General features: G+C 42.1%; 5 protein-coding genes and 3 pseudogenes across 9 annotated transcripts; 4 read left to right on the plus strand and 4 right to left on the minus strand.

Annotated features, from left to right (window-relative positions):
• Nucleotides 1–18,735: 18,735 nt before the first annotated feature.
• On the plus strand, nucleotides 18,736–19,165 carry LOC134731929 (10 kDa heat shock protein, mitochondrial-like; annotated as a pseudogene).
• Nucleotides 19,166–46,391: 27,226 nt separating this feature from the next.
• On the plus strand, nucleotides 46,392–50,446 carry LOC129458818 (keratin, type II cytoskeletal 8-like; annotated as a pseudogene).
• A 146-nt stretch (nucleotides 50,447–50,592) lies between these two features.
• Nucleotides 50,593–59,688, minus strand: SNRPE (small nuclear ribonucleoprotein polypeptide E). Of its 4 annotated transcripts, none has more exons than XM_055234900.2 (5): nucleotides 59,553–59,688; nucleotides 59,046–59,072; nucleotides 56,932–56,994; nucleotides 55,544–55,622; nucleotides 50,593–50,802 (listed from the first exon to the last, which is right to left on the minus strand). In XM_055234900.2, the coding sequence occupies exons 1-5, from the start codon at nucleotides 59,604–59,606 to the stop codon at nucleotides 50,747–50,749; spliced, it is 279 nt and encodes a 92-aa protein (XP_055090875.1). In that variant the 5' UTR covers nucleotides 59,607–59,688; the 3' UTR covers nucleotides 50,593–50,746. The 4 variants fall into 4 exon arrangements, with proteins under 4 accessions (XP_055090875.1, XP_055090876.1, XP_055090877.1 ...); XM_055234901.2 differs by having other exon boundaries at nucleotides 59,046–59,086; nucleotides 59,523–59,667; XM_055234902.2 differs by lacking the exon at nucleotides 59,553–59,688 and adding an exon at nucleotides 59,314–59,510 and having other exon boundaries at nucleotides 59,046–59,092.
• Nucleotides 59,689–68,643: 8,955 nt separating this feature from the next.
• ZC3H11A (zinc finger CCCH-type containing 11A) lies at nucleotides 68,644–104,962 on the minus strand. Of its 2 annotated transcripts, none has more exons than XM_055234879.2 (16): nucleotides 104,818–104,962; nucleotides 103,272–103,391; nucleotides 93,239–93,362; nucleotides 92,000–92,203; nucleotides 91,758–91,874; nucleotides 91,451–91,531; nucleotides 89,589–89,699; nucleotides 87,500–87,562; nucleotides 84,214–84,312; nucleotides 81,174–81,242; nucleotides 75,074–75,577; nucleotides 74,360–74,436; nucleotides 72,740–73,049; nucleotides 72,079–72,245; nucleotides 71,636–71,703; nucleotides 68,644–70,631 (listed from the first exon to the last, which is right to left on the minus strand). In XM_055234879.2, exons 1-16 carry the CDS (start codon nucleotides 104,869–104,871, stop codon nucleotides 70,373–70,375), a joined length of 2,427 nt encoding a protein of 808 aa, XP_055090854.1. In that variant the 5' UTR covers nucleotides 104,872–104,962; the 3' UTR covers nucleotides 68,644–70,372. The 2 variants fall into 2 exon arrangements, with proteins under 2 accessions (XP_055090854.1, XP_055090853.1); XM_055234878.2 differs by having other exon boundaries at nucleotides 72,734–73,049.
• Nucleotides 86,360–86,676, plus strand: LOC129458726 (large ribosomal subunit protein eL33-like). Its single transcript, XM_055234899.2, has one exon. It carries the CDS (start codon nucleotides 86,371–86,373, stop codon nucleotides 86,674–86,676), a length of 306 nt encoding a protein of 101 aa, XP_055090874.1. The 5' UTR covers nucleotides 86,360–86,370.
• A 10,184-nt stretch (nucleotides 104,963–115,146) lies between the features above and the next one.
• On the plus strand, nucleotides 115,147–118,008 carry LOC129458820 (charged multivesicular body protein 5-like; annotated as a pseudogene).
• A 2,154-nt stretch (nucleotides 118,009–120,162) lies between these two features.
• LOC129458728 (uncharacterized) lies at nucleotides 120,163–120,261 on the minus strand. The gene has a single exon (XM_055234904.1). The coding sequence runs from the start codon at nucleotides 120,259–120,261 to the stop codon at nucleotides 120,163–120,165; it is 99 nt and encodes a 32-aa protein (XP_055090879.1).
• A 980-nt stretch (nucleotides 120,262–121,241) lies between these two features.
• On the minus strand, nucleotides 121,242–125,754 carry ZBED6 (zinc finger BED-type containing 6). Its single transcript, XM_055234877.1, has one exon. It carries the CDS (start codon nucleotides 124,834–124,836, stop codon nucleotides 121,900–121,902), a length of 2,937 nt encoding a protein of 978 aa, XP_055090852.1. The 5' UTR covers nucleotides 124,837–125,754; the 3' UTR covers nucleotides 121,242–121,899.
• Nucleotides 125,755–144,179: the final 18,425 nt, after the last annotated feature.

Raw genomic sequence — 144,179 nt, forward strand, 5'->3', positions numbered from 1 at the left:
TGACTCACCCAGAGCAACTTCCAATCCTGCAAGCTCTGTTCTTGGTAAGTGCCCTATGCGATTTTTAATCTTTGATACCATGTTTTTACTGTACTTTCCTATGTTTAGATACATTTAAATACACAAATACATACCATCCTGTTACAATTGCCTACAGTATTCAGTAGGTTTGTATCTTAGGAGCAATAGACTATACCACACAGCCTAGATGTGTAGTAGGCCATGCCATCTAGTTTTATGCAAGTACATTCTATGATGTTCACACAACAAAATCATCTAACAATGCACTTCTCAGAAAGTATCCCCATCATTAAGCAACACATGGCTACACTTCATTCTTTAGCTTCTATAGTTGGCTTTTATTGTATCTCTTCTTAGAAATGAGTCACCTTGCTCAAAGTTCCATCATTCTCAGATAATTCTTTTTGTTGTTTGTTTGTTTTTGAGACGGAGTCTCGCACTGTCACCTAAGCTGGAGTGCAGTGGTGCAATCTTGACTCACTGCAACCTCTGCCTCACGGAGTCAAACAATTCTCCTGTCTCAGCCTCCCGAGTAGCTGGGATTACAGGTGCCCACCACCACCCTGACTAATTTTTTTATATTTAGCAGAGACGGAGTTTCATCTTGTTAGTCAGGCTGGTCTTGAACTCCTGACCTCAGGTGTTCCGATCCCCCTTGGCTTCCCAAAGTGCTGGGATTACAGGCATGGGCCACTGTGCCCGGCCTCTCAGATAACTCATATACATTGTCAATGCCATATGTCATTAATGTTGCCTGTATCATCACCATAATTATCATTAATAAAAGTAACAAGCTAAAAGATAGTACATAGGATTTAGGCTAAATAAATGCTAGAGAAGTTCAGAAGAAGGGAGAGTTCATCACGAACTGGGCTGAAAACTGAAAAGGACTTGAGCTAGGTTTAAATGAAAGATAGAATTAAGATGAGCAGAGAGGAAATGTGGTATACACTTTACACACGTAAAAACAGAACACTACATCTATATGGTGGGGAGGTGAAATAACCAGAAATAACAAAAGTTCAGTTTAGTAGGGATAATAACAAATTATCCACTAGTGCTTCTCTTGCTTCCTAGGAAAAGATATAGATCCCATAGCTTGAAGCTTTGTCTCAGGCCTTTCTCCAAATCGTACCCATGTCTATATGCTCAACTCATCTCATTTCCTCCATCTTCTTGTACCTGAAGACCTTATAAACATTTTTCTTTTCTTTTTTTTTTTTTTTTTTGAGACAGAGTCTCACTCTGTCACCCAGGCTGGAGTGCAGTGGCACGATCTCAGCTGACTGCAAGCTCCGCCTCCCGGGTTCATGCCATTCTCCTGCCTCAGCCTCCCGAGTAGCTGGGACTACAGGCGCCCACCACCACACCCGGCTAATTTTCTGTATTTTTAGTAGAGACAGGGTTTCACCGTGTTAGTCAGGATGGTCTCGATCCCCTGACCTCATGATCTGCCCGCCTCGGCCTCCCAAAGTGCTGGGATTACAGGCGTGAGCCACCGTGCCTGGCTTTTTTTTTTTTTTTTTTTTTGAAACAGGGTTTCGCTATGTCTCCTAGGCTGGAGTACAGTGGTATGATCACAGCTCACTACAGCCTCTACCTCCTGGGCTCAATCAATCTCCCACCTCAGCCTTTCAAGTAGCTGGGACTACAGGCACATGCCACCACACCTGGCTAATTTTTTGTACTTTTTTTTTTGAGACAGAGTCTTGCTCTGTTTCCCAGGCTGGAGTGCAATGGCACAATCTCAGCTCACTGCAACCTCTGTCTCCCAGGTTCAAGTGATTCTCCTATCTCAGCCTCCAAAGTAGCTGGGATTACAAGCACCCGCCACCACACCCAGCTAATTTTTGAATTTTTATAGACATGAGGTTTCACCATGTTGGTCAGGCTGGTCTCAAACTCCTGACCTCAAGCAATCCACCTGCCTCTACCTCTCAAAGTGCTGGCATTACAGGCGTGAGCCACTGCACCCGGCCTGTACTTTTTGTAGAGATGGGGCCTTGCCATGTTACCCTGGCTCATCTCAAACTCCTAGGCTCAAACTATCCTCCCACCTCAGCCTCCCAAAGTGCTGGAATTACAGACATGAGACATCATGCCTGACCATAAATATTTTTTTAAAGTTTCTAAAAATTAGCCAGGCACAGTGGCGTGCACCTGTCCAGCTACTCAGGAGGCTCAGATGGGAGGACTGATTGAGTCCAAGATGTGGAGGCTGCAGTGAGCCATGATTGCACCACTACACTCCAGCCTGGGTGACACAGCGAGACCATGCCTCAAAAAAAAAAAAAAAAAAAAAAAAAAAAAAAAAAAAAAGTTTATTTGTATCACTCGTTGGCTCCTATAAAACTCCAGGCCTTTTTTCTCATGAACTGCTACCAAACCAAGTCTTTCCCTTCCTATGCTTATTATATATTTAATATATATGTTGGGCTTTCCAATCGCCCCTGTACTTTTTTTTTTCAGCCAAACATATAGCCTATTTAATTAGGATTTGGAATGCTAACTCTGTAGGTCAATGTAATAGGTTATAATTACTACAGGTTATGTCACCTGAAAATGTTATAAGTAAGCCGGGTGTGGTGGCTCATGCCTGTAATCCCAGCACTTTGGGAGGCCGAGGTGGGTGGATCACCTGAGGTCAGGAGTTCAAGACCAGCCTGGACAGCATGGTGAAACCCCATCTCTACTAAAAATACAAAAAAATTAGTTGGGCGTGGTAGTGGGTGCCTGTAATCCCAGCTTCTCAGGAGGCTGAGGCAGAAGAATTGCTTGAACCCAGGAGGTGGAGGTTGCCGTGAATCGAGATCACACCATTGCATTCCAGCCTGGGCGACAGAGTGAGACCCCATCTCAAAAAAAAAATAAAAAAGAAAAAGAAAATGTTATAAGTATTTCTCCCTGTGACACAAGTTTACTCATGTAACAAACCTTCACATGTACCCCTGAAACCTAAAATAAAAATTTCAAAAAAGAAAATGTTGTATTTTTCACAGGTCTTTATCCAAGATGTTAAAGAAAATGTTGAATGAGGCAAGGCCTGGCCTTTAGAGATCTCTCACCAAATTAAGATGGATTTTGTCAGTACTATATTTTGCCCAACTGTTTTGCAAGGAAGAGAGTATAATTTAGTGAATGGAGCAATGGGGTGAATATATTCCTATAAACATGATTCTGACACAAACTTTGCCAGTGACTTTGGGCAAGTCAATTAACTTCTCTAGAATTCATTTTGAAAATGGGAGGCCTACACTAAACTTACTTCCTCTTCCAAAAGCCAGGGATTCTATTACCCAGTCCATATTTTCCCATAAAAAGAGACAATATTGTACTATCCCTTTATCTATTATCTCTCTCAAACACAGGGCAATAGTATTTCTCTTTGGCCTAATTAATAGTATTTTAGCAAAGGTGAGTCTTGTAATATCTTCGAGATAGATAGTCTAATTTCAATTCATTTTACAAACATCTGTTAAGTGCACACTGTGCCAGACATTATAGTAAGGGGCTTCTAAAATAAATCAGCAATAAAAAGTAAAGCTAATTACCAAATAAGCCCTACGTTCCTAATTTTGCCTCCTGCTCATTGATTTTGCTTGTGTGCAATAGTATGGAGTATGTCTCAGATTCCTCTCTGTTGATATTAAAGTTTGTAGTTTCCACAGCATCAGTCTCGTGCATTTTATTGCAAGAATTATGTCTTATCCCTGAATTCTCAGAGATATTCTCTCATTCCCTCAGAGCCTATATGCAATTAATCATATTCTCATTCTACTTTTCAGATGTTCCCTCTGGAACCTTTAGGGAAATAGCAGTTACATCAGTTAGGATCTGATCAGGAAAGCAGACCACTATGAGTAACACAGAATAAAGGATTTATTATAGGGATTAGATCTCATGCAATCATGGGAGCTGGTTAAGCAGTCTATGCACATTTATTGCTTCTGCAACTGCTGCTGGGCCTGAAGTGAACAAGGTCATTGATTGAAAAGGGAAGATGTGGGAGAGACAAGGGACAAAGTAGAATCCATGAGGACAAACTGGAACTGTATGTGTCTTTCTCTCGCTCCTTCTACTCTAGGTAATGGGATTGATCTCCAGGATAAGCTGGTATTCCTCAACATAGAGCTGTACATGCACTTGGTATAGGATCTGAAGATGAAAGAGGAGATCCAGTGGGAAATGGATCCCGCCCCAAAACCAGCAAAATGAGCCAGTAGATAACTGACAACATGTGAGCTACATAACTGCGCCTGCCCTATGCTGACTTTCAGAGCATAAAACTGGCTACTACTTCATTTCTACCTTCAAAATCCTACGCAATTTTCTCTTGTGGATAATTCCAAGAAATACATAGGAAAGAAGATTATGGGAAATATAGTTACAGCTTAGCTATATTGACACAATACAAAGCCAGCATAAGAATCGATACACGCAGGCTGGGCTAGGTCGCTCACTCCTGTAATTCGCAGACCGGGCGCGGTGGCTCATGCCTATAATCCCAGCACTTTGGGAGGCCGAGGGGGGCAGATCACCTGAGGTCAGGAGTTTGAAACCAGCCTGACCAACATGGAGAAACCCCATCTCTACTAAAAATACAAAATTAGCTGGGCGTGGTGGCAGGTGTCAGGTGTCTGTGATCCCAGCTACTCAGGATGCTGAGGCAGGAGAATCACTTGAACCCAGTAGGCAGAGGTTGCAGTGAGCTGAGATCATACCATCGCACTCCAGCCTGAGCAATAAGAGTGAAACTCTCTCTCAAAAAAAAAAAAAAAAAAAAAGAATCAATACTCAACTGGACAACCTTAGGTCAAATTTCTCTTCCCTCATTCTTCAGAATCTTCTTTCTTTTGGGTATTCATCCCTGAGCTCCCTGCTACTATACTTGTTGCTATTGTCAGGCTAGGAAAAAGCTACTGAAAAAACATCTTCAAAAATCCTTATAGAGAATATTCTAAAATTTTAAGACATACAGAAGATAAAACTAAGTAAAATTTTTAAAATATACTATGTTCATGTATGAAAACTCTTAATATTAAAAGTTAATTTGAAAAAGTAAGTCAGGTCCGGGCACAGTGGCTCACACGTGTAATCTCAGTACTTTGGGAGGCCGAGGCAGGCGGATCACTTGAGGCTAGGAGCTTGAGACCAGCCTGACCAACATGGCAGAACTCTATCTCTAAAAGACTACAAAAATTAGCTGGGTGTGGTGTTATGCAACTGTAATCCCAGCTACTCAGGAGGCTGAGGCACGAGAATCGTTTGAACTTGGGAGCCAGAGGTTGCAATGAGCTGAGATCGTGTCACTGCACTCCAGCCTGGGTGATAGAGTGAGACTCTGCCTCAAAAAATAAAGTAAGATAAAAAAGTAAGTCAGGCCCAAGTCAATCTAAGAATCCAGTGCAATTACAAACAAAATTCCAGTAAGTTTGTTTTGTCGAACCTAAAAGATTCACCTGAAAGATCAAAGTACCAAGATTAGCCAGGACAATTTTAAAGAGGAACCACAAGGTAGAGGGACTTATTCTACCAGATATCAAGATGTCTTATAAAGACAAGTGTTTTTTGTTGCTGTTTTTTTTTTTTTTTTTTTGAGACAGGGTCTCACTCTGTCTCCCAGGTTGACGTGATCACGGCTTACTGCAGCCTCGACCTCCTGGGCTCAAGTGATCCTCCCACCTCAGCCTCCCGAGCAGCTGGCACTATAGGCACACACCATCATGCTCGGCTATTTTTTTTGTGTGTGTGTGTTTTTTGTAGAAATGGGGTTTTGTCGTGTTGCCCAGGCTGGTCTCAAACCCTGAGCTCAAGTGATCCACCCACCTTGGCCTTCCAAAGTGCTGGGATTACAGGCGTGAGCCACCGCACACGGCCAAGACATAATATTTAACATCCTGGTAATGGTTTCAGAATTGTCAAACCTGCCAGTGAGTCAAATAGAGAGCTAGGCATAGACCCATAAAAACATAATGAAGGTGGCATTACAAATTTTGTAGCCAAAAAAATAGATTATTGAAAAAATTATATTAGAAAAATAAATAATCCGTAATTGGGTAGATCACGAGGTCAGGAGATCGAGACCATCCTGGCTAACATGGTGGAGCCCCGTTATCGGCTAAAAATACAAAAAATTAGCTGGGTGTAGTGGCAGGTGCCTGTAGTCCCAGCTACTCAGGAGGCTGAGGCAGGAGAATGGCGTGAACCCGGGAGGTGGAGCTTGCAGTGAGCCGAGATCGCGCCACTGATCTCCAGCCTGGGCGACTGAGTGAGACTCGGTCTCAAAAAAAAAAAAAAAAAATCAGTAATTGAAAAATTATAATAAATTCCTATTTTATATCATGTATAAAAAGAAAAATGTAGATAAAGATTTAAATATCAAAATCAAAATATTAACATTTTTAGAAGAGAATATTAGAGAATATTTTTATGATCTTGGGAACAAACCTGAAGGAAAAAGACCAAAAATTTTAAGTGTTACAGATTTAAACTTCTGTAAAACAAGACACCATAAATAAGGTGCTAAACAAGCCACAGGCTAAGATAATATAATTGCAATAAATATAACTGACAAATAATTAATATTTCAGATATAAAAAGAACCTGTACAAATCAATAAGAAAATGAAAAGTAACTTAAGAGAAAAAACAGGCAAAAGAGATGAACAAGCAATTTGCAAAACAGAAAACTCAAATAGCCAATAAACACAAGAAAAGATGCTCCACCTCTCTACTAGTAAGAGAGATACAAATTAAAACAACAGTTAGGTTTCATTCATATACTTCAGACCAAAAATCATGGTTTTTTTTTTTGTTTGAGACAGAGTCTTGCTCTGTTGCCCAGGCTGGAGTGCAGTGGTGTGGTCCCCACTCACTGCAACCTCCACCTCCCGGGTTTAAGTGATTCTCCTGCCTCAGCCTCCTGAGTAGCTAGGATTACAGGTGTGCACCACCACACCCAGCCAATTTTTGAATTTTTAGTAGAGGCAGGGTTTCACCATGTTGGCCAGGCTGGTGTCAAACTCCTGAGCTCAGGTGACCTGCCCACCTTGGCCTCCCAAAGTGCTGAGATTACAGATTTGAGCCACCAGGCCAGGCCTAAAAATCGTGTTTTTGTTGTTGCTGTTGTTGTTAGGCACAAGGTCTCACTCTGTCACCAAGGCAGGAATGCAGTGGCACAATCATAGCTCACTGCAGCCTCGAACCTATGGACTCAAGCAATCCTCCTGCCTCAACCTCCCCAGTAACTGGGACTTCAGGTGCCTGTCATCACACTTGGTTAATTCTTAAACTTGTTGTAGCAACTGGGTCTCACTATGTTGTCCAGACTGTCTTAAACTCCTGGCCTCAAGCAATCCTCCCACCTCAGCCTCCCAAAGTGCTGGAACCACAGGCATGAGCCACTGTGCCTGGCCTGAAAATCAACTTAAAGTCTTACAAAACTAAATATTGGTGAGCATATGAAGAATTGGAAACTTATACACTGCTAGTAGAAGGTAAACTGGTAAAACCACTTTGGGGAGTGATTTGGCAATAACTAATAAAGTTGAAGATGCATATAACATATGAACCAACAACTCTACTCCTAAGTAGAAATATTCTGGAGAACTATTGTATGTATGTACAATGAGAAATGTACAAGAATATTCTTTGCAGCATTGTGGTAACAGAGAAAATTAGAAATAATCTAAATGTTCATCAATGGATAACTAGATGAATATAAATTCAAGCATATTCAATAAAAAAAGTTAATAGTTAAGATGAATATGCTAGAGTTACATATACCAATATGGATAAATATTCAAAAATAATCTTGAATAGAACAAGCAATTTTCAGAATATTTACGACACCATTTAAATAAACTTTAGAAACAGGCAGAACACAATCATATATTATAGCATATAACAAATGTATTAAACTATGCAAGAATATAATATATACTAAGATAATGGGCTGGGTGCAGTGGCTCACGCCTGTAATGCCAGCATTTTGGGAGGCCGAGGTGGGTGGATCACAAGGTCAGGAGTTTGAGATAATCCTGGCCAACATGGTGAAACCCCATCTCTACTAAAAATACAAAATTAGCTGGGTAAGGTGGCAGACACCTGCAGTCCCAGCTACTCGGGAGGCTGAGGCAGGAGAATCGCTTGTACCTAGGAGGCGGAGGTTGCAGTGAGCCGAGATTGTGCCACTGCACTCCAGCCTGTGTGATGGAGCAAGACTCTGTCTCAAAAAAAAAAAAAAAAAAAAAAAGATAATAGACATGGTTGCAGAGAAAGAAAAAGATTTTATCAGAAGGGTACAAATTGGATTCAACTATATATGCAAATGTTTAACTTCTTAAAAATAAACAAACAAAACATCTGAAGTAAATATGACCAAATGTTAAGTAAGATTTGATGAGCTGAGTGGTGGATACATTGTTTTTAAATTAGTCACTGTAATATTCTGTGGTGGATACATTGTTTTTAAAGTAGTCGCTGTAGTTTTCTGTTTGCCTGAAACAGTTTATAATTGAAGTGTAAGAAAAGATGGAAGGGAGGCAGGAGAGAAATAAGGAAGGGAGAAAGTAAGGCAGGTAGGCAGGTGGGCAAGAAGGAGAGAAAGCAATTTCAATCTCTGTAGCCCATTTCCTATCCAATGCCATGATTTTGCTGCTGTTTCTTCTCTACAATGGAGGCACATGGTAGAGTGGAAAAGAAAAGGTCCTATTTTCCAAAGATTTGAATTTTGATCCTAACTTGATCCTGTTTTAGTCATAGGACCTTAATCAAGTCACACAGTTTAAAAGGTATAGGCCAGGCATGGTGGCTCACATCTGTAATCTCAGCACTTTGGGAGGCCGAGGTGGGTGGATCACCTGAGGTCAGGAGTTCAAGACCAGCCTGGCCAACATGGTGAAACCTCGTCTCTACTAAAAATACAAAAATCAGCCAGGCGTGGTGGCACACACCTGTAGTCCCAGCTACACAGGAGGCTGAGTCAGGAGAATCGCTTGAACTCGGGAGACGGAGGTTGCAGTGAGCCAAGATCGCGCCATTGCACTCCAGCCCGGGCAACAGGGCAAGATTCCATCTCCAAAAAAAAAAAAAAAAAGAAAAGAAAAAAAAGAAATACATCATAATTGCTGACCTTTTTGCTTTTTCATCCCTCTATAATTGTTTCTGTATAGTATCAATCCTTCTTCCACCATCTGCTTTAGTTTCAGTGCCATATCATAAAAGAAGTCAAAAACAGTCTTGAGTACTCAGAACCCTTCTGCCCCATTGTATAATGTCTGTTTTCTGCCACTGCTTCTTCTACCTATTCTTCCTCAATAGCTGGCACTGGTTCAGAAGCACACCTCTCCATCAAGTCATCTTTTGTTAATTCCTATAATGTGGTGTCAATTTGCTCTTGAATTTTTCTAAGATTCAAATCTCGAAACTCTTCACCCCTTCCTTTTTTTTTTTTTTGCTATATCCACAATCTCTTTCTTTCATGATTTCCTCGGATGGCTCTGTCATAAATCCTGTGAAGTTATGCACAACATCCGGACAGTTTTCTCTAGCAGGAATTGATTGTTTCAGGCATGATGGCTTTCACAGCTTTTCCTATAACAACGATGGCATCTTCAGTGGTGTAATCCTTCCAGACTTGCATGATCTTCTCTCCATCAGGGTTTTCCTCCACAGCATTGGCAATCCTTTCCATAGAGTGCTGTGTTAGCGAGCCTTCAAGGTCCTTATGACCCCCTAATCTAAAGGCTGAATCTTGTGTTTGGGGGTAGGTAGACCACTTTGATACCTTCGGTGTTGAATTCGTGGGGTTCTGGGTGGCCAGGGGCGTTGTCCAATATCAAAATAAATTTAAAAGGCAGTTCCTCACTGGTAAGGTAAGAAAGGGTCAAAGTATTGATGGAATCACTCCAGAAAAAGGATTCTCATTTTCCAGGCCTTATTGTTGTGCAACCAAAAGACTAACAGCTTGTGTTTATCTTTTCTCTTCAAGGTTCGAGGGTCAGCAGCTTTATAAATAAGGGCAGTTCTGATCATAAACCTGACTGCATTTGCACAAAACAGTAGTTAGACTATTCCTTCCTGCCTTAAATCCTGGTGTTCACTTCTCTTCCTTACTAATAAATGTCTTTCTTGGCAATTTTTTTTTCCAGAATAGGACACATTTGTCTGCATTAAAAATCTGTTCAGGCAGATATCCTTTCTCCTTAATGATTTTCTCAGTGGCATCTGGGAACTCATCTGCTGCTTCTAGGTTGGCAGAAGCTGTTTCTGTTGTCATCTTGACATTTTTTAAGCCCAACCTCTTCCTAAAATTATCAACCCAAACACACAGACAATATTATTAAACCATCCTTTGCTGGCATTAAATTCTCCAGCTTTAGATCCTTCACCTTCCTTTTGCTTTAAGTTGCCATGTAATGACTTCACTTTTTCTCAAATCATATTAGAGTCTACAGGAATACCTTTCTTACAGCAGTTCTGTACCCACATAAAAGCTCCATTTTCGGCCGGGTGCAGTGAATCATGCCTGTAATCCCAGCACTTTGGGAGGCCTTGGCATGGGGATCAACAGATCGAGTTTGAGACCAGCCTGGCCAACATGATGAAACTCCCTCTCTACTAAAAATACAAAAAAAAAAAAAAAAAAGCCAGGCATTGTGGCACACACCTGTAGTACCAGCTATGTGGGAGGCTGAGGCAGGAGAATCATTTGAACCCAGGAAGCGGAGGTTGCAGTGAGCTGAGATCACACCACTGCACTCCAACCTGGGTGACAGAGCAAGACTCCATCTCAAAAAAAAAAAAAAAAAAAAGCTACATTTTCAATACCAGACAAAAAGATATTTCACAAAGTGTGCACAGTTTTTGTATCTGCGGGCATAGCAGAGCCATGGCTTTGTGAATTTTCTTTCCTTTTTTTTTTTTTTAACAATGGTCCTTGTGCTGGATTCATTTATCTTGTAATGGCAGGCAACTGCAGCTGCAGCCCTCAATCTATAGTAAGCATCAAGCAATTCGGCTTTTCCTTGTGATGTCAGGACTTTTTCCTGCTTCTTGGAAGCACTTCTAGTCACTAGTGGCACTTGGTACGGGACATACGGTGTTATTCAAGGTTTATGGTATTGCATTAAACATGATGAAAAATATGCTAGAACTTCAAGTGATCATTTTTTATTGTGATGTACAATTTACTAGAGAGATGAACTGTTCATGCAGAGATTATGAGAGCCACGCGGTGGTTTAAACAGATACTAACCACACTTGAGCTCACCACAACAGCAACAGGAGGTGGGTAAAGCATGATTAGAGCAGCACAGTATGTACAACAGTTAATTTATGCAGTTATGATTTAATGATGCATCTTCACCTTTGTTTACGTTGCTCACAACTGTGAAAGTTACCATATTCAGCGTATAAATGTTTGCCAGTTTTGATAAATTTTAACTCTTTGTAATAGATTTGTGTATATTTTATGATAGTAAATGATGAAACAGTCTATACATTGTATGCATTCACGACATATCTTTTTCTTAACTTTTTTCAGTATTTCTTGACTACGTGGTTTTTCTAGGCTGTAAGTTTATTCAAATTGTCCCAAATCGCCAAAAACTTTTCCAATATATTTACTGAAAAAAAATCTATGTATAAGGGGACCCACGCGTTTCATACTTATGTTGTTCAAGGGCCAACTGTATCTCCTACTGGTTCTTTTTCTCTGATAGCACCCTGATTAATGCAGTGATATTAACTACAGTTGTTAGTAAGGCTTCTTAATTAATATTAGAAAAAGATGTAGAAGAGAGATTGATTTTGGACACTATAAAACCTCTAAATAAATTAATAAAGAATGAGAAAGTATAAGAAAGTTATAAAATAAGCCAAAATAAACAAAATTGCTTATCTTATAATATGATGGCCAAAGTTACTTTTTATCAGGCAGCTATAAGTAGGCAAATATACAGTTAAGGATGTTTGTGAACTTAGAATATTCACCGGCAGAATAAAAATAGGGTGTTTGAGGTAGCCAGCCTTCAAGACAGCTCCCAGTGATTCCCACCTCCTGGCATTGACATCCTTGTGTCGTCTCTTCCCATATTGTACTGGGGTTGTTCTCTATGATTGACAGAATACAGCAAAACTGATAGTATGTCATTTGGGAAACTGGGTTATTAAAGATATTGTGGCTTCTGTCTTGCTCTCTCTCCCTCCCTGTTGGATCATTCGCCCTTGGGTAAGCCACCTGCTATGCCATAGCTGTCCTGTGGAGAGGCCTGTGTGGTAAGGAATGAGAGCTCCGGACAACAGACACCAAGGTCCTTTGACAACAGCCATGTGAGTGAGCTTGGAAGCATATTTTCCAGCTCCTGTCAAATCTTCAGAAGACTAAAGCAACAGGCAACATCTTGACTGCAACCTCAGGAAAGACATTATGCCAGAACCACCCAGTTAAACCACTTCTGGATTCCTGACTTTCAGAAATTGGGTGAGATAATAAATGTTTGTTGTTCATGCTACTGTTTCCCTTCCAAACTGATTTAAAAAATAACAGAAACAAAGTAAAACTCATAGGAAAGGCAGAACTGAAGAAATAATAAGAAGAAAGCATAAAATAGAAACTAAGATAAGCCAAATGTAACAATTAAAATTATTCTAAATAGTCTAAATCCTGCTACTAAGAAGCAAAGGGACTTTTTTTTTTTTTTTAAGATAGAGTCTCACCTTGTTGCCCAGGCTAAAGTGCAGTGGCTTGATCTTAGCTCACTGCAGCCTCGACTTCCCAGGCCCAGATGATTCTCCCATCTCAGCCTCCCAAGTAGCTGGGACTACAGGCATGCAGCACCACGCTTGGCTAATTTTTGTATTTTTTGTAGAGACAGGGTTTTACCATGTCACCCAAGCTGGTCTCCAACTCCTGGGCTCAAGCTGTTCTCCCGCCTCTGCCTTTCAAAGGGCTGGGATTACAGGTGTGAGCCAGCGCTCCTGGCTGGAGTATAAATTATTTAAAAATCAGGCTGGGCATGGTGACTCACGCCTGTAATCCCAGCACTTTGGGAGGCCAAGGCGGATAGATCACTTGAAGTCAGGAGTTTGAGACCAGCCTGGCCAACATGGTGAAACCCTGTCTCTACAAAAAACACAAGAAAAAAAAATTTTTGCCAGGTGTTGTGGCGGGTGCCTGTAATCCCAGCTACTCGGGAAGCTGAGGCCTGAGAATCACTTGAACCCGGGAGGTGGAGGTTGCAGTGAGCCAAGATCACACCACTGCACTCCAGCCTGGGGGAAACAGCGAGACTCTGTCTCAAAAAAAAAAAAAAAAAAAACATGATTTTTGGTCTGAAGTATATGAATGAAACCTAACTGTTGTTTTCATTTGTATCTCTCTTACTAGTAGAGAGGTGGAGCATCTTTTCTTGTGTTTATTGGCTATTTGAGTTTTCTGTTTTGCAAATTGCTTGTTCATCTCTTTTGCCTGTTTTTTCTCTTAAGTTACTTTTCATTTTCTTATTGATTTGTACAGGTTCTTTTTATATCTGAAATATTAATTATTTGTCAGTTATATTTATTGCAATTATATTATCTTAGCTTGTGGCTTGTTTAGCACCTTATTTATGGTGTCTTGTTTTACAGAAGTTTAAATCTGTAACACCATTAAAATTTTTGGTCTTTTTCCTTCAGGTTTGTTTCCAAGATCATAAAAATATTCTCTAATATTCTCTTCTAAAAATGTTAATATTTTGATTTTGATATTTAAATCTTTACCTACATTTTTCTTTTTGTACATGATATAAAACAGGGATTTATTATAATTTTTCAATTATGGATTTTTTTTTTTTTTTTTTGAGACCGAGTTGCCCAGGCTGGAGAGCAGTGGCGTGATCTCGGCTCACTGCAAGCTCCACCTCCCGGGTTCACGCCACTCTCCTGCCTCAGCCTCCCCAGTAGCTGGGACTACAGGAAATCTAATTAAGAACAGAGAAGAGATACACAAAATATTAGAAACATTAACACAAAAATAATACACAAACATGCTAAAAATGTTCCTATCCCAAAGAAAAAAACCTTTTTTTTCTTACTATAGTTCTTACTCTTTTCTCCTGAAAGACCACTTCTAAACTAAATAATTTTTTGGAAATATTATGTTTTCTGATTATAAAAGTACTACAAAAATATTTCTGTTTAGTATAGTAGACTAGGTACTACAGGACTGAACCATCTGGTAAAACCAACTAAAATTACTGGATTTTAAAAAGTCTTAAATGCATTCAAAAGCTGACAAGAAAGTAAACATTACAGCCAGGCGCGGTGGCTCACGCCTGTCATCACAGCACTTTGGGAGGCCGAGGCGGGCAGATCACGAGGTCAGGAGATCAAGACCATCCTGGCTAACACAGTGAAACCTCGTCTCTACTAAAAATACAAAAAATTAGCCAGGCATGGTGGCGGGCACCTGTAGTCCCAGCTACTCGGGAGGCTGAGGCAGGAGAATGGCATGAACCCAGGAGGCAGAGCTTGCAGTAAGCTGAGATCGCATCACTGCACTCCAGCCTGGGCGACAGAGCAAGACTCTGTCTCAAAAAAAAAAAAAGAAAAAAAAAAAGAAAGTAAAGATTACTTAATGTATTATACATCCATTCTAAGGCATCGTTGGTTGAAAGATATGCCATTACTTTACTACTAAGAAAGAAAACAAATGCTATCAAACTATGACATAATGCTTTCTTATAACTTTTTTCTTGTAACTTTTATACTTATGGACGATCTTGTAGGCTAATCATCTATTTTATCCTTCATATTTATTTATTTACTTAAAGACAAGATCTTGCTATGTTACCCAAGACTTGAAGTCCTGACCTCAAGCAATCCTCCTGCCTCTGCCTCCTGAGTAGCTGAGACTGTAGACACATGCTACTGCACCCAGCTTATTTTTGAAATTTTATTTTTTTGAGATAGGGTCTCACTCTGTCACCCAGGCTGGAGTGCAGTGGTGTGATCATGGCTCACTGCAGGCTGGACCTCCTGGGCTCAAGCAGTCCTCCAGCCTCAGCCGCCCGAGTAGCTGGGATTACAGGCATATGCCACCATATTCGGCTAATTTTGTATTTTTAGAAGAGATGGGGTTTCTCCATGTTGGCCAGGCTGGTCTCGAACTCCCGCCTGCCTTGGCCTCCCAAAGTGCTGGGTTTTCAGGCGTGAGCCACCGAGCCTGGCCAATTCTTTTACTTTAGTAGTGACAGGGTCTTTCTATGTTGCCCAATCTGGTCCTGAACTCCTGGGCTCAAGTGATCCTCCTGCCTCAGCCTCCCAAAGTGCTGGGATTACAGGCATGAGCCACCACACCAGGCTGATCCAGCTTATTTTTAATCATATATTACTCTTGAGCATATATTAAAAGTAAAAGGTAAGTGAAAAAATTGCTTAAGTTGTGCTTAAAACTACCTCACATTTAATCTGACTCTTCCACATAATTCTCTGTGCCATCAAGAATATTAGTAATGTATTATTTCAAAAAACAATCCTTAACATAATGAAAAAAAATTGATTCTGGGCTCTTAAGCCTGACTTTGCTATTATGTAGCACTAACCTACTTCTGACTCATGTTTTAGGAGTGTTGCTGAAAAGTCTGATTCACTGTGCTATCCCCTCTCCACTAACATTTGATGCCTCGGGGTTAAAAGAATGCTCCACTATTAGTCTCAAGATTTTCTTCCAAGCCACTGACATTCATTCTGCAATTTTTGATGCTGCAATTTTGATATTCATACATGCATAAACAATGACATTTATGTTATGGCTGACTGGCTGACAGTGATTGTAGACAGTTTAAGATACTGATTTCAAAGATGTTAAAATGTGAAAAATATATTTCAAACAGTGAAATATAATACATTAAAGTAAGAATGAAGTGAAATCTAGAGGATATCTACCAAAACTGGAAGAACTTAGGTTCAAGTTTAATAGCACTGTGCAGCATGTGGGTTGGAAATCAAAGCCCAAACCCACCTAAAATAGGGAATCTAAAAGGAGATTCCCTCTTCCCCCTATAAAACTGGGTCCCAAAGAGTTACTCTCTCAGTGTAAGGCACATTAGAAATCATCCATTTCTCCACCACAATTATCACCATCAGATGACTACAGCAATAATTGCTCATCTCAAAATTCGGCGCTGAGTCGGGAAAGGGAGAGTATCTCCTCCGAGAACCTGTAACCACAAGCCAGCCCTAATGCAGGTTTGCAGCAGAAACATGTATAACCTAATAAATATTAGAAAAAAAAAATCGTAAGCCAAGAATTAGGATTAAAATAGTCCTAGTACAATGAGGCCCTCAGATGCTCAAAAGCAGCATATCCCTTTGGAGGAACTCACCTATCCCAGGCCTCAAGGAATTTCCAAAGAAAATGTTTTTTAAAAAGTCAGCAGAGTAACAAAGCAAAACAAAAACAAATCGCAAAACCACCTGGAAACAAAGCACCATGAGCAAGAACCAGCAGGAGGCCAGGCATGGTGGCTCACACCAGTAATCCCAGCACTTTGGGAGGCTGAGGCAGGAGGATAGGCCAGGCACCAACAGTCTTTTATAAGAACAGAACCACGATTTTGTTTAGTGAGTAACATGCTAAGCTTAAAATGCTTACTGTTATGGACTGAGTTGTGTTTCCCAGCACACCACCTCTCCCTACTCCCCTCCCCAGCCACCACTGAAATTTATATATTGAAGCCCTAACCAATGTGACTATATTTGGAGATAGGGCTTTTAAGGTTAAATGCGATCATAAGAGTGGGGCCCAAATCCAACAGGACTGGTGTCCTTATAAGAGGAAAAGACGACAGGCGTGGTGGCTCAGCCGGGCACAGTGGCTCACGCCTGTAATCCCAGCACTTTGGGAGGCTGAGGCGGGTGGATCACTTGAGGTCAGGAGTTCAAGGCCAGCCTGGCCAATGTGGTGAAACCCCATCTCTACTAAAAATACAAAAATTAGCCAGGCATGGTGGCAGGCGCCTGTAATCCCAGCTACCTGGGAGGCTGAGGCAGGAGAATTGCTTGAACCTGGGAGGCAGAGGTTGCAGTGAGCCGAGATCGTGCCATTGCACTCCAGCCTGGGGGACAAGAGCGAGACTTTGTCTTAAAAAATAATAATAATGAATAAGAGGAAAAGAAACTAGAAATCTCTTTCTCTTCATGAACAGAGGAGAAGCCATGTGAGTACACAGCGGCAGCAGCTGTCTGCAAGCCAGGAAGAGCGCCTCACCAGAAACTGAATCTGCCAGAACCTTTATCTGGGAGGTGGAGGCTGTGGTGAGCCACAGTACTGCACTCCAGCCAGGGCAATGCAGTGAGACTGTCTTAAAAAAAAAAAAAAATCCAATAAATGAAGATGAATGAATCATATAAACATATTGGAAATAGATTTAAGTCTCTCGCTTAGTTAACTATAACAACATAGTACTCACTAAAATAAGACATCTATGACAAATTAGTGAATGTTATTAATGCAAAGTATATTTGAGATTAGTCATTGCACAAGAAAATTTGAACACCTTGAAATCTTTTTTTATTTTTATTTTTCTGAGACGGAGTCTCACTCTGTCACTCAGGCTAGAGTGTAGTGGTGTGATCTCGGCTTACTGCAACCTCTGCCACCCAGGTTCAAGTGATTCTCCTGCCTCAGCCTCCCGGTAGCTGGGATTACAGGCACCTGACACTGTGCCTGGCTAATTTTTGTAGTTTTAGTAGCGATGGGGTTTCACCATCTTGGCCAGGCTGGTCTTGAACTCCTGACCTCATGATCCACCCACCTCGGCCTCCCAAAGTGCTGGGATTACAGGCATGAGCCACTGTGCCCAGCGGAACACCCTGAAATCTTAAAGTTTATATATGAAAGAAACTTGGTAGAAGTTTTACCAAATTTGACAAAAATCTTAAGAAATTACATGGTATTACCAAAAGGAAGTTCTAAAGATGAAAGAAACTTTTCTAAACAATCAGTAATGAAAATAAATTTCAAACAAGAAGAGAGAAAAGATTGATTTTCTTTCTATTCATGTAAGAGAAAATACCACAAAATCTTGACCAGGTACGGTGACTCACATCTGTAATCCCAGCACTTTGGGAGGCCAACGTACATGGATTGCTTGAGCTCAGTAGTTCAAGACCAGTCTGGGCAACATGGCATGACCCCGCTTCTACAAAAAATACAAAAATAAGCTGAGCTTGGTGGTGTGCATCTGTAGTCCCAGCTACTTGGGAGGCTGAGGTGGGAGGATCACTTGAGCCTGGGAGGTCAAGGCTGCAGTGAGCTGTGATGGTGCCACTGCACTCTAGCCTGGGAGACAGAGTGAAACCTTGTCTCAAAAAAAAAAAAAGAAAGAAAGGAAAAAATACTACAAAATATTGTCATATGATGAAGCAATCAGAATTGCAGGAAGAAAAGTATCACAGAGATGATTCAGGTAATTAATAAAAATATTATGTTGTTTTTCTGGATTTTATAATTTGTGTTCTTGATTTAAAATTTTTTTAACTTGTTATGATTTTTTTCACCCTACATGAAAACTTACTTCTGTATATAATTTTGTACTTATAATTTTATAAATTTATAATTTCACTTTTTTCTTTCTTTTTTTTTTAACAAAAAGAGCCCCCAAATTACATGAGCTTCAGGTCCTACAAAGCCTGGCTCCACTCCTGATGACAGATGAATATAAAAACAAGAGAGCGGAGTACGAGTCTGAGGCGGAGGGAGTCATGGCAGGACAAGCGTTTAGAAAGTTTCTTCCACTCTTTGACCAAGTATTGGTTGAAAGGAGTACTGCTGAAACTGTAACCAAAGGAGGCATTATGCTTCAAGGAAAAGTATTGCAAGCAACAGTAGTCGCTGTTGGATCGTGTTCTAAAGGGTAGAGAGATTCAACCAGTTAGCGTGAAACTTGGAGATAAAGTTCTTCTCCCAGAATATGGAGGCACCAAAGTAGTTCTACAAAGTACAAACTATTAGAGACGGTGACATTCTTGGAAAGTACGTAGACTGAAATAAGTCACTATTGAAATGGCATCAACGTGAAACTGCCCATTCCACTGAAGTTCTGAAATCTTTCATCATGTAAATAATTTCCATATTTCTCTTTTATAATAAACTAATGATAACTAATAAAAAAAACTCACAACATCAGTTGAGGTAAACTTATTAATCATTTCTATAGAAGTTTGAAAATGCACGATAATAAAATTCAACAACCTTCACATTAAAACTAGATATATTTACTATATCTAGTAGTATGCTATAGTAGATATATTTTTGCACATCATGTTGGGGCGTTAAAATAAAAATACAAAGTACAGATAAATTCTACCTAGAGTTAACCAAACTACAAAGTTTCAGGGAACGGTTCCCACAAGACTATCCTCACTTCTGATACAAACCACAAATTTGGGGGGGTCCAAAAACTACCTTCTTTGATAATTCACAAGACTCACAGAGCTCACTGAAAGGTATTACGCTCATGGTTACGGTTTCTTACAGAGAAAAGATACAAATGAAAATCAGCCAAGGTGGCTGTGTAAAATGGTGCAGCCGCTATAAAAAAAATGGTGGTGGTTTCTCAAAAAAAAAAAAAAATTACCGTAGCAAATTCTACTTGGGGTATATTCAAAATAATTGAAAGCAGGTCTCAAAGAGACATTTGCACACCCATGTTCATAGCAGCATTATTCATACTATCTAAAACATAGAAGCAACCCCAAATGTCCACTGACAGAGGAATGGATAAAAACAATGTGGTATATACATACAGTGAAATATTACACAGCCTTAAAAAGAAAGGAAATTCTGACATGCTACAAAATGAATGAACCCTGAGGACATTATCCTAAGTGAAATAAGTCAGTCATATAAAGACAAATGCTGTATGATTCTACTTATTTGAGGCAGAGTAGTCAAAATCATTCAGACAGAAAGTAGAATGGTGTTTGCCAGAGGGTGGAGGAGAGAGAAGAATGGGAAGTTGTATAAAGGGTACAGAGTTTCAATTTTACAAGATGAAAAGAATTATGAAGATGCACAACATTATAAATGTATTTAATACTGCTGAACTGTATACATAAAAATGGTTAAGACAGTACATTTTATGTTATGCATATCTTATTACAATTAAAGAATTTGGCCAGGCGCGGTGGCTGTAATCCCAGAACTTTGAGAGGCAGAGGCAGGCGGATCACCTGAAGTTGGGAGTTCGAGACCAGCCTGACCAACATGGAGAAACCTTGTCTCTACTAAAAGTACAAAATTAGCCGGGCATGGTGGCAGGTGCCTATAATCCCAGTTACTCGGGAGGCTGAGGCAGGAGAATCGCTTGAACCCAGGAGGCAGAGGTTGCAGTGAGCCAAGATTGCACCATTGCAGTCCAGCCTGGGCAACAAGAGTGAAACTCCGTCTCAAAAAAAAAAAAAAAAAAATTGAAAAAATACAGGATCCCCAGTTAAATTTGAATTTCAGACATACTTATGTTAAAAAATAATTCATTGTTTACTGAAATCCAGATTTAATTGGTGTCCTGTATTTACGTGGCAACCGTAAACCCTCCCACTGGAAATAGTAGCTATACACCAAACACAAACATATACATATATAGCCACATATATACCCACACACATAATCTTCTTAAAGACATCAGAAGTGACAAGATAGAAAGGAATTATCAAGTGTGATAACTTCGTTCTGTGTCAACGAAGAGTGTAATTAACATACTCAGAGACAGGAAAATATGACAAATTCATACAATGAGAGGCAAAGAATTTTTTCATACACACTCATAGACCCAGAGTTTGCAGCTTCGGTTCTACGACTTCAGTCATTGGTCAAAGTAAACACAGCACACAAAAAATCTCACTAGTTCTGATCTCAAATAGATTTTCCTGTCCAGTGTACACAAAAATTTCTTTTTTGTTGACAGAGTCTCGCACTGTTGCCCAGGCTGGAATGCAGTGGCATGATCTCGGCTCACTGCAACCTCCACCTCCCGGGTTCAAGTGGTTCTCCTGCCTCAGCATCCTGAGTAGCTGGGACTACAGGTGTGCGCCACCACAGCCAGCTAATCTTTGTATTTTTAGTAGAGACACGGTTTCACAGTGTTGGCCAGGATGGTCTCGATCTCTTGATCTTGTGATCCCCGTCTCGTCTTCCCAAAGTGCTGGGATTACAGGCATGAGCCACTGGCCTCCTGCCACAAAATATTTTATTTGACTTGAACAAGTAGGCAAAGTTTCACAAAAAGAAGAGTCACAAAACATAGTCTATCATCTTTTACCCGACAGATTATATAAACTCCCATCATGTTGACGTCTGTAACCAAACAGGTAGACCACAATATCAGACCCCCAATTGTTGCTATTGTGTCCAGAATTGGTGGGTTCTTGGTCTCACTGACTTCAAGAATGAAGCCGCAGTGGTGAGTGCTACAGTTCTTAAACACTGCGTGGCTGGAGTTTGTTCCTTCTGATGTTCGGATGTGTTCAGAATTTTTCCCTTCTAGTGGATTCGTGGTCTCACTGGCTTCAGGAATGAAGCTGCAAACCTTCATGGTGAGTGTTACAGCTCATAAAGGCAGCATAGACCCAAAAAGTGACAGCCGCAAGATTTATTACAAAGACCAAAAGAACAAAAGCTCCACCACGTGGAAACAGACCCCAGCGGTTTGCCACTGCTGGCTGGGGCAGCCTGCTTTTATTCTCTTATCTGGCCCCACCCACATCCTGCTGATTGGTCCATTTTACAGAGAGCCGATTGGTCTGTTTTACAGAGAGCTCATTGGTCCGTTTTGACAGGGTGCTGATTGGTGTGTTTACAATCCCTGAGCTACATATAAAGATTCTCCAAGTCCCCACCAGATTAGCTAGATACAGCGTGCCGATTGGTGCATCCACAAACCGTGAGCCAGACACAGGGTGCTGATTGGTGTGTTTACAAACCTTGAGCTAGATACAGAGTGCTAATCGGTGTATTTACAATCCCTTAGGTAGACGTAAAAGTTCTCCAAGTCCCCACTAGACTCAGGAGCCCAGCTGGCTTCACCCAGTGGATCCTGCACTGGGGCCACAGGTGGAGCTGCCTGCCAGTCCCACCCCGTGTGCCCGCACTCCTCAGCCCTTGGGCAGTCGATGGGACCGGGCACTGTGGAGCAGGGGTGGCACTCCTCGGGGAGGCTCAGGCCGCGCAGGAGCCCACGGTGGGTGGGGGGGGTGGCGGGGGGTGGTGGGGGTTGGGAGTCAGAGGGGGTGGGGGTTGGGGGTGGGGGGGTGAGGGTTGGGGGTCGGGGGGGCTGGGGGTTGGGGGTCGGGGGAGTGGGGGTTGGGGGTCAGGGTGAGTGGGGAGGCTCAGGCATGGCGGGCTGCAAGTCCCGAGCCCTGCCGGGGAGGCAGCTAAGGCCCGGCGAGAAATCAAGCGCAGCGCCGGTGGGCCAGCACTGCTGGGGGACCCAGCGCACCCTTCGCAGCTGCTGGCCCGCGTGCTAAGCCCCTCACTGCCTGGGGCTGGCCGGATGGCCAGCCACTCCGAGTGCAGGGCCCGCCAAGCCCACACCCACCCGGAACTTTAGCTGGCCCGCAAGCGCGGCACGCAGCCCTGGTTCCCGCCAGTGCCTCGCCCTCCACACCTCCCCGCAAGCCGAGGGAACCGGCTCCAGCCTCGGCCAGCCCAGAGAAGGGCTCCCACCGTGCAGCGGGGGGCTGAAGGGCTCCTCAAGCGCGGCCAGAATGGGCGCAGAGGCCGAGAAGGCACCGAGAGCGAGGGAGGGCTGCCAGCACACTGTCACCTCTCACTATGATCAATTGAGAACAGCTTGTAAACTGTCTGCAAATCAGAAATAGAACCAAGTTTAGCCAAGAACCAAAAACAAAAATAACAACACAGGGTAGGAATAAAGAAAGAGATGGAGCCTAAAGTTATATTTCCACCTGGGATTCATTCCAGGGACCAATAAGATGGTATGCCTGAGCTTAAATATTCCATAAGGCGCACTTCAAGGGCAAAACTCCTTTAATTGTTTCAGGTAAGTGTCCATTTGGAACTTCCATAACAGTCAAGGTATAATATTTAAAAGGTTTAAAATATGCCTTTTACGGAAATAATAGAATGAACCCATGTCAAAAATACATTAACTTACTAATGATAGGACCACAAAACTAATGAAAGTAGTTCCAAGAGTATTGGAGGAAGTGTGTATTTATAGACATGTTATTTTTAAAAAGAATGCTGGATTAAGATTGCTAGGTTAGATACAAAACTGGTAAATGAGTTCCAGAGCAATAAAACTATAACCTTTGGGGTTATCTTTTCCACTGGACAGAAATCTAAAAGTTAACATTTAACTTCACAGATTTGGGCTGTAACAGATGGTAAATAGTAAAGTCAAACACACATTCTCGTAAAGAAGTCAACAATCTTCAGATGGGCGTGTTAAACAGTGCTCTACTAAGACGTTGAAAAGACAGGCTATACTTTCTTTTGCTTATTTCTAAATTTAAAATTTTTTTCTTTTTTTTTTTTTTTTTTTGAGATAGACTCTCACTCTATAACCCAGGCTGAAGTGCAATGGAGCAATCTCAGCTAACTGCAAACTCCGCCTCCTGGGTTCAAGCAAGTCTTCTGCCTCAGCCTCCCAAGTAGCTGGGACTACTTGCGCGTGCCACCACGCCCGGGTAATTTTTGTTTTAGTAGAGATGTTTCACCATGTTGGCCAGGCTGGTCTTTAACTCCTGACCTCAGGTGATCCACCCACATCGGCCTCCCAAAGTGCTGGGATTACAGGCGTAAGACACTGCACCTAGCCTTAATTTTTTTTTCTTTAGAAGAATGTGCTCAATTGATCTTGAGTCCTGCCTTTGTATGCATCTCTCCTATTTAACACTCTACCCTGAGAACTCTAGTTGCCATGGCCTCCCAGTAATCCAGTTCCATCTCTTCAATGCAGGGAGATGTTTAGGTTACACCTAGGTTCCCACTCCCTTCATTCTAGCAACTATTTTCAGGCAGTAAGCTGGGCCAATTGTAGAGCTCTGTTTCTTTCCCATTCATCAGGGTTCACTGTACTCAGTAGCCTAACGTCCAATATCTTAAAAACCATTGTTTCATATATTTAGTCTAGTTTTCCAGTTGCTTCAGTCAAAAGGGTAAATCCATTTCCTATTACTTACTTTATCTTGGCTTCTTTTTCTTGTTTCATTCATTGCACCAGTTAAATCACTCAGTATAACACTGAATAGGTGAGAGCAGACATCATTGCCTTCTTCCTGATTGTACAGGGAGGGCATTAAATCTTTCAACATTTAACACAATATCGATGTAGGTTTTTCATAAATAACTAACCTTAATTTGCTGAGAGTTTACTTATGTTTTCTAAGTGTTGAGATCATAGTTGTTGTTTTTTTTTTATATGCCGTTAATGTGGAAAATTGCATTGATTGGCCTAGAGTGAGTTGGGGAATGTTCTGTTCTCTTTAACTTTCAGCAAGACTTTGTGGGGAATTTGTATTTGCTTTTCTTCCTTAAATGTATGGTAGAATATAATAATAAAGCTATCTGGGACTGGTGTCTTTGTGGGGTTTCTAGCTACAAATCCAAATTATTTAAGTTATGTAGCTATTGAAGTTAACTTCCTCTTGAGTAAATTTTGGTAAGTTTGTCTTTTAAGGTATTTCTTCTAAATTATCTGATTTATTGGCATAAAATTGCTCATAATATTCCCTTAGTGCCTCTTAATATGAGTAATATCTGTAGTTATGTCACTTCTCTCATGTAATTTGTGTCACCTCTAGTTTTTCCTGATCAATCCTGCCAGAGGTTTATCAATTTCATTTATCTTCTAATCAGAAAAAGCCCTTTCATTTCTACTGAGTTTCTTTATTACTTTTGTTTTATACCTCATTGATTTCCACCCTCATCTTTTATTATTTCCTTTTTTCTGCTTATTTTGTTTTATTTGCACCCAGGCTGGAGTGTAAAGGCGCGATCTTGGCTCACTGCAAGCTCCGCCTCCCAGGTTCATACCATTCTCCTGCCTCAGCCTCCCTAGTAGCTGGGACTACAGGCGCCCGCCACCATGCCCAGCTAATTTTTTGTATTTTTAGTAGAGACGGGGTTTCACCGTGGTCTCGATCTCCTGACCTTGTGATCTGCCCACCTCTGCCTCCCAAAGTGCTAGGATTACAGGTGTGATTTATTTGCTCTTTATTTTCTAGTTTCTCAAGGTAGAAGCTGAGATCATTGATTTAAGATCTTCCTTCTTCCTCTTTTTTTTTTTTTTTTTCTGGAGACAGAGTCTCGCTCTGTCGCCCAGGCTGGAGTGCAGTGGCGCAATCTCGGCTCACTGCAAGCTCCGCCTCCCGGGTTCACGCCATTCACCTGCCTCAGCCTCCCAAGGAGCTGGGACTACAGGTGCCCACCACCACACCCGGCTAATTTTTTGTATTTTTAGTAGAGACGGGGTTTCACCATTTTAGCCAGGATAGTTTCGATCTCCTGACCTCCTGATCTGCCCACCTCGGCCTCCCAAAGTGCTGGGATTACAGGTGTGAGCCACTGCGCCCGGCCCCCTTCTTTTCAAATGTATGTATTTATGCTACAAATTTTGCTCTGAATCATGCTTTAACTGTATCCTACAAATTTTGATACGTGTGCTTTCATTTTTCATTCAGTTCAAAATGAGTCCCAACTTCCCTTTTGGTTTCTTTGTTGATACATGGACTGCATAGAAGGATGTTATTTAGTTTCCCAATATTTGTTAATTTCCCAGAGATTGGTTATTACTAACTTTATTGAGGTCACACTTTGAATGATTTTTTTTTTTTTTTTTGAGATGGAGTTTTGTTCTTGTTGCCCAGGCTGGAGTGCAATGGTGCAATCTTGGCTCACTGCAACCTCCACCTCCCGGGTTCAAGTGATTCTCCTGTCTCGGCCTCCCAAGTAGCTCAGATTACAGGCATGTGCCACCATGCCCCGCTAATTTTTTTGTATTTAGTTTCACCATGTTAGGCTGGTTGTGAACTCCTGACCTCAGGTGATCCATCCGCCCTGACCTCCCAAAGTGCTGGGATTACTAATAGGTGTGCACCACCACGCCAGCTATGAGGTCACATTTTGAATGATTTTAATCCTTTTAAATGCATTGATATTTGCTGCCCAGAACTTAGCCTATCTTGATAAAGTCCCTTGTGCACTTGAAAAAAAAGTTTTCTGTTGATGCTGAGTACTGTATAGTTTTTATTTTTAAAAATGTTTATCAAATCCTCTATTTTAAGAAGCATTTTTAATTAATTTATTTTTGCTGCTAGGTACTCTGTAAACATGTTACATCAAGTTGGTTGATAATGTGGTTCAAGTCTTTTACATTCTTATTAATTTTCTACTTAGCAATTATTGAGAGATGCTAAAATCTGACTGTAATTGTGAAAATTGTTTTTCCTCACAGTTCCATCAGGTTTTCCTTTATGTATTCTGAAGCTGTCATTTAGGCAAATGAACATGTAGAATTGTTATGAGTTCTGATTGAATTGACCCTATGATCTCATAAAATATCCCCTTTTCCCTGGCAATATGCTATGTTCTGATACCTACTTTGTCTGATACTAATATAGTTTCATTAGATTTCTTTTTATTACAGGCATATCATTTAATACCATTTGCATTTAACCAATTGTCATTATATTTAGAGTGGTTGTCTTGTAAGCAGCATGTGGTAGGGTCTGTGATGCTAATTGGAGTGTTGGGACAATTCTAACTATTGAAAAGGTCCGTTTTAAATGTACCATCTTGCTATTTGTCTTGTTTGTCCCAGCTTTTTTTCCTTTTTCCTTGTTCCTTTTTTTCAGTCTTTCAGATTGAAGAGAGAGAGAGAGAGAGTGTGTGTGTGTGCATGCGTGCGTGTGTGTGTGTGTTCTGGAGACAAAGTCTCACTCTGTCACCCAGGCTGGAGTGCAGTGGCATGATCTTGGCTCACCGCAACCTCCGTCTCCTGGGTTCAAGCAATTCTCCTGCCTCAGCCTCCCGAGTAGCTGGGATTATAGGCGTGTGCCACCATACCCAGCTATTTTTTGTATTTTTAGTAGAGATGGGGTTTCATCATGTTGGCCAGGCTGGTCTCAAACTCCTGACCTCAGATGATCCACCCACCTCGGCTTCCCGAAGTGCTGGAATTACAGGCATGAGCCACCACACATGGCCTAGACTAAGAATTTTTAATGACTCCGTTAAATCTCCTTGGTTGACTTGTTAGCTTTTCTATTTTTCTTGTGATTACTTCAGGATTTATCATGTACAAGGTGAAAATCTTACAGCATGCCAGGTGCAGTAACTCATGTCTGAAATTCCAGCACTTTGAGAGGCTGATGTGGGAGGCTTACTTGAGGCCAGGAGCTTGAAAGTAGCCTGGGCAACATGGTAAGACCCCATCTCTCCAAAAAAAAAAAAAATCTTACAGCAGTAAGATTTCACTTCCCCCACCTTGGCCTTATTCTATTGTGGTCATGTATTTTACTTCTATACATACATATATAAAATAAATCCCATGATTAATTGTAGTACTTTTTCCTTTAAGCAGTAACTGTTTCACCAAAAAAAAAAAAAATGCTTTTTGTTTTTCATTTTTTTTTGTAGATTCAGACTTCTATCTGGTACCTTTTTCCTTGTCCCTGAAGGACTTAATACTTCTTATAGTATAAGTCTGCTGGTGATGAATTTTTTCAGCTTTTGTATTTCTGGAATAGTCTTTATTTCACCTTTCTTTTCTTTTTTTTTTGGGATGGAGTCTCACTGTCACCCAGGCTAGCGTGCAGTGGTGCGATCTTGGCTCACTGCAACCTCTGCCTCCAGGTTCAAGCAATTCCCCTGCCTCAGCCTCCTGAGTAGCTGAGATTACAGTCATGTGCTACCATGCCTGGCTAATTTTTTGTATTTTTAGTAGAGACGGGGTTTCACCATGTTGATCAGGCTGGTCTCAAACTCCTGACCTTGTGATCCGCCCACCTCAGCCTCCCAAAGTGCTGGGATTACAGGTGTGAGCCACCATACCCGGCTCACCTTTGTTTTTAAGAGATAATTTGGCTGGGTATAGAATTCAAGATTTTTTTTTTCTTTCAATACTTTAAAGATGTAACTCCATTGTTTTCACACCTGCATTGTATCTGATGAGAAATATGCTGTCATCTTTTGGTTTCTCTATCTGTAACATGTCTAATTCCTACTGCCTTTAATATTTCCTCTCAATTTCTGGTTTGAACAATTTTTCAAGTGCTATGTGTCATGATCTTGTTTTCCTTGTCTTCCTTGTGCTTGAGGTCCATTAGACCTGTGGAGGGCTTATAGTTTTCATCAAATTTGAACATTTTTCAGCCATTATTTTTTCAAATCCTTTTTCTCTCCTCCCCTCTCCTTTGGAGACTCCAATTACACACAAATTAGACCGCTAGAGGTTCTCCCACAGTTTACTGGTAACACTATTCATTTTCTTCAGCCTTTTTTCTTTAATTTTGAATAACTTATGTGCCATGTGTTCAAGTTTACTAATCTTTTATTCCACACTCTCTAATGTGCTGTTGATTCTAACAAGTATGTTTTTCATATCAGACACTAAAGTTTGCATTTTCAGAAGTTTGATACTGGTTTTTTTTTTTTTTTTGAGATGGAGTCTCACTGTGTCATCCAGGCTGGAGTGCAGTGGTGCAATCTCAGCTCACTGCAATCTTCGTCTCCTGGGTTCAAGAAATTCTCATGCCTCAGCCTCCCGCATAGCTGGGATTACAGGTGCCCCCCTGCCCCAACCCCCACACCATGCCTAACTTTTGTATTTGTAGTAGAGATGGGGTTTCACCACGTTGGCCAGGCTGGTCTCAAACTCCTGACCTCAAGTGATCCACCTGCCTCAACCTCCCAAAGTGCTGGGATTACAGGCATGAGTCACTGTGTCCAGCCTGATGCCAGTCTTTTCAATCTTTCAATGTTTCAAGCATTCCTCTACTTTCTTGAACATACAGAATATACTTTTAACTAGTTTCAAAATCCTTGTCAATTAATTCTATCATTTGTGTCATTTCCAGGTGTTTGTATTTTTCTCATTGTGGTTGCATTTTTCTGCTTTATTGCATGATTGATAATTTTCAACTGGATACCAGACATTGAATTTCACCTTGTTGGGTGCCAGATATTTTTGCATAATAATATTCTTAATCTTCGTCCCAGTTTCTCTCAAAACTCACATTTAAGCTTTGTTAGGTAACACCAAAGCAAGCTTAGTCTAGGACTAATTTTCTTCCACTATTAATGCAACGTTCTTCTATTTATTTTTCAGACAGGGTCTCACTCTGTTGCCCAGGCTGGAGTACAGTGGCACAATCACAGATCACTGCAGCCTTGACTTCTCTGAGTTCAGGTGATCCTTCCACCTCAGCCTCCTGAGTAGCTGTGACTACAGGTGCATGCCACCACACCTGGCTAATTTTTGTATTTTTTCGTAGAGAAAGGATTTCACCATGTTGCCCAGGCTGGTCTCCAACTTCTAGGCTCAAGTGATCTGCATGCCTTGGCCTCCCAAAGTGCTACGATTACAGGTGTGAACCACTGTACTCGGCCCGCAATGTCCTTTTAAATATTCTATCTGACCCCTTTTGAGGTATGAGGTCTTTCCTCTGTAGCTGGCAGGAATAAAATCTTTTCCTAGTCCTTTGCAAAATGTATGAAAGAAGTGTTTATTTTGCTTCTTTTTGATGTTTACTTCCCTTGCCTGGGTTGTTACCTCACATGCATGTGCTGGTCAACCCTCTGAAGACTCGAGGAGGAAACTGCACATCTCCAGTTCTCTCCTCTCCAGAACTCTTCCCTGAAAACTTTATTTCCTTGGGTTGCTCTATATTCCCAATCCCATCTCAACTCAGGGAGACTCCCCTGTGTTCCACCCAGGTTCCTGCCCACTGCACTGAGGCTTGAGAAAATCTCCTTAGATGTTAAGTTTGATGGATTGTAAGGCTCACTTCATATGGTTCCCTGAGAGAACAACCACTGTCCTGGAATGCCTGGTGTCCTACTGTCTGAAATTTAATTGTTTCATATTTCTTGTTCAAATTTTTTTTTTTTTTTTTGAGACGGAGTTTCACTCTTGTTGCCTAGATTGGAGTGCAATGGTGCGATCTTGGCTCACCACAACCTCCGCCTCCCGGGTTCAAGTGATTCTCCTGCCTCAGCCTCCCGAGTAGCTGGGATTACAGGCATGTGCCACCACGCCCGGCTAATTTTGTATTTTTAGTAGAGATGGGGTTTTACCACGTTGGCCAGGCTGATGTGGAACTCCTGACGTCAGGTGATCCACCCGCCTCGGCCTCCCAAAGTGCTGGGTTACAGCCGTTAGTCACCGTGCCCAGCCAGATGTCTAGTTTAAAAAGTAGACTGTCGTACACAAGTTGTCCAAACATACTTAAAGGTTTTCTAAACCAAAAAGTACGTTCATTAGCCTCAGTAGCCACATTTTAAGTGCTCAATAGCTACATATGGTTAGTGACAACTATATTAAACAGCATAGGCATAGGTCCTTTATGAAGAGTTACAGAATATCTCATTTCCATGGTGATTGTGCTTTATTCGTACACAACACACAAGCACACACATATACATATATATTAAAACATTGCCTAAATCTTTGTAAGCAGATTTCACAACAGGAAGAAGTATGTCAAAATTTCAACTCAGGAATGGACTCAACATACTGATTTTAAAAAACGGTTAAGAGGTATTTAAACCTCAAATACTAATCTCTGAAAAAAGCATAGTTGAAATTCATAGCCAAATTTTTGACATTTCCCTTTCAATAACCTGTCTCCAACAAGTCTATAATCAATTCAATCTATTTGTTTTTCTCTAGGCAAAGTCATAAGACCTTTTCCCCCAGGGTATATACATTCCCAATGTCCTTCTTTTTCTAAATCTTATTTATAATACGTAATAACTATAAAAATGCTGTTATAAAATATAGATACCTGCTCATAGAAATACACTTCATGAGGTATAAAAGATGCACAAAGATGTTTACTGTGGCATAATTTGTAATAATGAAAAAGCTGAGCTTCACAAGGAAATGTATCAAATTATGATTTGTCAACTCAGTGGAATACCATGAACTAAGCTTAGAGGGCAACAGGAAATGACTATTGTAGAAAGCATGATTATGGGTGATATATTTTAAAAAACCCTGATGTCCTGTCTTAACAATGGAATGGGGGAAAAAAGGAACACCCTAGAGTTAAAACAAGGTAGAAAGATTGGAATAGAAAGTACTTTTTCTTTTCTTTAGGTGTCTTAAGGAAATTAACAATAAGAGAAGAAAATGAAATGCCCTCACTGACCTTCCCTCCGGCCTTTCCCGCTGCTAATTCCCTGAAACTGAACTCCAGCCAAGACTTTAGAAGGATCCTATACATAAATGGAATCAGGCTTCAGGTTTCCTCAAGAGGGGGTGGGAAAGTTATGTGTGGAAAGGTCTCAACTAGAAGCCAAGAAAAGATCCATTTGGCAAAAAACCATACACCTTTTCAAAAAGAATGACCCAAAAAATTATTTCTAGTCCAAAATTTTGTTAAAATTTTAAAAATTCATAAGACAGAAAATATGGGACTTCCCAGCCCAATATTCAGGCACACGATGTGAATCTCAGTAACTGCCTAAAGCAAAGATAGTAACAATGTGTTATGGGACTGAGAACTAAAAGTATGGCGAAAAGAGCACAAAGAGGGCCGGGCACAGTGGCTCATGCCTGTAATCTCAATACTTTGGGAGGCTGAGGCAGGAGGATCACTTGAGCCCAGGAGATTGAGACCAACCTGGGAAACACAGAGAGACCCCATCTCTACACACACACACACAAAACCCCAAAAAACAAAACAATTAGCTAGGCATGGTGGTGCATGCCTGTAGTCCTAGCTATAGGGGAGGCCAAGGCAGGAGGATCACTTGAGTCAGGAGTTCAAGGCTGCACTGAGCTATGATTGTGCCATTGCACTCCAGCCTAGGAGACAGAGCAAGATTCTGTCTCTTAAAACAAACAGCAACAACAAAAATGCACAATGAAGGGAGGAATTGGAGGTATAAGGTTCTCATAGCATACATGGAATGTTAAAATACTACTGAAAGCAGACTGGGCATGGTGGCTCATGCCTGTAATCCCAACACTTTGGAAGGCCAAGGCAGGTGTATCACCTGAGGTCAGCGGTTCAAGACGAGCCTAGCCAACATGGTGAAACCCCATCTCTACCAAAAATACAAAAATTAGCTGGGCGTGGTGGTGGACACCTGTAATCCCAGCTACTGAGGAGGCTGAGGCAGGAGAATCATTTGAACCCAGGGGGCAGAGGTTGCAGTGAGCTGAGATCGTGCCACTGCACTCCAGCCTGGGTGACAAGAGCAAAACTCCATCTCAAAAATAAAAACAAAAACAAAACAAAAGTTACTGAAAGTAAACTGTAGTAAGAAAGATGTATACTGTAATCCCTAGGTAATCAAGTAAAAGTCTTTTTAAAAAATGGAGTATTGCTAATAAGTTAACGGTAGATATAAAATGAAATCATAAAGATCATCCAAAGGAAAGCAAAAATTTTGAGGAGAAAAAGAGATGGGGATGGGACAAAGAACAAGTAAGGTGATGTAAAGAATCATTAAGTATCCTTAGTTTTGCCCTACTTGCAAGCTAAGCAAGCCCCCCTCCCCGCATGGTTTCATGGATGCTGGTAGAAGACACATGAAATGTGAGTCAGAGGACAGTTTATTACTCTTATCAAGGACAATATCCAATGTATCAGCATTTTCGTACCAGTTCCCCAGATCCTAATTCTCAAAGGCAATGCAAGGATGGCGAAATGATACTCATGTGCAATGGGCTGTGTTATGAGCAGAAAAACGTTGAATTTGAGGAACACATTTTTTATGCAATGTCTGCCCCATGCTCTGGTGGTACACGCCTGTAATCCCACCTACTTGGGAGGCTGAGGCAGGAGAACCACTTGAACCTGGGAAGTGGAGGTTGCAGTGAGCCGAGATCACACCACTGCCCTTCAGCCTAGGCAACAGAGGGAAATTCCATCTCAAAAAAAAAATAAAAATAATTTTTTTTTAAATAAGACATGTTTTCAATCAGTAACCAAAGCTTCTGCCTTAAGAAACTAGAAAAAGATCAAATTAAACCCAAATAAAGAGATACATAGAAATAATAACAGAATAGATGAAGAATGAAAGTAAAGATACCTCTACAGATCCTACAGGCATTAAAAGGATAAGGGAATATTGTGAACTACTTTGTGCCAATAAATTTAATAGCTTAGATGAAATGGACAAATCCCTTAAAAAACACAACTCCAGCTCCCCTGGGCTATTCTGGGCATACTGCCTATGGGGTACCTCTGCTCTGCAAGGAGCAACAGAATAAAAACACAACTCTCAAAGTTCACTCAAATGGAAGTAGATAACCTGGATAGTCCTAGATCTATTAAAGTAATTGAGTTCATATTTAAAGCCATGAAAACAAACCATGGAGATTGGTAAACTTAGGGGGAGGGAGTTGGAGTATCTGTTTGGAATACAGAGTATTCTTATAGGGTAGTCCTGCGAGATAAGGGTGAAGGGCAGGTTGAAGGCAGATTATTGAAAGTCATGCTAAGGATTTTAATTTCTATTGCACAGGCAAATGTCGTTTTCACTGTATGCTCCCAGCACTTTAGGAGGCCGAGGTGGGTGGATCACCTGAGGTCAGGAGTTCGAGATCAGCCTGGCCAACATGGTGAAACCCTGTCTGTACTAAAAATACAAAAAATTAGTCGGACGTGGTGGCAGGCGCCTGTAATCCCAGCTACTTGGGCGACTGAGGCAGAAGAATCGCTTGAACCCGGGAGGCAGAGGTTGCAGTGAGCCAAGATCTCACCATTGTACTCCAGCCTGGGCAACAAGAGCAAAACTCTTGTCTCAGGGAAAAAAAAAAAAGAGAGACAGAAATGTACTGCATAATCTCATTTATATGTAGACTCTCTAAAAAAGTCAAATATAGATGCTCCTTGACTTATGAAGGGATCACGTCCTAATAAAGCCATTCTAAATTGAAAATATCATAAATTGAAAATAAGAGCTGGGTGCAGTGGCTCACTGCTGTAATCCCAGCTACTTGGGAGGTTGAGGCAGGAGAATCGCTTGAGCCCTGGAGGTGGAGGTTGCAGTGAGCCAAGATTGCACCACTGCACTCTAGCCTACATGAAAGAGCAAGATCTGTCTCAAAAAAAAAAAAAAAGAAAGAAGAAAATAAGGCCAGGTGCAGTGGCTCATGCGTGTAATCCCAACACTTTGGGAGGCGAGACAGGTGGATCACTTGAAGTCAGGAGTTTGAGACCAGCGTGGCCAACATGGTGAAACCCTGTCTCTACTAAAACAAAAAATACAAAAATTAGCTGGGCATGGTGGCAGGTACCTATAATCCCAACTACTCAGGAGGATGAGGCATGAGAATCGCTTGAACCTAGTAGGCAGAGGTTGCAGTGAGCCACGATGGCACCACTGCACTCTAGCCTGGGTGACAGAGTGATACTCCATCTGGAAAAAAAAAGGAAAGAAATTTTTGTTTTTTACTTATTATATATTAAACTTACAATGGGTTTATCTGGGTATAGCCCCATAGTAAGTCGAGGAGTGTACTAAATGTATATTATTTTCTCACCATCTGAAAGTTGAAAAATTGTAAGTTGGAGATCATCTGTACATAGAAATAGAGAACAGTGGTTACCAGGGGCAGGGAGGGGGAGAAATGGGGAATTAAAGGGCAAAAACTGGCAGTTGTGTACAATGAGCGGGTCTAGAGACCTAATGGGCAGCATGAGGACAATAGTTAATAATACTGTATTATATATGAAAAATTTGCTAAGACTGTAGATTTTAAGTACTCTTACCAGACAAAAAAAACAGGTAACTATGGAAGATGACAGGTTAATTTGCCTGACTGTAATAATTATTTCAGTTTTGTATACCTTATAGACAACTTAAGAAAATCTCAAGCAATCTACAAAAAAACACCTACTACAACAAAGAACTGAGCTTAGTAAGGTCACAGGATACAAGGTCAATAAAAACAATTGGAAGTCAAAATTATAAAAACAGTACCATTTATAGTGGCATCAAAAATATAAAACAGCCAGGTACAGTGGCTCATGCCTGCAATCCCAACAGTTTGGGAGGCCAAGGCAGGGCAATCACTTGAACCCAGAAGTTTGAGACCAGCCTAGGCAACATGGTGAAACCCTTCCTCTACTAAAAATACAAAAAATTAGCTGGGCATGGTGGCACGCAGCTGTAGTCCCAGCTACTTGGGAGGCTGAGGTGGGAGAATCACCTGAGCCTGAGAAGTCAAGGCTGCAGTGCGCCATGACCCCACCGCTGCACTCCAGCCTTGTCAACAAGAGTGACACTGTCTCAAAAAAAGAAAAAAAAGAGAAATACTCACGAAGGGATAAACCTAACAAAATGTGGTAAAGCTGAAAACTACAAAATACTGATGAGAGAAACAGAAGAAAAATCCAAATAAATGGGGAGATATACCATATTCACCACTGGAAGACAATATTGTTTTCACTTGTTTGCTTTGAGATGGATTTTCGCTCTTGTTGCCCAGGCTGGAGTGCAGTAGCTCGATTTCAGCTCACTGCAACCTCCACCTCCCAGGTTCAAGCAATTCTCCTGTCTCAGCCTCCCGAGTAGGTGGGATTACAGGCACACACCACCACCACCACGATCGACTAATTTTTTTGTATTTTTAGTAGAGATGGGGTTTCACCATGTTGGCCAGGCTGGTCTTGAACTCCTGACCTCAGGTGATCCACCTGCCTCAGCTTCCCAAAGTGCTGGGATTACAGGCGTGAGCCACTGCACCCAGCCAACAATATTGTTAGGATGACAATTTTCCCCAAAATGCTTAATAGAGTTAATCAATCTCAACCAAAATCCCAGGTTGTTTTTGTTTTTTAAAGAAATCAATAAACTGATTCTAAAATCCAAATGGAAAGGCAAAGACCTTAGAATAGCCAAAATACTTTGAAAAGGAAGAACACAATTGGAGAATTCAAATTACCCGATGCCAAAGTTTACTATAAAGCTAAAGTAATCAAGACAATGTGGTATCATTAAAACGACAGACCTATAGGTCAACGAAACAGTAAGAGAATCCAGAAAAATACCCACATATATGGTCAATTGGTTTTGAAAAAAGGTACTAAGGCAATTCAATGAAAACCAATAGCCTTAAACAAATGGTTCTGGAATAACTGATCATCCATATGCAAAAAAATGAACCGTAATCCATAACTCACACCATTATTTTAAAAATTAACCCAAAATGTATCATAAATGTAAAAATATAAGAATTTTAAAAGAGGTCAGGTGTGGTGGCTCACGCCTGTAATCTTAGCATTTTGGGAGGCCAACGCGGGTGGACTGCCTGAGCTCACGAGTTTGAGACCAGCCTGGGCAACACGGTAAAACTCCGTCTCTACTAAAATATAAAAAATAAGCCAGGTGTGGCGGTGTGTGCCTGTAGTCCCAGCTACTCGGGAGACTGAGGCAGGAGAATTGCTTGAACCAGGGAGGTGGAAGTTGCAGTGAGCTGAGATTGCGCCACTGCACTCCAGCCTGGGCGACAGAGTGAGACTCTGTCTCCAAAAAAAAAAGAAATAATAAAAACATAAAACTTGTGTTCTCTTTTTTTTTTTTTTGAGACAAGTTCTCACTCTGTTTCTAAGGCTAGAGTGCAGTGACATGATCTCAGCTCACTGTAGCCTCGACTTTCCAGGTTCAAGTGATCCTCCCACCTCAGCCCCCCAGACTTCAGTCCCCCAGGTAGCTGGGACTACAGGTGTGCACCACCGTGCCCAGCCAGCTAAATTTTGTAGAGATGGGGTTTCACCATGTTGTCCAGGCTAAAACTTGTGTTCTTTAAAGATATTATAGAGAAATGAAGACAAGCCGCAGACCAGCAGAAAATATTTGCAAAACACCTGATAAGGAACTTTTCATCCAGAAGAACCCTCCCAACACAAAAAAAGGAAATCAAACAACCCAATTTTTAAAAATCAGCAAAAAGTGTTAAGAGATACTTCACCAAAGAAATATGTGATGTCAAATAAGCACATGAAAAGACACACAAAATCATTTGTCGCAGGAAAATGACAATTAAAACAATGAGATACTGCTATTCATCTATTAGCATGGAGAAAAAACAAAACCAAAAAATAAATCTGACAATACCAAGTGTTGGTGAGGATACAGAGCAACTAAAACTCTTTTTTTTTTTTTTGGAGACAGATCTCACTCTGTCTCCAGGTTAAGTGCAGTGGCGGCATGATCTTGGCTCACTGCAACCTCTGCCTCCTGGGTTCAAGTGATTCTCCTGCCTCAGCCTCCCAAGCCAAGTAGCTGGGACTACAGGCATGTGTCACCACACCCAGCTAATTTTTTTATTTTTAGTAGAGACAGAGTTTCACCGTGTTAGCCAGGATGGTCTCGATCTCCTGACCTTGTGATCCGCCCACCTCAGCCTCCCAAAGTGCTGGGATGACAGGCGTGAGCCACCGCACCTGGCTGTAATGTTTACTTTCTTGATCTGCCCACCTTGGCCTTGCAAAGTGCTGGGATTACAGGTGTGAGCCGCGGTGCCTGGCTGCAACCAGAACTCTTAACTAGTGGGCATGCAAAATGGTGCCACCACTTTCAAAAACAGTCTGAGAACCTCTCACAAAGTTAAACACAACTAATCATTTGACCTAACCATCACATTCCTAGATATTCATCCAAACAAGTTCAAAGGCTTATAAAAGGCCTACACATAAATTTTACTTTATGCAAAATTGCCCTAACTAAACTGTAAACATCCTTTATGTCAACTTTTTTTTTTTTTTTTTTTTGAGATAGAGTCTTGCTCCTTTGCCCCCAGTCTGGACTGCAGTGGCACAATCTTAGCTTACTGCAACCACCGCCTCCCCAGTTCAAGCGATTCTCCTGCCTCAGCCTCCCAAGTAGCTGGGATTACAGCCACCCACCACCACTCCCAGCTATTTTTTTTTTATTTATTTTTAGTTGAGACAGGGTTTCACCATGTTGGCTAGGCTTGTTTTGAACTCCTGACCTCAAGTGATCCACCTGCCTTGGCCTCCTAGAATGTGCTAGGATTACAGGTGTGAGCCACAGTGCCCAGCCTAATGTCAACAATTAATACTTAATCAACAAAAGTACATCCATATAAAGAAATATTAATCAGTAACTAAATGGAACAAACTATTGATACATGCAAGAAACTAATAAATCTCAAAAGCATTGTATGGGCCGAGCGTGGTGGCTCATGCCTGTAATCCCAGCACTTTGGAAGGCTGAGGCGGGCGGATCACTTGAGGTCAGGATTTCGAGACCAGCCTGGCCAAAATGGTGAAACCCCCATCTTTACTAAAAATACAAAAATCAGCCTGATGTGGTGGCATGTGCCTGCTATTCTAGCTACTCAGGAGGCTGAGGCAGGAGAATTGTTTGAACCTGGGAGGCGGAGGTTTCAGTAAGCCGAGACTGCATCACTGCACTCCAGCCTGGGAAACAGAGTGAGACTGTCAAAAAATAAAAAAAAATTGTATGAAGGAAGCTAGATACAAAAGGCTACATATTATAAGATTTCATTTATATAACATTCGGAAAAATATAATACTATAGAGTCGGAAATCAGGTCAGTGGTTACTAGGAGCTGTGGGTGAGTGAGACAGGTTGACTGTAAAGGGGCCTAGGGCAACATTTGAGATCATAGGAATATTGTATATTTTGACTGTGGTTAACGGTTACATGACTGTATACACTTGTCAGAAATCATCAAAGTATATACGTAAAAAGCATGAGTTTTGGTACCTATAAATTATACTTTAATAAGCTTGCCTAAATAAACAAAACTGATCCTCAAAATTGTAATTTCTTATCTTGCTCTTTGTGGAACAGAAGCTTGAGTTTACCTTTTCCCCACACATATTCCTAGATAAATCATTTAAACTATAAATCATTTTCATTTGTAACAAATACTTTCCAAGGATTTTTGGGGCCCGATAAGGTACTTTATATGTACTATCTCATTAAGTTATTCCAACAGCCCTATGAAACTGAGGTTGAGAGGTATGGGTAATTATAAAGTTGGGATTTAAACCCAGGTATGTTGGACTGGGTTTAAATGTCTCAATGTCATCTTTCCCTCTGTACTGCACTGTGCCACCAAATCTCCAAAGACAGACTGAATTTTATATTCTTCATGGTGCCTAGCATATAATAATATCCAATAAAAGCTAACAATGGTAAGAACTAAAATATATCCACAAAAACTGAGTCCTCTATCAAGTTCAGGATCTAAAGAAGTCGGCTTTTCTAAAGAAAATACTCCATCACCCATTCCATCCCTACTGTCTACCATATCTCTGATTCAGCAATCAGTTCATCAGGAAGAAGTATTCATTTGTTCTTTCTTCCCAGTTCCCCTCTACAATTTCCCTGCCCAGCAAAACACCTTTATCTCAGGATGGCCCTGGGGACACAGCTAATCTCTTAGCACTCCAGAGACAGCAGTTTCTATGGACATAAAATGAAGATCCAGATCATCTTTCCCAGGAATTCTTTTCTTTTTTTTTTTTTTTGAGACAGTCTTGCTCTGTCACCCAGGCTGGAGTGCAATGGTGGCGTGATCTCAGCTCACTGCAACCTCTGCCTCCTGGGTTCAAGCAATTCTCCTGCCTCAGCCTCCTGAGTAGCTGGGATTACAGGCGCCCACCACCACACCCAGCTAATTTTTGTATTTTTAGTAGAGACGGGGTTTCACCATGTTGGTCAGGCTGGTCTGGAACTCCTGACCTCGTGATCCGCTTGCCTCGGGCTCCCAAAGTGCTGGGATTATAGGCGTTGAGCCATTGTGTCCGGCTGAATTATTTTCTTAATTAGAGGAGGGAGTAATATTTACTGGTTTACTGAGTGAAATCAGTTGCATCACTTCTTCATTTGTATTCCCCCGTACAGTCCAAGATTATCACTTCAACTGCCAACTTTTTCAAGGATTTAGCATTTAACAATTCTTCATTGGACACATGATCCCCTTCTAAGATTAAAAGGTTCTGAAGAGAGGGACTCCTGGTCTGAAGCTGTAATAGTTATAATGCATTAGTCTGTAAGTAACACAACTCAACCCAAGCTGGTTTAAACAATAGGAAAATTTATTATCTCGCATAATAAGTTTGTTGTTAAGGCAGTTCCGGTATTGATTAATTCAGTGGTTTAATAGTCACTAAGGTATAGGGTTTTTTTTTCTACTCCAGCATCCTTAGGATGTTGGCAATTCTTTCATACTAGCATCACAATGAGCCTTTCAGGTTTTTTCTTTTTTTTTTTTTTTTGAGCCAGAGTCTCACTCTGTCGCCCAGGCTGGAGTACAGTAGAGCAATGTTAGCTCACTGCAACCTCTGCCTCCTGGGTTCAAGTGATTCTCCTGCCTCAGCCTCCCAAGTAACTGAGACTACAGGCGTGCACCACCATGCCTGGCTAATTTTTTGTAGTTTTAGTAGAGATGGGGTTTCACCATGTTAGGCTGGTCTCGAACTCCTGATCTCAGATGATCCACCCACCTCAGCCTCCCAAAGTGCTAGGATTACAGGCATGAGCCATGGCCCCTGATTGAGACTTTCATTTTTATTAAAACTGCTGCCTGATGGTTGGCTGGTATAAAGAAAACAATTTTCTCATGTGTTCTTTAGAAGGCAATTTAGAAGTATCTACAGAATTTTTTTAAATGTACATATCCTTTGATTTAGCAATTGCACTTGTAACAATTCATCTCACAGAAACTTGTAAGTAGACACAAACAGGTATAAAGATGTACATTACAAAAACTCTTTATAACAGCAAGAGATTGGAAAGACCCTAGAATATCCATAAATACGGGGCTGATTAAATTGGGAGAGCATACAATGGAGAATGTCACAGCTATTTAACAAGGAATTATGTCCAAGTTTTACTGGCAAGAGCCAAGCTGCGGAGTATGTGCGTATAAAGAGTAAAAATGTGGGGAGTGACATCCAGCAAGATGGCAGAATAGGAAGTCTCAGACTCCAGTCCCTGACACCTCCAGAAAGTTCAACTAGCAACTATCCACAGACTAGAATATCTTTTTGAAAACCCCAATATTTGGAAACAAGCCTAAAACACGTATGGTCCAAAGGACTGATTGAAAATTGAATTAGAGGGTTAGGGAGATACACTTTCACTTCGACCATGCCACCCCTTCCCCAAGCTAGCACACCACCCCGGGGAGAGAATTTCCTTGGGCCCATGGTTTCTACAGGAGAAAAGAGGGCTGAAGGCAGTCACACCACTTCCCCAGCATTCTGAAGTGCTTCTCAGGAAGCTCAACCTAGTCCTACCTCAAAAGGAACAGTGGGGATAATGACACAGCTAGACTGCCTGTTCAGGGCTGAGGCAGGAGAGAATCACTTGACCCCAGGAGGTTGAGGCTGCAGTGAGCCAAGGTGGTGCCACTGCACTCCAGCCTGAGTGACAAAGTGAGACCCTGTATCAAAAAAAAAGAAAAGAAAAAATGTATAATATTGCTAATCATTAGGGGAACACAAATTAAAACCACAATGAGATATCATCTCACACTTGCCAGAATGGCTATTATCAAAAAAAGGTTAAGTGTTGCAGAAGATGTGGAGAAAACAGAAAACGTATATATCATTGGTGGTAATGTAAATTAGAAGAACCATTATGAAAAACTGTATGGAGATCTGAAGTCAGTTTGTCAAAGTCATATCCACACTCCCATGTTTATTGCAACACTATTCACAATACCAAGTTATGGAATCAACCTAAGTGCTCATCAACAGAGGAATCAATGGCTGGTGCAGTGGCTCACACCTGTAATCCCAACATTTTGGGAGGCCAAGGCAGGAGGATGGATTGATCCCAGGAGTTTGCAGGACCAGCCTGGAGCAACACGGCAAAACCCTGTCTCTATAAAAAAATACAAAAAGAAAATTAGCCAGGTGTGGTGGTACACACCTGTAGTCCCAGCTACTCAGAAGGCTGAGGTGGAAGGAACACCTGAGTCCAGGAGTTTGAGGCTGCAGTTAGCTGTAGTCATGCCATTGTACTACAGCCTTGGCAACAGAGGAAGACCCTGTCTCAAACAAACAAACAAACAACAGATGAATGGATAAAGAAAATGTGTTATATATACGTGATGAAATAATACTCAGCCTTAAAAAAGGAAATTCTGCCATTTGAAACAATGTGAAGGAATTGGAGAACATTATGCAAGAAAAAATAAGCCAGGCACAGGAAGACAAATTCTCACAAGTGAAATTTAAAACCACTGAACTCATAGAGGCTGAGAACAGTGGTTACAAAGGCTGGAGAGTGAGCAGAATGGTGTGGTAACGGTAAATGGGTACAAAATCTCAGTTAAGCCAGGCACAGTGGGTAACATAGTGAGAACTGGTCTCTTTAAAAAGATGTCAGAAGGCTGTGTGCAGTGGCTCAGCCCTATACCCCGAGGCGGGGGGATTACTTGAGGTCAGGGCTTTGAGACCAGCCTGGCCAACACGGTGAAACCCTGTCTCTACTAAAAATACAAAAATTAGCTGGATGTGGTGGTGCACACCTGTAATCCCAGCTACTCGGGAGGCTGAGGCAGGACAATCACTTGAACATGGGAGGCAGAGGTCGCAGCGAGCTGAGATTGCGCCACTGCACTCCAGCCTGAGTGACAGAGTGAGACTGTCTCAAACAAACAAACAAAAAAAAGATATGAGACAGAGAAATAAGAAGTAAGTCTTTGATACCTATCATACATCATTACAAATGTAGTTCATAAAAGTGTATCGAACATTTCAAAACTGCTAACTTTCGAATGTTCTCACCATAAAAAAAAGGTGTTTGAAGCGATGAATATGTTAATTAGCTTGATTTAATTATTTTACATTGTATTCATAAATGTAACATCACTTTGTGCTCCATAAATAAGTACTATTTTAAGGCCGGGTGCGATGGCTCATGCCTGTAATCCCCGCACTTTGAGGGGCTGAGGCAGGCAGATCACTTGAGGTTAGGAGTTTGAAACCAGCCTGGCCAACATGGCGAAACCCCATCTCTAATAAAAATATAAAAATTAGCTGGGTGTGGTGGTGGGCACCTGTAATCCCAGCTATTAGGGAGGCTGAGACATGAGAACCGCTTGAACCCAAGGGGTGGATGTTGCAGTGAGCAGAGATCGTGCCACTGCACTCCAGTCTGGGCAAGAGTGAGACTTTGTCTCAAAAAAAAAAAAAAAAAAGTACTATTATAAACTGTCTATTTATAAGAAAAACTACAGTTTGAATATCCTTTACCCAAAATGTTTGGGACCAGAAGTGTTTCACACTCAGGTTTTTTCAGATTTTGAAATATTTGCATTATACTTACCCGTTAATCATCCCAAAACTGAAAATCCAAAATCCAAAATTCTCCAATGAGCATTTCCTTTGAGTGTCATGTCGGCTCTCAAAAAAACTTCAGATTTTGGAGCATGTCAGATTTTGGATTTGGGATACTCAACTGTAAAAACAAGAAAAAGAGAAAAACCCTCTCCAAAGTAAAAATACCTAAGACACCGAAAAGGCAATAGAGGTAAAAATAGATAAAATGAACATCAAAATTAAAAAACTTCTTTGCATCAAAGGACCCAATTAATGGAGGGAAAAAAGGCAATCTATGGAATGGGAGAAAACATCACATATTTGATAAGAGGTTAATATCCCAAATATACAAAGAACTACAATTCAACAACAAAAAGCTAAATAACCTGTTTTAAAATGGGCGAAGGATTTGAATAGACACTTCTCCATCTGAATAGCCAATAAACATGAAAAGATACTTAACATCAAGTAATTGTTAGGGAAATACAAATCAAAACCACAATGATACTATTTCATACCCATTAGAATGGTGGCTATCAAAACAACCAGGAAAGTGTCAGCAAAAATATGGAGAAACTGGAACCCTATCCACTGCTAGTGAAAATGTGAAATGGTGAAACTGCTATGAAAAATAGTAGGGCGGTTCCTCAAAAATTTAAAAACAAAATTAGCATATGATCTAGCAATTCTACTTCTAGGTATATATCTAAAAGAACTGAAAACATGTTCTCAAAGAGATGTTTGTATACCCATGGTCATAGCAATATTCTTCACTGTAGGCAAAGATGGAAGCAACCCAGATGGTGCATCAATGGACGAATAAACAAAATGTGAAATGTGGATACAATGGAATATTATTCAGCCTCAAAAAGAAAGAAAGAGGCTGGGCATGGTGGCTCACGCCTGTAATCCCAGCACTTGGAAGGCTGAGGCGGGTGGATCACTTGGGTCTGGTGGATCACTTGAGGCCAGGAGTTCCAAGACCAGTCTGGCTAACACAGTGAAACCTTGTCTCTACTAAATGTATGAAAAAATTAGCCAGGCATGGTGGCACCCATCTGTAGTCCAAGCTACATAGGAGGCTGAGGCACGAGAATCACTTGAACCTGGGAGGTGGAAGTTGCAGTGAACCGAGATCGCATCACTGCACTCCAGCCTGGGTGACGGAGCGAGACTCTGTCTTCATCCTGTGTCTCCCCAAAAAAACGGAAAAAAAAAAATTCTGACATTTTCTATAACATGAATGAAGCTTGGTGACATTATGCTAAATAAAATAAGCCAGTCACAGACAAATACTGCATGATCCTATTATATTAAGTACTTAGAACAGAAAAAATCATAGAGACAGAAAGGAAGAAGAATGGTGATTGCCAGGGGATTAGGGAAAATGTAGAGTTAATAGGTACAGAGTTTCAGTCCTGCAAGATGAAAAGTTCTGGAGATTAGTTGCACAATGTGAATATACTTAACACTACTGAACTGAACACTTAAAAATGGTTAAGATGGTAAACATATATTATGTGTACTTTACCACAATTCAAAACAATTTATTCTTTTGAGACAGGATCTCACTGTCACCCAGGCTGGAATGCAGTGGCATAAACATAGCTCACTGTAGCCTCCCTCAACCTCCTAGGCACAAGTAATCCTCTTGCCTCAACCTCTGAAGCAGCTGGGACCACAGCCATAACTGTCTTTTTTTAAATTTATTTTTTATAGAAATGGGGTTTCACAGGCCAGGCGCAGTGGCTCACACCTATAATCCCAGCACTTTTTAGGAGGCCGAGGCGGTGGACCACCTGAAGTCGGGGGTTCGAGACCAGCCTGACCAACATGGAGAAACCCCATCTCTACTAAAATTACAAAAAAACAGCCAGGCATGGTGGTGCATGCCTGTAATCCCAGCTACTTGGGAGGCTGAGGCAAGAGAATTGCTTGAACCCTGGAGGTGGAGGTTGTGGTGAGCCGAGATCATGCCATTGCACTCCAGCCTGGGCAACAAGAGCCAAACTCCGTCTCAAAAATAAAAAAAAAAAGAAAAAAAGAAATGGGGTCTCACCATGTTGCCTAGGCTGGTCTCAAACTTCTAAGCTCATGTGATCCTCCTGCCTCAGCCTCCCAAAGTGCTGGGATTACAGGTGTAAGCCACTGCACTCAACGTTAAACCAATTTTTTAAAAAAGGAATACCAAAATGATAAACAAAACAACCTATACCTATTAGTATGAAGTTTAGAAGGGTAAGTATCTAACTCTTAACAGTGGTCATCTAAGGAGAATACTAGTAGGAAAAGGAGCAATTTTTTTTTCTATTTCTATATACTGTTTGGATTTTGATCATAAAAATGTACTAAGCTAATACTTTTAAATTTTTAATAATTCCATCGGATATAACTTTTAAGTTAATCTCCAGGTACTAATAGACTTAAGTTCTCAAGCTACCTTAAAAATAAAGTTTTGCTGGGCGCAGTGGCTCACACCTGTAATCCCAGCACTTTGGGAGGCTGAACCAGGAGGATTGCTTGACCTCAGGAGTTTGAGACTAGCCTGGGCAACACGGTACAATCCCATCTTTACAAAAAAAAATTAAAAATTAGACCTAGATGTAGCTTCTCTACTCCCTCTCAAATCTCTGCCTGGTTTGGATCAGCTGCCTCCACTCTTGCCTCTACCATGTTCATCAGGGTGACCCAGAAGTCCTGCAAGGTATCCACCTCTGGTCCCTGGGTCTTCAGCAGTTGCTTCTACATGAGTAGGCCCAATGCTGCATTAGCTACTCAAGGCTCTCCCAAGTGGGCAGCAGCAGTGCTTCTGGGGTGGCCTGGGTCTGAGTGGAGGCTATAGCAGGGCCAGTGGTAATGGGGAACATCACAGCCATCATGGTGAACCAGAGCCTGCTGAGCCCCCTTAAGCTGGAGATGAAACCGAACATGTGTACCCAGGAGAAAGAGCAGATCAAGACTCTTAACAGTAAGTTTGCCTCCATCACTGACACAATACAGCTCCTGGAGCAGCAGAACAAGATGCTGGAGAGCAAGTGTAGCCTCCAGTAGCAGCAGAAGATGGCACGGAGCAACATGGACAACATGCTTGAGAGCTACATCAACAACCTTCAGCAGCAGCTGTACATTCTGGGCCAGGAGCAGCTGAAGCTGGAGGCAGGGCTTGGCAACATGGAGGGGCTGCTGGAGGACTTCAAGAGTAAGTGTGAGGATGAGATCAGTAAGTGTACAGAGATGGACAATGAATTTGTCTTCATCAAGAAGTTTATGGACAAAGCTTACATGAACAATGTAGAGCTGGAGTCTTGCATGGAAGGGCTGACTGACGAGATCAATTTCATCAGGCAGCTGTATGAAGAGGAGATCCAGGAGCTGCAGTCCCAGATCTTGGACACATCTGTGGTCCTGTCCATGAACAACAGCCACTCCACGGACACAGACAGCATCACCACTGAGGTCAAGGACCAGTACGAGATCGCCAACTGCAGCTGGGCCAGGCCGAGAACATATACCAGATCAAGTACGAGGAACTGCAGACACTGGCTGGGAAGCATGAGGATGATGTGTTGCATGAAGACGAAAATCTCTGAAATGAACCAGAACATCAGCCGGCTCCAGGCTGAAACTGAGAGCCTCAAAGGCCAGACGACTTCCCTGGAGGGTGCCATCACGAATGCCAACCAGCGTGAGGAGCCGCCATTAAGGACAGCAATGCAGCTGGGTGCAGTGGCTCGCCTCTGTTAATCCCAGTACTTTGGGAGGCCGAGGCAGATGGATTATTTGAGGCCAGGAGTTCGAGACCAGCCTGGGCAACATAGCAAAGTCCTCTAACAAAAATACAAAAATTAGCCAGTCTTGGCTGGGCGTGGTGGCTCACGCTTGTAATCCCAGCACTTTGGGAGGCCGAGGCGGGCGGATCATGAGGTCAGGAGATCGAGACCACGGTGAAACCCCGTCTCTACTAAAAATACAAAAAAATTAGCCGGGCGTGGTGGCGGGCGCCTGTAGTCCCAGCTACTCGGAGAGGCTGAGGCAGGAGAATGGCGTGAACCCGGGAGGCGGAGCTTGCAGTGAGCCGAGATTGCGCCACTGCACTCCAGCCTGGGCGACAGAGCGAGACTCCGTCTCAAAAAAAAAAAAAAAAAAAAAATTAGCCAGTCTTATAACCCAGTCTCAAAAAAATAAATAAAAATTTAAAAACAATTTTTTTTTTTTAAAGACACCACCCCCCAAACTGGTGTACTAGGAGCTGAGGAATGTCAAGCTGGCCCTGGACACAGAGGTTGCCACCTACATGAAGCTGCTGGAGGGCAACAAGAGCAGGCTGGAGTCTGGGATGCAGAACATAAGTATATATAGAAAGACCACCAGTGGCTGCTCAGGTGCACTGAGCTTGGCCTATGGGGCCTCACAAGCCCTGGCCTCAGCTATGGATAGGCTTGGCTTTGGGTCTGGCAGGTGCTCTAGCTCCTTCAGCTGCACCAGCTTCTCCAGGGTTCCTCCAATGCCGTGGTTGTGAAGAAAACAGAGACGTGAGATGGGAAGCTGGTGTCCAAGTCCTCTGATGTCCTGCCCAAGTAAATGGCCATGGCAGCCCCTCCCAGCCCATCCCTTCCTGTGGATGCCCCAGAGCCTGTGGAAGAGGCCACTGTGCAGGGGAGCATAGGGAACAGAATAGAACATAGCCTCACCTAAGTGAGGCTCAGTCCTAGCTCTCAGCCCACTCATGGAGGGAGTTTATTGCCTGGGGTACCCCCCTGGCCCATGACTCCAGCTATAAAACAATTTGTTTCTTGTTTTTTCCAAAATAAAGCCTCAACTACCTCTGCCATTAAAAAAAAAAAAATTGCCAGGCTTGGTGGTGTGTGCCTGTGGTCCCAGCTACTTGAGGGGCTTAAGTGGGAGAAATGCTTGAGCCTAGGAGGTCAAGGTTATAGTGAACTATGATTGTGCCACTGCACTCCAGCCTGGGCAACAGAGCAAGACTATCTCAACAATAAAGTTCTAACAAGCATTTCCTCACAAAAGCATGAATGAGTAGACAGTTTAGTTAAGGAAAATGCCTGTGTTATCCAGTTAACCTGAGATGCTATTAGGCTTACCCCACCATGACACTTCCCAGCCCATAATGCCTTAATCCAAATTAGAGGTACACTCTCTAATCCTGAAACTGTTGACAAGTGTGATATGACAAGAGTTGGCACCCCAAAGCACAATATCCTGTGATTTTCAAACTTTTCCTTCTGCCTACCTATTACTAATTGAACAGCAGGCCCGCATCAGCACTTTTCCTTCAGAGCCTGATTCTCTATTCCTCCCACCCCCCACTTCAAGAATGCTATGAGGGTTAGGGGTGTCTATCAAGACACCTTCAGCAACCAAAAGCCGTTCCAGAAAAGCTGACATAACCCAGGGCAGCCAACAAGAGCAGCTTCCCAGCAGGATGGTTTAGTAACCTTAATGAGGCAGAGAGCAACGCCTCCCGTAAATTCTGGTTGGAAGAAACGATCTAGAGATGGTGGAAAAGTACAACTTAAAAAGCAAACACCACAGGCTCCAGTAGAGCAGGAAAGCAAGCAGGGATTTCTAAATACAGAGCTCAATTGTAAGAGTTCACTGTACCTTAATTCTCACTATCATCGTTTGCTCTGTCAAAAATAGAACCTTCCATGTCTTGATCCATTCAGAATAAGCCACAGCAGGCACAGCTCTGCTTCCACAGGGCAGCCAGGTCAGAAAGGCCACACAGGGAAATGGAAAAGGCAGCCAGCAGGTTTTCTTAGAGATTATACTCCTCTGGGCTTTTATCCTTCTTCCCAGCTATTCTGGTGCCAAGAAAGCTGCAGGGAGGTCTTTGCTCTGCTCTGAAAAAGCTTCAATTCAATCTTTTCACCAGCAGGGCTGAAGCAGTCTCAGGGCTGTAACTCCCTCTGCTGCCCAATGTTTTCTTTGCATGTTGTGATCAGTTTAATTTCAAACTCAAATGTTAAAAGAACTAATGCAGCCCTTTATTTCAAAATATAATCAAAAGAGCATGAGTTCAGACAAGAGGAATATAGATGGAATGCACGGTTCAAAGCTGGATACACTTCTGCATTCACCTACAAATCTCCTCTATCTCAGAAAGGATTTCTTTTATTTAGTTTCATGAAAAGTCTCCTTCACAGGCATGTAGAAAAGCAGGAGCCAGACTTCTTGGTCCTTCCTCACCCATCCTTAGTAACAACATTGTCTTTAGCAGAACTTAAGGCAGGCCTTATTCATCTTTCAAGATCCAATTTAAATAGCACTTAGAAAGAGGCATTAAAATACCTATTTACCAGTCTGTTTCACTGTATTGATTCAACACGTGTCTAACTAACAGCAGATGCTCACTATCTAACAGAATTCTAACTAGAACCATGTGCGATACTGGGGGAAGGGAAACCTGTCCACATAAGAATTTAATCAGCAATCACTGGGGGAAGAACCAAAATTCTTAAGAGATAAGAATAAGAGACAGGTGTGTTTCTCCAACATACCATTATTCTGCCTAACAATTTGCCTACCAGCTGTGCTTGTGGTCCTTTTCAGATTACCAATCTCAGTCTCTTTCCTGTAAACTCTTAACTGATTTTTAATGTACTTGAAAAGCACTTCATTCTTTCCCTATACCTAAATACTTCTCACATTCTGATCTTAGTGATAAAATTCACAAAGACCTCACAGTGACTCAATGAGAGTGTTGAGCAATACTGACTCTATTAAATAATGTACCCAACCTATTTAGGTTAGAAACTCTGGTATTCCAGCATCCAGAACTAGAAGTGATGAAGACATTTGTTAGTGCAATAACCCTTATTTATTTTTCTGAACCCTCCCCTTCTCCACCTCCCAATACTGGAAGCTTACCTGTCAGGCAGAATTCCTAATCTGCCTCAAAATCTACAGGTCCAAGCTCTGCGAATACCAACTGCTCAAGGCAACTGCCACCCTTCAGAAAACTAAAGTAAATACCAACAATGAATGGTGTTACTGTGTAAAAAGTCTCTACTGCTGAACAGTAAGAAGCAATGTAAATTTTTTAATACAAACAATCCCACAGTATTTATTGCCATCTTGTAATAACATAAGGGTAATCAAAACAATATGAATAAATGTTCATATTGGACAAAGGACATCTAAAAACAAACTGTATCCTTCTCAACAATTTCTCACTTCATTGATCATTTCTAGTTGGAGACACTTTGTAGCAGAGTAATATTATCTCCTTTTAGCATGATCCGACCTGCAACACAAAAACAACAAAAAGCTATTAATAGCCACACACTCAGATGTTTTACTCTCAGAATCTTGTATCCAGTTTTTGAACAATATTTTGAAAATGCTTTCTTATAAAAATATGTGAACATTTTCAAGTGTCCATATAGTGAAAGGCTTTCTGGCTCCATTAGAATACATTTATCTTTTCAACAAACTAACATAGGTAGATGGTATTTCATGACAAGTATCATTTCTATGGACTAAGTCAACTCAACAGGCCTCATACAACATTTCCCAATGCTGAGTTTATAAAAGTTTGGAAATGAGTCGTATGTCAAGTTTGGGAAATACAGCATATTATAACTCCATTCTTAAAGCTGTTAGTATATTAAAGACTCCACCCTATCTCTACTAAAAATACAAAATTAGCGGAGCCTGGTGGCGCATGCCTGTAATCCCAGCTACTTGGGAGGCTGAGGCAGGAGAATTGCTTGAATCTGGGAGGCGGAGGTTGCAGTGAGCCAAGATGGCACCACTGCACTCCAGCCTGGGCAACAAGAGCAAAACTCGTCTCCAAAAAAAAAAAAAAAAAAAAAGACTCCACCCTACGATAAACAAACCTGTTTTACCCAAAATTTCCTAAAGTTATTTAAGACAATACTTTTCTGAGAAATTTATAAACATCTTCAGGAACACTGGTGTTCACTGGTAGAACAGTTTGAGACATGTTGATCAACTCCAACAGTAATTAAACTGTTCTACTTTCCCAGGCTTCTGCAGGTATTAATAATATTCTATTCTACAGGATAAATACGACCATGGGAATTCAACAGTTGGTAAATAATTTATAAATAATATGACCTCAGTAAGGCTAAGCTTGCCCGTCCTGGCAAGACATCTTTAAATCTAAAAAACCCAGCTGGGTATGGTAGCTCACACCTATAATCCCAACACTTTGGGAGGCCAAGGTGGGTGGAATGCCTGAGCTTAGGATTCGAGACCAGCCTGGACAACACGGTGAAACCCCATCTTCTACTAAAATACAAAAAATTAGCCAGGTGTGGTGGCATGCACCTGTAATCCCAGTTACTTGGGAGGCTGAGGCAGGAGAATCGCTTGAACCCAGAAGGTGGGGGTTGCAGTGAGCCGAGATTGTGCCATGGCACTCAAGCCTGGGAGACAGAGCGAGACTCCGTCTCCAAAAAAATAAATAAATAAATAAAAATAAATCTAAAAAACCCAGGCTTTCATAAAAATAGTCTAAGCAGGAAGCAGCCAGCTAAACACCATAATGCTTCTCAGAATCTACTTTCCACATATCTAGTACAGGTTCAAGAGAATCCTGAGGGTCTAAAAGAGAGACACCTGAAATCCACCACTGATAAAAGTATTAGTGAGCATTTAACAAATGAAGACAAAATGCCTAAATAAACCTCAAGTGAATGGGATGTTAACAGAAATGATTCAGTGTGTCTTGATGAAACCGTGAATCCTAAGAACATTCATTAACTGGGTTAAGAAATACCATTCATTGCCAGGCTTAGTGGCACACACATGTGATCCCAGCATTTGGGAGGCCGAGGCAGGCGGATTGCCTGAGCTCAGAAGTTAGAGACCTGCCTGGGCAACACAGTGAAACCCCGTCTCTACTAAAACACAAAAAATCAGCCAGGCGTGGTGGTGCACGCCTGTAGTCCCAGCTATTCGGGAGTCTGAGGCAGGAGAATTGCTTGAACCCAGGAGGCAGAGGTTGCAGTGAGCCAAAATCGCGTCATTACACTCCAGCCTGGGCAACAGAGTGAGACTCTGTCTCCAAAAACAGAAGAAAGAAAGAAATACCATTCATTGTTCAAATATTTTTTAGTTTCTATTATGTGCCAGGTATTGAGTTAGGTACTGAGCACACTAGGGATCAAAAAAGGCATGACTCATGCACTTATGGTGAAGCATCTGATAACAGGAGAGACATTAATAAAATAATCTCAATAATAAAGGTTTTACTACAAGCTCAGGGAGCACATAATCCCGCCTTCCCCCATCCCCAGCAAAACCAAATTAAACTCTGAACTTTTTAGAGCAGGGCTTCCTAACCCCTGGGCCACAGACCAGTACCAGTCCTGGTCCCTGTTAGAAACTGGGTCACACAGCAAGAGGTGAGCAGTGGGCGAGGTGGCGGAGCTTCATCTGTATTTACAGCCACTCCCCATCACTAGTATTCCCACCTGGGCTCTGCCTCCTGTCAGATCAGTGGAGGCCTTAGATTCTCATAGGAGCGCGAAACCTATTGTGAACTGGGCAGAGGGATCTAGGATGCGCACTCCTTATGAGAACCTAATGCCTGATGATCCGTCACTGTCTCCCATCACCCCCAGATGGGACTGTCTAGTTGTGGGAAAACAGGCTCAGGGCTCCCATTGATTCTACATGATGGTGAGTTGTATAATTATTTCATTATATATTACAACGTAATAATAATAAAGTGCACTATAAATGTAATGTGCTTGAATCATCTGAAAACCATCCCCCACACCCCAGTCCACAGAAAAATTGTCTTCCACAAAGCTGGTCCCTGGTGCCAAAATGGTTGGGGACTGCTGTCTTTTTTTTTGAGACGGAGTCTCGCTGTGTCGCCCAGGCTGGAGCGCAGTGGCGCGATCTCAGCTCACTGCAAGCTCCGCCTCCCAGGTTTGTGCCATTCTCCTGCCCCAGCCTCCCGAGTAGCTGGGACTACATGTGCCCGCCACCACGCCCAGCTAATTTTTATTTATTTATTTTTTTTAAGTAGAGACAGGGTTTCACCGTGTTAGCCAGGATGGTCTCGAATTCCTGACCTCGTAATCCACCCGCCTCGGCCTCCCAAAGTGCTGGGATTATAGGCGTGAGCTACTGCGCCCGGCCTAGGGGACCACTGTCTTAAAAGAAGTGATATTTGGTCTGAGCTCTACAGACACAAGGAATATCATATACAAAGATTAATGATTGGGCAAATCTGCAGATTCAAAGAACTGAAATAAGACAAGTGTTGCTAAAGCTCAGAAAGTGAAGCACAGTGATACGAGATGAGCAGACGGAGGTAAGACTAGATCATGAAGATCATTAGATTTGCAGAATCATTAGATTTTTTTTTAATCCTTAACAGCAACAGGAAGTCATTGCAGTATTTCAAGCAAAGGGATGACATGTTCAGACTGGTGTTTTTAAAAGATGACTGAGGCTTGGAAAGCAAACTGGAGGTAGCTGCAGAGAAATCAATTAGTAAGCTGAACTGGAAACTGGTGCCATTCAATAAGGCAGGAAATAATACAATAGCTCTAAACAGTGTGAGTTGGAATTGAGTTTGCTTTCTGATATGCTGACTTTAAGAAGCCTTTGAAACATTCAAGTAAAAATGGTGAACGGGCCCAGACAAACAAATTTGGGAGTCAGTATATATAGACGGTAATTGAAGCTGTACTCCAGTACCTAGGCAGACAATACTGAATGACAGGAGGGCCTAGAACCAAGCCTGGAGCAGCTCATTTAGTGACTGGGTCCCAAAGAATGAATATACAAGTTTGAAAACTAGCCAGAAGTGAAAAATAAAAACCCAAGTATAATATCGTAGAGCCAAGGTGTGATACTGCAAAATATTTATTTGGTCTTCAATCCCATACAACTCCTAAAATCCTTAGAATCTCTAAGGTGTTGCCTTTTTGTATGCTAATGATTGACTGACGGCCAGCAGCCCCTACGTTTCAGCATGGGAGCTGCTCACTGAAAGGACCAAGGCATTAGTGATGTTGGACTTTCAGCCCCACCCTCCAACCGGGGGAGGAGGAGAGGAGCTGAAGGTTAAGCTGATCACCAATGGCCAATTTAATCAGTCATGCCTACATAATGAAGCTTACATAAAAACTGAAAACAATGGGGTTCTGATAGCTCAACATGTGGAGGTTCCCAGAGAGTGGTGAGCTTGCAGAGGGCACAAAAGCTTTGCATCCCTTCCTATATGCCTTGCCCTATGCATCTCTTCATCTGTATTTTTTGTAATATTCTTTATAATAAACCAGTAAATTTAAGTGTTTCCCCGAGTTCTGTGAGCTGCTCTAGCAAATTAATCAAACCAACGAAGGGGTCATGGGACCCAGTTTATAGCCAGTCAGTAAGAAGCACAGGTAAAACAATCTCGAGCTGACAATTAGCATCTGGTGGAGGGTTGAGGGGCACGGAAGGCAATCTCGGGGATTGAGCCCTCATCCTCCGGGAACTGACGCTATCTCCAGGTAGATAGTGTTAGAACTGAACTGAACTTGATGACTCTGAGCTGATGTCCACTGCCGAACTGATTGCTTGCTTGGTGTGTGGGGAAATATGCCCACACATCTGGTCACGGATGTCCTGTGTTAATTATTGTCAACTGAGGAAACAGAAAAATCTACTTGGGTTTTTCCCCCCCATTCAGACAAGGGAACAAAGCGCTTTAAGGAGGGAGTGGCCAACAGTGCCAAATGCTGTTGAGAGTTTAATAAAATGAGGATTAGTACTAATCATTAGATTTAATATCACTAGTCTTTGGTTCCCTTGGTGAGAGCTCTCCGGGTAGAGAAGCCAAAATGGAGTGTGGTGAGGAGTGAGTAGTAGAGGATGATTTCAAAAGTGTACTACTACTCTGAATAATAACTTCTCAAATGCAAAATAAATTCAAACATGAACTGAGTTGCAGGTCACTGAATTCTGCAAGTGAATAAAACATTTCTAGAATTCCGTAAGACCACTTCTATCCTTACCCAGTTGTTTTCTTGACTTTGTTTTAGAATGAATCTCTTCTGCATCATCTAATACAAGGTTCATATACTCATCAAAACCCTAGAAAAATAAACAAACTGTTATCTTCAAAGAAAATCATATCCAAACCATTTTAAATGAGTATACCTATGCAGATAAAAACTCCAACTAACTTCAAAGATTCACTCATCTCAAGCCCCACCCCACCTTCCACCCAAAGTTTTTTTTTTTTTTTGATAAAGGATCTCACTTTGTCTTCCAGGCTAGAGTGCAGTGGTGTGACCTTGGCTCACTGCAGCTGGACCTCCTGGGTTCAAGCAATTCTTCTGCCTCAGCCCCCCCGCAAGTAGCTGGGACTACAGGGTGCACCACCATGCCTAGCTACTTTTTCTATTTTTGGTAGAAACAGGGTTTCATCATGTTGCCCAGGCTGGTCTCGAACTCTGGAGCTAAAGTGATTCATCATGCTCAGCCTAAGTGCTAGGATTACAGGCGTGAGCCACCTTGCCCAACAAAATATTTAAAAATTAGCTGGACATGGTGGTGTATGCCTATAGTCCCAGCTACTAGAGGTTGAGGTGGAAGAATCACTTGAGCCAAGGAGTTCAAGATTGCAGTGGGCTATGAGAGCACCTGGGTGACAGAGCCGGACCCCAACTTAAAAAAAAAAAAATAATAATACTTAGGGTAGCCTGCTATCCCAGAAGCCTTATTTAACTAACCCCACTGAGCTCTATTCAGGTATCACCTAACCCACAACAAATAACCCCACCGTCCCTAATTTCATTTATTTTGTCCCCTCTCTCCATACTAACATTGTTGCTCAATGTTTTTTTCGAATAATTTTTAAAATTAATTTTTAGCCAGGTGTTGTGGCTCATGCCTGTAATCCCAAGACTTTGAGAGGCTAAGGTGGGAGAATCACTTGAGCCTAGGAGTTTGAGACCAGCCTGGGCAACACAGTGAGACCTCATCTCTATAAAAAATAAAAATTTAGCAGGCGGTGATGGTGCACGCTTCTGATCCTAGCTACTTGGGCGGCTGAGGCAGGAGGACTACTTGAGCCCAGGAGGTTGAGGCTGCAACGAGCCATGATTGTGCCACTGCACTCCAGCCTAAGCAACAGAACAAGGCCCTTCCTCAAAAATAAAATACAAATTTTCTTCTCAACATAGACAGAGGAAAGAAAATGAATTAAAAGTTAATTTTCCCTATTAAAAACTACCCAATCCTTATCTATCAACAATGAAAAAAGGCTAAACAGTGGCCCCTGAAAAACTTTCCTTAAGTTGGATCTTTGGCTTTTTATACACTGTTCTGGCTAGCCACTTTCTGTGAAGTCTTTTTCTATGACCAAACTGCTATGAGATAAAATCGCCTGGATACTCACAATGATACAGCCTTCTATCCGCATATTCACCTGCTCATAGAGCCACACCTGAATCCGCGATCTCTGAAATAATCATAAAAGTTGAAACGTTAAAAAAAAAAAAAGAAAAATAGGGCGGGCGCGGTGGCTCACACCTGTAATCCCAGCACTTTGGGAGGCCGAGGCAGGTGGATCGCAAGGTCAAGAGATAGAGACCATCCTCGCTAACACGGTGAAACCCCATCTCTACTAAAAATACAAAAAAAATTAGCTGGGCGTGGTGGCGCACGCCTGTAGTCCCAGCTATTCGGGACGCTGAAGCAGGAGAATCGCTTGAACCCGGGAGGCAGAGGTTGCAGTGAGCTGAGATTGCGCCACTGCACTCCAGCCTGGGCAGTGAGACTCCGTCTCAAAAAAAAAAAAAAGAAAGGAAAAGAAAAGGTGCCTCGATTCACACCTGTAATTCCCGCACTTTGGGATGCCAAAGCAGAATAATTTGCTTTGTGGCCAGGTGTTCAATATAAGCCTGCGCAACATTAAGCAAGATCTCCCCGCCCACCCACCCCCCGCCACCTCCCCCCAAAATTGAGGTATAAAAAACCTAACCATTTTGGTCAAACGACAAGAGAAATATGGCTCCTAAAAAAACTGTGATGGGCCGGGCGCGGTGGCTCACGCTTGTAATCCCAGCACTTTGGGAGGCCGAGGCGGATGGATCACGAGGTCAGGAGATCGAGACCACAGTGAAACCCCGTCTCTACTAAAAATACAAAAAAAATTAGCCGGGCGTGGTGGCGGGCGCCTGTAGTCCCAGCTACTCGGAGAGGCTGAGGCAGGAGAATGGCGTGAACCCGGGAGGCGGAGCTTGCAGTGAGCCGAGATCGGGCCACTGCACTCCAGCCTGGGTGATAGAGCAAGACTCCGTCTCAAAAAAAAAAAAAAAAAACTGTGATGAATGTAAGTCAAAAGTTTTAACTAATTAGCCCATATCTAAGAATTATTCACAAATAATAATAACCTCAAAGAGAATTTTCATTTAATAAGTTCTATATTGGAACTGTATAAGCTAATAATTTTCTTGTGATTTTGGGACTCAATATTTCTTACTGCTTCTGGTCTCAATCTATTTAGAGTGAAAGTTTTTGACAGCATAGAACAAAGCAGTAATTTCTAATGACCAAGGGCTTATCTTCTGCAGCAAAATCCAGTTCCAAAACAAAGCTTTCTCATGTCACATACCTAACAACCAGGACAGGAGCCCTCAATTCAGGTGGTTAAAAATTATTATCACGGCCGGGCGCGGTGGCTCACGCTTGTAATCCCAGCACTTTGGGAGGCCGAGGCGGGCGGATCACGAGGTCAGGAGATCCAGACCACGGTGAAACCCCGTCTCTACTAAAAATACAAAAAAAATTAGCCAGGCGTGGTGGCGGGCGCCTGTAGTCCCAGCTACTCGGAGAGGCTGAGGCAGGAGAATGGCGTGAACCCAGGAGGCGGAGCTTGCAGTGAGCCGAGATCGCGCCACTGCACTCCAGCCTGGGCGACAGAGCGAGACTCCGTCTCAAAAAAAAAAAAAATTATTATCACCTGAAATTAATGTTTTTCAGTTGTGTTGTCACACTATAAAATTTAAGTTGCTAAAATTTCCCCCGAAGGAAAGCAGCTGCCACTAAATTCCTCTGAAGCTACCCCTTCTCTCTTCCTTTTTTCGTCTTTAAGTTTTCCCACAGGTATTAAACACACCACCTCTTGACATGGTTTAAGTTGGTTGGGTTTTTCTTCCAATGTTTCATCCTAAAGGGGAGAGGTTCCAATGTTCTAGCCATAATCACTACTAACAAAACTACTGATGCCCAAATACCATGGTCAAGTCTGCTAAATATACTTTTTGGAATTAAAAAGTATTTTTGATCTTGCAAAGTAATGATACAATTCTTTGCATGTTGGGAAGTGGCATGGATACACACCACTTCACATTAGTGCTTTCTCAGTACTCCTTCCCCTCAATTACCCTCCAATCTCCAGTTACATCTAATTCTAATTCTAGAACACAGCGATCGCTCAGGTTAACACAAAAAACTAAATCAGTTCACCCCTTATTTAAAAAGTAGTTACAAAACAAGAAACTTACGTACATTTTGTAAGTATCTGAAGATGAGGTTCTGCACCACAGTGGCTAAGGAAAAAATACAAAAGCAGCATACTCTGCTTCCTGAAACAACTGGACGACCCTGTTCCCGTCTCACCTTTGTTTACTAAACGCGAGGTCTGGTGCTTACGCAAACAAGTGCCCAGGCTGGGCATTCATTAGGGGTCTTCTAAAGACTAAAGAACATCCCTCCACTTTCATTCCCCTGGAGTTTCCCAAAACTGTTAACTCCCGTTTTCACTCCGTCCCTAAAGTTCTCTTCCCTCCTTTCGCCGCCTCCATTCCTGCATTCCCCACTGCAGGGGTCCACCCAAGACCACCTCCCTACCATCACGGTTCTTCAACTACCCGCGCTTTCTTCCAGTCTTGGTAGCCCCGGAGGCTCATGGGATGTGGATCCGTACTACGCTATCCCAGGCCTGCTCTCAGCCTGCGCCTTCGCACCCCGTATTCTGGCCCGAACCTCCTAGTCCTGACATCCTGCGTAGGATACGATGGGCTGCACCATAACCTTCTGCACTTTCTGGCCCTGGCCACGGTACGCCATGGTGGAATTTCACAAAGAGCACACTCGCACGCTGCCTCTGAGAGCAACTTCCGGAATAAAGAACCGGAAGCGGAAGTGTGTGAAGGTCACGCGGCGACATGGGCGGCTCCTGGGAAATGCCCCTCTAGCCACGAAGTCACGTTTCTCCGCTGCATGGCCTCCGAGGGAGGCCAAACTGAGGCGTCTGTGCTGTGGAAGGTGGGCCGGTCCTACAGCGCCACCTGGAGGGAGGCGGGAGGAGGTGCCTTCGGTTGTATGGTTGTATGGTGGCCGTGGCCGGAGGAGTGCCGTCCTGTCTCCAATTTCTTTTCTTTTTCTTTTCTTTTCTTTTCTTTTCTTTTCTTTTCTTTTCTTTTCTTTTCTTTTCTTTTCTTTTCTTTTTTCTTTTCTTCTCTTTTCTTCTTTTTTCTTTTCTTTTCTTTTTCTTTTTTTTTTTGAGGCAAAGTCTCGCTCTGTCGCCCAGGCTGGAGTGCAGTGGCGCGATTTCAGCTCACTGCAACCTCCGCCTCCCGGGTTCAAACGATTCTCCTGCCTCAGCCTCCCGAGTAGCTGGGACTACAGGCGCCTGCCACCACGTCCGACTAATTTTTTGTGTTTTTAGTACAGACGGGGTTTCACCATGTTGGCCAGGATGGTCTCGATCTCCTGACCTCATGATCCGCCCGCCTCGGCCTCCCAAAGTGCTGGGATTACAGGCGTGAGTCACAGCGCCCGGCCCGTATCTCCATTTTCTGAGTTAGCTTGAAAAGCCAAAATCGTCCCACTGTGTATCTCTATGTGTAAAATGAGTTAATTTCGTGCCTTTCCTAAAGCCTATTTTGCTGGAGTTTAGGCTTGATAGCAGCGTTGTGGTGGAAAGGGTAGGGCGGCAAGGAGCCCAAACTTCAGGCCTCTCACCTCTGGCAGTCAGCCAGGGGCGGTCTGCATTCCAAAGCCAGACGCCTGGTTCGCTCCAGTTATGGATTTAACTCTCATCTATTTCGTGGAGAGTTACTGTTCAGGTGGCACCTGAGGGTGGCGATTTACCATGAAGACGCTGAAATCCACATGCTGGGCGCAAATCCAGCTCTTTTAGAGTTGGGTGACCAAGGATAAATTACTCAGCCTCGCCATGTCTTGGCTTAGTTTCCAAAACGGAGATTAAAGATTAACTTTGCTCAGGGGCGTGAAGATTCAATGAAATAATTGTCTATGTGTGCACACAGTTAGGCGTCAGCCAGTGTCAGAAGATGTCCTTCCCTGGATAACACAGCTACTAAATGGAGGAGCTGGAATTTGTAAGTGTGCCTGACCCCAAAGTCCACCTACCTTTCCATTGTGTCATGGCTTGTGGCCTGGCAGAGATTTCATTTAATTGGCATACACGTTATAGAGGAGGAAACTGAAGTTTAGACTTTTGAAAGGACTTGCCTAAGGGAACACAGATTAGGGCAAATGGCAGAATCAAAATCAGCTTTTCTGAGGGCTTCTGTTTAATGGGGATAATAGTAATGACGACTTCAGAAAGGGGTTGAGTTGAAAGTGATTTTTAAACTACACAAAGCGGCCAGGCTCACGCCTGTAATCCCAGCATTTTGGGAGGCCAAGGCAGGTGGATCACCTGAGGTCAGGAGTTCGAGACCAGCCTGGGCAACATGGTGAAACCTTGTCTGTACTAAAAATACAAAAATTAGCCATGCATGGTAGCACACGCCTGTAATCCCAGGTACTTGGGAGACTGAGACAAGAGAATTGCTTGAACCCAGGAGGCAGAGGTTGCAGTGAGCCGAGATCATGCCACTGCACTCCAGCCTTGGTAACAGAGCGAGACTCCGTCTCAAAAAAATAAATAAGAATAAATAAATAAACTACACAAAGCTAGCAAATGCATGGGATAGCTATTTCCTTTAAAAAAATTTCAGCCAGGGCTGGGCATAGTGGCTCATGCCTGTAAATCCCAGCACTTTGGGAGGCTGAGGCGAGCAGATCACAAGGTCAGGAGTTCGAGACCAGCCTGGCCAATATGGTGAAACCCCATCTCTATTAAAAATACAAAAATTAGCCGGGCGTAGTGGCGGGTGCCTGTAGTCCCATCTACTCAGGAGGCTGAGGCAGGAGAATTGCTTGAATCTAGGAGGCGGAGGTTGCAATGAGCCGAGATCACGCCACTGCACTCCAGCCTGGGTGACAGAGCAAGACTCCATCTCAAAAAAAAAAAAAAAATTTCAACCAGGTGCGCTAGCTCATGCCTGTAATCCCAGCATTTTGAGAAGCAGAAGCAGGGGGCTTGCTTGAGCCCAGGAGTTCAAGACCAGCCTAAGCAACATAATGAGACCTTGGCTCTATAAAAAATTTAAAAATTAGCCGAGCCTGATGGTGCATGCCTGTAGTCCCAGCTACTCTGGAGGCTGAAGCAGGAGAATCTCTTGAACCTGAGAGGCAGAGGTTGCAGTAAGCAGAGATCATGCCACTGCACTCCAGCCTGAGCAACAGAGCAAGGCCCTGTCAAAAAAAAAAAAAAAAAAAAAAAAAAAAAAGATTCCCTAGCTGGGTTTTGTGGCATGGCCTGTATTCCCAAGAACTAAGGGAGGCTGAGGTAGTAGGAGTGCTTGAGCCTAGGAGTTCAAGAGTGCAGTGAGCTATAATGGCACCTATAAATAGACACTACACTCCAGCCTGGGCAACATAGTGAGACCCAGTCTTTAAAAAAATCATCCCCCCATCCAAACCCAATAGAGTGTCATGTTGTCTGACTTGAAGACAGCGTGTTTATTTATTTTTCCCCACTGCCCTCCCCCTCTTTTTTTTAGACAGGATCTGATATGGCACAGGCTGACGTGCAGTGGTGCATTCTCAGCTCACTGCAACCTCCCCACCAGGGCTCACGCGATACTCCCATCTCAGCCTCTGGAATAGCTAGGACCACAGGTGTGCACCACCACACCTGGCTAACTTTTTGTATTTTTAGTAGAGATGGGGTTTTGCTATATTGGCCAGGCTGGTCTTGAACTCCTGGCCTCAAGTGATTCTCCTGCCTTGGCCTCCCAAAGTGCTAGGATTACATGTGTTAGCTGAACCCGGTCAGGATTATTTTCAAATCCAAGTACATGATGTCTTTTTATTTGTTCAAACTTTCCTTTGAATCTTTCAAAAGTTTTTGGTTGTCTTCATATAGACCTTGTGATTTCTTAAGTTCAACCTTAGATATGTCATCTCTCTTGTTCTTAAAAATTCTATCTTTTCCTCAATTGTATGCTCTAGCTAGTTTTTAGGGGAAAAAAAGAATGATAAATGCAACTACATAAAAATAAAATTTTGCATGACTAAAAAGTGAAAATAAAGTCAAAACATCTGGGAAAAATATGTTTGCATTACATCTGAAAAATGACTAATTTTACTAATATGTAGAGTTCCTGAAAAAGAATGCTATTCTGGTCTTTATTGATGTGTAAGAAATATTCCAAAACTTAGCCGGGCGCGGTGGCTCACGCCTGTAATCCCAGCACTTTGGGAGGCTGAGGCGGGTGGATCACGAGGTCAGGAGATCGAGACCACGGTGAAACCCCGTCTCTACTAAAAATACAAAAAAATTAGCCGGGCGTGGTGGCAGGCGCCTGTAGTCCCAGCTACTCGGAGAGGCTGAGGCAGGAGAATGACGTGAACCCGGGAGGCGGAGCTTGCAGTGAGCCGAGATTGCGCCACTGCACTCCAGCCTGGGTGACAGGGCAAGACTCCGTCTCAAAAAAAAAAAAAAAAAAAAAAATCCAAAACTTAGAAGCTTAAAATAGCAACCATTTTGTTATAATTCATGACTTCATGGGTCAGGAATTTGGGCAGGTTCTCAGCTGGGTGATTCTTCTGCTCCACAAGACACATCTACGGCTTTGGTGTGTATCTTTGGAAGACTGGCTTCAGCTGGGTCCCTATCTCTATGTAGTCTCAGCCCTCACCACATGGTTTCTCTAGAAGGGTAGTATCCTTTCTTATATGGGGGATTAGGGGTCTAGGAAACCAAGGCTGAAGCTACCAGCACTTTTTTTTTTTTGAGACAGAGTCTCATTCTGTCGCCAGGCTAGAGTGCAGTGGCGCAATCTTGGCCCACTGCAACCTCTGATTCCTGGCTTCAAGTGATTCTCCTACCTCAGCCTCCCGAGTAGCTGGGATTACAGGCATGCACCACCACACCCGGCTAATTTTTGTATTTTTAGTAGAGACGGGGTTTCACCATGTTGGCCAGGATGGTCTTGATCTCCTGACCTCTTGATCCACCCGCCTTCACCTCCCAAAGTGCTGGGATTACAGGTGTGAACCACTGCGCCCAGCTGCTCTACCAGCACTTTTAAAAGCCAAGCCTGGGCCGGGCACGGTGGCTCACTCTTGTAATCCCAGCACCTTGGGAGGCTGAGGCCAGATTACCCGAGGTCAGGAGTTCAAGACCAGCCTGGCCAACATGGCGAAACCCCATCTCTACTAAAAATACAAAAATTAACTGGGTGTGGTGGTGGGCGCCTGTGATCCCAGCTACTCAGGAGGCTGATGCAGAATTGCTTGAACCCAGGAGGTGGAGGTTGCAGTGAGTGGAGATCACGCCATTGCACTCCAGCCTGGGCGACACAGCAAGACTCCGTCTCAAAAAAAAAAAAGACCCAAAATTAAAATTGGCAATGGATGTGAGCATCAGTTTGTAGCAAAGGAAATAGGAATAGTCTTTAAACATGAAAAGGTGCCCAGCTTCACTCATAACAGAAAGGCTACATTCAGAATGTCTGTCACAAAAGAAAAAAGAAAGGCAAACCAAACTACACTGAAGTACTATTTCCCTTATTAGATTGGAAATGATGAAAAAATAGTGGTACTGTAAATTATTAAGCTCTATTTCTAGGTACTTATCCTCCATACAAACTTACATGTGTGGTATAATGTAATCATCACAACATCGTTTAAAATACCAAGATGGGAAGCAACCTAAATGTCTGTCAATAAGGACTATTATAAATTACTGCATCTTCATAGGGTGTAATTCTATGCAACTGTTATTAAGATTAAAGGTCTTTGTGTCCCGATATGAAATGATATCCAGTATGCATGATGAGAAAAAAGCAAGGTATAATATGCTTGAGATTTACTTCAAAATAACTCAGTGGAGCCAGCAGGGCCAGATCTCAGATAAGGCAAGCCTAAGGATTTAGCATAATTGTAGGAATCACAATCACATGTGCAAATACAAGCCTTGAAAAGTGACTACCTCCTTAAATTGTGCCCAAGTACCTTGCTTGCCTCACCCTCAGCCCAGCCAAGTACGTCAGAATAGGGGGTGATGGATAGTTGGTATGGTAAAGAAGAAAGAGGGTTGGCCATGAATCTGCAATTGTTGAAACTGGGTGATTATGTGTTTATTATACTTTAATTCTAAATACATTTGAAATTTTCTTTAATAAAAAAGGCAGGGTTCAGAATGTCATGTGTTTTACGCATGATATTGTATGGAAGTGTATTCACTTACACATGGCTAAAGTATCTCTGGAAGAATACCCGAGACACAGATAATGCAAAGTACTATGAAACATTTGTTTCCTTTTGTTATTGCAACTACTCATGTTCTTGTAAAACTTCATGACACACCTGAGATATCTGCAAAGTGGGCTTGAGAATCACTGGCTCAAATGAACATACCTCTGAGAAAGGAGTCTGCCAAACCTCCCAAATATTTCAGAACATTCTTCCTCTCAGCTTGAAGTTTCTTTCATCCCAACCAGAAGCTTCACAACTTGCTGAATGGCTGTGATTAACTATTCTTTACCATGTCACAGATTCAGACTCTGCAACATTTTAGCAGTTAAATCCAACCAAATCTAAATACCTTAGTAACAGACTCTCTCAGTAAACATAAATCCAAAAAAATTTTTTTTGAGATGGAGTCTTGCCCTATTGCTCAGGCTGGAGTGCAGTGGTGATTGCTCTCGGCTCACTGTAACCTCCGCCTTCCAGGTTCACACAATTCTCCTGCCTCAGCCTCCCAAGCAGCTGGGATTACAAGTGCATGCCACCCCACCCGGCTAATTTTTTTTTTTTTTAATTTTTTTTGCATACAAAAACAATAAACATTTTCTAAAAATACATACAAACAAAAAGATGCGTATCAAACATATTAGGAAAGTTGCACATGGGAAGTCAGGGAATAGAAATGGGGGTGGGAGTTAAAATAAATGAGAGAGGGACTTTATATGGATCAGTGATAATAACTCAATCCTCTATTTGACAAAGAAGAGGGAGAAGGAAGAGGAAGAAAAAGAAAGTGGGATAAAGGATCAGAAAGGGAGGAAAATAGAAAAAATTAGAGTATGACTCCAGGGTAGACCTGTTTTGTTGTCATTGAGTTGGTTGGTTGGTTTGTCTGTTGTATTCTTCATGTTTCGCCAAGTTGGCCAGACTGGTCTCGAACTCCTAGCCTGAAGTGATCAACCCGCCTCGCCCCCCAGAGTGCCGGGACCACAGGCGTGAGCCACCACGTCCAGCCCCCACATTGCTTCTGGCCTCCGTGGTAGACCTCCCAGACGGAGCAGCCAGGCAGAGGAGCTCCTCACTTCTACCCAGACACGGGGCGGCCGGGCAGAGGGGCTCCTCACTTCCCAGACGGGGCGGCCAGGCAGAGACGCTCCTCACTTCTTCCCAGACGATAGGTGGCCGGGCAGAGGCGCTCCTCACTTCCCAGACGATGGGTGGTCGGGCAGAGGTGCTCCCCACTTCCCAGACGATGGGTGGCCGGGCAGAGGCGCTCCTCACTTCCCAGACGGTGGGTGGCCTGGCAGAGGCGCTCCTCACTTCCCAGACGATGCCACCCGGCTAATTTTTTTGTACTTTTAGTGAAGATGGGGTTTTGCCATGTTGGCCAGGTTGGTCTCAAACTTCTGACCTCAGGTGATCCACCCACCTCGGCCTCCCAAAGTGCTGGGATTACAGGCGTGAGCCACCGTACCCAGCCAAAATTACTTTTTTTAAATGTAAAACTAAATTCTGGATTGCTGTTCTTATTTAGGGTCATTACTTACTTTTTGCCCACCTTATTGAACAATGTTAAGAGAATGGTCAAGGATTTTTATTGTGCTCATGCCCCTTAACTAATATCATTTTGCAAATTCAAAATAAATTGCGGTTTGGAGTTAATTATTAATTATTAATGCAGTTAAATGTCTGGGTTGTAGGAACTTTCAAAGAGTTATTGAGCAGCTTCATAAAGTCAAGATTTTAAAAAACACTCTTGAAAAGATCTACTAATCAAACCCAATGGCACATAATATATAAACATACTGACCCTGAAACTTCAGTGGGGGAATAGTCATCTTTAATGTACTGTATAATTTAGTGTCAAAATGAGTATGTGAATTGAAGATACACAATAAATACTCAATAAATGTTAGCTAATTTAAGTGTTACCTATTAAGCAGTTACAACTGGAGACCATGTATTTCCTGTTGCTACAGCCAAATTCAAAGCAATCAAATACTTTACAGAACTGCAGAATCGTTGGCTGGGCGTGGTGGCTCACACCTGTAATCCCAGCACTTTGGGAGGCCGAGGAAGGCATATTACTTGAGGTCAGGGGTTCCAGACCAGCCTGGCCAACATGGTGAAATCCTGTCTCCGCTAAAAATACAAAAATTAGCCAGGTGTGGTGGTGCAACCCTGTAATCCCAGCTACTGAGGAGGCTGAGGCAGAAGAATCGCTTGAAACTGGGAGGCAAGAGTTGCAGTGAGCCAAGATCGTGCCACTCTGCATTCTAGCCTGGGCAACAGAGTGAGACTCTGTCTCAAAAAAAAAACACCCTGCAGAATTATTCTGGCAAAATAAAGCCACCATTTTAGAAAAGGATCATGGAACTCTGATCAATATATTAATAGATCAAGCTTTGTTACTGCAGTTGTAATTATTAAACATCAGTCTTATCTTTCAAATACTGATCAAGATGAAAACACACTATGTTCTAGCTTTAAAGAAGAACCACTGAGATTTAGGGTTAAGGCTAGAACTTTAGGAATTATTATCTTGAGATAAAATATATGAAACATAAAACTATCTTCATTATTTCTGGCTATAACCAAACTGGAACATTTGGGCCCTTTTCTTACTGTTATAATGAAAAACTATCACTCAAAACTATAGTCTTTTGCTTTTTGTGAAAAGTTGATTCAACTTGTTGGGACGACTTTTAGACTAATAGGAAAAATCTATGTTCTTTGGTAGCTAACAAACATATGCTTTCCCACAATTTTAAAAATTGGCCGGGCGCGGTGGCTCACGCTTGTAATCCCAGCACTTTGGGAGGCCGAGGCGGGCGGATCACGAGGTCAGGAGATCGAGACCACGGTGAAACCCCGTCCCTACTAAAAAAATACAAAAAATTAGCCGGGCGTGGTGGCGGGCGCCTGTAGTCCCAGCTACTCGGAGAGGCTGAGGCAGGAGAATGGCGTGAACCCGGGAGGCGGAGCTTGCAGTGAGCCGAGATCGCGCCACTGCACTCCAGCCTGGGCGAAAGAGCAAGACTCCGTCTCAAAAAAAAAAAAAAAAAAAAAAAAAAAAATTGGCACACATATTAAGAAACCTGGACTTCCGTAAATTAAATTTCTTATCTGCTGCACCTTATGCTTGAAAATTCCAAATCGTTGACTCTAAAGATCAAGTTTATTCATTTATTTATTTTTTATCAGCCTCTTGAGCCAGAGTAGGCCCAGAGAGACTCCCTAAGATCACTTTTAAACCCTCCCTCCTTTTAAAAACTTAATGGCATTGCTTGAGTTACAATACTAAGGAGTAAGTATCTGTGTCAGAAAAAAAATCCTCACATTATAATAATATAAATTCTTACCTAAAGCATATGCAGCTAAAACTGAGCAAACTTGTAAATTTGGCAATATATCCAGGTGAAAGGTTCCTAAGCCAAATAATAACTGAAATTCGGGCACTTACACGAAAGGCCAATAGCATTCTGATTGGGGTCTCTTGTCAAGGTGGATCCTAGGCTGATATGATGATGTAAGATTACTTAGCTCACAACATCAAGACTTTCCTACATCAGTTTTATTTAAAACACAAACAAGTATTTCTCTTTCTGTAAGGGCAAATGGTTCAAATAATGCAGAACATGAAACATTGACTAATACAAGTGCTTTAAATATGAAACAAAATTATTTTTTAAAAAAGCAAAAGAATAAAGAATATATACAAAAGGGACCTGGAATCTGTAAGCTGATTCCAAAAACGAAATAAGTAGAAAATCCGTGGTGAAACCTGAACATTCTACCCCTGCTTTGGAGAAGGGCTATCATACAACATTCAGTCAGCTGAAGATGGATTGGTAGAGGTGTGTCTATACATAAATTTCAAGTCATTTTTGCTTGTGCAGAATCATCTCAATCTTCCCAAGACTGAATGGGCAGTCCTGTGGCTTTCTTCCTTTTCCATATTCCCAACAAGGCTACGTGAAGTTCAACTCTTGATGAGCCGCTTACAACAGCAGTTCCTTAGGAGCCAACATGACAGGTGGGTCAGATTTCCCTATGAGAAACAAAACTGGCCACCTACAGCAAAATATCAAAATGGGTAAGTCCTTCCTTCCTCCTCCTCCTGATTATATACAACATATCTCCTTTCAAGACTCTTATTCCCATCATGCTTATTCCTTCACAAATCTAAACCTTGAGGTGATATGAAGGAAACCAACATCAAGAAAAGAAAACTCAATTCAGAAATGAAGAAAACTGGCAGGTATACAATACACCCCCAGAGCATCTCAATATCCCTGGCACAGTACAATTCAGTGTACTGCTATAGCCCATAGATAAATATTGGCAGCTTGAATAAGCTCATTTTTTCCCTCAGGTGGTTAAAGGCCACCAAATAAATACTGGGCAACAGGGGTTTGTTGGGAGAGTTAGAAATAAAAAATTAACCAAATTTTGTCCCTGTGTTAATTCAATGCCAGTAAGGAGGCAAGTACTGAAGAAGAAAAGGGACAATTTTCATACTAAAAAAGAATTCCTCTAATCATGTCACCATCTCATATAATGAAATCCAGGGAATCCCAGAAATAGAAAATTAGTTTCAGGGGACCCCTGAGGCACTTTAAAGCCTTTTAAAAAATTACAGTAATAATAAATTAGATATTGCTCTTCAGAGGCTAACAGAGCAGCAGAAGCATCAAGATCAGGTCCAAAGAGTTATGCCCACATTACAGGCTTCCTGAGCTGCTCAGCCCTCTTTAAAGCTTAGTTGAATCTCTAAATACCTTTAAAAAGACATACAATTTAACACAGACTGAGTGGGTATTTTTGTTTAGTGGTAGCATAAAATTTGGTCCTTAATGGTAGCAGCTGTCTTCATCCATTTCAAACTCAGGGAATATTAAGTACATCAAGACAATACATAAAGAATACAACAAAGGAGAAAAACGCCAAAACTGACAAACACCTCAAGGAGTCACTAAGTTCACTTGCACCCTTTCACTTGATCTCCCTCTCAGTCTCTTTTTTGTGGAGAGAAGGGTATGACAAAACTTTTTTCTCATCATTGGGTATGATAAACAATGGCATCGAATGGACAAAATGGTTATAAAGTAACTTTAAAAATCTGACCCCAAGGAATCCAGGACACATACAGATAATTCAGAGGTATACTGATTTGGGGCAAATTCTAGACTAAAGAAATGATCATCTCAGGTAAATGTTACAATAGATGAAACTAAGTCCAGTTTTTTGGCGATTTTTTTTTTAAAGTGTCCTCACTACCACCTTCAGCTATCAATCATTTCTGATAGCTCAAGCAGAAGGTCATCTTCATCCTTCCCAGGATCCAGGTCAATCTCAGCTTCCAATTTGCCTCCTGAAATCTCCCATATTAGTTTCTCAAAATCATCCTCCACAGAGAGTGGGGGCTTTCCTGTTGAGGCAGAGCTGAGTCGGCGAGTTTTCACGCTCATTTGGGATGAGGAAGGGCCAGACACCTCTGGGGGTGAGGAATCTGAAGAGGACTGGGTTGGAGGCAGCACAAGACTGTAAGAAAAAAAAGATTATTAGAAAACTGCCCTTTTTTCAATAGTTGGCTGAATCACCTAGTCTCATGGACACAAAGAGTGAGCAAAAATTTGTTTCTAAGAACATACATAAAGAAATAATTCTTTTACTGATTTGGGATCAAGCATTTTTTTTTTTTGAGGCAGTCTCCCTTTGTCACCCAGGCTGGAGTGTAGTGGTACAATCATGGCTCACTCCAGCCTCGACCTTCTGGGCTCAAGCGATCATTCTGCCTCCGCCTCCCAAGTAGACGGGTCTACAGGTGTGTGTCACCATGTGATTTTTTTTTTTTTTATTTCTTTGATTTTTATTAGAGACAAGACCTCACTATGTTGTCCAGGCTGGTCTTGAACTCCTGAGCTCAAGTGATTCTCCAGCCCCAGTCTCCCAAAGTGTTGGGATTACAGGCATAAGCCGCCTTGCCTGGCCAGCACCAAGCACTTTTATAACTCAAAGTAGGTGTTAAAGACATCTTTCAGGGGCTGGGCATGGTAGCTCACACCTGTAATCCCAGCACTTTGGGAGGACGAGGAAGGTGGATCACTTGAGCTCAGGACTTTGAGACCACCCTGGACAATGCGGCAAAACCCTGTCACTACTAAAAATACAAAAATTAGCTAGGCCTTGTGGCAGGCACCTGTAATCCCAGCTACTTGGGAGGCTGAGGCAGGAGAATTGCTTGAACCTGGGAAGTGGAGGTTGCAGTGAGCAGAGACTGTGCCACTGCACTCCAGTCTGGGTGACACAGTGAGATGCTGCCTCAAACAAAAAAACAAAAAACATCTGTTAGGTAATATAGCAAAATGTAAACAATGGCACCAAAGAAGAAAGCAACCCTAAATTTTCATACTTTCTTGCAATTAATTTGAAGTGCAACAGATTTATTTGAATGTTGCTAAAGTTATTTATCAGTGTTATTCTCTAGAGAGCCTAAACAATAACAGGGGCCTGGAGTCTGTTAAGAAAGAATTACAAAGCATTACCTGTCTCTAGGATTTTCTACTTCAGGCACAGTGACTGATTTGTCCTCAGAGACAAGCGGGACAACAGCCTACAAAAGGAAGAGTCAGGTAATTCAGTGAGAGTCAGGCTTTTTAATTTGAGCATATTCATTTTCTTTTGCTGCCTTCTTAGAATTGTGGCTATGATTCTTTAAGCCTGTGAATCTAAGAATCGATAATCTAAAGGTTGAGTATATAAATAAGCAAAATACCTTGCCACCTAAAAATTAGCTTTTAAAAAATCCTGTCCTGCTACTTCACAAATATCAAACTGTAAGTATAAAATACAGTAGTAACCCAAATTACTAAAATGCTAGGAAATGCCAGGAAGTGATATACACAAGATAGAATGCTAATGGAGAGTTAGTCTTTCCTGCTTTCCTACCACACAGAATGAAACACCACAAAGTGAATATACTTCTTACCACAGCTGCCTTTTTGGCTGGGGGTTCCTGTAGGACACTGCTGGAGCTGAGTGGCTTCACAGCGGCAATGACAGCAGGGTGCATCTCCACTGCCTTACGTTTTGGGGCCAATTTGGGGGATGACACAACTTTAACCACAGATGGCTTCACGTTCACTTTGGGTTTAGCTACAAAGGGCAGAAAATATCTGATAAGCAGTGAGAATAAACTCTTTTAAATGGAGAATAATTCAGAATAAAATATCAAAACTCCTTCAGTACTAGAAATACCACAAATAATTTATTTAAAAAGAGACTGAAAATGATTCAAAGGCAATTTGTGGTCACATGGTGGTCACTACAGGTGGTCACCATGTAGATATAATACCACTTAAATTTGTTACCATTCCTCTATTCCTTGTTTTTATTCAATACCAGAGGAAAGATGCACCATAGAAAGTTTTACACAAAGCTTTTTAAATAGCAATTTTAAATTCTGAGAAAAGAATTCATCTCGTTTTGCCTTTGTATAAAAATATCAGAAATATTACTATCTACCTGTGGATAGAAGGCAAATGAAATTCAACCCAGTTGTTGCCAGGAAGTTACTGGCAACAACTGGGTTGAATTTGGTAATTTTGATAACCTAAAGCAATACACACTATAGAAATACTTGCCTTTACCCCTTTTTTCCAAGGTCTGTGCTGCACATTTCACATTCAATACTGAGTCTCCAATCCCTGAGGTTTCTACCTCCACCTTCTGGGATGACTTTGTGGGAAGCCGCTTGGTCAGGTGCCGTGTGATTCCTGGCACAGCAGTGAGCACTGGTTTCTCTGCCACTTGGGTATTACAAGAGGCTACATCTCCCCGAAGAGGTGTCAAGACTGATTTTTCCCTCTCCTGCTGTTTCTGCATGTGCTTCTCTCTCATGGTCTCACATCTCTTGACTTGAATTTTAGTGATGTCAACTCTTGTGGTCTCACCTGAAGCCTGTGGATAAATTTGAATGACAGAATTAAAATCTGGTACCTATAATAACCTGTATGATATAAGTACCAGGCCAACATCGAAGTTAAGCAGAATCTCACATGATCCAGAATCTGAGAGAAAAGCTCTTTATTTGATGTTAAATAGAAAATACCCTGTTAAAGATGAAATATTAGAATTACAGATGTATGGAATAATAAAAAACCCAGATTCCACAGGCTAGACAACCATGACTCTAAGTCAAATACTAATGATTCCTAAATAATCAAAGACTTGCACAAAGATTTATGTACAAAGATATTATTTTATTTATAATTGTGTAAAACAAAATCTGAATGTCCAGAAAAAGACTGTATTTGTATAACGGAGAATCATGTGGTCAGTAAAAACAAACTTCTTGAAGAATTATTAACATGGTAAAGTTAAAGCAGGCTGTAAAATGATACACTGTAGAGTTCTCGATTATGTTCTAAACATGGGTTTAACATTAAACAAATTCACATGCATGCATATATAAACAAAAAGGTCGAAGAAGGCCAAGTGTGGTGGCTCACACGTGTAATCCCAACACTTTGGGAGGCCAAGGCAGGTGGATCACTTGAGGCCAGAAGTTTGAGACCACTCTGGTCAACATGGAGAAACCCTGTCTCTACTAAAAATACAAAAATTAGTCAGGCTTGGTGGTGCATGCCTTTGATCCCAGCTACATGGGAGGCTGAGGCACAAGAATAGCTTGAACCCAGGAGGCAAAGGTTGCAGTGAACCGAGATCATGCCACTGCACTCCAGCCTGGGCAACACAGCGAGACTGAAAAAGCTCGAAGAAATCCATGGAAAAGATAATGATGGTTACATCTGAGTTGTATATTTTTAGAGTTTGTTCATTTTTAAAAAAAATAAAATTCCCGACTTTTGTATGATGCATAGCATTAGAAAACACTCAGTTAAAAAAATATTAATGGCCAATTCAACAAAAAACTTTATTTTTTGTATCTTTAGTAAAGACGGGGTTTCACCATGTTAGCCAGGATGGTCTCGATCTCCTGACCTCAAGATCCACCCGCCTCGGCCTCCCAAAGTGCTGGGATTACAGGCGTGAGCCACTGCGCCCGGCAAACAAAAAAACTTTAAAAGGGCAGCAAATACTGATATACATAGAACTATAGGAAATTCTCATAAGAAATTGTAAGGAAAAAGAAAGACTGTTTACCTAATATATGAGTGAAGTACTTAGAAATTTACTGTAAGGTAAAACTACCAATTATCTAGCCTTTGTTTGCCATGAACAAAACCATACAATGATCTTAAATTTACCTCTTTAGCTTCTGTTCTAATACTGCTCTGAGAATCAACTTCATTTCCTTCCTGAAGGTTCTTCTCTTCTTTTATCCCTATATTCACATTAAAGACATCATTAGTTATTTTATTTAAGCTGCAACTTCATGATAGATATGTTAAACAAAACTTTATTTAACGAAAGTAGTAAGGACAAATAAAATTACAGATAAAGCCCATCTGTGCTCCTAAAGTCTCAAAATACACATTAAAATAGCAAAGGTTGGCTGGGCATAGTGGCTTACACCTGTAATCCCAGCACTTTGGGACACTGAAGCGAGCAGATCACACTTGAGGTGAGGAGTTTGAGACTAGCCTGGCCAAGGTGCTGAAATCCCATCTCTATTAAAAATACAAAAATTAGCGAGGTGTGGTGGCGCATGCCTGTAGCCCCAGCTACTCGGGAGGCTGAGGCAGGAGAATCGCTTGAACCTAGGAAGTGGAGGCTACAGTGAGCCAAGATCACGCCACTGCACTGCAGCCTGGGTGACAGAGTGAGACTCTGTCTCAAAAATAAAATAAAACAAAATAGCAAAGGTCTACATAGCACTATTGAAAAACTTCATTTAATTCAGTGTTTTCAATGTTATCTGAGTAAAGAAAGGTTGTCAAACAACTCCTAGGGAGATCCCATGGAACACTCCTCTGGAATATTATGTGGGGACGTGGTACTAGAGACCAAGTTCTCGTTACCTGTTCTTTTGGTGATTCGCAGCAGCCGCCTTGCCCCTGGAGTGGCCTCATGTTGAGATGGGGAGCTGGTGCTGCTCTCAGAGCTCTGCTGCACCCTCAGTGCCTTCTCCAGTTTAATTTCTTCCAGCGTCTTGATGTGCACCTCCTGCATAGACTTTGTTTTACCTGCAGGCTCCTCTGATTGTCCTTTGCTGGCAACAATGGGTGGCAAAACAACTGTTTTTTTAATTTCACTATCAGTCTTTAGCTTGATGCAAGTTGTATCCTTTTTGCTTTTTTGTCTCTCTGCTTCCTGCTGCCGATGTTTTTTTTCAGCCAGGACCTCAGAGAAGGTTTTGATACGGATAGTGGAGGAGCTTCTTGCTCCTGAAGTAGAGTCATCAGTTTTTGAAGGTCCTTCTGTCTTGAGTTTAGTTTGCAATTCTCCACGTTTCTGACTGGCTCTTTCAAGAAGAATTTCTTCTAATGTCTTCACATGGATCTCACCAACTTTATTAACTTTCTCTGTTTTCATAGGAGAAAAACATGTCATTATACTTGAAGTTCATCTCTTACTGACTTATGATCTCTCTATTCTTGGATCAAGACAGTCCAACAGAGAGCTATCATTTAAGCAGGCAATTAAAAGGATCAAAAGGGTAACATTATTTCTTTTCTTTCTTTTTTTTAAGATAGAGTCTCACTCTGTTACCCAGGCTGGAGTGCAGTGGTATAATCTCAGCTCACTGCAACCTCTGCCTCCCAGGGTTCAAGTGATTCTCCTGCCTCAGCCTCCTAAGTAGCTGGGACTACAGGCACCCACCACCAAGCCCAGCTAATTGTTTCTATTTCAATTTTAGATTACTGCAAGTTCCAGGCAGTGGTCCTCAAGGAAAACTCTTTGGAGGCAAAAATTGATTTGTATTTCTATTCAGAGCTTATTCTTCAGAAACTGAAAGCCATTTATTAGTTGGATAAATTTGTCATTATAAATCTTAACAAAAATAGCAATAAATTCTTCATTAACTTATGGCTATAAACATATAATGAACACTGGGCTAGAAATACAATGGTAAGCAAAATAAAATCTCCACATGTAATTTACAGTCTAACAGATCAATAATTAAACAAGCTATAGGTACGGTAATGATAACTGCTTTGATAAGGGAGGTATAATGCTATAAAAGGACACAGCAGGAACACCTACGCTTGTCTACAAGGAAATGATATTAAATTTAAAGGATAAAAAGAAGGTAAAACAGGTGACAAGATAGAAGAAAAATGCAGAAGGCCCAGAAATTCGCATGCCACTGAAGAGCTATTTTCAATGATACATTAATTGTTCTACATCTGTCTAAACTGAAGAGCAAATGTCACACTTCACAGACAGAACCATTCTCATTACTGAAGGGCTAAGAAAATAAATAATGAAAAGAGATAGTGCTATGAAATAAATGATAATTTGGAGATCATACACATATATATGTAATCACTGAATAACAGCTTTTAACGACCCCCCACCCCAAAAAAAAAATTATATCCTTTCAAAATCTTTTTTGTTTTTTTTGGTAGAGACAAGGTCTTGCCATGTGGCCCAGGCTAGTCTACAAACTCCCGGCTTCAAGTGATCCTTCTGCCTCAGCCAATCAAAGTGCTGGGATTACAGGTGTGAGCCACCATACCCAATCTGAAATCTTTTTTTTTTTTTTTTTTTTTTTTTTTTGAGACGGAGTCTCGCTCTGTCGCCCAGGCTGGAGTGCAGTGGCGCAGTCTCGGCTCACTGCAAGCTCCGCCTCCCGGGTTCACGCCATTCTCCTGCCTCAGCCTCTCCGAGTAGCTGGGACTACAGGCGTCCGCCACTACGCCCGGCTAATTTTTTTTGTATTTTTAGCAGAGACGAGGTTTCAGCGTGGTCTCGATCTCCTGACCTCATGATCCGCCCGCCTCGGCCTCCCAAAGTGCTGGGATTACAAGCGTGAGCCACTGAGCCCGGCCCCTGAAATCTTAAATAAACTGTGTTCTGTCTCACTTTCCAAGCTCTTGAGTATACTATTCCCTCTACTTGGAGTATTCCCTGATGATCTCATTTCTCTTGATACCTGTGTTTTTTTTTGTTTGTTTTCTTTTTTTTTTTTTTGAGACAGAGTTTTGCTCTGTTGCCCAGGCTGGAGTGTGCAGTTGTGTCGTCTTGACTCACTGCAACCTACACCTCCTGGGTTCAAGTGATTCTCTGCCTCAGCCTCCGGAGTAGCTGGGCCTGCAGGCGCCCACAACCACGCCTGGCTAATTTTTGTATTTTTTTGTAGAGACAGGGTTTTGCCATGTTGGCCAGGCTGGTCTCAAAACTCCTGGTCTCAAGGGATTTGCCTGCCTGGCCTCCCAAGGTGCTGGGATTACAGGCGTGAGCCACCACGCTGGACCTGGTTAGTTTCCACTGAATTCAGCTTAAAACCTGATATCCTCCAATTTAGTTTTTCTGATCAGAGCACTGAACACTCAGTACACTATAATTGCCTGTTAACTTCAACCACACTAAAGACTTCATGAGAACAACAACTATATTTAGGTACCTGCAATATTGCAAAGGAAGCACTCACTTACTGAATTATTTCTTCAAGTTCTTTAATAAAAAATTGCAAATTCTTTCAATCCAAGGTGGCAAACATTTCAAAATTACCACTCCAAGAAAGTACAACATGAATGGTGACACAGAGGCCCTGTTTCTCTCCCCTACCAAAACTTCATTGAAATGATAAAACATTAAAAATAAATCCACACTAGCAATGAGAAATAAGGATGTCACTGGCAGAGCATACATCTTGCAGAATTTCTAAAACAGAAAGCAGATGTCTGAATTTACAGAAAAATGGAAAAATAATAGTTAAAACCACAGGCTGAGTTCTGTTCCACCCAATACAGTCAAAGGAAACTGCCAAACTTGGGTTAACTAATATTAAAAGCAACGGTGGGATGTGACATAACCATTAGGGTAGAAATTTAAGGACCGCCTACAGAACAGTTGGGCCAGTCATGACCTCCTCCTGAGACCTGCTCCCTAAAAAGAGGCAAGTTTGCCCACGAAGAGCACATTATGAAGATGTTGGGGCTGGAGAGAAGTAAAGCGTGAAAATCCCAAGCTTTCACAATACCAAGCAGAAAAAGGGGAGGGAGGAGGGATAAAAGTAAACAGCAAATCTGAAAAAGGAAAAAAGTTGTTTCCACTCAGAAAATAAAGTCTTACTGCAGCAATTGTATGAGCCCCCAGACTTCCCATCTTCAGTCCATACAAGCTGCCTGTTAGTACACCCTCTCCATTTAGCCAGACGTAAATTAAGTCTCCCAGTCAGGAGAGAGGACAACTTGGGGAAAGGGTCTTTAAAATGAAAGGAAACCCAAGCCAGGTACTTACAACTGTGGAAAAACAACAATATTTAAGATAAACCAAAATAAATAAAAAGAAGTGGTTAAGCAGCCAAAATCATACACAAACTTTTTAAAATAAAAATAAAGATTTGAATTAGAAGTATCAGAGCAGGCCAGGTGCAGTGACTCACACCTGTAATCCCAGCACTTTGGGAGGCCGAGGCAGGCAGCTCACTTGAGGTCAGGAGTTGGAGACTAGCCTGGCCAACATGGTGAAACCCCGTCTCTACTAAAAATAGAAGTTAGCCAGGTGTGATTGCGCATGCCTGTAATCCCAGTTACTTGGAAGGCTGAGACAGGAGAATCGCTTTAACCTGGGAGGCAGAGGTTGCAGTGAGCTGAGGTCGTGCCACTGCACTCCAGCCTGGATGAAAGTGAGACTGTCTCAAACAAAAAAATAAATAAATAAATAAAAAATAAAGGCGGGCGGGGTGGCTCACGCCTGTAATCCCAGCACTTTGGAAGGCCAAATTGGGCAGATCACCTGAGGTCAGGAGTTCGAGACCAGCCTGACCAACATGGAGAAGCCCCGTTTCTACTAAAAATACAAAATTAGCCGGGCGTGGTAGCGCATGCCTGTAATCCCAGCTACTCGGAAGGGTGAGGCAGGAGAATCACTTGAATCTGGGAGGCAGAGGTTGCAGTGAGCCGAGATCGCACCATTGCACTCCAGCCTGGGCAACAAGAGCGAAACTCCATCTCATAAAAAAAGAAGAAATCCCAGGCTGAGAATAAAGAAAAAAAAATAAGAGAACAAAGAAAGTTCTTGAAAAATAAAAATACAAGTGCCAAAATAAATTCATGTGAAGGACTGGATAATAAAGATAAGGCTGGCCCCAAATCAGCCATTTAAAAAGGCATAGGCAAAGTATATATAGCCCATATGGCCACCACCTAATTTTGTAAATGAAGTTTTGCTGGAACACACCAGCAGTCATTCATTTACATATTGCATACATATGCATATGGCTGCTTTCACTCTACAATGGCAGAGTGGGGTAGCTGCAATACTGTGGATTGCAAAGTTATTTATATCTGACCCTTTACAGAAAAAAATTGTCAATTCCTTGTCTAAAAAATAAAGTTGAACAAAGCTCACAAAAGGTTAGCCAAAAACAAAGAAGCAAAAAGTATAAAGAGACATGCAGGCATATGTCCCAAAGTTCCAACATCTATCTAATACAAATTTCACAAGGAGAAAACAAAAAGAAATGTGGAGCAGTCATACTCAAAAGAAATTAATGTTTTCTAGAGCTAAAGAAGACAAATCTTTAGATTCAAAGGGCCCACTGAATCAGTATTTATGTATTTACTGAATCAGTATTTATGATAAATACGGATTATCATAAATACTGATTTAGCAGAATGAACAAAAATGATCCAGGTTTGATCCACAACAGTGAACCTGCGGCATACTAGGGAGAGATAAAACCTAGAAATCTCTGAATAACTCAGGTTGCATACAACAGAATAAAAATGTCCAACATCGGACTCCCTTTTTATGATGCTAATATAACTTTAACATCCAAATCAGATAAGGATGGGGGATAAAAAGTAACCTAACGTGGCTAACACCATTCATAAATAGAGATGTAAAAATATAAAATTTTTAAAAGCCTCAAACTGAATCCAGCAAGGTATTAAAAAAAAAAAAGATGGAAGGCTGAATACATGGATGTTCATTTTATTATTCCTTAAACTGCACATATATATACTTATGTAGTTATATTTCATAATTTAAAAAATTTAAAAATTATAACACAGGAAGAATATAAAGAAAACCCCAATACCCAGATGACACCAATTTTATTTATATTCTGGTGTATTTTTGAAGATTTTTTAAAGGCATATGTTTATATCTTTACAAAATTAGAATAATCTCATACATATGCATGTTTCTCCTGAGAATAAGTTTCTATAGTAAGAAAATAAACTTAAAAAAAAAAAAAAAGATTCTTATGTTGCCCTAAATCAGGTCAAAAGTGGTATGCGCTCTTTGTTATCTTTTTTCACTTGATACAATGCAAGTTGATTTTTCCATATCATTGTTGTTCAGCATTTGACTTTTCATGACAGCAATTATTTTAGCACATAACTATCATAATTTTATCTAAACCCTTTTTGTTGTATATTTAAATTGTTTCTAATTTCCCACTATTTAGCCGGGTGAGGTGGCTCATGCCTGTAATCCCAGGATTTTGGGAGGCTGAGGCAGGTGGATCACCTGAGGTCAGGAGTTTGAGACCAGCCTGACCAACATGGTGAAACCCCGTCTCTACTAAAAATACAAATATTAGCGAGGCGTGGTGGCATACACCTGTAATCCTAGCAACTCGGGAGGCTGAGGCAGGGGAATTGCTTGAACCCAGGAGGTGGAGGTTGCAGTGAGCTGAGACCTCGCCATTTAACTCCAGCCTGGGCAACAAGAGCAAAACTCTGTCTCAAAAATAAATAAATAAATAAATAATTTCCTACTATTAATGCTATGATGAACAATCATTTTACCATCTCTAAGCACAAAAAAGGAATTGATCCCGGTTGAGTCTGAGTTGACTTGATCAATTACTTAAAAAACAAACAGAACTACAAAAGAACAAAAATCAAAAGCCCTAGCAAGCAACAGGTAAATCTGAGAAAAAGCAAAGGCTCTTACAGCAAAGAAAAAAATAATCAGAATCTGGTCTTAGGATTTACTTACCTGTTACGTCCTCATTATTTGGATCAGCTGACATGCCTAATCGCTCCTTAAGAGACTTGGAAACTTGAGCTGTGAAAAGAAAGATTTTCAAAAATCCAAAGTTGAACAGAAACTTTTTACAGCTTAAATACAGGTTTGCTGGGCATGGTGGCACACACCTGTAATCCCAGAACTTTGGGAGGCCAAGGCAGGCTGATCACTTGAGGTCAGGGGTTCAAGGCCGGCCTGGCCAACATGGTGAAACCCCATCTCTACTAAAAATGCAAAAATTAGCCGGGCGCAGTGGCTCACGCCTGTAATCCCAGCACTTTGGGAGGCTGAGGTGGGTGGATCACTTGAGGTCAGGAGTTCAAGACCAGCCCAGCCAACATGGTGAAACCCATCTCTACTAAAAAAAAAAAAAAAAAAAAAAAATTAGCCAGGCATGGTGGCAGGTGCCTGTAATCCCAGCTACTCAGGAGGCTGAGGCAGGAGAATCGTTTGAACCTGGGAGGTGGAGGTTGCAGTGAGCTGAGATCGTGCCACTGGACTCCGACTCCAACCTGGGTGACAAGAGTGAGACTCTATCTCAAAAAAATAAAAAAATAAAAAGAAAGATTTAAAAAAATCAAAAGTTGAACAGAGAGTTTTTACAAGTTAAATACAGGTTTGTTGGGCATGTTGGCACACATCTGTAATCCCAGCACTTTGGGAAGCTGAGGCAGGTGGATAACCTGAGGTTTGAGACCAGCCTGGCCAACACAGTAAAACCTCATCTCTACTAAAAATAGAAAAATTAGCCGGGCATGGTGGCGTGTGCTTGTAATTCTAGCTACTAGGGAGGCTGAGGCAGGAGAATTACTTGAACCCGGGAGGCAGAGGTTTCAGTGAGCCAAGATCGCACCACTGTACTCTAGCCTGGGCCACAGAGATTCTGTATTTAAAAAAAAAAAAAAAAAAAGTTAAAATGTTCTTCTCCACAGAACAGATTTATGTCAATCATAGATTCCCTAGAGTACTCTGGAAAGCTTAAAACATGCCAGGCGTGGTGGCTCACACCTATAATCCCAATACTTTGGGAGGCCGAGGCGGGCAGATCACCTGAGGTCAGGAGTTCGAGACCAGCCTGGCCAACATGGTGAAACCCCATCTCTACTAAAAATACAAAAATTAGTCGGGTATGGTGGTGCATGCCTGTAATCTCAGCTACTCTGGAGGCTGAGACAGGAGAATCGTTTGAACCCAGGAGGCGGAGGTTGGGGTGAGCTGAGATAGTGCTACCGCACTCCAGTCTGGGCGACAGAGTGAGACTCTGTCTCAAAAAACAAAAATACCAAAAGAAACAAAGAAAAACGTACTTTATATCTGAAAAGCAAAAACTACTGAATTAAAGGAAATAATTTTGTTATCGTAGAGCCTTCTAAAACCTTATTGTCATTGAAAGAATTTTTCCTCCAAGTAAATTTAAAATATGCTCCTTAGTTATGAAAATCTTCAATATGATCGATACACAAGGAGGAAAGGAATGTGGCAAAGAAGGTTAACTTTTGCTTGCTCTGAGGATGCAAGAAAACCTCCAAACAGGAACGTCTACTCATCAAAGTCCCTTGGGCAAGGGGAAAAATTAAAAGAAGTTTCTTATTTCAAAGAAAGTTAAAACCAAACACAATGAGAAGGAAAAAAACACCTATTCTTTAATAATTTAACGCCAGTGTTTCACTGCAAGTCATATAAGCGGAAAAAACATAAATCTAACCTTGGCTTTTTGCTCTCCTTCAACTATAAAGAATTCTAATTCCCTGAGGGGCGCAATAGTGCATTCCTGTACTCCCAGCTACTTGGGAGGCTGAAGAAGGATGGCTTGAGGCCAGAAATTTGAATCCAGCCTAGGCAACACAGTGAAACCCTGTCTTTAAACAAACAAAACAAAACAAAAATCTAACTCCCAGCTATCTCTTGATTTAGTCCACATGTCTCCAAATCAACTTCCAAAATACCAAATCTATGCCACTACCTCGTCTTATCTAGATTATTTTAACAGCCTGCCACCTCATCTCCAGGCCAGCATGCTTGCCCCCTTCTAATCTGTCTCCATATTGCAGGCAAGGTAATGGTTTTAAAATGCACATTTGAGCCTGTGATCCTTGTTTCTAATTTTTTTTTTTTTTTTTTGAGATGGAGTCTCACTCGGTCACCCAGGCTAGAGTGCAGTGATGATTGATCTTGGCTCACTGTAACCTCCGCCTTCCAGGTTCACACAATTCTCCTGCCTCAGCCTCCCAAGTAGCTGGGATTACAGGTGCGTGCTACACCGCCCGGCTAATTTTTTTGTATTTTTAGTAAATATGGGGTTTTGCCATGTTGGCCAGGCTGGTCTTGAACTTCTGACCTCAGGTGATCCACCCACCTCGGCCTCCCAAAGTACTGGGATTACAGGCATGACCTACCGTGCCCGGCCTGTTTATAACCTTTCAATGGGTTGTTACTATCTTAGAATAAGTCCAAACTTTCTAACACGGCTTAAAGACTATATTATGATCTAGTCACCACACTCTTCAGCCCATTTCTATGTTTCAGCCATATGCAGTTCCTTGAGCACACCACTCTTAGCTCTGCCTTTGCAGGAGTTATTCTCTCTGCCTGAGACACAGCCTCTGGCTCTCGAACTTCACCTGACTAATATCTAACTCATGTCTTAGGTCTAAACTTTAACATAACTTCTTCTGTGAACCTTCCCCTAACAGATGGTAATAACAGGTGCCTCTCCTACATGTTACCATAACACTGTGTACTTTTCTCTGTCACAAAATTTATCACATTTATAAGTATTCCTACCTGCCATTTATACTATAAGCTCCTGAGGAGTGTGACGGTGTTTTTTTCAATGGTGTCTACCCAGAATCTAGCAGAGTAAGGATTAAATGTTTGTTGAGTGAATAATATAACAAATACAAGATAACCTATTACCTGAACAAAAGAATGAAAAACCCTAGCTGTTAGTATTACAAGACACAAGTGTCACAATTATATACACACACAAAGTATGTAAGAACACAGGTACCTTTCTTTGGTGTTTTGTCAATGTTAGTTTCTGGAGTTTCAACTTTCTTCCCTAGCCTCTGTGCCAGGCTACGCTTTAATGGAGGATCACTGTCACCGCCTATAAAGAGGGAGAACTTAGTTTAAGATTTCAGTCAATCTTCAGCAAGGTCAAGAAACACAAACAAAAACAGACAACATAGCATAATTCTATTAAGTGTTCTGCATACATATGGCGTGTTTGTTCATCAGCTTCCTTAGAGTTCAATGTTAGAAACATAAAAATGTGGTAGAAAGAAGAGGTAAGGAAGGCAAGGTGCAGTGGCTCAGGCCTGTAATCTCAGCACTTTGGGAGGTCAAGGCAGGAGGATCACTTAAGGCCAGGAGTTCGAGACCAGCCTGGACAACACAGCAAGACCTTGTCTCTAAAACAATTAAAATAAAAAATAGTCAGGCATGGTGGCACACACCTGTGGTCCCAGCTACTTAGGAGGCTGAAGCAGGAGGATCACTTGAGCCCAGGAGGTAGAAAGGCCACAGTGAGCTATGATCATAATAATCATAATACTACACTCTAGCCTGGGCGATACAGCAAGGCCCCATTCTCAAGAAAAAAAAAAAAGAGAGAGACAAGGAGAAGAACAAAAAATTAGAATGCACAAACATTTACCAAATAAATTAACTGACCAAACCTACAAATGAAAGGTCATAAACCCTGGTTGAGATTAAAGTTCAGAATTAGAAATGTGAAAAATTTTCATGTACAAAAGAACTTTTTTTTTTTTTTTTTTTTGAGACAGGATCTCACTATGTCACCCAGGCTGGAGTGCAGTGGTACAATCTCAGCTCACTGCAACCTCCACCTCCTAGGCTCAAGCGATCCTCCCACCTCAGCCTCCCAAGTAGCTGGACTATAGGCACATGCCATGCCTGCTTAATTTTTGTATTTTTAGTAGAGACAAGTGTTTGCCATGTTGCCCAGGCTGGTTTTGAACTCCTGAGCTCAGGTGATCTGCCCACTTCAGCCTCCAAATGCTAGGATTACAGCACTATGCCAGGCCCCCCCAAAAATCTTAACTGGTCAGCTGCTGAATTAAGTACATGCATACAGGATGAGAAAGACAGGTTAAGAATTATTAAATTTTAAGTTTTTTAGTATGAAGACTTTAAGAGCCACATAACCCCTCTCTCTCCAATTCTAGAAAAGAAATCTAAGGTTCTGAAATATTCTGTATCTCACCCAAGTCATCAACTAGTTAGTGATACAGCCAAGACCTAAATCAAGTTTCCTAATTCTAGTTGCTTTCTTTTTGAGACGGAGTCTCATTCTTTTGCCCAGGCTGGAGTGCAGTGGCATGATCTCAGCTCACTGCCACCTCCGCCTCCTGGGTTCAAGTGATTCTCCTACCTCAGCCTCCCAAGTAGCTGGGATTACAGGCACAGGCCACCATGCCTGGCTGATTTTTGTATTTTTGGTGGAGACTTTTTTGTAGTAGAGATGTTTGTATTTTTAGTAGTTTCACCATGTTGATCAGGCCGGTCTCGAACTCCTGACCTCATGATCCACCTGCCTCGGCCTCTCAAAGTGCTGGGATTACAGGCATAAGCTACCGCGCCCAGCCTTCCAGTTTTATTACACTGTTCAATACAAGTTGTTTAAAAGTCACCAGTTTTTAAAAACGGTTTTTTAGATTGCTTGACTGAAGTTACATTGTTTGCAAGGTACCAAAGCTTCAAAAGTCCCTACACAGAGTATGATTGTTTCTCTCCCCTCATTTATAATTTAAATATAAAACAATCACAAAGTTTATATGTATGCTGATGTTAAAATAGCTCATTCCTATATTTTAAGAACTTTTAATTATTACTTTTAGAGACAGGGTCTTGCTGTGTTGCCCAGACTGGACTCAAACTCCTGGGCTCAAGGGATCCTCCAACCTCAGCTGCCCCCACGCAGGTGGGACGACAGGCACGCACCACCATACCTGGCTTAGTATTAATTTATTCTACCTAAAATTTCTAGATCAGCTTTATCCAAGCTGAAAGTCTTATTATTTTGGAACCCTGGTTTGGTTTGTACTCTAAATACATGCTGAGATATTAAAATACTGCTCTTAGCTCTCCCCACCATCTTGAATCCTGTGGAGGCCTCCTGGGAACAGGACTTCTTAAAGGAAGTATGTCTGGAAGGCTGTGGTCCAAGGGCTTTTTTGCTGGCTATAAGTGGGGTCTCCGGAAAAAAAGGGAGCACATAGCTTTTCTTAAAATTGAAGGTGTTTATGCCCCAGATGAAACAGAATTCTATTTGGGCAAGAGATCTGCTTATGTATACAAAGCAAAGAACAACACAGTGACTCCTGGTGGCAAACCAAACAAAACCAGAGTCATCTGGGGAAAGGTAACTCAGGCCCATGGAAACGGTGGTGTGGTTCATGCCAAATTCCAAAGCAATCTTCCTGCTAATGCTATTGGACACAGAATCTGAGTGACGCTGTACACCACAAGGGTTTAAACTAATGAAAAGTCAGTAAAAGTGGATTTGTGCTATTGTAAATAAATAAACAAAAATAAAATACTGCTCTTAAAATCTAGAACTGGTATTGTTTCTTGATTTACAGCTAGAAGAGATTTCTAAAGACTGCCTCATTTCTGTCTCTCCTAAGCTCTTTTTGTAAATGACTGTATAACGTGTAATGTATTCATCTGACTATAACCTTGGGCAAGTTATTTAACCCTTCCTGAGTTTGAGCTCAGTGCAGAAAATATTTACTGATATCAAGTGCCAAGCATTGTGCATGGTTTACTCATGGTTGCTGAGGATTCGATGAGAATTTACATAATGTGCCAGGCGCGGTGGCTCACGCTTGTAATCCCAGCACTTTGGGGGGCCAAGGCGGGCGGATCACGAGGTCAGGAGATCGAGACCACAGTGAAACCCTGTCTCTACTAAAAATACAAAAAATTAGCCGGGCGTGGTGGCAGGCGCCTGTAGTCCCAGCTACTTGGAGAGGCTGAGGCAGGAGAATGGCGTGAACCCGGGAGGCGGAGCTTGCAGTGAGCCCAGATCGCGCCACTGCACTCCAGCCTGGGCGACAGCAAGACACTCCGTCTCAAAAAAAAAAAAAAAAAAACTTTATAACTTCAATAAAAGGTATAATGCACTCATGAAAACATGAGGAATTTATAAGTGCTTTCAGCCAATACAGGGGCACCAATAACAAAGATCTGTATAAAGAGAGTTTGGAGAAGCTATCATGTTAATGCACAAACAAGCAGAAAAGAAAAGATATACACAAAATTTATCTTACCTGCTGAAAATTTTCGTTTCCCCAGTCTCTCAGTAAGACTCAATCTAACCAAAGGTTCTTCTCCTGAAATGGCAAAAGCAGAATTTCTCTATCCTTAGACAATTTTTCTGTATTCAGTAACTACTAATGGGTACAAAGTATGTTCTGGTATTAGTGTGAACCCACCCAGAAAGTCTCTTGAAAATCAGGTCTCAGTCTTAAGGAAGGCCATTACATCAAAAAAAAAAAAAAAAAAAACCCAAAACCTATTAATAATAAACAGCCAAACATACAGCCTAAACAGAAGCAATAGCACAGTACTAATTATTATTATTATTTTGATGATAATAATAGACTCTTGCTCTGTCACTCAGGCTGGAGTGCAGTGGCACCATCTTGGCTCACCGCAACCTCCACCTCCTGGGTTCAAGCAATTCTCCTGTCTCAGCCTCCCGAGTAGCTGGGACTACTGTGCACACTACCACGCCTGGTTTTTTTTGTTTGTTTCTTTGTTTTTTTTTTTTGAGACAGAGTCTCACTTTGTTGCCCAGGCTAGAGTGCAGTGGCCCGATCTCGGCTCACTGCAATCTCCACCTCCCAGGTTCAAGCGATTCTCCTGCCTCAGCCTGAGTAGCTGGGATTACAGGCATGCACCACCATGCCCGGCTAAATTTTGTATTTTTAGTAGAGACAGGGTTTCACCACGTTGGTCAGGCTGGTCTCGAATTTCTGACCTTGTGGTCTGCCCGTCTCGGCCTCCCAAAGTGCCAGGATGACAGGCGTGAGCCACCACACCCGGCCTAATTTTTGTATTTTTAGTAGAGACAGGGTTTCACCATGTTGGCCAGGCTGGTCTTGAACTCCTGGCCTCAAGCGATCCACCCACCTCGGCCTCCCAAAGTGCTGGGATTATACATGTAAGCCACTGCGCATGGCCTAGCATAGTACTAATTATTAATAGCAGTCGAGTATAAGACAGATTGTATTCTTAACCAATTGGTTATAAAGCTGAAACTATCCTTTTGCTTATGCACTTTGATATGTTAAATGAAACTGTACTCTACTCCAATGTTAACTCTCCAATATAACTATCCCTGATCATCTCAGGAAGAAGTGAGCTCTCTTTCTTCTAATTCTTTGTTGTTTGAATTGCACAAACATTTAAATGTATCTATATCTATAATTCCTTATTAGGCTTAAAATTATTAAGTGAAAATACTTTATTACAGGCCGAGTGTGGTGACTAACACCTATAATCCCAGCAATTTGGGAGGCTGAGGCGGGCAGATGATTTGAGGTCAGCAGTTCGAGACCAGTGTGGCCAACATGGTGAAACCCCGTTTCTACCAAAAACACAAAAATTAGCCAGGCATGGTGGCGTGTGCCTATAATCCCTGCTACTGGGGAGGCTGAGGCAGGAGAATCACTTGAACCTGCGAGGCGGAGGTTGTAGTGAGTGGAGATCGCACCACTGCACTTTAGCCTGGGCGACAGAGCAAGACTCCATCTAAAAAAAAAAAAAAATTTAATGGCCAAGCACGGTGGCTCACGCCTGTAATCCCAGCACTTTGGGAGGCCGAGGTGGGCGGATCACCTGAGGTCGGGAGTTTGAGACCAGCCAGACTAACATGGAGAAATCCTGTCTCTACTAAAAATACAAAAAAAACAGCCGAGCTTGGTGGCACATGCCTATAATCCCAACTACTCGGGAGGCTGAGGCAGGAAAATTGCTTGAACCCAGAAGACAGAGGTTGCGGTGAGCCGAGATCGTGCCATTGCACTCCAGCCTAGGCAACAGGAGTGCAACTCTGTCTCAAAAAAAGAAATAAACAAAAAACTTTATAATAGTTCTTTAGTCACATGGGAAGCCAATAAATGTATTGAGTGGATATAAACAGTAAATGGAAAAATATATGTGAGGGCTGCTCGAAAAAGAATTTCAACCTTTTAAATATTAGAGTTGAATGTACCAACTTTTCATCTTTATATCTCATCAGCATACTAACAAATTCCTGAAAATTCATCAAAGGTAAAAGATACCCAAGGATTTTGCATTCCCAATTATATACAAGTAGAGGCTTGACAACTCTAAGACCTATCTATACCTTACCTTGTTTGGTGGAGAGAGTTACTGTCCTCACCACAGTCCTGACATTTTCTTTTTCAGGACCTGGAACGGGCTCAGGGTGGAGTAAAAGACTGGAAACTCCCGAAGAACCCTCTGAATAAGGCAAGTCAAAGAACAGCAAATAATTTATAGATAATAATGCTATCGCAAGTCAAAAACTTTGTTTTTGTAACCAGTTAAGTCCAATACAGACTGATATTATGACTATAAGCCAATCAGCCTTTCTGTATCTGTTTGCCTACAGTCAAACGGGGTAGTGGTGAGGGGAGCCTTGGGCGTGATGTGAAAACAAAATACAAAATTATTTTGAGTGACTTAGGCACCCAAACTACTTTTATTTACCAATAAGGCTAATATTTACCAATAAGGCTAATATTATTCTAAAATTAACCTCAGAGGTACACTAGCCATCAGGTGTATCAATCCAATCTATTCTATTTAAATTTAATCATCTGAAAACACAGCTCCAAGGTTCCTATAAAGCAAGCCTTAAAACAAGGTTCTTAGAACCACTTCTCTCTACATATACTACACTTCACACTATAAAATTTAAGGCTGGAGGCTGGGCGTGGTGGATTACCTGAGGTCGGGAGTTCGAGACCAGACTAACCAACATGGAGAAACCCTATCTTTACTAAAAATACAAAATTACCTAGGCGTGGTGGCGCGTGCCTGTAATCCCAGCTACTCGGGAGGCTGAGGCAGGAGAATAGCTTGAACCGGGAGGTGGAGGTTGCGGTGAGCAAACATTGTGCCACCACACTCCAGCCTGGGTAACAAAAGCAAAACTCTGTCTCAAAAAAAAAAAAAAAAAAAAAAAAAAATTGGGGGTTGGAAATACAGAGCAACCAGGCTTACGTAAGCTACAGAAGAAAATCCTAGCAGCTCTTGAGGAAGAACTCTTCTACTAGAAAATGAAGTTTTTCCTTTTTTTTCTTTTTTTTTTTTTTGAGACGGAGTCTCGCTTTTTCACCCAGGCTGGAGTGCAATGGCTCAATCTCGGCTCACTGCAAGCTCCGCCTCCTGGGTTCACGCTATTCTCCTGCCTCAGCCTCTCCGAGTAGCTGGGACTACAGGCGCCCGCCACCATGCCCGGCTAATTTTTTGTATTTTTAGTAGAGACGGGGTTTCACTGTGGTCTCGATCTCCTGACCTCGTGATCCGCCCGCCTCGGCCTCCCAAAGTGCTGGGATTACAAGCGTGAGCCACCACACCCGGCCTCCTTTTTTTTTCTTGTTTTGAGACTAAGTCTTGCTCTGTCGCCAGGCTGGAATACAATGGTGCGATCTCAGCTCACTGCAACCTCCGCCTCCTGGGTTCAAGCGATTCTCATGCCTCAGCCTCCCGAGTAGCTGGGACTACAGGCGCATGCCACCATGCCTGGCTAATTTTTTGTTTTAGTAGAGACGGCGTTTCACCATGTTGCCCAGGATGGTCTGGATCTCCCAACCTCATCATTCGCCCTCCTCAGCCTCCCAAAGTGCTGGGATTACGGGCGTGAGCCACCATGCCCAGCCTTTCCTCTCTTAATATAATTTCTTTTTAACCACTATAAGAACTTACAGAATTAATATAGTTCTTATATGATGCTCTTTAGAGCTATATTTTTCAAGATATACAGGTTCTTTCAGATTCTTTATTGCACCCAGCTCTGAACAGTTCGGGACTGAAACACAGCTGCAGTGAATTAAAAGTAACCACAATTTAAATAAGTCTGTGTTTTACTTCAAACAGGCCATGGAAATGAAAATCTATTTGCTCATTTTGGCTGTTGCTTCTAGAAGCGTCCTTAGTATTCTTCCCTAGCAACATACAACCATCCATGCCAAAACGTGATGACTTACCACCTTGCTTCTTAGATTTTTCCTTCATTTTCTTTGACTTAATTTCCTCAAGAGTTTTTATTCCAAAATTCAAACATTCACCTGAAAATCCAAATAGAAATTTTATGAGGAACTAGGGCCTTTTCATCTTTGTATTTTATCTGTACATAGCAGGCATTTATTTTTGAATAAATGATCAACAGAAACTAAGTATAGGTAAGTATGTGTGTAGCATGGGAAAAAGAAGAGGGAGGTCAATGATTGTGAACTAAATTTCAAAGGTAGTTTCAACAGTGCTGTAAGAGGCACCAATCTAGCCTCTTCTTACCTTGCTTTATATTGACTGCAGGTTTCCGGACGGAAGTCACTCGTAATCCATTGTGAACTTCAGGAGTTGGTTGCAGGGTAGGTGTTTTGGTTTCATCACCTTCCTCAGAAAACTGATCTATATATCAACATTTAAGGCAAATTCACAATTAAAAATAAACCTATAGCTTTAATCCTGATTCTGCCCAATTCACTACGTGACCCTATTTATTTGCCTTAAAGAAGGAGCCAGACAGAACTTACCATCATCATCTTCATCATCATCTGCAGCATTAATTACAACTGGTGGATGCGTGGGGCTAGGAACATTTTCGGAACTTTCTACTTTCATAACGCTCCGCAGCTGAGGGGAAGGATTGGACTGGACAGACAATTTGTTCTGCTGAACTGAAAGTTGGCTAGCCTTCACTTCCTCTTCTGGTGACTCAGGCACAGTGGGCAACACAGCTAAATGCACAAAATCAGCCATAAATTAAAAACAAAAGATACCACCCCACTTTACCAAAAATTCCTGACCACCTATGAAAAGTATAGTGTATTTATCTTATGAGCATTTATGTCTTTTCACTAAATTTCCTCATTTAAGTTCTAAAGTCCCAGGGAGGGAAAAAATGTGCTTTTAGCTAATTAACTCTCCACTAACTCTCCACTGTACATAAACACAAAGTGGGCACTCAAAACAGAATAAACAGAAGACTAGAAGAAGCACAGTACCTGCTCACAAATTCTAGACCTTTAATTTTAATAGTGCAATTCTAGGCTTTTTGCTCAGCAAAGAAGTAGCTTCTAAGACCAAGCATATGACACTTACTTGAACCAAACCAGAAAGGAATAAGTCTACTTTTTTCCCTTAAATTGAGGTAAAAAGATGTAGCCATCAAATTTTAATCACGTAGCAACTGTGGCTTTTAAATGGCCAATTCCACTTTTAAGTTACTTTAAAATGGACTTTAGGAATAACTACTAGCTTTTTAGTTTTATTTTAGATTATAGTCTAGAGTAAGGTTGGCAAATATTTTCTGTACAGAGCCAGTTAATAATTTAGGCTTTGTGGGCCATATGGTTTCTGTCTCAACTACTCAATTCTATAGCACTAGCACAAAACTGGTAATAGAAAATATGTAAATGAATGGGCAAGGCTGTATTCCAATAAAACTTATTTTACAAAACAGGCAGAGGACCAGTTTTGCCAACCTTTGACCTAGAAAATCAAATTTATTTTGAAAACGTTTATGGGTCTGATAAGAATATGAGAAATGAAGTAAGCATAATAACTTAAATGGCATGCCAAGATATATAATGGTTCTATGGTCATGGATAAATCATTTAACCTTAATAAGATTCGGTTCACTCATCTATAAAGTGGAAATAATTCTGCTATTTCACAAGACTGAAAGGAGCCAATGTCTGAAAAGTACTGTTGTGCGGTGTGCATAATAGGTGTTCATTTGATATTCTTTTAAAATTAAAAACTGATCTCACTTTTGCTCGGAGGTAGGAAAAGGCCATCAACATATCGTCCTCTATTATGATGGAAAGCGCAGTTTAATTTTTGACATCCTGTTGGCTGATTTTCCCAATAACAAGGAATTTCACTGCGTTTTTTCTGTAAGAGGGAAAAATACATTGCTTTCAAATGAAACAGTGATACGTGTATTAACGTGGTAGTTTGTTTTCTAGACAAAGTTCATACAGGGTTCAAAAATCCGAGGCATGTGAGATGAGATGATTTTTAGAAGGAAGAGAGATTGCTGAAAATAACATAACTTAGGCATGATGGAGAGCTGAATGGAGCAGGAGAGTAGTTTATGTTATTCTTTCCCTTTTTACCCTCATCCTGGAACCCCTAAAATGTCTATACTTAATTTAGAGAAGCAGGATGATACAGTAGTTTATGAAATGAAAGATAACGGTCTGAATCTCTATTACGCTACTTATTGACCAGGTGGCCTTGGACAATTCATGCCTCTAAGCCTCACTTTCCTTAGATATAAAACGGGAATAAATGGTTTCTTATGAAGATTACATAAAATAATGTATATAAAGCACTAAGCACATAGGTCAAACTCAATAAACTGTAGTTATTACTTAAAGTTGAGAGTTCAAGGGTTTGAGAAAATTCTTCCCATTCACGAATTCTCAAAGTAAGGCACATGTAACAACACACTAAGGATGTTAGGTATTGTTAGGTATCCTTCCCAAGTCACCTTTTTTTTTTTTTTTTTGAGACAGAGTCTTGCTCTGTCACCCAGGCTGGAGTGCAGTGGCACGATCTCCGCTCACTGCAAGCTCCACCTCCCGGGTTCACGCCATTCTCCTGCCTCAGCCTCCCGAGTAGCTGGGACTACAGGTGCCTGCCACCATGCCCGGCTAATTTTTTTTGTATATTTAGTAGAGATGGGGTTTCACCATGTTAGCCAGGATGGTCTTGATCTCCTGACCTCATGATCCACCCACCTCAGCCTCCCAAAGTGCTGGGATTACAGGTGTGAGCCACTGCGCCCGGCCAGTCACCTTACTTTAATAAAGGAAAACTGGGAGGAAAAAAAAAAAAAGGAATACCTGTGTATCTAGAATAGAATAAACTGCTGAATCATAGGACATATGTCCAAGAAAAATATATACATTAGTTCTCCAACAGCTGTGTATAAGCAATGTTCACAGCAATATTATTTTCAATAGCTCTATAATTTTGCAAACCCATGTGTACATCAATACTAGAATGGATAAAGAAACCGTAAAGTATTCATACAACAGAATGTCATCTAGTAATGAGAAGGAAAAAACCATTGCTATACTCAATGCCACAGATGTGAAATGAAAGAAGCCAGACACAAGAGTGCATACTATATGATTCCGTTTATGAAAAGACCAAAACAGTCAAAACTTCTCCATGGTAGAGTAGTTGGGATGGTGATCAGCTTTGGGGATGTGGTTAGTAACAAGGGGATGAAGGGGAAGATAGATTACTGCTAATACTCTATTTCTTGAACTAGGTGCTGATCAAATAAGTATAATCACTCTAGGAAAATTCTTCAAGTTGTAAGATTACGATTTTGCACTTTTCTAGATACATTTTTTTTTTTTTTTTTTTTTTTTTTGAGACGGAGTCTTTCTCTGTCCCCCAGGCTGGAGTGTGGTGGCGCGATCTCAGCTCACCGCAACCTCCACCTCCTGGGTTCACGCCATTCTCCTGCCTCAGCCTCCCGAGTAGCTGGGACCACAGGCGCCCGCCAACACGCCCGGCTAATTTTTTTGTATTTTTTAGTAGAGACGGGGTTTCACCGTGTTAGCCAGGATGGTCTCGATCTCCTGACCTCGTGATCCACCCGCCTCGGCCTCCCAAAGTGCTGGGATTACAGGCTTGAGCCACCGCGCCCGGCCTCTAGATACATTTTAATAGTTCAAAAAAGGGGAAAAAAAAGACATGAGAAGTACTCCCAAAAAGTAACTAACCTCCAATGAACTGCATTATGTCGAATCTCTAATCATCATAAACAGCCTACGGTTTAAAATTCCAGGAAAAAACACCAGCATTGAAATTTAAGAATATGGAGAAGAGAGAGAAACAATAACCATTACAAAAAGATGCTTAAATGTATCAAAAATGGCAAAGTTCAAAATCTACTATATTGAGAGACTGACAAAATTCAATTATACACTGTTTTCAGGGATGTGGAAGAATCAGGCAGTCTCAAACACATAATGGAAATGTAAATTTGCTCCACATCTCTGAAAGGTGATTTGGCAAAATCAGTTTTTTAAAAGTATGTTCTAAGTTTATGTCATATGCATAATTACCTATTAATATTTTTAAAAGTATATTTTTAAAGTATTAATTAATTAATTAATATTATTAATATTTTTTAAAAGTATAATATTTTTTAAAAGTATAGGCTACTGTGGGCACACTGCCTATAGAGTAGCCCTGCTCCATAAGGAGTGGTAAAAATAAAGTAAAAATAAAAGTACAGCAAATATCGTTACTTTCAAAGAACTAGACAGAATGTATTAGTCCTCTGTCACACCCGAAAGGTAGATGTAATAGCTACCACTGTTTTTTAGACAGGAACAACAATTATTCAATTCTTCCTTTCTCAAGGCAGAACCTAACGCCAATCTTCCTTGTTCCCACGCCTGCCTTTGCTTAAATTTTACATCTTTCCTGTAAGCAATTTTCAAATTACTGAATGACTTCTGTAACAGTATCTTCTATACACAGAAGTCACATGACATTTATTTGATCTGTTTAATACATTTGCTAGATTCTGTTTCTAATTGAAAAGTAATACATGTGCAACGAAGACAACTTGGAAAATGGAAATACATGCCAATTATGCTATTACTCAAAGAGAATCACTTATTTTGGTATGAATTCTTTTTACTTGTAAAAAAAATCACAAGTGACTATGTGCATACTAAAAAGAAAGGTATTCCATGTAATTCTGTACATGTTTCCTTAGTAATATCCTCCGCATGCCAGGTGTGGTGGCTCACGCCTATAATCTCAACACTTTGGGAGGCCAAGGTGGGTTGATCACCTGAGGTCAGGAGCCTGACCAACGTGGTGAAACCCCGTCTCTACTAAAAAATACAAAAATTAGCTGGGCATGGTGGAGGGCGCCTGTAGTCCCAGCTATGCAGAAGGCTGAGACAGGAGAATTGCTTGAACCCAGGAGGTGGAGGTTTCAGTGAGCCAAGATGGAGCCACTGCACTCCAGCCTGGGCGACAAAGTGAGACTCCGTCTCAAAAAAAAAAAAAACAAAAAACAAAAACAAAAACAAAAAAACATCCTCCACAGTAATATTTCTCCTACATAATTATGTCTTCACATTTTTAACAGTAATACAGCACATGATCCAAAGATAAAACAGTTGATTCTCATTATTTGCAGTAGTTATGTTCTATAAAGTCACTAGGAACACTGAATTAGTAAATACTAAACCATTTTTCCTAAGGGAAATAGAGTTGGGTTCCTGTGAGCCTCTGGTCACATTTTCATCAACTAATCAATACATAACTTTGTTTTGGGTGCATTTAATATTGTTCATTCATTAATATGAAACGCAAGACAAATAGCACTATAACGCACACTTGAACAAAGCTTATATAACATCTATTTTCTTTTTTTTTTTTTTTTTTTTGAGATGGAGTCTCGCTCTGTCGCCCAGGTTGGAGTGCAGTGGCACAATCTCGGCTCACTGAAACCTCCACCTCCCAGGTTCAAGCAATTCTCCTGCCTCAGCCTCCCGAGTAGCTGGGATTATAGGCACGTGCCACCATGCCCGGCTAACTTTTTTGTATTTTTAGTAGAGACAGGGTTTCACCATGTTGTCCAGGCTGGTCTCGAACTCCTGAGATGATCTGCCTGCCTCCGCCTCCCAAAGTGCTGGGATTATAGGCGTGAGCCACCACATCCAGCCTAACAATCTATTTTCTCTATAAGACACATCACAGCTTTCTTCTACTCAGCAACACTACAAAGCACTTCAGCAATAGGCCTAGGAGCCATTTTAAGCAGCACCACCACCAACCAAAAGCCATGGAACCAAACAGATCATGAAAAGGACACTTGTTTACAGTATCAGAAGAAGGCAGAGCTCTGTTCCACCTCACCTGGAAATGTGACTCAATTTCTGAACCAATGTGACACATGTCAGATGACTCAAACTTTTTGCTGCTCTGAACATGTCTACGAATGACCAAGTACTGATTTGGGGGTTATAAATTTTAGCAAGTAAGCAAATTTGCAAATACGGAACCAATAAATAATGAAAATGAATCGCACACAGAAGGGGTACACGGTAAAAAGACTCCTTCTCATCCCTGTCACCTTCTCATAGCCACTGTTGTTAAGTTTCACCTTTATACTTCCAGAGATTTTTAAAATTCATATGCAAGTGAAAAACAAATATAAATTATTTTCCCTCTTTTTTTTTTAATTTTTTTATTTTGAGATGGGAGTCTCACTGTGTAGCCCAGGCTGGAGTACAGTGATGTCATCTCGGCTCACTGCAATCTCCACCTCCCGGGTTCAAGAGATTCTCCTGCCTCAACCTCCTGAGTAGCTGGGACTACAGGGCTGTGTCACCACGCCCGGCTAATTTTTGTAATTTGAGTAGAGACGGGGTTTCACTGTGTTGGCCAGCTGGTCTCAAACTCCTGACCTCAGGTGATCCAGCTGCCTCAGCCTCCCAAAGTGCTGGGATTACAGGCGTGAGCCAAGGCGCCCAGCTTCCCTCTCCTTTTTTAACCCATCTTGCTCTTCACCTTAGGTTTTTCACTTGACAATATATCCTGATTATTTCCATATCAGTAAATTAGATTCCCCTTTAAAATTTTTTGTTAACAGCTACCTGGCACTCCACAGTTTGAATGCAGCAAAACTTTATTTTAAATGAAGAATAGTTAGGTTATTTCCAGTATCTTACTATTACAAATTGCTACAATAAGTAATTCTGCACACATCTTATTTTGCAGGTAAATACCTATGTGTAAAAAGTATAAGCATTTAGTTCTTTCAGGCAATACAGCCAATAAGCCTCAGTGCAGAAAAGAGTTAACATAGCAGCTCTGAGACTACTATCCTTAGAAACGCCTGCTTGCAAGGCTTGCTCTTGGCTAGCATCTGGGACCTTGGCTTTTAGATGCTCCAAGTTAACTGGTAAGTGGGGGAGGGAGAAGGCTCAGTATGCCTAGACTGTTTGTACAAACAATATGGTTAATGCTGAACATCTGCCTTCCTTCTGGGAGTCTGGAATTTGGGTACATGTTTGGTAAAGAGTGCCTATATGGCTAGCATCAATGAAAATCCTGGATGCTGAGTCTCTAATGGATTTCCCTGGGCAAGAACACCACACATGCATTGCTGCATTTTCATGACTGGGAGAAGAGTGCGCTCTGTGTCACCCCTAAAGGGAGTGGGCATAAAAAAACAGGCACACGGATTCTTCCAGATTCCTCCAGTGTCTTTTTCTCTTATGATCTGACAGTGTGTCTTTACTCTATAGCTGTAATAAATCTCAACTCCGAATACATCCTAGAGAATCTCTAAATGAAGAGATGCTCCTGGAGACACTGACATACCCTCCATAGGAGCTGTGCCAATATACACTCCACTAACAATGTTACAACATGACTTTTCATGTTATAACATAAAATATAAAAGCTGCAGAGTACTCCTTTATCAATTTATTTGATATCTGCTGCTATTTGCAAGATAGGTAGCTTAGAATGTAGTTAAGAGACAAGAAATATGAAACCAGACTGGAGTAGCTGACCCCAGGCATATGAACTGCATATTTAGTCTCTAACAATTCAGTCCAAAGTCATTAGATGGGGTTGAGGAAGACAGGCATTCAGATGGGAGAAGGGAAGGACATGGTGGCCCAGGGCAGGGTATTGGAGTCTGACTGAGAATATGAAGGTATCCACATGACCACAGGGAACTGGCATAGGGTGTTGGAACCCACGGAGGGTTGGAGGGTTAAGAGGACATATGCATGAAAGGGTACCCTGACAAGTGTTGAGCCTGAGCAGGGTTAGCACTGTCTCTGTGAAGAAGAGATCCCAATGTAGGATGAAGAATATATACTCATGTAGGGTCAGTCTAGAATGGCATCAAAGACCAAGTGGGGTGAGGAAGGCAGGGTATTCCCAAGGGAACCTGGTACAGAGTTGGAGTATGTGCACAGGGTCAGGACAGCATCTCACATGGGAGGGCCGCTCAGCACAAAGTATCACAGCCTAAGGGTGAGAAAACAGTATCCATTATAGGGATCAGGTTGGGGGTCAAAAGTAGGATGTTGGGGTCCAAGTAGGGTGAAAAAGAGGTCCCTACGGTGAAGCAAGCAGGGAGGCTTAGCACAGGGTACTAGAGTTGAAACATGGTGAGAAAGGTGTCCTTGGGGAGAAGCTTTGTGTGTCATGTCAGAGCCTGAGAGGAACGGAAAGGCTGTGACACAACATTGGTTTTTATACTAGGAGACTGATCAAATAAATAAAAATATTATGAACAATGAAAACCAAGTTTCTCACTTCCGGAGAAGAGTTACAGGTATGGAAAAGGAGAAGCCTAGACTAAGTCCTGTGGCACTGATGAACTGGAAGCATCTGTATGAACTCATAATTTTTAATACCATGTATCTATTAAATACATAGGGCCAGGCACGGTGGCTCACGCCTGTAATCCCAGGACTTTGGGAGGCCAAGGCGGGTGGATCATGAGGTCAGCAGATCGAGACCATCCTGGCTAACACAGTGAAACCCCATCTCTACTAAAAGTACAAAAAATTAGCTGGGCGTGGTGGCGGGCACCTGTAATCCCAGCTACTCGGGAGGCTGAAACAGGAGAATGGTGTGAACCCAGGAGGCAGAGCTTGCAGTCAGCCGAGATTGCGTAGTCACTGCACTCCAGCCTGGGTGACACAGTAAGACTCCGTGTCAAAAGAAAAAAAAAAAAAACCATAATGATGTAAATGTCTGTTAAGTGTATACATTTATATATTCCTTAGCTCTGTCCACTGAGGACCTGAAAGTGATGACACTCTAGGAGCAGCCCAAATCTTAACTTCTATATACTATTCTTCACTAAAAGAAACAAGGCCACCTTGGATAAATGGCCGAATCCACGGCTGAAGTAGGAAAAGTACAGAATGAGCCTGGAAAATCTTGTCAGGCCAAAAAGCAGAGATGCTCAAAGAATGATGGAAACATCAAAAGGACACAAAAATCAGTTTGAAAGGCTCCTACTGGCCAAATCTGGGTCAATCTGAGCATAAAAGTAATGATAGTAACAGAGTATGACACATTGATTAAAATAGAAAACCACATGTATTAGTCCATTTTCACATTGCTATAAAGAACTACCTGAGACTGGGTAATTTATTCAAAAAAAAGAAAAAAGGTTTAACTAACTCACAGTTGTGCATGGCTGCGGAGGCCTCAGGAAACTTATAATTATGGCAGGAGGTGAAGAGGACGCAAGACACAAACAAGTCTTACATGGCAGAAAGAGAGTGCAAGCAAAGGGAGTCCCATACTTTTAAACCATCATATCTCATGCGAACGCACTCACTATCATGAGAATATCGTGGGGGAAACTGCCCCCATGATCCAATCACCTCCCATCAGGTCCCTCCCTTAACACATGGGGATTACAATAGAGGTGAGATTCAGGTGAGGATACAGAGCCAAACCGTATCACCACAAGTTTGCATTAATTCACATAAATAACGGGGAAAAAGTTGAAGTCTGATGAGAAATGGGTTAAAGGGTCTAAAAGTACCTCTCCACAAAATATTTATTAATTACAAAAAGAAAGCCTTTATAATGAAGCAATCCGGCAGATACCATCTTAATCAAGTGATCAAAGTTAACATCATCAGTAATGAGAAAATTAAAACTGTGTGCCACGGGATGATATGCAACAAAAATACCATTCGCCAGGCATGGCTCACACCTGTAATCTCAGCACTTCGGGAGGCTGAGGCAGTTGGATAACTTGAGGCCAACAATATGAGACCAGCCTGGCCAACATCGCGAAACCCCTTGTCTACTAAAACACACAAAAAATTAGACGGGTGTGGTGATGCATGCCCGTTGTCCCAGCTACTCGAGAGGCTGAGGCACAAAATCACATGAACTCAGGAGGCAGAGGTCGCAGTGAGCTGAGATCACACCACTGCACTCCAGCCTGGGTAACAGCGTGCGACTCTTGTGTGTGTCTCTCTCTCTCTCTCTCTCTCTCTCTATATATATATATATAATTTGTGATATTCCTGCTAAACATATATAATCTTAATTTAGTAATGAGGGGGAATACAAACAAACCCAAATTGAAGAACATTCTTAAAAACAATTTCCCTATAGCTACCATAAGTGTTAAGGGCAATGAAACGCAAGGCAGGACTGAGCAACTGCTCTCAACAGAAGGAGACAAAACGAGTCGTGACAACTATGTGCAACACTTGAATTTGGACTTGTTTTTTTTTTTTCTTGAGATGGAGTCTCGCCCTGTCACCCAGACCAGAGTGGAGTGGTGCAATCTCGGCTCAACGCAACCTCTGCCTCCCAGGTTCAAGCGATTCTCCTGCTTCAGTCTCCTGAATAGCTGGGATTACAGGCGCGTGCCACCACACCCAGCTAATTTTTGTATTTTTAGTAGAGATAGGCTTTCACCATGTTGGTCAGGCTGGTCTCGAACTCCTGATCTCGTGATTCACCCATCTCGGCCTAGTAAAGTGCTGGGATTACAGGCATGAGCAACTGCGTCCAGCCTGGACTTGCTCTTTCTAAAATACAAGGTATTAAAATAAAACTGGCAAAATTTGAGTGAGATCAAAGGATTAAATGACGGTAATATATCAATGTTAATCTTTTTAAAAAAATTGTTGGAGTCGGCCGGGCGCTGTGGCTCATGCCTATAATCCCAGCACTTTGGGAGGCCGAGGCAAGTGGATCACCAGAGGTCAGGAGCTCGAGACCAGCCTGACCAGCATGGCAAAACCCCATCTCTACTAAAAATACAGAATTAGCTGGGCATGGTGGTGCATGCCTGTAATTCCAGCTACTCGGGAAGCTGAGGCAGGAGAACTGCTTGAACTAGGGAGGTGGAGGTTACACTAAGCTGAGACCGTGCTATTGCACTCCAGCCTGGGCAACAAGAGCAAAACTCTGTCTCAAAAAAAAAAAAAAGAAAAAAAAAATTGGAGTCAGCTGGGCACGGTGGCTCACGCATGTAATCCCAGCACTTTGGGAGGCCAAAGTGGGTAAATCACCTGAAGTCAGGAGTTCGAGCCCAGCCTGGCCTCCATGGTAAAACTCCGTCTCTACTAAAAATACAAAAATTAGCCAGCCATGGTGGCAGGCACCTGTAATCCCAGCTACTCAGGAGGCTGAGGCAGGAGAATTGCTTGAACCTGGGAGGCGGAGGTTGCCGTGAGCAGAGATTGCACCACTGCACTCCAGCCTGGGCGACAGAGTGAGACTCCATTTCAAAAAAAAAAAAAAAAAAGAAAAAGAAAAAATTGCATAGAGGAAAGTTGTGTATATATACACACACATATACATACGTATATATACACGTGTATATGTGTGTGTGTGTGTGTGTGTATATAAATATATATATATTTTTTTGAGACGGAGTGTTGCTCTGTCACCAGGCTGGAGTGCAGTGGTGCGATCTCAGCTCACTGCAACCTCCAACTCCCTGATTCAAGCGATTTTCCTGCCTCAGCCTCCCAAGTAGCTGGAGTTACAGGCACATGCCACCACACCCAGCTAATTTTTTGTATTTTTAGTAGAGATGGGGTTTCACCACGTTGGCTAGGATGGTCTCGATCTCCTGACCTCACAATCTACCTGCCTCGGCCTCCCAAAGTGCTGGAACTACAGGCGTGAGCCACCGCACTCAGCCTTAATATATTTTTTAAAAGTCACTTTTGTCCCTATATTTTTTATTGGCCCACCAGGTCTCCAGACTACTTATTATGATAAGGGAAATAAAAAACTTACATCAATCTCCATGTGCCGAAACCTGCACACCTGTCGAAAACAGCGCCCTTCTTGCCATAATGTGCAAACAGTTTCATTTCCTAGTGCAGCTTCACAGTGACGGAATGGGCAGCTGTCGCCCTGTAAACAAATAGAGAACACTCTATTTGTAGCATTGAAATACATCCTAGGTAAAATATCCATAACAATAGCTCCTGGAATTTAGACAAGCACAAATGAGTAAGAAAGGATTGGTAAGGTAGAAAACAATGGACATGGAATGACAGGAACAAACTGAGAGCAACACATTTATTATTTCCTATAACCTATTTCTTGACAGTACCCTTCGTTTAATCTGGCATGAGTGACACAAGCTGAGAAAAAGAGTTGAAAAAGACAAGTAGGAGTGTTAGGTCCTCTTTAAAAATGTATTTTACAGTTCATCTTCAAAACTGACATCTCGACTTGTGTAACTCTAGCTTTTGATGGAATATCAGAAAGTAAATAGAATTTAAATATAATTAACATATATACAATATAACTGTGCTTCACTGCATACTTTATGCAATGGTAATATCTGAAATAAAACGCTACTGTTGTGCAAACTGCTATAGGTAAGATAAAATTATCACAGCTTTGCTCAAAACTCATCGTTTAAAACATAGTATCACCGGGCGTGGTGGCTCATGCCTATAATTCCAGCACTTTGGAAGGCCGAGGCGGGCAGATCACGAGGTCAGGAGTTCAAGACAAGCCTAGCCAACACAGTGAAACCCTGTCTCTACTAAAAATACAATTAGCTGGGTGTGGTGGCAGGCGCCAGAAATCCCAGCTACTTGGAAGGCTGAGGCTGGAGAATGGCTTGAACCTGGGAGGCGGAGGTTGCAGTGAGCCGAGATCATGCCACTGCACTCCAGCCTGGGTGACAGAACTAGACTCCGTCTGAAAAAATCAAGATGACTGAAGAACAAATTTTTGTTAACACATATGTTTATAGAATTAGTCATAAAATCACAGAAAGCAGTAAGTATACGTAAATAAGAGCTGCAAAAGAATCAAGGAGAAAAACAGAAGTTTTGACAAAGATTAAGCCAAAAAACTGCAAAAGCATATTTAGAATGATGGCTCTATATTCTTAGTACTCGGCAGGAAATCTGGGAGAAGAAAGAAGTCAAATTCAACCCATGACAGTTTCTGGAAGTACAACACAATTCACTCACTCATTTAATATGAAGTATATAAAATCAAAGTTAGTAAGGCTTAGGTCAAAGTGCCCCCATTTCCAAAGGCAACCTGAACAGATTAATTTTGAACACTGAATGATGACTACATGCCACATGCCTTTTCACTTTTGTAGAAGATGGGAAAATTAGTTATATATAAAATGAAGGGGAAAACACACTGAATTATTCTAAATACATTATCGTTTAAAAAACTGACAGCCAATAATAAACAGTTGGGCAAAAAAAATATATATAATAAAAACAACTTAAAATGTTGGAAAAATCTTATCCAATTCTATTAAGCAAATTGTAGAAAGAACTGATTTAAAGATGTCAATTCTTACTTTGGTACATGTAGAATAGAAAAAAAAATAGCAGTCTTCTCCTTGATTAGGCATGCTGGGTAGATTCTTAGATCAGAAGTGGCTTCTTGAAACAAGCCACTGCTTCCTCAAAGCAAGGACCAGGCTCCAAGTCCTCGTGAAATGGGTTTAATCTTCCAAATGACAACTCGATCACAGAAATTGTCTTTAAACTGTAATCCTAAAATGAGGAGAAAATGAATTAAAATATTTCAGGTAAATTCTTCCTCCTTCAAATCACCGTGGCTAATGAGATCATATTGTTAGAATCAAATTTTATTAATACAACCTTGCTTATACAGAGCCTTGTAAACACACTGATTGTGAACACTGTACATTCCCATCTACAATGTAAAATTTTGGCTAGAAAGGCCATGCCCTTCTTTTATATTCTCTATGATGCTTGTTACACGGTTACAGCATTGTAAATAAGCATTGTTAACTAAAGATCTACATTTTATTTTTAATTCTTTTTAGAGACAGTGTCTCACTATGTTGCCCAGGCTGGAGTGCAATGATGTGATCACAGCTCACTGAAACACTGAACTCCTGGGCTCAAGGGATTCTCCCACCTCAGCCTCCCCCAAGTATCCAGGACTACAGACACTTGCCACTATGCCCAGCTAATTTTTAAAAAAAAGTTTTTGTAAAGACAGGATCTTGCTATGTTGTTCAGTCTGGTCTTGAACTCCTGCCTCAAGCAATCCTCCTCCCTTGGCCTCCCAAAATGCTGGGATTACAGGTGTGAGCCATCCCGCCCAGCCTGATCCACATTATACATATATGTATATATGTATGTATATATATATTTTTGCCTATTGATTTGAAAGTCTCAAAAGACTACATACATTTTAGATTATTAATGGGATTTAGGTTACTAACACAAAATACTTGCTAACAAAATATGATAAAGTAGAATGTTTCATCTAAATGAAAAAGTTCAAATATTTTCACAAGCATTTTTATTTCAAAAGTATATAATCATAACTAGGTGAGAAAACCCTGTTTAGCTAGAATAACTGATGAAACAATTATTTCTGAAAACATCTATGGATCTAGCTTACATTAATGAAGATGACTAGAGCTGTACACCAATTACAAACAAGACGCAAAAGTAGTCTTCGGGGCTTTCCATGATAGTGATTCCACAAAATAGCAAATATTTCCTCCCCTAGTCCATGGCATACCCTGATCTCCACACTAAAACATCCAAGCAAGCTTCTACAAAAGCATATAACAAGAGCACATATGAGAATATGGAAAGGGTTTCCACAAACGTACATACCAAGATCAGGTTTCAGAAATAGTGATCTACAACTTGAAATCAATTAAGTCAAATTCAGTCATATCTCCCACTAATACTTCCTAATGCAAGAATGGTATGCCATGATGCAAAGTCACCTTGATGTTAACAACCTGGATTAAGAGTAAGAGTCTGGATTAAGAGTAAGAGTACTAAACATGGGTACTAAACACGTACCCAAATGTTTAAAGTTTACATACCCTTCGACAAACAATTCCACTTCTAGGATTTATTATAATACATAAAAGTATTAAAGGTAACAATGCACAAGAAATGTTATCACAATCTTGTTTTAATAATGAAATAGGCCGGGTGCAGTGGCTCATACCTATAATCCCAGCACTCTGGGAGGCCGAGGTGGGCAGATCACTTGAGTCCAGGAGTTCGAGTCCAGCCTGGACAACATGGCAAAACCCCATCTCTTAAAAAAAAAAAAAAAAAATAGCTGGGTGTGGTGGCGCACACCTGTGATCCCAGCTACAGGGGGAGCTGAGGCACAAGAATCACTTGAACCCAGGAGGCAGAGGTTGCAGTGAGCTGAGATTGTGCCACTACACTCCAGCTTGGGCAACAGCGAGACACTGTCTCAAAAAAAAAAAAAAAAAAAAAGGAAAGGAAAAAATAATGAAATAACATCTAGAAATCTAACTGTTCAAAAATTGGAGACTATTTTTAAAAATTATGATATATGGCCAAGCACGGTGGCTCACGCCTGTAATTCCAGCACTTTGGGAGGTGGAAGCTGGTGGATCACTTGAGGTCAGGAGTTTAAGAACAGCCTGGACAACATGGCGACACCCATCTCTACTAAAAATACAAAAATTAGCCATGTGTGGTAGCACACACCTGTAGTCCCAGCTACTCAGGAGCCTGAGGCAGGGAAACTTCTTGAACCCGGGAGGTGGAGGTTGCAGTGAGCCGAGATCACACACTGCACTCCAGCCTGGACAACAGAGTGAGACTCTATCTCAAAAATAAACAAATAATGATTTAAAAAAATCGTAATTTTACGTATATTCACGTAATGTGACAATATACAGCCATTAAAGTTTCATACCAGAAAGTGAATGCTGCTGTAAAAAACCAAAAACAAAAAAATCTAAATATATGTAAGTAGCTTTGTTATTGGGTCATAGGTGGAGGCTGGAAGACTTTTGAGGTACTTGATAGAAAAGGCCTAGAAGAAACTGCTGCTAAAGCATATGAACATTAAAGGTACTTAAGGTACTTATGGTGAGGTTTCAGTCAGAAATGAGGATCATGTTACTGGAAACTGGAGGAAAGGTTATTCTTTTTTTTTTTTTTGAGATGGAGTCTTGCTCTGTCACCCAGGCTGGACTGCAATGTGCCATCTTGGCTCACTGCAACCTCTGCCTCGCAGGTTCAAGCGATTCTCCCACCTCAGTCTCCCAACTAGCTGGAATTACAGGCTTGCACCACCACGTATGGCTAATTTTTGTTATTTTTAGTAGAGACAGGGTTTCACCATGTTGGCCAAGCTGGTCTCGAACTTCTGACCTCAGGTGATCCACCCACCTTGGCCTCCCAAAGTGCTGGCATTACAGGTGTGAGCCAGCGCCCAGCTAGAAAGGTTATTCTTGTTAAAAAGTGGCAGAGAACTTAGAATTGTGTTCTGTTGGGCAGAAGGCAGAACCTGGAAGCAATGAACTTGGGTTTTAGCTGAGGAGATTTCTAAGCAAAGTGTGGAAGGAACAGCCTGGGCTTTTACTACTGCTCACAGTGAAATGCAAGGAGACAGATATCTTGAGGCAAGAACTATCAAGCAAAAAGGAATAAAGAATCTGAACTTGAAAATTTAGAAAATTCTCACTCTATCCATATTGCAAAAAAAAAAAAAAAAAAAAAAAAAACAAGAATGTGGCCGGGTGCGGTGGCTCACGCCTGTAATCCCAGCACTTTGGGAGGCCGAGGCGGGTGGATCACGAGGTCAGGAGATCGAGACCATCCTGGCTAACACGGTGAAACCCCGTCTCTACTAAATATACAAAAAAATTAGCCGGGCGTGGTGGCGGGCGCCTGTAGTCCCAGCTACTCGGGAGGCTGAGGCAGGAGAATGGCGAGAACCTGGAAGGTGGAGCTTGCAGTGAGCCGAGATTGCGCCACTGAACTCCAGCCTGGGAGACAGCGAGACTCCGTCTCAAAAAAAAAAAAAAAACAAAACAAAACAAAACACAACAACAACAAAACAAGAATGTATGCTCTGTAGAGAAAAGGGTATGGGTGGGCAACAGTTTGTTGGAGATTAGGTGTGTGACTAGATTCAGGCAACCATCTTAGCAAAAAATGTTGCCAGCTTAAAATGAAAGAGACAGACATGTACAGAGGGAACGTGATGAGAAGACACACAAGGAGAAGATGACCATGTGGCTGGAGGGATGCATCTACAAACCAAGGAACACCAAGGATTGCCAACAAACACCAGAAGCCAGAATGGGTACAGGCTTCAGAGGGAGAATGGCCCTGCTGAAAACATTTTAGACATCTCACCTTCAGAATTGTGAGACAACAAACTTCTGTAGCTACCCAGTTTGTGATACTTTGTTATGGAAGTCCTAGGAACTAACACAGATTACAAGCATAGTCAAATCACCTTTGACAAAGGAGCAAAGGATAGTCTTTTCAACATATGTTACTGGAACAAATGGATATCCACATATAAAAAAAAAATTTTAGACACAGACTTTATACTTTTCACAAAAAAATAACATGGATAACAAATATAAAAGAAAACCAATAAATTGGTTTTCAATAAAAACCATTAAAATTTAGCCAGGCATGGTGGCGAATGCCTGTAATTCCAGCTACTCAGGAGGCTGAGGCAAGAGAATTGCTCGAACCCGGGAGGCGGAGGTTGCAGTGAGCTGAGATCACACAACTGCACTCCAGCCTGGGCAACAAGAGCGAAACTCCATCTGAAAACAAAAAACAAACAAACAAACAAAAACCGTTAAATTGGAGTTCATTAAAATTAAAAAGGTCTGCTCTGTGAAAGCGCTGTTAAAAAGCTTTAAGAAAGAAAGAATGAAAAAGCCACAGGCTGGGAGAAAATATTTGCAAAACATAACTGATAAGGTCTGATATACAACTCCTGAAACTCAAAAATAAGAAAACAACCCCCCAATTCAAAAAGGCAAAAGACCTGAACAGGTCCCTCACCAAAGAAGGTATACAGATGGAAAATAAGCATTTGAAATCTTGCCCAACATCATGCATCATTAGGGATTACAAATTCCTTTTCTAATGGCTAAAATCCATTCGGGCACAGTGGCTCACACTTGCAATCCCAGCACTTTGGAATGCCGAGGCAGGTGGGTCATCTGAGGTCAGGAGTCCAAGACAAGCTTGGCAAACATGGTGAGACTCCGTCTCTACTAAAAATACAAAAATTAGCTGGCCGTGGTAGCACACACCTGTAATCCCAGCTACTCAGGAGGCAGAAACAGAAGAATCGTTTGAACCTAGGAGGCAGAGGCTGCAGTGAGCCAAGATCATGCCACTATACTCCAGCCTAGGCAACAGAGTGAGACTCCGTCTCAAAAAAAAAAAAATTTAGAATGGCTAAAATCCAAAATACTGAAAGCACTAAATGCTGGTGAGGATGGGAGGATGGGAAGCAACAAGACCGAAGTCTGAAAAAATACAAAACATGGAATAGTATGCAACCAATAAAAAGGAACAAAATCATGTCCTTTGCAGGGACATGAATGGAGCCAGAGGCTATTATCCTTAGCAAACCAACGCAGAAACAGGAAACCAAATACAGCATGTTCTCACTTATAAGTGGGAGCTAAATGCTGAGAACACTTGGACACATAGAGGGGAACAACAAACACTGGAGCCTATCAGAAGGTAGAAGGTGGGAGGAGGGAAAGGATCAGGAAAAATAACTAATGGATACTAGGCTTAATACCTGGGTGATGAAATAATCTGTACAACAAACCCCCACGACACACATTTACCTGTGTAACAAACCTGCACATCCTGCACATGTACCCCTGAATTTAAAATGAAAGTTAAGGCCCAGTGTGGTGGCTCATACTTGTAATCCCAGCATTTTGGGAGGCCGAGGTGGGTGGATCACTTGAGGTCAGTAGTTCAAGACCAGCCTGGCCAACATGGTGAAACCTTGTCTCTACAAAAAAATATAAAAATTAGCCAGGCATGGTGGCACACATCTGTAGTCCCAACTACTCAGGAGGCTGAGGTGGGAGAATCACTTGAACACAGGAGGTGGAGGTTGCAGTGAACCAAGATCACACCACTGCACTACAGCCTGAGTGACAGTGAGACCTGTCTGAAAAAAAAAAAAAAGAAAAAGAAAAAGCTATCTGAATACTTTTCAGACATATATGCAACAAAGAAAAAAGTTTAATAATAAAAAAAGTTATTTGAGGTCAGGAGTTCAAGACCAGCCTGGCCAACATGGCGAAACCTCATCTCTACTGAAAATACAAAAAATTAGCCAGGCGTGGGAGCTGGCACCTGTAGTCCCAGCTACTCAGGAGGCTAAGGCACAAGAATCGCTTGAATCCAGGGGGCAGAGGTTGCAGTGAACCACGATCTTGCCACTGCACTCCAGACTAGGCAACAGAGCAAGATTCTGTCTCCAAAAAAAAAAAGTTTTTAAGGAGAATAAAAGGCTTAGAGGTCAATTTCACTCATGAAATCAACATTCCAAAGAACATATTTGAAACTGTTACCAGTTTCAGAACGACCAGCAACAAAGTAATTGAAACAATGAAATGGCAGCTATGAAATGCAAAGACACAGCAGAATTTACAATTTTTTGGCAACTAATTTTATTTATTTATTTATTTATCTGGAGACAGAGTTTCGAGTTTTTGCTCTTGTTGCCCAGGCTGAAGTACAACGGCACGATCTCAGCTGACTGCAACCTCCACCTCCTGGGTTCAAGCGAGTCTCCTGCCTCAGCCTCCCAGGTAGCTGGAATTACAGGTGCCCACCATCACACTTGGCTTTTTTTTTTTTTTTTTTTTTTTTTTGGAGACGGAGTTTCACTCTTCTACTCAGGCTGCTGGAGTGCAGTGGCGCAATCTCGGCTCACTGCAACCTCCACCTTCTGGTTTCATGCGATTCTCTTGCCTCAGCCTCCCAAGTGGCTGGGATTACAGGCGCCTACCCCCACACCCTGCTATTTTTTTTTTTTTTTGTATTTTTAGTAGAGATGGAGCTTCACCATAGTGGCCAGGCTGGTGTGAAACTCCTGACCTCAGGTCATCTGCCCGCCTCAACCTCTCAAAGTGCTGGGATTACAGGTGTAAGCATCTGGCCCACAACTAATTTTCAAATCAGCTTCTGCAAAGGGCCCTCAAAGTTGGGCGGAGTGTGGAGAAATGGAATCCTGAGTACATAACACTCCCGTACTAATGTTTCAACAGAAAAAACTCCTTCGTAAGATCTAACAGCTGGCCGGGCGCGGTGGCTCACGCCTGTATTCCCAGCACTTTGGGAGTCCGAGGTGGGTGGATCACGAGGTCAGGAGATTGGAGATCGAGACCATCCTGTGGCTGACACTGTGAAACCCTGTCTCTACTAAAAATACAAAAAATTAGCCGGGCATGGTGGCGGGCGCCTGTGGTCCCAGCTGCTCCGGAGGCTGAGGTAGGAGAATGGCATGAACCCCAGAGGTGGAGGTTGCAGTGAGCTGAGATCGCGCCACTGCACTCTAGCCTGGGTGACAGAGTGAGACTCTGTCTCAAAAAAAAAAAAAACCTAACAGCTATAATGTAAAACAAGAAAAAGCAAATAAGACATAAAGAAAAAAAGAAAAGTTTCTTTATATATCATCTCTACACACTAAGCTTCTGTAACTTTCACTAGGATAAAAACAAATATAATTGCTATTCAAGAAAACGGCAAGGCCAGGTGCAGTGGCTCATGCCTATAACCCTAACACTTTGAGAGGCCAAGGCAAGAGGATCACTTAAGACCAGGAGTTCAAGAACAGCCTGGGCAACAGACAGACCTCATCTCTTAAAAAAAAAAAAAAAAAAAAAAAAAAAAAAAACACCACTCCAGCTTTTAAATGATGCTCCAATGACTTTATAATAAATACTATCCCCATGCAAAAACACAAAACAAAGATGCACATCCATAAATTTCTTAAGTTTAAAAGGAAAAAAAAAAGTATCTAGGTTGCCAAGAAAAACCCAGTTGCTGTTTTGTTTTGTTTTGTTTTGTTATTTTTGAGACAGAGTCTCGCTCTGTTGCCCAAGCTGGAGTGCAGTGGCGTGATCTCGGCTCACTGCAACCTCTGCCTCCAGGGTTCAAGCAATTATTCTGCCTCAGCCTTCCGAGTAGCTGGAATTACAGGCGCCTGTCAGCACACCTGGCTAATTTTTGTATTTTTAGTAGAGATGGTGAGGTTTCACCATGTTGGCCAGATTGGTCTCGAACTCCTGACCTCAAGTGATCTGCCCATCTCAGCCTCACAAAGTGCTAGGATTACAGGTGTGAGCCACCGCACCCAGTTAACCTGGTTACTTTTCAACAGAAAATAACTGTTTGAAAATATGAAGCCAAGAAAAATAATGGGACCTTTCTAAACCCACTCTCTAGAAGTTAATGTAGGAAAAAGGACATAATATTTTAAAATCTTCATGCTCTCAGCAAGTTTTAAAGGATATAGCATTGCTACAAAATGAACATAACACTATGAAAAAAGAGTGGGGCTGGGTGCGGTGGCTCAGGCCTGTAATCCCAGCAACCTGGGATTTCGGAGATGGGCAGATCACGAGGTCAGGAGTTCGAGACCAGCCTGGCCAATATGGTGAAACACCATCTCTACTAAAAATATAAAAAATTAGCCGGGCACGGTAGTGTGTGCCTGTTGTCCCAGTTACTCGGGAGGCTGAGGCAGAAGAATCACTTGAACCTTGGAGGCAGAGGTTGCAGTGAGCCGAGATCACGCCACTGCACTCCAGCCTGGGAGACAAAGCAAGACTCTGTCTCAAAAAAAAAAAAAAAAAAAAAAAACAGTGGGAAGAAAACAAAGCTTCAAAAATAAGAAAACTCAGGCTGGGTGTGGTGGCTCATGCCTTAATCCTAGCACTTTCGGAGGCCGAGGCAGGTGGATCACCTGAGGTCAGGAGTTCGAGACCAGCTTGACCAACATGGTGAAAGCCCGTCTCTATTAAAAATACAAAATTAGCTGGGCGTGGTGGCGCATGCCTGTAATCCCAGCTACTTGGGAGGCTGAGGCAGGAGAATCACCTGAACCCGGGAGGTGGAGGTTGCAGTGAGCCAAGATTGTGCCATTGCACTCCAGCCTGGGCAACAACGGAGAAATGCCTTCTCAAAAAAATAAATAAAATAATAATAATAATGAAGAAGAAAAAGAAGATAATGGCGATGACAACGAAGAAGATGAAGACTCAAATTTCCAGCCTCTACCTTCAAAAATAGATTTCAGTAAAGGAAAGAACAGAATAAACACTGATGAAAAACATAATAACTGAATCACAAGAGATTACTGACACAACATCTCCACGAATCCAAAGCAAAAATACCAACATATGTCACTAAGAGGGAAATTGTATATGAAATGAAAATAATTCCAGAAAACTCAGTTTCTACAAATAGAAATCCTAAAAAGAAATGGAATTTGTAGAGATTATGAAAGAAACAATATAAGAACATTTCCCTAAATTTGATGGACTTGAGTCTTTACATTAAAGGGGATCATCAAATGCCAGGCAGAACTTTTCTTTAAAGACATCTCTGCTATACACAGACATGGTAAAATTTTTGAATTCCAATGGTAAAGACAAAATCATACAAACTTTCAGGAAAAATCAGATTGACAACAAAGGAAAGAAAATCAGACTTGACATTATTAGACCTCTCATCTGAATCTCTAAATGCCAAAAGACAAAATGCTATTCATCCAGAATTTAAAGGAGATTATGACCTTTAAGTTTAGAATTTCAAACTACATTTGACAGATAGCTCAGAACTTAGAAGTTTTTAGATACAAAAATTCTCAAAAAGTATTATCACCTATGTACTTATACTTTTGAAAAATACTCAAGAAAGTATTCTAATTGAAGAAAAAGAATTTACAAAAAAGTACTCAATAAAAGTAGAAAAAAAAACAAAACAGGCCAGGCATGGTGGCTCACATCTGTAATGCCAGCACTTTGAGAGGCTGAGACAGGAGGACTGCTTGAACCCAGGAGTTCAAGACCAGCCTGGGCAACATAGTGAGACCCAGCTTCTACAATAAATTAAAAAATCAGCCAGGTATGGTGGCACATGTCTTTACTCCCAGCTACTTGGGAGGCTGAGGCAGAAGAATTGCTTCAGCCCAAGAGGTTGAGGCTGCAGTGAGCCGTGACTGCCCCACTGCACTCTGGTCTGGGCAACAGAGCAAGACCCTCTCTCAAAAAATAAATAAATAAGCCTGGGCAACATAGTGAGACCATGTCTCTCTCCCAAAAGAAAAAAAAATTTAGCTGGGCATGGTCCATGCATCTGTGGTCCTCGCTACTTGGGAGGCCGAGCTAGAAGGATCACTTGAGCCCAGGAGTTTGAGACTGCAGTGAGCTATGATCACATCACTGCACTCCAGCCTGGGAGGCAGAGCGAGACTCTATCTCTAAAAAAAAAAAAAAAAAAAAATAGCAAGACAAAACAAAACTTTGTGCCACATATATTACAAACTCAAAACACAGTCATAATATTTTTACCAATAGCCAGGCATAGTGAGTCACGTTTGTAATCCCAGCTACTCAGGGGGCTGACACTGGAGGAAGCCTTGAGCCCAGGAGTTTGAGGCTGCACTGAGCTGTGATCACATCACTGTATTCCAACCTGGGCAAAAGAGCAAGACACTGTCTCTAAATAAATAAATAAAAATTTTAAAAATTGTTTAAAACAGCTGCTTTGGACATCTGATTTATGACACAGATAAAAAATCCTAAATAAAGCATTAGCAAATTGAACCAGCTGTATATTAAAATAGTAACATGGTCAGGTATGGTAGCTCATGCCTGTAATCCCAGAGCTTTGGGAGGATTACTGACTTGAAGCTAGGAGTTTGAGACCAGCCTGGGCAACACAATGAGACTCCATCTCTAAATAAAAATTAAAATAAAATAAATAAAAATAACACTACATAATCAAAAAGGTTTATGCTGGGACTAGGAATGGGTTAACATTAGGAAACTCATTATATTTACTAGAGTAAAAGGGGTAAAAAACAAAAAACAAAATCCTGTAGTAATTTTTGAAAGACTTCAAAAAAGAAAAAATGGTTAAAAAGTGAAGAAAAGTATTTGAAGTAGTCTTTTTTTACCAAATAGCCCAAAAAAAAAAAAAAAAAAAAGGAACCTGAGGTGCAATATCCACTCAACAAAAACTTCGTAAATTATAAGGTACTTCCTAGCATAAATGCACATAATCACCAGAAATCATCAGCATATGCAATATGGTAAAACACTAAACTAACTCAAGATAAATGAAAGAAGGACACCCATTCAACTGTCTTCACCATCTTTCAACACTGTTCCAGATGTTCTAGTATATGCATTAAGAAAAAAAGGTGTTAGGCCGGGAACAGTGGCTCATGCCTATAATCCCAGCACTTTGGGAGGCCTAGGTGGGCTGATCACTTGAGTCCAGGAGTTTGAGACCAGCCTGGCCAATATGGTGAAACCTAATCTCTACTAAAAAATACAAAAATTAGCCAGGCATGATGGCAGATGCCTGTAATCCCAGCTACTCGGCAGGCTGAGGCAGGAGAATCGCTTGAACCCAGAAGGCGGAGGCTGCAGTGAGCCAAGAGTACGCCACTGCACTCCAGCCTAGTGACAGAGCGAGACTCCGTCTCAAAAAAAAAAAAAAAAAAAAAAAAAGGAAAAAGAAAAAAAGGTGTTTGGGTTCCTTCACAACCACTCAAGATAAACTGATTCTTCAGGAAAGTGAAATTAACGCTCTGCTCCCCAGCCTGAATGACTGCATTGGCATGGTGGACAGCAGGGCAGAATCCACTGACAAGATTTCTAGATTGGATGCTGAGCTAGTGAAGTTTAAGGACCAGATCAAGATGAGAGGGGGTCCTACAAAGAATATGATTACGCAGAAAGCCTTGCGAGTTTTAAAACAAAAGCGGATGTATGAGCAGCAGCAGGACAATCGCACCCAATAGTCATTCAACATGAAACAAGTCAATTATACCATTCAGTCATTGAAGGATACCAAGACCACGGTTGATGCTATGAAACTGGGAGCAAAGGAAATGAAGGTACACAAGCAAGTGAAAACTGACCAGACTGAGAATTTACAAGACCAGCTAGTGGACATGATGGAAGATGCAAATGAAATCCAAGAAGCACTGAGTTGCAGTTATGGCGGCCCAGAATTAGATGAAGACGACCTAGAAGCAGAGTTGGATACACTGGGTGATGAGCTTGTGGCGGACCAAGACAGTTCTATTTAGATGAGGCAGCATCTGCACCTGTAATTCCAGAAGGTGTTCCCACTGTCACAAAAAACAAGGATGGAGTTCTGGTGGATGAATTTGGATTGCCACAGATCCCTGCTTCATACATTCGCATTTAAGTACATCATGTAAAACATATTATGGGACTATGAAATACTGATCTTTCCAAATTTACCATAACAGATATGTTTCTGTCCTTTCTTTGAAGGAAAGTTTAATTACATTGCTCTTCTATTTTTTTCCTTTGAGACTCATTGCTTGGGAAATGCTTTCTTTGTACTAAAACTTGATTCTGGCTGGGCGCGGTGGCTCACACCTGTAATCCCAGCACTTTGAAAGGCTGAGGCAAGGCAGATCACAAGGTCAGAAGTTCGAGACCAGCCTGGCCAACATGGTGAAACCCCATCTCTACTAGAAATACAAAAAATTAGCCGGGTGTGGTGGTGGGCGCCTGTAGTCCTACTCTCAGGAGGCTGAAGCAGAATCGCTTGAACCCAGGAGGCGGAGGTCGCAGTGAGCCAAGATCGCCCCACAGCCTGGGCAACAGAGTGAGACTCCGTCTCAAAAAAAAAAAAAAAATCGGGCTGGGCGTGGTGGCTCATGCCTGTAATCCCAGCACTTTGGGAGGCGGAGGTGGGCGGATCACCTGAGGTCGGGAGTTTGAGACCAGTCTCAACATGGAGAAACCCCATCTCTACTAAAAATACAAAAAAATTAGCCGGGTGTGGTGGTGCATGCCTGTAATCCCAGCTACTCGGGAGGCTGAGGTAGGAGAACTGCTTGAACCTGGGAGGCGGAGGTTGCGGTGAGCCAAGATCGCGCCATTGCACTCCAGCCTAGGCAACAAGAGCGAAACTCCGTCTCCAAAAAAAAAAAAAAAAAAAAAAAAAAAAAAAATCACTACTGTATCAGAAGTGGGTATTTTGATTCTGTGGTTTCCTCAATACATCTTGAAATCAATAATGAATATTTCTTGATATTTGATGAATAGGATATTTATTTACTCAATTTTTTTAAAAGGAAAAAAAGGCATAAATTACAAACATATATTAAAGACGAGACAGGCTGGGCACAATAGCTCACGCCTGTAATCCCAACACTTTAGGAGGCCGAGGTGGGCAGATCACCTGAGGTCAGGAGTTTGAGACTAGCCTGGCCAATATGATGAAACCCCATCTCTACTAAAAATACAAAAATTAGCCAGGCATGGTGGCATGTGCCTGTAATCTCAGCTACTTGGGAGGCTGAGACAAAAGAATCACTTGAACCCGGGAGGCAGAGGTTGCAATGAGCCAAGACAGCACCACTGCACTCCAGCCTAGGCAACGAGAGCAATACTCCATCTCAAAAAAAAAAAAAAAAAAAAAAAAAAAAAAAAAAAAAAAAACATGAGGCAAAAAAGAAAAAAAACCAGAACCTGCAGATTACATGGTTGCAAACTAGAAAATCTATCAACTAAAACAAATTGAAAGTAATAAAAATATAAGATGTACAAGAAGCAGTAAATTTCCTTCATACCAGCAGTAATCATTCAGATGATGGCAGAGTACCATTCACAGTAAAAAGATATACAGGAAGAGACCATTCGCAATAAAAAGAAATACAGGAAGAAAATGAAGAAGTATGCAAGACCCACATTAAATTAAAAACAAAACCAAAAAACTATGAAACTACTAAGGCACAGAAGACCTGGATAATGAATAAATAGAGGATTAAAGAAATTACTTATCCCCAAAATAATGCAGACATCGAATGTAATTCAAGTCAAAAATCCCAATGAGAGTTTATTACTGGAACTTGATTATAAAATCATCTAGAATCGTTATTTAAAAAGGAATGGGAGGCCAGGCATGGTGGCTCATGCCTGTAATCCCAACACTTTGGTTGGCCAAGGCAGGAAGACTGCTTGAACCCAGGAGTTTGAGACCAGCCTGAGGAACACAGGGAGACTCCATCTCTACAAAAAGTTTTAAAAAGTAGCCAGGTACAGCGGTGCACACCTGTAGTTCCAGCTACTCAGGAGGCTTCAGCAATAGGATCTCTTAAGCCCAGGGGTTTGACGTTGCAGTGAGCTATGATCATGCCACTGCACTCCAGCCTCAGTGACAGAGAACAAGACCCTGTTTCAAAACGAAACAAAATAACCCAGTGCTTTTCTCCAAGGAGATGGAATTACAGGAAGATTTCACTTTGGCTATGCTGTTTTTACCTTTTTTACAATGTACATACATTATCAAAACAAAGAAAAACTATGGGCCAGGGGCGGTGGCTCAAGCTTGTAATCCCAGCACTTTGGGAGGCTGAGGCTGGTGGATCACCTGAGGTGAGGAATTCCAGACCAGCCTGGCCAACATGGTGAAACTTCATCTCCACTAATAATACAAAAATTATCCGGGTGTAGTGGTGCACGCCTGTAATCCCAGCTACCCAGGAGGCTGAGGCAGGAGAACTGCTTGAACCCGGGAGCAGGAGGTTGCAGTGAGCCAAGATCACGCCATTGCACTCCAGCCTGGGGGACAAGAGTAAAACTCTGTCTCCAAAAAAGAAAAAAGAAAGAAAGAAAAAAATATGTTTCCATCCCAAAACTAAAAATTTGTAAACAATTATGTACAAGCAAAAATGTCTGAACAATGGCCTTTTAATTTCTTACTGATCCATGAAAATTATGCCTTAAATGACAAGAATGTTCACTCCTTTCATGCCAAAAATGCCTGCTTCCCCACTTACATTAGCTGGTTGCTCTCAACAGGAACGTCTGTGTCTTCACTGAGTTCCAATCTATTACGCCTGTAGGTCGAACCAACACTCAATCCATGAATTAATAATAATGAGGCAGAAAAAATTTTCCTCCTCACATTGCCAAGAAAACCTCTCAGCCACAATTCAAACACAGCATGTGTTTTTAGAACATCTCCCAACTACTGGGAGATTAAGTCCATTCAAATAACCTTTGTCAGACTGGAGACAGCTAGGGTTAGTTATCTCCTCAAAAACAAAAACAAACAAACAAAAAAAAAGAGTTCATTTAAAGATGAACTTGAGAGTCAAAGGATCATGAAAAAAAAAAATCCATCTTCCATAGCTGAACAATATAATTTAAAAAAAACAAAAAAAAAAATCAGTTTTTCAGTAAGATCCAATTTCTGGTCTTCAAGATTTCTTCACCTATTAAGAAAAAAACAGAAACCTTCCCCCATCTTTATTATCTGTATAATAAAAGCATACTTGTATGTAAAAATATAGTGTTTTATGTATATAATATACATACAGATATATACTAACTGGCTTATACACACACACACATATACACAAAAATGTATAGAAATATAACATTTGGATAAGTTTCCCCTTGTAAAATACACTATAAAAGACTTTAGATTTGGGTTCATTATAAAAATAAAGAACTTACTCTTATACCAAAGTATCATGAAGTTATTGTTACACTAAATTTTGCCCAGCCCATAAAATAAAGATGAAGGTAAATCCTTACACATATCATTATGTATAATATGGATGTATGTATATATATCCATCATCGTCATCAGGGAGTGTTTAACCAAAAAAGATAGAAACGTATGGTAATAGAGTAACTACAGAGTGGTGCAGCAAGCTGTAGAAGGCAGAGCAGCATTATAGCCATTCTAAACTGGCACTGTCAAGACACAGAAAGCTTTATCTAAGGGAAAATTTATTTCTTATTTTGTATCAACACCAGTGTCACTGGTTTGCCATTAAATAGTGGCCCTGGAAAGGCTTGCTTACGCAGCCTAGGTCCAAATTCTTTACTACTAATGGCTACAGCTAAAGACTTTGTAAGTATACATTTACTCCAGTTAGTAAAAGGGTAAACTTTTGGTGTTGAGATTTCATTTCACAATGGCATATTTACCATTTAAGAATTAAAAAAAAAAAATCAAAAACAAAAAAAAAAACCCCGATTTTGATACATAGAAATGAGTTCTAAACTTTGAAACCAGCCCAGTAACAAAGCAATTTTGATTCTTATGTAATAAATACTACATAATTTCTAGGCTAAATCTTGCCAAATACTATCCAAGACAAAACTAAAATCAAAACTTAAAAAAAAGTGGACACCTTTTACTCACACTTAATACTAGTCAATTTTCCAGGAATTTTTTGGGCAGGGAATATCCCCAAATCTAAAATGAAAAAAAGGAAAATTGGGATCTCACATTAGTTATTCAGTCTGAAACTTTTAATAGACTTTTACTAAAAGTCATCATTTTCTGGCCTCCTACTCAATCTCAGAAACATACTTTCAGAGTAGAAAGGGATCTTAAAATGAGATCAATTCACTCATTTCACCAACGATTCCTAACACATAAAAATACCGACTGCTTAGTTTTCATTAAGAATTCAGTAGCCAAAATAACCGCACAGTTAATACAGTATTATGGGTCATTAAGTATGTTTTTAAAAAGATTACCTAAAATTACAGAAACAATCTTTGGGAAATGTCTACTGGGTTTTTCCAAGCATGTTCAAAGGGCTCTCATTACAATTCCCATTCAATCTTTTCCAATTCTTGCAAACGTTTTAGTCTGTTTTTACCCAGAAATTATTTGAAAATATCTACACAATCTTTGTTATTTTTTATAATATTTTATAAAGGTTAAAACAGTCATTTCAAAGACTAAAAGTATATTTTCCTAATTGTTTTCTAATATTTCCCTTTTATATAAGACCCAATTCTAAAGCGTAACACTATCACACTCAACAATTTGAAAGTATAAAGCTGACCAGTATGAGGAGGCAATTAGAAATTTCCAAATATAAAACAATTTCACGGGTTTTCCTTTTGCCAAGTTGTAATTAAGCATCAGGGTTTTTAAGGAAACAGAAAAACGGGCAGGAGGAATGCCAGCCTAGTGTGCTTTTTTCTCATTTCGTTGATTTCAGAGCAATAAAATTTCCCATGGTGGGGGAAATTTTACTTAAAACCAATTACTAGTTCAATCTACCAGGCAGAAAGCCTAAGGCCTTTCAATGCTGCACTATATTTTTTTTAATTAAAAATATCTTTGCTCTCTCATTGGTATAAGCAAAATTTTCAAGTGCTAGCGACACAGTTATAGCTATGAAATCTTCAATCTTCATTTTATCAAAATTATATTGCCTCTGAGGAATTTTCAGCCCTTGTGTGATTTCAGGTTTCCCCAGATGTGTTTATAAAGATAATGATTATATTTAACAACTATAGCTATTAAGATACAGTAACACAGCAAAAAGTTGCCCATTTTAAATGGAGAAAAAGAAATTAAGGCAGTATTTCTTTTTCACTGCTTTGAACAACTTCATTCTGCTCAGGATCCCAGCTCAGAACCAATGTAGAATAATCGTAGTTAACATTTTTCAAGTTCATTTTCAGAAACATCAGTTGTTCTATATTGTCAAAGTCCAGGCTCATGATCTGTTTTGGATGAAAGTGGCTATTTTTAGTAAAGATACATTCAGATTGCCAACTACACATGGGGCAACTTAGATACTGGATGGCAACCTGGGTCAAAGCCGGCCATATGCTTATCTTCCTCTGCCAGTAAATTAAAGGGTCATCACCTCCTGAGAGCTCTGAATACTTCTCTTTGAAGTACTCATCCACAACTGCTACAGCAGAAGGGAACATGAAGCTTTTGCTTCCAAGGGCGACATTGTCTACAGCTGAGCTATCAACAGAACCTGAATCGGAGGTGCCTTCTTTTAGAGATGAGGTAAATGAATCAGCTCTCACTGTAACTGAGGGACAAGAAGCTTCTGAAATTGGAATTTGGCAGATCTCTGGTGAAGATTCCATATAATTACAGACCTCTTCTGCAAGGAACTGCTTATAAGTTTCTAAATCAGCACCTTGAGGAAAAAAGTCTTCCAAACTGTTTTTAAAGCAAGGATCTAACAAAGTAGCCAAGACACAGGGCTTGGATTTAAGCATGGCACTTAGTAGGGTATCCGTTTCAAGTTTCAGAGATAAACTATCCACCAGATTGAGGGCCTGAGTAATACCTCTGACTTGAAAATCTTCTCTGAGTTTCTGCAAGGAAAGGAGTAGATGATGGATTACGGGTAGCACCTGATTCAATCCTGCGGTCTTCACACTCACTTTCTGGGTAGCCTCCTCAAATGGCTTAAGAATATCACAAACATAAGTCATTAGAGTCCACTGAAGTGAGGTGAGCACAACTCCACTGGCTCTACCAAGACTATGGTGAACTGAGTAGCAATGCTCCAAGAGCCATTTTAACATATAAAAAGTAGAAATCCAATGGCCAGTTTCATCCTGCTTCAAATTCTTCCATGGAAGTTGGTGATCATTTTGGAACTCTTGCAGTATCTGACGGGCCTTGACCGAATGACTAAAATGATGACAAGTTTTCCTGGCAGCCACTAACATATTCTCAATGCTTTTGTGCTCGCAGAAAAAGTCCTGAATGACCATATTTAAACAATGCAGGAAGCATGGCACATGGGTAAAACCACCATCTTTGATTGCATGTACCACATTAGAGGAATTGTCAGAAACAATGAAGCTAGGGATAAGGAAATTTGGAGAAAGCCACAGACCAATCTGGTCATTTAATTCTTGTAAAATATTGGTTATCAAACAGTCTTTAGCCAAACCTGTAACACAAAGCACTGCCCACTTTCTAAAATCGGGGATCCTGCCATTATTGAGAAAAGACGCAGTTTCCAAAGAAACCCAGTGTACAGTCACAATAAAATAGTCAGTGGATGGGTCATGGGTCCATATGTCAACAGTCAGGTGTATCTTTTGGCTCTGAACATTCTCTAAAGTTAAGAAAATTTTTTCTCTGATACAATCATATAACTGAGGTACAGCCTTAGTGAAAAAGTAAGTCTCTGATGGCAACCTATAATCAGGGGCCACAATCTGCATGAACCTCTGAAAGGCTGGAGTTGAGAAGTAGTTGTAAGGATGCATATCCTCCACAATCATTTGGATAATTGCCTGACTTATTTGACTTGAGACTGGATTTCCACATGTTGTTTCTCTCTCCTGCGCATGCATCAGAGTGCCTTGCTCTGAAACGGGAATAGGACTTTCAGATCTATTTTCAACCTCTAGCATAGGTTCATCTGAATCAGAGTCACTAAGGTCCTCAGCTGTTAAATCTTGGCTGCCTGTAGACTTTTCTCCATGCAAGGTATCACTCAAGAGATCACTTCTCTCAGTCTCAGCTTCATCTAATCCACTTGCAACAGCACCACTGTCTTTGTTGGCAACAGCCCAATGGATAGGATGTGTGGCTTGCAGGTGTCGTTGAAGTGTTGAAGTCCCTAAGTGGGACCCTGGCCTACCCCGGCTCACACTTCTTTTACATATATTACACACAGCTCTTGAGATGTGCTGAGGATCAGTGTAAAAAAAATTCCAAACGGCAGATGTCTTGGCTCTAGTTCCAGGAATTAAAGCATGCTTGACAATGTTACTTTTGATGAGAAATCTCCCTCTTTCTGCCCTTAGGGCATCAGATGCTGATTTATCATGCTTCTTACCCATTCTATTATCATCTAATGGATCAGTAGGAATATATTCAAAGCTTCCATTGCTTCCAGAAGAGGGAGATAAAGATACATCCAAGGTAAAGTCCTCCTCTCCACTAGTAACTCCGAACTTGTTGGCCCTGGTCCAATGAGGTGAATGCCTTGCTTGCAAATGTCGTTGAAGAGTAGATGTACCAAGATGGCTACCCGGTTTACCCCTGCTGACGCTTTTCTCACAGAGGTTACAAATAGCCCGCCAGGTGTACTGGGGGTCAACATGAAAGAAGTGCCACACAATGGAGGTCTTGGCTCTAGTGCTAGGTAGATAGATCTGTTTTTCTATATTGCTCTCAAAAAGACTTTCTTCATCCTGGTCAGGGTCATTGGAAGCTAACAAAGCAGGGGCATCTCCAACAGGCCTCCCAGATCCCAAATCCTTACTAAACTTTTTGGCAAGAATCAATTTTTTTCGACGCCTTTTCCCCTTAATTCGCAAACCCCTCTTTCTTTTCTTTTTAGCAGGCTGTTTTGCCTCTTTATTCACTCCTTCTGCTACCATCTTTTCCTCTACCACATCTTCTTCATCTGTATTAGAATTAATAGGAACACATCCCAGAATCCCAGAATCACTAAAAGCGCTGCATCTTCTGCCAGGAGAGAGTGAAGAAACTGGTACACTTAAAGTACATACACTCATTCTCTTTATGTCTCCACAATTCGTACCAGAATCTGTTAGTGGGTTTATTACTCAAGCAGAAATACAGCTGTTCCTCTCTATTTGCATTACCTTTTCTCCAATTTCTATGGGGAATCAAATTCCCACTGGACCAATAACTTCCAAGCCAGGTTATTTTTGGAGGAAAAGTGACAGCAATGGAGAACATTCCCGAACTCTTTCTTAGAGGGCTTTAAGGTCCCTTCCAATTTTCTAAGTTCTGAATTCAAATAGTCCAGTGTCCTCATGTTACAGAAGTAAGAACTGAGTCCCCCTTTCCCAGAGTCACAGAATTGGTTAGTAGCAGCTAGAAGCCAGGTCTTCCAAATTCCAGATCCATGTTCTTCCTGCTTCATCAAGAACTATATCTGCTTGAAATGCCTTCACCTTGTAAAATATATTTTTTTATGATGCCTCATGATAGTGACATCAATTTCCCTTAATTCTGAAATTAACTATTTTCAGGAAATCTCATTTAAACAAAAACATAGTGCATCATTCAACATTCATCATTTAGGACTGTGATTTGCCAATACAACCCAAAAAGTCAATTCTGGAAAGCCAACACAGACTCCGCATACTGGTCACAGCAAATGCTAGTTGAGCCCTTTCAGTTCTAACTAAAAGTAATACAACCTTTTAAAATGTGAGTGGCTGGAAAAAAATGCTTTGAGAATAAAATTTTAAAACAAGGTTAAATGCTGCACTTTCAAAGTACTGTTTGTATTAAGAGTTAACTCAAGTTTAGTCTTCAGATATTTTTAGACTGGAGAAGCTTTTACAGCCTGTAAGTAACTTACAAGTTGGACGCTATAGGGATAGCAAAAAGTGAAATATGAACTTTAAACCACTTCCATTTCTTTTCGATTGATCCCTCCCCTTCCCCCAATACCTACACACATTTACCCTAAAAAGCATCGCTATCTCTAGTTCCACAGCCTCCTTCTCAAGGTCCAGAACCAAGGCCTGGAAGATGTCAACAATATAGGCCTTCCCCATAGGAATCCGCACCGATTATGGGAGTTTAGGGGTGTTCTTCATTACGGTTTCACCAATCCTACAAGGAGAACGGAAGTGTCCCTGTTGCTCTTGACTCCGACGCTGAGGGCCAGGGGTGGGAGTGTAATGAGGGTGGGGAATGGGTGTAGGATACCGGAATAAGGTCGGTGGCTTTCTGTATGTGGAGTTTGAGACAAGCTCCAAAGTAGTGGGACCCTGGAGAGGAATGAGAGTAGGTAAATTCAGCGCCCGGCACTCAGTCTGATTGATTTAGGCAGTGAGGGTCCGCTCAACTAGAGAAACTGTTGCCCCGAAGAAAGCAATCTACTGTCAGTTCTCTCTTCGGGATTCGGGGGAACAGTCGGTTTTCGGGGGCTGCTCCGGGCTCCCCGAGATTAGCGAACACCGGATGTGGGGGAGGGGAGGAAGGGTGGCTGGGAAAGGAGCAGGCGCCGTGGGGGTGGGGTGAAGGGGGTGGGGGGTGGGGGTGGGGGGTGGGGGTGGGGAGGATGGGAAAAGTGAGCGGGAGCCTGGGGCTCCCAGCCAGCCCCGGCGAGGGCCGCGACCGGGAGGTGGGGGGGGAGGGGTCGTTACGGCGAAGCTGAAGGATCCGCTCTGACTTCCCGGGATAGGCCGCGACCCAGGGGCGAGGGGAGGCCGCTGCCACTCCCCTCGCCCTCTCCCCCACCTCCCCGGCCCCAAGCCACCCGGGAATCAAAAAAACGGGTCTAGTTACCAGAGAACAGAAACTTTACCGAACCGATGACACTATCCCCGACTCCCGCTTGCTGCCACGTCTTTCTTCTTGCTTGGCCGCTGCCGTCCGTCGTCCTCCCAGCAGCAGCAGCACCAGCAGAAAACCAAGACTGCCAGCGTCAAAGATGGCGCCCGGCTACAGGCTCCGCTCTAAGGCCCGGCCGGTAAAAGTGCCAGCACGACGCAGGGCGCGAGGGTTCTGGAAGATGTAGTTCCTCTATGAGGCGATGCCTAAGATGGCTGCTCCGGGTCACAGGGTCACGTGACGGGGGAGGCGCTGGGTCGGGGAGTCCCTTGCCTTCTAAGGAATACCTTGAAGCCGGCTTTCATAACGTTTTGTTTTTGTTTTTGTTTTTAAATCAAATGAGGTAATAAGCGGGAGGGCCGCAGGAACTGAGACTACCTACCATTCAGTAAACGCTCAATTTATTCTTACCAAAGTGTTTGCTTAATGAGTAAATCTCCCAAACCATGTACACATTTAATTTAGAAATAAACCATACCTTTCCTAAGCATGCAATGTAGAATGATTTGTTAGTTTATTTTTACTTGAAGAAGTGAGATTGGGCTTTGGGGGCGTTGCTTTGATTTCTTAAAGCAAATTTGTGTATTGAAAAATAATTCATGCTCGTGACAAAATTCCGGAGGGTTAGTTGGAGGTCGCAATCAGCAGTCTCATCCTTGCTTCATTATTAACATTGTCCCTTATTTTCCCTTTTGAATGTTTTTTACCTTTTCCCCCGGTTATAAAAGTAATACACGTGGCCGGGCGCGGTGGCTCACTACTGTAATTCCAGCACTTTGGGAGGCCTCGGCAGGCGGATCACAAGGTCAAGAGATCGAGACCATCCTGGCCAACATGGTGAAACCTCGTCTCTACCAAAAATACAAAAATTAGCTAGGCGTGGTGGCACGCGCCTGTAGTCCCAGCTACTGGAGAGGCTGAGGCAGGAGAATCACTTGAACCTAGGAGGCAGAGGTTGCAGTGAGCTGACATTGCACCACTGCACAACAATCTGGCAACAGAGTAAGACTCCATCTCAAAAAAAAAGTAATACACATAAGTTTTTTTAGAAACTTAATACAGAAATATATAGAGTAGAAAGTTAAAATCTCTATTAATCTCATTCTTGAGAAATAGCTCTTATTAACTTACCATATATCCTTTCTGGCTTTTACACTGAAAATATACTTAAATATATTACACATATAATAGGAGCCCAAGGTCCCCCCGGGGTAGTGGCTCAGCAGAACTCTAATTAGGTGGCAACATTTTACCTAACTTGGGTAAAGGATATAATTACGCTACTAAGAAAGGAAACACTTGATGATAAAGCAGATGGGACTTCAGGCACCCTTTATCTCCACGTGTGCTTGTTCTTCCAGCTGCCAGCTTGGTGGTGTGCGAGTCCCAGGCAGCCCAAGACTGGGAATTTATCAGAGCAGAGGGGTCCTGAGCCTCCTCATATCTGGGCTTTTATCTCCTTTCAAAGTAAGAACCACAACTTTAGAATCTTAGCTCCAATCTCTGCCTTACATGACAATGCTCTGGCATTGCCATGTCAACAGACCTAATAAGCAAGTTCCTGGTAGCCAATTTCTTTCTTCTTTCTTTTTCTTTTGTTTTGGTCTTTATTTTTTTGGTCTGTGTGACTTTTACTGGTAACCAATTTCTGTCTGTGCCACAACACCTAGGGTTTTTAAATTTTACCAGAGGGCTCTCCACATAGCTTAAGGGTTTTCCAACCTAGGACTTTCCAAGATGCAGTCCTGGCCTGACTAGTGTGCTATATATAGTTTATAGTTAGATCATATTTCAGTAAACCTAAAGTATCATTGATTGTAAGATACACTTTTATTTTACAAGCCTCTAAGTGGAAGAAAAAAACCAACAACTGCCAATTAAACTGACAGGCCGGCCGGGCAGGGTGGCTCACGCCTCTAATCCCAGCACTTTGGGAGGTTGAGGCGGGCGAATCACAAGGTCAGGAGTTCCAGAGTAGCCTGGCCAACATGGTGAAATCCCGCCTCTACTAAAAATACAAAAATTAGCCCAGCACGGTGGCACGCATCTGTAATCCCAGCTACTTGGAGGCTGAGGCAAGAGAATTGCTTGATCCTGGGAGGTAGAAGTTGCAGTGAGCCAAGATCGCGCCATTGCACTCCAGCGTAGGTGACAGGCTAGGAAAGGATGTACATCTTAGAATGAATGAAAATATGAACAGGCTAAAACTATACATATTGTTTTGCAATTTGCTTTTTTCACTTTACAGTGTATCTTGAATATCTTTTAATGGTCATCAGCACTTAGAGGCCTACCATGTTCTTTTTTTTTTTTTTTGAGACGGAGTTTCACTCTTGTTTCCCAAGCTGCAGTGCAATGGCACAATCTCTGTTCACTGTAACCTCTACCTTTCGGGTTCAAGCTATTCTTCTGCCTCAGCCTCCTGAGTAGCTGGGATTACAGGAATGCACCACCACGCCAGGCTAATTTTGCATTTTTAGTAGAGACGGGGTTTCTCCATGTTGGCCAGGCTGGTCTGGAACTCCTGACCTCAGGTAATCTGCCCACCTCGGCCTACATTCTTTTTAACAGCTCCCATCCCGCTCTCTGTAAGCGTCTTTTTACAATTTATTTCACCAGTCCTTTATTGATGGAAACAATCATGTTTCGTATCTCTCAAGGGGGGAAAGAAAAAATAATAGGGTAATAAGGACATTGAAGAGGGCAAGCTGGGCAGGGTGGCTCACGCCTGTAATCCCAGCACTTTGGGAGGCCCAGACCAGCAGATCACTAGAGGTCAGGAGGTGAAGACCAGTCTGGCCAACCTGGCGAAAGCCTGTCTCTACTAAAAATACAAAATTAGCCAGGTGTGGTAGCACCCGCCTGTAATCCCAGCTACTCAGGAGTCTGAGGCAGGAGAATCACCTGAACCCAGGAGGCAGAGTTTGCAGTGAGCCAAGATTGCGCCACTGCACTCCAACCTGGGCAACAGAGAGAGACCCCGTCTCACAAATAAAAAAAAGGCAAAAGAAAAAGCCTGAGGCTGTTGCAGAGAGAGAAAACTAGTTGGGAAACCCTCTAAGAGTCTGGAGAGCGCACATGCCAACCTTCCCTGCCCCCATGTATACACACAGAATTCTCAGGGGTGGGGCTGGGCTTGCCCCTTGTATGTTATAAGTGGGGGTGAAGTATCTAAACCAAGGACACAATGCCAGATTCCCCCTACTCATATTGCCCTTCAAATTCTAAATGGATTTTAAACAGTCTCTAGACCTCTTCAGTGAGTGACAAAACCTTTTGGGACATTCAGTGTGTTTTTGCTTTGAGAGCAAAAGTTTGGAAAAAAAATGCAAAATTATTGAGACAAAATTAGGTTCAAGAGAATATTTAGACTAGAAAAGGAAATCACAACAAATTACACATTAAAAAAAAAAAAAAAAAACAACTCTGTGGCTGGGCACAGTGCCTCATGCCTGTAATCCCAGCACTATGGGAGGCCCAGGCCAGTGGATCACTTAAGCCCAGGAATTCAAGACCAGCCTGGGCAACATGGTAAAACCCCATGTCTACTAAAAATACAAAAATTAGCTGGATGTTGTGGCATGCACCTGTAATTCCAGCTATTTGGGAGGCAGAGGCAGCAGAATCGCTTGAACCCAGGAGGTGGAGATTACAGTGAGCTGAGATTGTGTACCACTGCACTTCAGCCTGGGCGACAGAGTGAGACTCAGTCAAAAAAAAAAAAAAAAGAAAGAAAGAAAGAAGAAAAAAAATATATATATATATAATTATTGTCAAATTTGGTACAGCTTCTATCAAGTTTCTTAGATATATATATAAGCACTAAGACTTTATTGAATTATTATTGAATTATTTAATACCCTCTTGACCAGGTAAGATCTACCATTTTTACTAAATCTATTATTTATTGCTATGTAACAAATCACCCAAAAATATAGTGGCTTAACAAACAAACATTTATTTCATGTGTCTGTGGGTCAGGAATTCAGAAGCAGTTTGGCTGGGTGGTTCTGGCTCAGAGTCTCTAATGAGTTTGCAATCAAGTTGGCCAGGACTGCAGTCATCTTAAGGCTTGACTGGGGCTGGAAGATACATTTCCAAGTCAACTCATATAGCTGTTAACAGGAGATGAGACCTCAGTTTCTCACCCTGAGGGCCTCTCCGTAGGGCTGCTCAGGATATAGGCAACAAGCTTCTCCCAGAGTGAATGACGAGAAAAATACACTAAGATAGACAGTATAAGCTGCAATGCCTTTTATGACCTAGCCTTGGGCATTACATACCACCATTTCTTCTGTATTTTATTGATCACACAGATTAACACTGGCATAATGTGGGAGGAGACTAAGCAAGGGCATGATAGCAGGAGCCAGGAATCATTGGGGTCTTTCTTGGAGGCTTGCTAACATACCAGCTGTTGGTGATAACTGACTCTTCCATTTAAAATTTTAGGCTGGGCGCAGTGGCTCACGCTTGCAATCCCAGCACTTTGGGAGGCCGAGGCAGGCGGATCACGATGTCAGGAGATCGAGACCACGGTGAAACCCTGTCTCTACTAAAAATACAAAAAAATTAGCCGGGTGTGGTGGCGGGCGCCTGTAATCCCAGCTACCTAGGAGGCTGAGGCAGGAGAATCGCTGGAACCCGGGAGGCAGAGGCTGCCACTGCCACAGATCACGCCACTGCACTCCAGCCTGAGCGACAGAGCAAGACTCCATCTCAAAAAACATAATAAAAAAAAATAAAATTTTAGATGTGTGGCCAGGTGCAGTGGCTCACACCTGTATTCCCAGCACTTTGGGAGGCCAAAACAGGTGGATCACCTGAGGTCAGGAGTTCAAGACCAGCCTGGCCAACATGGTGAAACCCCCTCTCTACTAAAAATACAAAAATCAGCCGGGTGTGGTGGCATGCATCTGTAGTCCCAGCTACTTGGGAGGCTGAGGCAGGAGAATCGCTTGAACCCAGGAGGCAGAGGTTGTGGTAAGCCCAAGTCGCGCCACTGCACTCCAGCCTGGGTGACAGAGTGAGACTCCATCTCAAAAAAAAAAAAAAAAAAAAAAAAAAAAAATTTTAGACGTGTGAAGAATTTCCACAGACTAACCTCTGATGCCATATGTTTCAAACCTTGTCACTCCTCAATGATTTACATTCTTCCAGTGCCAGATGCTGTAGGGCAGGTTTAAAACAAAATGTGACCTCTGGCCCTACAACATTGGGTCATAATGCTAGATGAGTCACTACAGTGGGCAATAGGGGTATTCTTGAAAACTATTTCTAGCCCCATGAAAGTGACTATAAATCACATAACTATAACCCAAAATAATTGCATCCCAACCCCCTTTTAGCCAGATCCCAAAATGCCCAATAAGGGGAAGGTACTAGAAAGGAGAGCTAAGGGAAAAGAAACAGGGCTTTTAACCATTGTCATTAAAATCTTACTTTTGCAAGTTTTAGAATGACTGCATTGCTAAGGCCCTGCCCAGAGCCTTGAAGGGAGCTTGTGAAAGAAAGGGTACCTGAAGGTTAAGCTTCATTATTTGCATAGCAGATCGCTGGTAGGATGTGTTGACTCTCACATAATCTGGATTCAAATCCTGACCTAGCCTTCCCCCTGAGGCTCTAGTCAGCCCTTCGGGCTTTACAAACTGAGGGTAGCCCTGTGTTTGTACTACCCGACATGAGAGATTGGAGTGGGAGGGAAACCACCATGTGAGTAGCTAGTCCCTTCCCCCACAGTCCCCCACTATCCATCATCTTGCCTTTTTGTTGTCGTTATTGTTGTTGTTTTTGGGACAGAGTTTCGCTCTTCTTGCCCAGGCTGGAGTGCAGTGGCGCACTCTCAGCTCACTGCCAACTTCGCCTCACAGGTACAAGCGATTTTCCTGCCTCAGCCTCCCGAGTAGTTGAGATTATAGGCGCCTGCCACCATGCTCAACTAATTTTTTTTGTATTTTCAGTAGAGACGGGGTTTCACCATGTTGGCCAGGCTGGTGTTGAACTCCTGACCTCAGGTGATCCGCCCACCTTGGCCTCCCAAAGTGCTGGGATTACAGGTGTGAGCCACCGCGCCCAGTTTCATCTTGCCTCTTTTTATCCCTGCCTTTGGGTCTCAGCTGTCTGACGTGTGAGAAGATAGTGACTAACAGAGCATTCTAGCAGGAAGCCTTAGACAGGAGTCACAAATAACCTACTAACTGCAGATGACACAATTTAAACTTCTTTCTCTGACTGTGGGATCTGAACTGGTATCATCAAAAATCAACCCTTCTAGGCCTGCCTTCCCCTTCCAATGCTTCCAATGCATCCTTTTGCTGTTTTACTTCCTCATACAGGATTTTTTACTTGGTCCTCAAATAACATTGTTTCATTCAATGTCATTTCATTAAAATGATGATGAGAAAAAAATAAATCAATTCCTGGGCGAGTACACTGTCTGGGTGGAGTTTACACATTTCCCTCGTGTCTGTGTGAGTTTCCTCCCACATCCCAAAGATGTGCAAATTAGGTGAACTGGTATGTCTAAATGATCCCAGTCTTAGTGAGCCTGGATGTGTGTGAGTGTACTCTGTGATGGAATAGCAGCAGCCTGTCCAGGTTTGGTTTCTGCTCTTCTCCCTGAGCTGCTGGGATAAGATCCAGCCACCAAGACCCTGAACTGGAATAACTGGGTAAATACTCAGCTTGTTCTTACTAATTTTTTTTTTTTTTTTAGACAGAGTCTTGCTCTGTTACCCAGGCTGGAGTGCGGTGGCACAATCTCAGCTCACTCAACCTCCACCTCCTGGGTTCAAGTGTTTCTCCTGCCTCAGCCTCCTGAGTAGCTGGGATTACAGGTGCCCACCACCATGCCCAGCTAATTTTTACATTTTTGGTAGAGACGGGTGTGTTGGTTAATACTGAGTGTCACCTTGATTGGATTGAAGGATACAAACTATTGATCCTGGGTGTGTCTGTGAAGGTGTTGCCAAAGGACATTAACATTTGAATCAGTAAGGCCGGGCGCAGTGACTCACGCCTGTAATCCCAGCACTTTGGGAGGCTGAGGCTGGGGGATCACAAGGTCAGGAGATCGAGACTATCCTGGCTAACATGGTGAAACCACGTCTCTACTAAAAATACAAAAATTAGCCAGGTGTGGCGGCATGTGCCTGTAGTCCCAGCTGCTGTGGCGGCTGAGGCAGGAGAATGGCGTGAACCCGGGAGGCGTAGCTTGCAGTGAGCCAAGATTGTGGCACTGCACTCCAGCCTGGGCAACAGAGCGAGCCTACGTCTCAAAAAAAAAAAAAAAACCATTTGAATCAGTGTACTGGCCTGGGAAAGGCAGACCCACCCTTAATCTGGGTGGGCACATCTAATCAGCTGCCAGCATGGCTAGAATATAAGCAGGCAGAAAAATGTGAAAAAAGAGACTGACCTAGCCTCCCAGCCTACACCTTTCTCCCTTGCTGGATGCTTCCTGCCCTCAAACATCGGACTCCAGGTTCTTTGGTTTTGGGACTCAGACTGGTTGTCCTTGCTCCTCAGCCTGCAGACAGCCTATTGTGGGACCTTGTGATGGTGTGAGTTAATACTTAATAAACTCCCCTTTATATGTGTATCTATTCCATTAGTTCTGTCCCTCTAGAGAACCCTGACTAATACAAGGGCATTTCACCATGTTGGCCAAGGCTAGTCTCAAACTCCTGACCTCAAGTGATCCTCTGGTCTGAGCTTCCCAAAGTGCTGGGATTACAGGCATGAGCCACTGCTCCTGGCCTACTGACCTTTCTTAAATGTATCCATAACTCACATTTATTTCAATGTTTAATATCGAATGTTTAATGTTCAATGTTTTGGTCTTTATTTAGAAGTTTGAGCCTGGGCAACACAGCAAGACCCTGTCTTTAAAAAAACAAAAAAATACAAAATTTAGTGGGTCATGGTGATGCATACCCGTCACCTCAGCTATTTGGGAGGGTGAGGCAGGATGATCACTTGAACCCAGGAATTTGAGGGTGCAATGAGCCGTGATCATGATACTACACTCCAGCCTTGGTGACGAGTGAGACTCCATCTCTAAAAAAATTAAAATTAAAAGAAATATGTTTGAGGACATTTCTATGACCAGAAGTATGCTGTAGGAACTCAACTTTTGTTTATATCAGTTAGCCTTAGTAAAATTGGTTTTGCTATCACTTGAAGTTTCCAAGAACATATCGGAATCACTTAAATTTGAAGTTTCCAAGAACATATTGATAATATTAAATGAGAACCTTACTGTATGTAGGGTTTTTTGTTTGTTTTTGTTTGTTTGTTTGTTTGTTTGTTTGTTTTGATACAGAGTCTTGCTGTCACCCAGGCTAGAATGCAGTGGCGTGATCTTGGCTTACTGCAACCTCCTCCTCCCAGGTTCAAGTGATTCTCTTGCCTCAGCCTCTCGAGTAGCTGGGATTACAGGCACCTGCTACCACATCTGGCTAATTTTTGTATATTTAGTAGAGATGAGGTTTCACCATGTTGGCCAGGCTGGTTTTGAACTCCTGACCTCAAGTGATCTGCCTGCCTCGGTCTCCCAAAGTGCTGGGCTTACAGTTTTTTTTTTGAGATGGAGTTTCACTCTTGTTGCCCGGGCTAGAGTGCAATGGCAGGATCTCAGCTCACCACAACCTCCGCCTCCCAGGTTCAAGCTATTCTACTGCCTCAGCCTCCCAAGTAGCTGGGATTGCAGGTATGAGCCACCATGCCTGGCTAATTTTGTATTTTTAGTACAGACAGGGGTTCTCCATGTTGGTCAGGCTGGTCTCGAACACCTGACCTCAGGTGATCCACCTGCCTTGGCTTCCCAAAGTGCTGGGATTACAGGCATGAGCCACCACTGAGGCAGCTGGCGTGATCCCAAGCTGTGGCAGCTGGACCATTTGATGTCAGGACTTTGAGACCAGCCTGGCCAACATGGTGAAACCCTGTCTGTACTAAAAAAAAAAAAAAAAAATACAAAAACTAACTGGGCGTAGTGGCGTGTGCCTATAGTCCCAGCTACTCAGGAGGCTGAGGCAGGGGAATTGCTTGAACCCGGGAGGCAGAGGTTGCAGTGAGCTGAGATGGAGCACTGCACTCTAGCCTGGGCAACAGAGTGAAACTCCATCTCAAAAAAAAAAAAAGAGAGGTAATCAGTCGCTGTGTTGCTGCATCTTCTGATTTTTCAAGAAAAGCTAAGAATTCAGATTTTTAGTGAAAGTTTCTGATTTGTAAATTTAGCACTTAATTCAAACAGAACAACCAAATAATCATTTTGTGGGCATGTGCACCCTTTACTTCAGTTCTAGCCGAGTTAGAAAGGAGGAGGTGGTCACTGGAAACTGGTGTTGCAGGAAGTACTTTCTGAAGCAGGTGAGACTTGAGCTTAACTTTAACCTGGGCAGAGGTGAGAGGTAAGTGAAGAGGAGTGTATTAGTGTTTTCACACTGCTGATAAAGACATACCTGAGACTGGGCACTTTAAAAGAAAGAAAGAGGTTGATTGGTCTTACTCCAATATAAGGGAATTTGGCTTGGGAGGCCTCACAATCATGGCAGAAGATGAAAGACACATCTCACATGGCGGGAGACAACAGGAGAGCTCGTGAAGAGAAACTCCCCTTCTTAAAACTATCAGATCCCTTTAAAACTTTGCTATCATGAGAACATCACGGGAAAGACCTGCCCCCGTGATTCAATTACGGGTCCCTCCCACAACACGTGGAAATACAAGATGAGATTTGGGTGGGACATAGCCAAATCACTTGAAGAAAGAAAGAAATTATATTACGGAGATCCCTGAAGGGATGATGGAGAAGAGCTCACAGGTTACAGGAGGAGAGGACATTGTAAAGTAGGTTGGAGTTAGATTGTAGAGGGTTTTGAATGTTGAGAAGGCATCGGAATCATACTCCACTGGCAACAGGAATTCCTGGAAGGCTTTGAAGTGGAGACAAAATGGTAGAAGATGTGACATTAGCAAAGTTGTGTTTCAGAAAGGCTGAACTAGTGGTGATGTTGGGCAGAAGTGACTGCAATAGTCAGCGAAAGCATCAATGAGTGGTGCCTCTTGGTCCTATCTGTTATCCCTTCTTTCTCTTACAGCTTAATTTATCCCACTCTAGTTGTTCCCCAAAGCCTAGTTACATACGTGCATCCTATTCTATTATGCTCAATCTCTCCTTTCCCTCTGGCATTCCTAATTTCTCATCTTATCTTCCTTCCAATTTCCTTGACTGCTTTGTTGGCTCTCATACACTCTTTAATCTGTTTCATTTGGGTGTATGTTCTCATGGATTCCCTGAAATTACTGTGGTAAAGTCATTAGTTTTAAATTGAATAGATCTTTTTCAGTTTTTATTTTTCTTCATGTTATTAGCCAGCATTTATTGATAGTTTATTATGTGCCAGCACTGTTAATAGCTTTATTTACATTATCTAATTTAATCCACACAATAACTTTATAAAATAAGTATGATTATTATTTTTTTTTTTTTTTTGAGACGGAGTCTTGCTCTGTCGCCCAGGCTGGAGTGCAGTGGCGCAATCTTGGCTCACTGCAAGCTCTGCCTCCCGGGTTCACACCGTTCTCCTGCCTCAGCCTCTCTGAGTAGCTGGGACTACAGGCTCCCGCCACCACGCCCGGCTAATTTTTTGTATTTTTTAGTAGAGACGGGGTTTCACCATGGTCTCGATCTCCTAACTTCGTGATCCGCCCGCCTCGGCCTCCGAAAGTGCTGGGATTACAAGCGTGAGCCACCGCACCCGGCCAATAAGTATGATTATTAACCCCTTCTTACAAATGTTTATAAACTTCTGGTGACTTGTTAAAAGTGTCATTGCTGGGAAGTGGCAAAGGAAAGTTGTAAACCCAGGTCTGTCCAGCTACAAATCAATATGCAAAAATTTGACCTCATCCACCATTTTCTTTAAACTCCCCTCCCTTCATTTAAAAGACAAATTCTTTCATTCTTTTTTTTTTTTTTTTTTTTGAAACAGAGTATCACTCTGTCACCCAGGCTGGAGTTCAGTGGCATGATCTCAGCTCACTGCAGTCTCCATCTCCCAGATTCAAGTGATTCTCATGCCTCAGCCCCTGAGTAGTTGGGACCACAGGCGCCCGCCATCACACCTGGTTAATTTTTGTACATTTTGTAGAGACAGGGTTTTGCTGTGTTGGCCAGACTGGTCTCAAACTCCTGGTCTCAAATAATCTGCCTGCCTCAGCCTCTCAAAGTGCTGGGATTACAGGTGTGAACCACTGTGCCTGGCCAAGACAAAATTCTATCCTGTTTTTTTTTTTCCCCAAACTCTCTGGCTGCTCATTCTCCAGTTCCTTGGCAGTTTCCTCTTTCTCCCCTCATTTAACTGTGTGTTGTTGTTGTTGTTGAGACAGGATCTTGCTCTGTTGCCCAGGGTGGGGTGCGGTGGCATGATCTCGGCTCACTGCAGCTTCAACCTTTTGCACTCAAGTGATCCTCCCACCTCAGCCTCCTGAGTAGCTGGGACTACAAGTGCACACCACCACGTCTGGCTAATTTTTGTGTTTTTTCATAGAGATGGGGTTACACCATGTTGCTCAGGCTTTTCTCAAACCCTTGCCCTCAAGTGATCCACCCGCTCTGGCCTCCCAAAGTGCTGGGATTACAGGGGTGAGCTACCATACCTGGCCCTTTGAAACATTTTCTAAGTCAAAGCAAGCAAGCAAGCAGGAGAGGCTATATTAATATCAGATAAATAGACGTCAGAACAAGGAATATTACCGGCAATAAAGAGGGGCATTAAATAATGACAAAGGAGTCAGTTCACCAAGAAGCCATTAGCAATCCTAAATATGCATGCAACTAACAATAGAGCTTCAAAACCCATGAAGGCTTTACGCAGGTAGAACTGAAAGGAAAAACAGAGAAATCCACAATTATATTTGAATCTATCAGCACTCTTCTCTGAGCAATTGATAGAACAAGTAGATGGAACATGAGCAAGGATGTAGATGACCTGAACAACAAACACTGTCAACCAACTTGAGTTCACTGATGTTTTCAAAGCATTTTGCTCAACAGCAGTTGAATACACATTCTTTTCATGTGAAATCCCACAACAAACTTGAAGAATTATGTCTTGACCTGAGATTGTCAAGAGTGGGCTTCCCGCCGGGTGCGGTGGCTCACGCTTGTAATCCCAGCACTTTGGGAGGCCGAGGCAGGCGGATCATGAGGTCAGGAGATCGAGACCACGGTGAAACCCCGTCTCTACTAAAAATACAAAAAATTAGCCGGGCGTGGTGGCAGGCGCCTGTAGTCCCAGCTACTCGGAGAGGCTGAGGCAGGAGAATGGTGTGAACCCGGGAGGCGGAGTTTGCAGTGAGCCGAGATTGCGCCACTGCACTCCAGCCTGGGCGACAGAGCAAGACTCCGTCTCAAAAAAAAAAAAAAAAAAAGAATGGGCTTCCCCCTCTTACAGAGTCAGAGTTTTCCAGGACACCTGGGGCAAACTCAAAATTTGTCAGAGATTCTCTGCTTCTGAGTCCAGCTGACTTATGGACCTAGCATTTATTTAGCCTTGTAGAGACCTTCCCTGATGTGTCTGCCAGGTGTCTCCCTGAGCAATGATGGCTTTACATGGCTGGCTTCTGCTTTGATGTTTGCTATGAGCTCCAGGGAAGAAACATCTTCCTTAAATGAATGCTGTATCTGATACATAATATAAATCAGTTCATCTGCGGTGGCTCATGCCTGTCATCCCAGCACTTTGGAAGGCTGACTCGGGCCAATCACTTGAGGCCAGGAGTTTGAGACCAGCTTGGCCAACATGATGAAACCCCATCTCTACTACAAATACAAAATTAGCTGGGTATTGTGGCAGGCACCTGTAATCCCAGCTACCTGGGAGGCTGAGATGAGAGAATCGCTTGAACCTGGCAGGCCGAGGTTGCAGTGAGCTGAGATTGTGCCATTGCACTCCAGACTGGGTAACAAGAGCAAGACCCTGTCTCAAAAAAAAAAAAAAAAAAAAAAAGAAATTAATTTATCAAGAAACCAGCTAATGTTTCAGGCCCAAAAGCCTTTTTTTCCACTTCCTCATTTCTTCTTTTTCTTGTTTGTTTTTTTGACATGGAGTCTGGCTCTGTCACCCGGGCTGGAGTGCAGTGGCCAATCTAGGCTTACTGCAACCTCCGCCTCCCGGGTTCAAGCGATTCTCCTGCCTCCGCCTCCCAAGTAGCTGGGACTACAGGCACATGCCAGCATGCCCAGCTAATTTTTTGTATTTTTAGTAGAGACGGGGTTTCACTGTGTTTGCCAGGATGGTCTTGATCTCCTGACCTCGTGATCCATCCGCCTTGACCTCCCAAAGTGCTGGGATTACAGGCGTGAGCCACTGTCTCCAGCCCTCATTTCTCCTTTAGAAACCTAGATTTGTGTGCATGCCTATGTATGCTCATATCTTTTTACCTCTCTGAATCTTACCACAGGGCTTCAGATATTATCATGTTCTTCTATCATCAGACATATTAAATTATGTCATTGTAGTAGATAAAATAATGCCCCCCAACAAAGATGTTCACATCCTAATCCCTGAAACCTGTGACTGTGTTACCTTGCATGGTAAAAAGGATTTTGTAAGACCAGGTGCAGTGGCTCACACCTGTAATCCCAGCACTCTGGGAGGCCTAGGCGGGTGGCTCACCTGAGGTCAGGAGCTCAATACCAGCTTGGCCAACATGGTGAAACTCTGTCTCCACTAAAAATACAAAAGTTAGCCGGGCATGGTGGCACACGTCTGTAATCCCAGCTACTTGGGAGGCTGAGGCGGGAGAATCGCTTGAACCCGGGGGGCGGAGGTTTCAGTGAGCCGAGATCACACCACTGCACTCCAGCCTAGGCAACAAGAGTGAGACTCCATCTCAAAAAAAAAAAAAAAAAAAAAAAGGACTTTGCAGGTATGAGTAAAGGTCTTGAGATGAGGAGATTATCCTGGATATCAGAGTGGGCTCAATGTAATTAGAAGGGTCCTTACAAGAAGAGGGTAAGAGGATGAGTGTCAAAAAGGAGATGTCATAGCAGAAGCAGAGGTTGGATTGTGTGTTCTGAAGATGGAAGGGACCATGAGCCATGGAATGCAGGCACCCTCTAGAAGCTGGTAAAAGGCAAGAAAATGGATTCTCCTCTGGAGCCTTCAGAAGGGAAAACAACCCTGCTAAGAATTTAGTTTTAGCTCCATTAAACTCATTTTCAGACATCTGACTTCCAGAATTGTAAGCTAATAAGTTTGTGGGGGTGTTTGTTTGTTTGTTTGTTTGAGATGGAGTCTTGCTCTGTTGCCCAGGCTGGAGTGCAGTGGTGTGATTTCAGCTCACTACAACCTCCGCCTTTCAGGTTCAAGTAATTCTCCTGCCTCAGCCTCCCAAAGTAGCTGGGATTATAGGCACGCACCACCATGCCAAACTAATTTTTTTATTTTTAGTAGAGATGGGGTTTCACCATGTTAGGCAGGCTGGTCTCAAACTCCTGACCTCAAGTGATCTGCCTACCTTGGCCTCCTAAAGGGCTGGAATACAGGCGTAAACCACTGTGCCTGGCCAGTTTGTATTGTTTTAAGCCACCAAGTTTGGGCAATTTATTACAGCAGCAGTAGGAAACTAATACAGCAGTCAAATTTATCCATCTTTCCTTTTTTTTTTGAGACACAGTTTCACTCTGTCACCCAGGCTGTAGTGCATGCTGAGATCATGGCTCACTGCAACTTCTACCTCCCCAGATCAAGTGTTCCTTCCACCTCAGCCTCCAGAGTGGCTGGGACCACAGGTGCCTACCACCAGGCCCGGAAATTTTTTGTAGAGATGAGGTTTCACCATGTTGCCCAGGCTGGTCTCAAACTCCTGGACCGAAGTGATCCTTCAGCCTTGGTTTCACAAAGTGCTGAGATTACAGGAGTCAGCCATCTCACCTGGCCCCATCTGTCTTTGTATAGTTGTCTGGGTTTGAGTACTTGTATAGAAAGACCTTTACCACTCTGAGATTATGAAACTTTTTCCCCAGTCTCTTTTTGGAACTGCCATGGTTTTAGATGTTATTACTTTAATAGATTTACTAATTGAAGGAATTAGTACACATCTTGCACTGATAGCATAACAAAAAGGACACATGGATGGCAGAATTATTGTCCATTTGACCTTTGGACTGGGGCCTGTCTTTCCCTGCAGGAGTCTGCTAACATAAGTGGCAATGGCTGTTTACTGTCTATGCAGCTGATATTCAAGACTGCAAACCTTAGGCTTGGGGCACAGCGTGCTGGGGAGAGTGAAGGAAAGAGAGCAGGAACTCTTTTTGTGAGAAAGGATGTGTTTTCCTCAGTTGGAGTAGAGAGGTGGGATGTCCACATTCCTGAGAAGAGACTCAGATAAGCACATAAGCATGAGGGCAGGGAGGGCAGGCCCGTGGGCCCAGGGCTGGCTACATAATGTGTAGGGCCCAGTGCAAAATGAAAATGTGGAAACACTTGTTCACAAAATTAAAAAAAAATACTGTTGGCTGGGCATGGTGGCTCACGCCTGTAATCCCAGCACTGTGGGAGGCTAAGGCTGGCAGATCACCTGAGGTAAGGCGTTTGAAACCAGCCTGACCAACATGGTGAAACCCCTCCTCTACTAAAAATACAAACATTAGCTGGGCATAGTGGCAAATGCCTGTAATCCCAGCTACTCAAGAGGCTGAGGCAGGAGAATAGCTTGAACCCGGAGGCAGAGGTTGCAGCAAGCCGAGATCATGCCATTGTACTCCAGTCTCCGTGACAGAGCAAGACTCCTCTCAAACAAAAACAAACAAACAAACAAACAAACAAAAAAAAAACAGGCTGGGTGTGGTGGCTCACGCCTGTAATCCCAGCACTTTGGGAGGCCGAGATGGGCGAATCACGAGGTCAGGAGATCAAGACCATCCTAGCTAACACGATGAAACCCTGTCTCTACTAAAAATACAAAAAAATTAGCCAGGTGTGGTGGCGGGCACTTTTAGTCCCAGCTACTCAGGAGGCTGAGGCAGGAGAATGACGTGAACCCTGGAGGTGGAGCTTGCAGTGAGCCGAGATCGCGCCACTGCACTCCAGCCTGGGTGACAGAGCGAGACTCCGTCTCAAAAACGAAACAAAACAAAAACATACTGTTTAAAGGTGCTAAAATATAAAGCTTTCCCCTTTCTTGTAGTCCAAGCTTGTTCAACCCACAGCCTGCAGGCTGCATGCAGCCCAGGATGGCTTTGAAAATAGCCCAACACAAATTCAAATTCATAAACTTTCTTAAAATATGAGATTTTTTGGAGTTTTTTGTTTAGCTTATCAGCTATCATTGGTGTTAGCATATTTTATGTGTAGTCCAAGACAATTCTTCTTCTTTTTTTTTTTTTTTTTGGTGAGACGGAGATTTACTCTTGTTGCCCAGGCTGGAGTGCAATGGTGCGAACTTGGCTCACCGCATCCTCCGCCTCCCAGGTTCAAGCCTGGATTCTCCTGCCTCAGCCTCCCGAGTAGCTGGGATTACAGGCATGTGTCACCATGCCTGGCCAATTTTGTATTTTTAGTAGAGATGAGGTTTCACCGTGTTGCCCAGGCTGATCTCGAACTCCTAACCTCAGGTAATCTGCCTGCCTCGGCCTCCCAAAGTGCTGGGATTACAGGTGTGAGCCACTGCACCCAGCCAATTCTTCTTTCAATGTGGCCCAGGGAAGCCAAAAGATTGGACATCCCTATATCTAGTCTTTCTTTTTTTTTTGAGACGGAGTCTCGCTCTGTTGCCCAGGCTGGAGTGCAGTGGCGCAATCTTGGACTCACTGCAAGCTCCGCCTCCCGGGTTCACGCCATTCTCCTGCCTCAGCCTCCCGAGTAGCTGGGACTACAGGTGCCCGCCACCACGCCCGGCTAATTTTTTTTTTTTTTGTATTTTTAGTAGAGACAGAGTTTCACCGTGTTAGCCAGGATAGTCTCGATCTCCTGACCTCGTGATCCACCCGTCTAGGCCTCCCAAAGTGCTGGGATTACAGGCGTGAGCCATCGCACCCAGCCTATCTAGTCTTTCTTGACATGGTGTTTTAAATTTACTATTTAATGCCATTCTAAGCAAAGAAAAGTAACTTTTTTTTTTTTTTTGAGTTGGAGTTTCCCTCTTGTTGCCCAGGCTGGAGTGCAATGGCGGAGTCTCAGCTCACTGCAACCTCTGCCTCCCGGGTTCAAGCTATTCTCCTGCCTCAGCCTCCTCAGTAGGTGAGATTACAGGTGCACGCCACCATGCCCAGCTAATTTTTGTATTTTTAGTAGAGACGGGGTTTCACCATGTTGGTCAGGCTGGTCTCAAACTTCTGACCTTAGGTGATCCACCTGCCTCAGCCTACCAAAGTGCTGGGATTACAGGCGTGAGCCACCACGCCCAGCCAAGAAAATTAACATTTAACATAGTTAGCATGACTTCATCTTTATATTGTGCAATGCCAGCTTTATGGTTTTATTCTTTTATTTTTTTGAAACAGAGTTTCATGCTTGTTACCCAGGCTAGAGTG

The sequence above is a fragment of the Symphalangus syndactylus genome, chromosome 19 (assembly GCF_028878055.3).
Source record: "Symphalangus syndactylus isolate Jambi chromosome 19, NHGRI_mSymSyn1-v2.1_pri, whole genome shotgun sequence".
NCBI lineage: Eukaryota > Metazoa > Chordata > Mammalia > Primates > Hylobatidae > Symphalangus > Symphalangus syndactylus.

Bases quoted from the DNA above. Each gene is read 5' to 3' on its own strand.
- ZC3H11A (XM_055234878.2), bottom strand. From the start codon at position 104,871: ATGCCTAATCAAGGAGAAGACTGCTATTTTTTTTTCTATTCTACATGT. The intron at 87,563-89,588 runs GTAAGGTATAGA...TTGCCATTTCAG, and splicing joins AACTCTCTCCACCAAACAAG to GAGAAGAACCTTTGGTTAGA. The intron at 84,313-87,499 runs GTAAGATAAATT...CCCTCTTTATAG, and splicing joins GAAACGAAAATTTTCAGCAG to GCGGTGACAGTGATCCTCCA.
- LOC129458726 (XM_055234899.2), top strand. From the start codon at position 86,371: ATGTCTGGAAGGCTGTGGTCCAAGGGCTTTTTTGCTGGCTATAAGTGG.
- LOC129458728 (XM_055234904.1), bottom strand. From the start codon at position 120,261: ATGGCTATAATGCTGCTCTGCCTTCTACAGCTTGCTGCACCACTCTGT.
- ZBED6 (XM_055234877.1), bottom strand. From the start codon at position 124,836: ATGAGTGTATGTACTTTAAGTGTACCAGTTTCTTCACTCTCTCCTGGC.
- SNRPE (XM_055234900.2), bottom strand. From the start codon at position 59,606: ATGGCGTACCGTGGCCAGGGCCAGAAAGTGCAGAAGGTTATGGTGCAG. The intron at 56,995-59,045 runs GTACGTAAGTTT...TGATTATTTCAG, and splicing joins TCTTCAGATACTTACAAAAT to AGATCGCGGATTCAGGTGTG. The intron at 55,623-56,931 runs GTGAGTATCCAG...TTATTTTTCTAG, and splicing joins GGATAGAAGGCTGTATCATT to GGTTTTGATGAGTATATGAA.